Genomic DNA, 144,179 nt, shown 5'->3' with positions numbered 1-144,179 from the left:
CATAGACTTATAGACACAGATGTACACAAATACATGCACACAAAGAGGCAGACATATGAACATACCCACTTGCACGCACAGAAATACAAAGATTTATAGAGACATGCACAGAGACACTTGTAGACACACATGTACATAGACTACCACATGTATACAGAGATAGGAATACACAGAGACACACAGAAAAATTCACAGCAACATAAATGTACACACAGACATATACAGACACAGATATTCTCACAGACTTATAAACAGGCACACAAATGCACACACAGACACACAGACTTATCCACGGATACACACATATACACAGACACACAAAACATGCACAAACACACGTGCACAGACACAAAAATGTAAACACAGAAACATACATTTACAGATATAGACATACATGTACAACAGACAAATACACAGACTTAGACACACATGCACACATATAGAGGCACACAGATATATATGCAGACATACATAGTGTAAATACAAGACAGATTTATACAGACACACAAACATACACAGACACACATTTACACACAGACATATACACAGCACACCTTCATGCACACACATGTGCAAACATCAGACATACACACATACTCTGACAGAAATATACAGAGACACACACAGACATTCACTGACACACAGCTAACCATGGAAACACAGACACACTCACGAAGACGTACAGATATACACGAATGAACACAAAGACACAAATATTTACCTGGACACACAGACACATGCACATACACACAGATATTTATACACAGATATACATTCATAAAGACATGGAAACTGCCCACTTAGACAACACATACATATGCACAGACATATAGACACATACAAAGTAATAGACATATTCACAGACAACATATGCACAGAGACATACACATACGGAAACACACAGACATGCAGATATATACATAGACACATAGACATGATCATACAGACACACACATATACATAGACAGAGACAAAGACACTGTATGAGCACACACAAACATGCACAGACACACACATGTACATACAGACATACACAAACACATACTCAGATGAACACACAAAGACAAAGTACAGATATATACAGAGACTCACTGTGTCCCATACAGGGAGGAAGGGGTGCAGCCCCTCAGGCCTTGCCATCTGCATGCAGGTGCTGGTGTTTCCTGAGCCGCAGTGACGAAGGTTGTGCTGTCATCGTCCAAAGGACCAGCACAGCAGCCCTGGAACACACATGTGTGGTGGAACCCAGCCCTGGCACCGTGTCTCTGCTGCTGGTAAGCTGGGGGACAGTGTCCGCGCCCTCTGTCCATTTGCATCTCTGACTGGAGCACACTCATCACACCCACCTCTCTGCCCCGCTCTGGGGACTCTTCTGCTGAGATTGTACAGAGTTGCCACCCTCTTCCCACACACATAGCCACAGACATACATCAAGACATAGACAGAACACAGAAACCACACCCACAGACACAGACATATACACAGAAACAAACACATGCATGCACAGATACACAGACAGAAAACACAAACATAGCATACACACAGACGCACAGATATATACAGAGGCACATACACCTCATACACGAGACAGACACACAGATACACACACATGCACACACAGACACAAACACATAAACACATACACAGCCACACACATGCACACACATATACAGTGACACATGCACACAGAGAGACACGCACTATGAAACATGCATATACAGACAGATATATATAGAAGCACATATATACACGCAGAGACACACATAAACGGAAACATGAACACACACAGATATACACATATACACAGACAATTGCACAGAAAAACACATGCACACACAGACACATAAATGCACACACAGAAACACAAACACACACAGACATACATAGTAACCATACATGCACACAGACATATAGACATGATACAAAGACATAAACACACAAATAGATGTACACAAAGAAAGATCTATACACAGACACAAATGCATTTGCCCTCACAGAGACCCATAACAAATATACATTGAGAGATACACACAAAAACACAGAAAAAAACCCAGATATAAACAAACATGCAGACATAGGCACACAGACATATTGCCACACAGACACAGAGATACACATAGAGACATACACAGACATACATATACATGCACACATACACACTGACAGACATATACACTGAGAAAATAATGTACACACAAACACTGAGATACATACACACAGACATGAATACACAGACACAAATATGCACATAGACACAGAGTTATATGGATAGATACACAGAAATGCACACAGACATGTACATAGACATATACATAGATGGCACCTACAGATCAATACACATACATACACAGACACACCAGACATATATGTAGACAAACATGCTCACCCACACACATATATGTGTATATATACATATATATAGTCACAGTAATGGAGAGAAACACAGATATCCACAAACACACATCCACATGCACACACACTGACACACACATGTGCATACATACACAAACACACATATACACAGACACAGATGCACACAGGCACAATCATATATACAAAGACACACAGACTTATACACAGGCACATGGCACACAGACAGATGTGTATGCACACAGGTGTATTCACAGAAACACATGCACACACAGAGACACAAAGACATACATGCACACACACTGACACAGACACATAGACACAGGAAGACATACACAGAAATATTCACTGACACACATAGACACATCCGCATACACAGAAGTAGAGGTATATACTCTCAACATGTGTATAGACAAATAGACATATGCACAGACACATGTATAGACACATATGCATACACAGTTATATACACAGAAAAACAGAATTGCACATACAGACACATATACAGACACATGAGTACAAACTGACACATGGAGACCGAGACACATAAAGACACACGTGGACATACACACAGACAAAAAGACATACATATCCACATTGACTCCCAGACACAATGACATATACACAGAACCACACATAGACAAGTACATACCTAATGCACACAAAGAAAAACAGGCATATTAAGAGACATAATGACAAACAGATACACACGGAGACTCAGACAGACGTATACACAGATACACTCTTATACCAGACAGTCACAACATGGACTTATGCACAGACTCACAACATGAACACACAGAAACACAAAAACATATACACAGACACACAGAGACATAGCCACATACACATGCGCACCAACACATGTGCACACAGACATATACACAGACACACACATGCACACAGACATGCACAGAAACACACACGCACACACCAACACAGAGACACAAAGACAAGGACATAGATACATACACACACTCCCATGGCACACAGTTACAACACGGACTTGTGCACAGACTCACAACATTCATGTACACAGACACAGATATATACACAGATATATACAAACAGATATATACAGTCACACACAGACATGCACTGCCACATACACATGCACACCAACATGTACACACCAACATGTGCACGCACAGATGCATAGAAACACATGCGCACATTAACACCAATACAAAGACAAAGATGGACACATATACAGAGTCATAGACAGACACATATACATAGATTGAAAGACACAATGACATGGATACGCACAGATATATACACAAAATATATACAGACATACAGACACATATATAGACACACTACTATATACACACAGGCACACCCATTGTATACACAGATATGTAACATAATACAATACAAACATCATCACGCATTGACAGATATACACACATAGTATCACACAGACACATACATAGACACACACCCACATGCAACACAATCACAACATGGTCTTTATACACAGACTCACAACATGAGCACAAACAGACATGAACACAGATGCACATATATGCGCTGACACATGCACACAGAGGTACACACAGACATATGCCAAGAAACACACATAATCACACACAGATAAACAGACTCACACAGATACACGCCACACATTAAAACAGATTTTTGCATGGACTCACAACATGCACACACAGACAAAAATAGACATATACACAGACATAGACATCCATACACACATGCACGCACTCTGACAGACACAAAGGCACACAAAGACACATATACACAGTAGAAACATATATTTACATATGTGTGCAGATATAGCAACACAGACGTATACATATACAGAGACATACAAAGACATGGACACACACATAGACACACAAATATACTCAGACACCCAGTGAATACACAGGTACACACATATGCATATGCAAAGACACATAATTACACACAGAGACTCAGATACATATAAACAGATACACGTGCAGAAACATATGCACACACAGGCATATACATAGACACACACATGCGTACACAGAGACAGACACACAGACATACACACACAAAGACACATACATATATACACACAGACATAAGACAGACATTCACAGAGATGACACATGTGTGCACACATGGCACACATGACATATACACATATATACACAAACACAAATAGACATACAATATATATACAAAGACACACCCAGTGCACACAGATATACACAGAGTCATATACCAAGACACATACATAATTTCACACAGACACAGATATATTCATACACACAGACCCATGTGCAGACATATTTACACACGGACATCTATAGTTACACACAAACATATACAACACATACATGGTACAAACTCACACAGAAACATACAAACACAAGATATATATAGATACACACATAGAAACAAAGGCACGCACATACATACATAAACACACAGAGACAATGAAAGAGATATACATAGAATCAGACATATAGAATGATGCACAATTATATATATATACACAGACGCACCCTATAAACATACAGATACATAGGCATATACAAAGACACAAACACGTGCGTGCACTCAGACACAGAGACACATGGAGAGGTACACACAGACATTACAAAGATGTACACATGCTCACAGATAAATGCATATACATATACATACACACTATGCAGATATGTATATGCTCACACAACACAACAACACAAATTCACACAGATATATACAAAGATTCAAAATCACACACATATATACATAGATACATTGACACAGACATATACACAGACCCACATAGACATATACACTGAAACACTAATATATAGACAACACATGCCAATATGTATAAACACATATCCAGTGCACACACAGATACACATAGACATATACCAGGACACACATATTCATTCCCAAAGATTCACACATACTCACAGACATATACACAGACACACTCTCCTACAACACAGTCACAATACGGACTTATACACAGAATCACAACATTCTCTGCCACACACAGAGACATATGCATAGACACACAGATATATAAACAGCTGCATGTATGTTCACAGAAATGTTTGCACACACAGATGTGTACACAGACACTTGTGCACACCACTACGCACAGAGACATTGACGGACACAGTGATACATATATGGAGACACAGGCCATACACAGACACATGTGCACACACACAAGAACACAGACATACACAGACACACACAGACCTAGACATACAACGTATCCATAAATACATCTAATGCAAACACAGATCTCTACACAGGACTATACCAAGACATAGACATATTCACACACAGAAATTCAGGCTGACACAGACATATACACACGCATTCAAATTCAACACCATCACAAAACGAACTTCTACCACAATCACAACATGCACCCACACGGCATATATAGTCACATACATGTTTACAGACACATGTGCAGACACATACATATACAATGACTAAATATACACAGACACATATGTATACAGACACATACACATACACCGACAGTCTCATAGACTCCCAAAACACAGACATACTTACAGACACTACACATATACATAGACTCACAACCACAATGACAGTAACATATACAGGCATATACATAGACAAACATATGCAAACATACAAGCACACACAGATGTATACTCAGATAGACACAGACATAGACATAGAAACACACAGACATGCAAATATATACACGGAAACTCCCAATGCACACACAAATACACACAGTCCTATGTGAAGACACAGACACACAGACATACACCCACTACAACAGAGTAACAACACGGACTTATACACAGACTCACAGCATGCATAGACAGACTCATATAGGCATACAAAGAAATATACAAGCCACACATTTGTAAACACACAGACATGTAAACAGACACACATGCACAAATACTGAAACAGACACAGACACAAATTCACACACATATATACATAGAGACTCCATGATATATGCAGAGGCACAGTATATACGCAGACCATGCACAGACACAAGTACACACATATACACAGACACAGACATTGACACAAATATATATACACAGGTATACACAGTGCACACACAGATATACAGACAGGCATATGCGAAGCCATACACATAATCACACACAGACTCACATATACACGGACACACATGCAATACACAACTTGGTTTTATACACAGATAACATGCGCACACACAGACACAGACATATACAGACACACCCACATAGATACTGTTACACACATGCGCACACAGACATACACAGAAATTCATAGACAAATGTGCACATTCTGACACAGAGACACATAGACACAAACATACACAGACACACACATGCGACCGCAAGCCCACACATTCATATATAGACACACAGACATATAGACACATGTAGGATAACATTGGTTTGTCCTTCCTCCCTCTTTTGTGAATACAAGACACACAGTAAATTAATAGAGACAAACCCAGTGCACACATAGAATCACACAAGCATATGCAAAGACACACGTGCACAAACAGAGACACACACAGACTCAGATATATACATGGAGTCATACCCACATGCAATAAGTCACAACAGGGTCTTATACACAGACTCACAACGTGTGCACATTCAAACAGAAACAGACATGGAAATATACATAGACACACACATACACACAAACACATATGCAAATATACAGAGACACGTGCATATGCAGGCACACAAACATATACAGAGACACAAACGTCCACACATTGACACACAGAAACAAACCCAAAGACACAAAGCTATGTACAAAGACACATAAGCGTATATACAGACACACACACAAGCACACACACATATACACAGATATATAGAGAGATAAACAGAGATACACAGATATATACACACTGAAACACCCAATGCACACACAGATACACAGGTATATGCAAAGAAACGCACAGACTCACACAGACATATACACAGACAACATGCATAAGCAGCAGTCATAAAACGAACTTATACACAGACTCACGACGTGCGCACGCTCAGACATAGACATATACAGAGACACACAGACATGCGCACACACACAAGCACACAGAGACATAGGCATATACACAGACACAACCAGAGCATATACAGATACAACAGACATATATAAAGGCAAACACATAAGTAGACATAGATACAGACTCACAGGCACCCTCATGTAGCAGTGTCATAACTTGTACTTACACACACTTACAACATTCACACATAAAAATTGATATATTCAGAGATACACATAGACCTGTAGACAGCCATACACACATGCATGCAAACACATATACAGAGACATATACAGATGCACACTTACACTGCACATACAGATACACACAGACACACACAACATATACAGACACAAATACACAGAATTATACACAAATGGCTACACTTACACAGAAAAAGACATACAGATACACAAATATATAAACAGACATAAACATGCACAAAGATACCACAGACATACACAAAGGCACACACATGCAGTCACACAGAACAGACAGATACAGAGAGAATCAGACACACAGACATATCTAGACACACATGAATGCACACAGACAAACAGACATACAGAGACACACAGACACACACTACACTGGTTTGTGTGTGTCTGTGTGTAAATACATACAGAGACACATAATTATGTGTACAGACAGTAAAGACATATACACAGGTAAACACTCAGGCACAGATAGACACACCTGTGGGCACACAAACATACATAGACACACATATATACACAGATACAGAAACAAACATGCACATATACAGCAGACATATACATGCAGAATTAGACATACACAAACATAACACAACACATACACATGTGCACCCACTGACACAGGGAGGCACACACAAAGACAAAAGCACGCAAACATATACATAGACATAGAGACACACAAGATATATACATAGACACACAACAGACATGCACAGAGACACATGAACACTACACAAAACACTCACACGCAGATATATACACAGATACATAAATACTACACAGATTTACAGACATAGAACCAGAGACTCACATACACAGTCATGCCCTTGCGTATACACAGACACATACAGAGACACATACATGCTCACAGACACATGCAGATAGAGGCACACAGAAATATACACACACCACACATATACACACAGAGACACAGACACATGTGCACAAAAACACAGAGACCACGGACAGACTTACATTCACACATACAGATACACACACAACATATTTACAGAAAATGTACAAGAGCAAACACAGACATACACTGACTGACACTGATGCATATATGACATAGACATAGAGAGACACAGACATATAAAGACACATGCACACATATATACACACAGACATATTCCCCGACACACATAGACACATAGACATATACACAGATACACATGCATGCACACACAGACATATACACAAATACAGAGACACAAACACACAGACTCAGACATATACATAGCCACACACAGACATTCACACATACACAAACATACTGATACAGACATTTACACAAAAGCACACATACACAGGCATACAAACACAGGGACATAAACAGATGAAAACACACATGCACACTTATGCACATATTTATGCACACAGAGACCTGTATACAAGACACACACCCAAGTGCATATAGTGAGACATACACAGGCATATCCATAGACACAAATACAGTCATATACAGAGACACACAGATATTTGCATAGACATACAGACGATGAACAGACATACAGATACATATACAGACATACAGGCAGATACAAACACAGATATATACAAAAGGAGACAGACACAGAGACATATACAAAGGCACACAGACATCTATACACAGAGACCCACACGGACATACAGAGACACAGTTCACACACAAGCACACACCTAGACATACACAGACAAACATAGAAACATAGACACACACTAGACATATACCCAGACACACCCAATGCATGCACAGATAGACACACAAAGACTTACATAAAGACACACACATGCACAGAGATAGACAGACTCACGCAGACATACACAGATACACTCCCACATTCAGCACAGTTACAACATGAAACTATACACAGGCTTAAAACATGCACACAGAGATAGAAAATTGATATGCACAGAGACATATAGACAGCCACACACAGATGTGCCAGACACATATAGACACATGTGGACACACTTAGACACAGATACACACATATAGACATATACACAAACACACAGAATTATACACAGATGCATACATTCATGCACAAAAAGACATACTGATAAACACAGATATACAAAGACACACACAACCATGCACACAGACACAATAGACGTATGCAGAGACACACATAGCCACACACAGATATATATACACGGACATATACAGAGACATATGCAGATACACAGAACAGAAACATACACACAGAATCAGATACAGAGACATATATCCAGATACTCATGTGCACACAATGACAGAGGCACCGAGACACATACAGAGAGACATACAGAAACAGAGACACAGACAGACATATACACATATACACAGAAACCCAGAGACAGATACTCTATACTTAGCCACATGGACACATAGAAATGCACACATGCACACAGACAGACAATAAGGACATGTTCACAGGCATACACAGACATATTTGTATGTCTTTTTGTGCAAGTCTGTATGTCTGTCTTTTTGTGCATAAGTCTATGCATCCATGTATAATTCTATCACACACAGACACACATGACATATGCACAGAGTAAACCACATAAACTTCCACAGAGACATCAAGAGCACAGTTTACATATAGACATATACTTAGAAACACAGACACAGAGACATATACACACAGATATATAAACACACAGATGCATAAAACTGCACACGTAACAGACATACATACAGAATAAATACACAGACATATACGCAACATACTTTTGTGCAAACCACGGTCAGAGACACACAGATATATACTAAGACATACGGCACACACGTGCACAGACACATGAACACACACAGAAACACAGACATATACTCACATGCAGATATATATACAAATACACACATGCATTAAACAGATGTGCAGACATATACACAGAGACATACACATATACAGACATACCTTTGTGCACACACAGACATACAGACGTATACAAAGACAAACACATGCACACAAATGGATATATACATACAGATACAGACATATATACACAACACACATGCACACAGACATACACAGGCACACATATGTACGCAGACATACACAGAATGCACAGACTTACACACAGACACACATGCACACAGGTGTATTTAGACACAGTATACGTGCAAACAGAAGATATATACACTGACATAGATGCACACCGACGCAGACACCCACATGCATACGGAGACCTATATAAGGACACATACACACAGTTAAAAGTATGCACACATTTATAGACATTTACACTGACACAAGTGTGCACACAGGTACACACAGACATATACTTAGACACACATACCAATTACATAGACAAGTGCACACACAAACATACTGGCTCACAGACATATATGAAAACACACAGATACACACAGATATACAAACCCAGAGACATAAGCACAGATGAACAGATGTTCACACACAGACACAGAGAGACAGTCATACACAGACCCACAGAAACACATACACACATAGACATACAGACAGATGAACACACACAAAGATACATACATAAACATCTCGACACAAACACAGACATAAACACAGGTATACACAGACATACACAGAGACACAGACACAGTGCACACACAAACACAAATAAACCAAATATACGTAAATAGATACATAGACACAGACATATGCACATGAAGAGACATACACAAACATACACAGACCCATACAGGTACACACACACGCACATACACAGGCACTCAGAGACATATACAAAGAAACATAGAGACATGCACAGGCATCTACACAGACACAGATATGTACAGTCTACACTGACACAGACAATGCACACAAGCAGACATACAGACACAGACATCCACAGACATATAAACATCCACACAGATATATACCCAGGCACACTCATATACACAGAGACCACACATATGCACACACGGATATAAAGAGACAAGCAGACATTCACAGACAAACTCATTTATGCACACTCAGACATATACATGGACACATACCTACATGCACACACTGAGACACACATACATACTTGTGTACAGAAACACACATGTACACATAAGACATATAGATTAACATAGACACAGATATAGATACACAAATATACACAGACAACGATTACACACACTTGTAAATAGGGACATACATGCACACACAGATATACACGTAGACACATGTGCAGATATGTGCAAACAGACATATACACATACACAAAAATATACGCACAGACACATACAGATATATACACAAAGACAGATACAGACTTATACGGAGACACAAACATTATACGCACACATATATAGAGATATATAAACACATGCACATAAAATTTACACAGACACAACATACACACAAAACACTTGTATGTACACACAGACATAAGCAGAGACACCAATATGCACACAGACATGCACATACACCAACACATATGCTCACACAAACATACACAGATTTATAGACACACAGTTATACACAAATGCACATGGAGACATCGATTTATATACACAAAGATACCCAGGTAAATGCATGAACACACACAAACATACAAACATATAGACATATACACAAACTCATGCATCTACATACACATAAGTCATATACACAGAAACACAACAGACATATACACAAGCACACATAGATGAACAGACATACACACAGAGAAACACATAGACATACACAGACACAGTGTCCACACAGGAACACAGAGACACACACAAATACACAGAAATACACACACATAGTGATATGCATAGACACAAAGACACGTGCACTCACAAGACAAGCAAAGAAATATCACGAAAAACCTACAGAGACACAGATACACATGCACATGGACAGATACTCAGAGACATGTATGTAGATAGACACAGGTATATACAGACATAACTACCCACACACCCACATACAAAGACACAGAAACAGACTTATACACAAACACATATATGCACGTGGAGATAGGCATATATAGAGTCATACAGATATTACACTGACATACTCAGATACACACAGACACACATGCATACACGACACACAGATATACACAAAAACCTCTGCACAGACATTTTGAGCAGGCACCGGTAACATCTCTCATTGTGGGACTTATTGTTACTGTTTTTGGCATATCCAGTACACAAAATACACCAGGGGTAGCTTGCCAGGGTCTGCCATGTGGCGTGATACTCTCGGTAGCTTGCTGGGCTCTCTGAGAGGGGCGAAGGAATTGAACACGGGTCTGCCGCATGAAAAGCGAATGCCCTACCGTTGTGCTATCGTTCCAGCCCCGGCACAGACATGAACATATACACATACACATTTGCACACACGGACACACAAGGCACATGCATAAACACCCACATGCACACACAGATGTATACACAGACACATATGTACACATACATAGACACAGACAGTCACACACTTGGCGCCACACTCAGTCACACACAAACACACAGACATGCACAAAAACACAGACATATATAGAGGCACACCCCAAATAGAACAAATAGATATGTACACAAACATACAGAGATATAAACACAGGCACATATGGTCATATACATAGACACACAGTCACACACATGCGGTATAACAGTCACAGATGTATACACAGACACACAGAGATATGCACACATCAATGCAGACATACTTACAGAAAAAAATTGCAAGCAGACACATGGACACACAGAGAAACACATATAGAAACACACATGTACACATATACATACAGACACATATATATACAGGTAATAGATATATATATATATATACACGGGCTCTTGATGCACACAGACACAAACACACATGCACACACAAACAGAGACTCACACAGGCAGACATGTACACAGAAATATACAAAAAACATATCGAGGTGTATACACACTCACACACAGACATATAAACAAGAGAGACTAGTCTGAATTTAGGTTTCATTTTGCAATGTTGCACATTGATTTTAAAGAATAATTTGCACATTTAATATTATTAATATTCCAGTATTTTTGCTCACATGTGGTGGTGGTCAGGGCTTACTGTTGGCTCTGCTCAGGAGTCACTCTGGGAGATGCAGGGGGCCTGGGGGGTATCGGGGATCGAACCTGGGTCCGTTGCATATAGGGCAGACAGATACCTTCCCTACTGTCCTGCGGCTCGGCCCTGGTCCGATCTATACACTTGACTGTGTCTTCTGAGCTGTTCTGTAAGCTGCGTGCTGTGTCCCTTCCTCGCAGTGGGGTCTGTGTGCCAGAGTCTCCGTGCATTCTCCCCCGACTGCCGGCTCACTCGTGCCGGAGTGTTGAGAAAAGAGGCAGCTGTTTTCCTGTCACAGGAGCCACCGTCCTTTAGGTCTCCTGAAGGAATCTTTCTCCTCCTGCCTTGACTCAAGAGGTAGGTAGAAACGTCTCTTTTTTCCTTAAGAGATGGATACATGGAAATACATAGACACAGACACATGCACAGTAATAAAAACACAGACATCACTGTCATCACTGTCATCTATTACTCATCAATTTGCTCGAGCGGGCAGCAGTAACTTTTCCATGGTGAGACTTGTTGCTACTATTTTTAGCATATTGAATATGCCACGGGTAGTTTGCCAGGCTCTGCCGTGCAAGCAGGATTCTCTCGGTAGTTTGCCGGGCTCTCAGAGAGGGGCAGAGGAATCGAACCTGGGTCAGCTGCGTGCAAGGCAAATACCCTGTCCGCAGTGCTATCGCTCCAACCCAAACACAGACATATCTGCAGAAACACAGGTACAAACACATGCACACACAGACATATATTGAACACATAGAAATATATGCACACATATGCATAGACACACACATGCATACACACAAACACAAAGTCACACACAAGTACACAATTAAATGTACACACATACATATAGATACACATCTACTCACACATACAGAGAAATATACAAACACATGTGTGCACACAAAGAGACATATACAGACACAAGCACATGCTCACAAAGACATACACATATACTCAGATACAAATGGGACACACATGCACACAGATATATACAGTCACATACAGACATGAAGTCACACACAGTTACATATGTACACAATGAAAAAACTATATACTGACATACATGGGTAGACACATATATAGACAGACACACAGACATGTATGCACATACAATGACAGTCATATACAGCATGCACAGGTAGACACACATGAGCATACACAGACATATACACAGATACACAGACACAGACATACATATATGCTTACACATAGACATACATATACACAGCAATATACACACAGAGACATACACAGATACATATATATTCAAACATAGATAAATGTATACACAGAAGCAGAGACATGCAAACGTGGTCACATAGACACAAAAGAAATATACATACATATAGATTCTCACATATGCAGAAACACATGTGAACACAGACACACTCAGACATAATACACGGACAATCAGAGGCACACAGGTATATATAAGACACAAATGCACACAAATAAACAGACATATGCACACTCAACACAGACATACACAGATACAAAATACAAATACATGTACAACAGACATCTGGAGACAGTACACACATGTAAACACAAATGCACATTTACAAATAGATAACCGACATATACCACACACAGACACATACACACAGAGAAACACAGATACATATGTTCGAAGATACATAAATGCACACACAGACATATTCAGAGACACACATGTGTACACTGACACAAACGAACACACACAAACATGCACACAGACATATATGTACACAGTCACATTTATACATACATACACAAAAAGGAATACAGAGACACATATACACACAGCCATATACACAGAGCACCATATGGCACACATATACAGATGTGTACACAAGGCAGCAAATATTTACACAGTGAGAAACAGAGACAAAAATATACAAACATACACACAGTGAAATACACATAAACACATTGTCACTGTCACTGTCATCCTGTTCCTCATCGCTTTGTTCGAGCGGGCACCAGTAACATCTCTCATTGTGGGACTTATTGTTACTGTTTTGGCATATCGAATACGCCATGGGTAGCTTGCGAGGATCTGCCCTGCAGACGCAATACTCTTGGTAGCTTTCTGGGCTCTCTGAGAGGGACGGATGAATCGAACATGCGTCGGCCGCATGAAAGGCGAATGCCCTACTGCTGGTCTATTACTCTAGCCCACACATACACCAAGATACATAATCATATACCAACACATGCACAAATCTGACCACAAAGAGAGACAGACATGTACACAGAGACACACCCAAATATACAGATACACACCCACATGCAAACACAAACAGACATACATGTTGATACACAGAGACACAAAGAGACATACACAGAGACACACAGAGCTATGTACCCAGAGACACAGACATGCACACACAGAGACACATATAAACACAGAGTAAGGCACACAGATATAAATACAGACACATGCATACACAAACATATACACATGGAGACACATAGAGATATATAAACACACATACAGTTGTACACACAGACCCACATACCCACACAAAGCTGACATACACAAACATATACACAAACATGCACACACAGATACAGACATGCACAAAGAGTCACACAGACATATACACAGAGACATACCAACATGTAAACCCACATATAAAACAGATATACAGACTCACACGTGGGCACACTTAGACACACATATAAATATACACAGAGAAACACACAGAAACATACATATATACTAAAATATGCACACACAGACACAGATATAGACAGACACAATCACAGTGCACACAGACATATATATATATATACTGACACACATAAACAGAGATACAGATATATATATAGATACAATCAAAAGACACACTGACACACACTCAGTCACACACATCTGCCCCATATATGCATACAGTGTTATTTATAGACACACAGGCATGTGCACATACACATAGTCATGTATACAGACACACATCCACACACAGGCAAGACATATACACAAACACAAACAGAAAAATGCATAGACACACAGAAATGTATACATTGACACATATTTTCACACACACATGAACACACAAACATACACAGAAATATAGACAGACATATAGATATATTAACAGACACAGCCAAATGCATAGAGCGACACAGACATAGACACATGCATATTTGCATACTGACATTACACACATATACAGAGTCATATAGATACCACAAAAACAGCACATCATATATGCAGAAACATGCAGTATGTACACAGATACATACATGGATACATGGCAACACAACATATACATATAGACATATGCATAGACACATAGACATATGCACAGAGAGATATATACATAGACACATGCACACAGACATTTACACAGACACAATGCACAGAGATATGGACACACTTATACACTCAGATGCACTCACAGACACACACATGAACACATAGACATACAGAAACACAGATTGAGACAGAAATAGACGCAGACACAGACACATACATAGTACATGTGCACACAGGAATAGAGACACACATAGAAACACACTTGCACACACATGGAAACAGACACGTATACACACAACACAGACTTATATAGAGACACAAAGGTATATGCATAGTCATACAGACACAATAGCACATAGACACACACATACACAGGCATAAACAGAGATTTAGGCAGACATATACACAGAAACAAACTGAAATACAGACACAACAAAGACATACAACATAGACATATAAACATGTACACATATAAGCACAGACTCAGATGCACACACAGAAATATAAACAGACTCACATACCCACATGTACACACAGACACACAGCGACATATACAGAGATACACATGCACACACATACAAAAATAGAACACACATAGATATAAAGACTCATGCACATTGACATATACACAGACACACAGATACACACAGAAAAACACATATACATAAAACACATGCATTCACATACATGTACACAGACATTTACAAAGAAAAAAACATACACACTTGCAACACACCAGACAACAGACATATACACAGACACATGCAGACACACATGTTCACGCAGACATAAACTTACACAGACATAAACCCAGACATCTTCAATAGAGACACACAGATACATGCACACCGAGGGTCTAACATACAAATACACACTGGCATATACACTGACATAAACCCACATATACACACACAAATACACAGAGACACACAAACAATAGACATACACATACAGACTGAAAGACTCATAGACATACACACGTGCTGACCCACAGAAACACAAGAGACACACATACATAGAAGTACAGAAAAATGTACAAATGCAGACATATGCAAAGACACACAGGCACACATGAGTATACAGAACATACAAATGCAAAAACACAATGTGTACACTTGTACGCACATTCACACAGATACAACATGCGCAAAGATAAATGAATACAGGTATACACACAAAGACATATAGACAAATACAGGCATATATGCATACACCCATATTTACACAGATTCACACTGATATATACAGATACATGCATGTACCAACAGACACACACAGATGTAGACACACAGAGAAACGAATAGTGACAAGGACAGACACACATATATACATACAATCACAGGTGCACACACAGACATGCAAAGACTTATACACAGACACATGCATATGTACAGACCGAGAAGAAATATGTACAGATACACAGAGACTCAGATAGGCAGAGACATGTAGACAGAGACATACACATACACAAATGTACACCTATATGTAGACATAATTCAGACACATGCATATACATATAAACAAACTCCCTGACATACAGAGACACACGCACACACGTACACTTGCAGCAACATATACACAGTGTGCATACACATGAAAATAATGACACAGACATATATAAAGACACAAAAATGCACAATGATAGAGACAGACCTACACAGTCACACACATGCACACACAGACATATACAAAGACACACAGTGATACCCAGATATACACACAAAGTCACACACCCAGTTCATACACAGATACACATACATATACACAGAAAGACATATACACAGAAAGACACAGACATACACTTACCACAGAGACTCACCTACCAGACCCACATGCACACACATAAATTCATCACACACATACACAGATGCACATACCTGTGCAGTGACAGACACATACAGAGACGTACACCCACATGCAGACATAGATTCATACATGTACACACACATTCACACATAGACATATATATACAGACATGCACATAGATATTCATATACACACCAAGACACACGCATACACAGAGAATGTAAAGACATACACAGACACTCATTGAGATAGACACACAAAACAGGTGCACAGACATATAGACATATACGCAGATAGAGGCACACACCAGCATAAGATGCACACACAGATACACGTGTACACACAGACATATACACCAGAGACATATATACATAGACATAGATATAACACATGCACAGGAAGAGTTACAGTCATATCTACAGGATGCATACACATGCACACACAGATATATACATAGACATATATCAGACATATAGACAGATACAGAATTATACGCTGGCACACAAATATACACAAAAACAAACATACAGACACAGACATACAGAGATCCAGACATAAACTCATACCCACATGCACACAGCCAAAACACATGTATACAGACTCACACACATGTGCACAGACAAATATACAGACACGTGGACACACAAAATGAACACAGACACATGCAAGACATTAAAGTACACAGGTGCACACACATATATAGAGGCAATCACAGATACACAGATGAATATACCAACACACACATACAAGGACACACATATCCAAATCATAAACATGCACACAAAATGGACACACAGGCATATACACAGACATACATCCACATGCACACACAGACATATGTGATGTATAGAGACTCACATGTACATAATCACACACATGTGTGTTCACAGTTATCCACATGGACACAGAGACACACATGCACACACATACGCATGTATACACGTACAGAAAGCTCAGGCTACATGCACAAAGACACACATATACACAGTTTTACACTGACATGCATACAGAGACACACATGCACTATTACAGACACAGAAACATAAACACACTTGCATACACAAATGACAGACAACACACACAGACACAAACCCACAATGACACACATAAGCAGCTATAGGCAGACATATGCACATATCCAGACATATATAAAGACGCACGGAGACTAACAGGTATATAGACACAGAAACACAATGATAAACACCCAGATATACACATAGATGCACTGCTAATCATACAGACACATACACATGCACACACACTGAGACACACAGACATATACATAGAAACACAGCTATGTGGACACACAAACACAGATATAGATGCAGAGATAGACATAGCAGATATACATAGAAATGCAAAGATGCATAGATATAAACACAGACACTCATGCACACAGACCCACACAGACATATACACATACCTACAATCATCACCCACATATACACACACATGTGCAGAAAATTGAGTTGTGCACACATAGACTCAGACATACATAGACACATGAAAGTACATAGAGTCTCATAAATATAGACACAATTAATATGTACATACATATACACATATAAACACAGGTATACATAGACACACTTACATGCATTCCCACTCAAGCACATATAGACACAGGCATATATCCAGACAAAAACACAGATATATTCATAGACACATACACTCTAGCATACACACCGACAGATATATACACAAACATACAAAGAGACTCACACAGACATATACATACACACATTCACACAGCTACAACTGTACATATATACAGACATGTGCACAGAATGAACATAGACACACAGATGCATACAGATAGACACAAACACAAGTACATTGACATGTAGACATACACAGATATACATGCTAACTCACATTTATACACACTAACTCGTACACAAACATAGATACACACATACACACAAACAACTAGTATACACATAGACACATGCACACAAACTCACGTACACTAACACATACAGACATATACGCACAGAAGTACGGAAGCAAACATATGTCCACAGACAGGCATATTCAGACACATGCATGCACAGACATGCACACTAGAACAGACACAGCATATACACAAACACAGATATATGTATGGACACATGCATACAGAGAGCAACACACATATGTATAAACACACCTTATGCTAACACAGACATATACATGTACACACAGACATACACAATATACATACACACAATATATGTATACACATATAGAAACGTATGCAAGTGACATACTTATATATACAAAGATACACAGGTACACAGGCATATACATATATGCAGACACATTCACACTCAAAAACACACAATTATACAGACACATTAGATGTACATAGACACACGTGCACACAGAGACACAAAGAATGACACAAATACACAGGCATATACACAGACACTTTTTTCCAAACAGACATACACAAAAAATACATAGATACATAACATGCACACACAGACACACAGATGTATACATAGGCACAAAACACAGCTACATATGTATAGATATACATGAAAAAAGAGACATATTCAAGCACAGATTTACACATAATCTCACACAAACAACACAGACATATAAACCCATTTGTATAAACACATAAACGCATTAACATATACACATGTACACATGTGCACAAGCAAAAAACACACAGAAATATACATAGAGACACAGAAACATACACTTACAGATAGACACATAAGTGCTCACACAGACATACAGACACACATAGGTATTTACAGACAATGTACTACAAGAGGAAATACATACACTGACACTGATGCATACATGACACAGACATACATAGAGACACAGATATAAAGACACACATGAACAAAGATACACACAAAGATATATACACAGACAAAGCATACACAGTCACATAGACATATACACACACACACATGAGTGCATACACAGACATATACACATATACAGAGACACAAACATATATATAAACTCAGAGACAGATGCATTCACTTAGACACATATACATACCCACAGACATTAACACATGCACACACAGACATACTGATACATATAGACATTTAAACAAAAGCACACATACACAGACATACAAACATAGGGCATAAATTGATGAAAACTTACATATACACACTTATGCACAGAGACACACACCCAAATTCACATAGTGAGATATACTCAGATATATACATAGACACAAGAACAGAGTCATATACAGACACAGACACACAGATATTTGCATAGACACACAGATGCATGAATAGACGCACAAATACATATGAAGATATGAAGACATATAGACAGACACAAACACAGACATATATAGGAGACAGACACACAGAAACACACAGACATATACAAAGGCACACAAAGACAAAACAGACATATACACATAGAGGCCTCCACAGAAATACAGAGACACAGTTCACACACAAGCACAGAGAAACACACAGAAATATACACAGACACAGGTATATGGATAGACACAGAGACATGCACGCACACACAAGCACACACCTAAACATACAAAAACAGACATATAGACAGACACAGAGACATATACACAGACACACCCAATGCATGCACACAAACACACACAGACTGTATAAAGACACACACATTCACACACAGAAATACAGACAGAGTCACACAGACATACTCAAACATGCAGCACAGTCACAACATGAAATTATACATGGGCTCAAAACATGCACACACAGCTATAAAATCGACATATAGGCAGCCACACACAGATGCACAAGACACATATACACAGATATACAGGCAGACACACTTATACACAGACACATAGATATATTTACAGACATATATACCCACGGAATTATACACAGATTCATACATTTATGCACAATAAGACATACAGATAAACAAAGATACGTACATAGATACACACACAACCATGCACACAGACACAACATACTTATGCAGAGACATACATAGCCACACACTAATATATACACAGACATATATAGACACATGTAGATACATAGGGCACACATATACACAGACACAGAATCAGACACACACAAACATATATCCAGAAACACAGAAACACCCAGACATAACCAGACACACAGATAGAGACACAGACAGACATATACAGAAATACACAGAGACAAACACTATATACTTAGATACATGCAGACATAGAGATACATACATTCACACTGACAACAAGGACATGTACACAGGCATGTCTATTATAGTATTATGCATAAGTTTGTCTTTTTGTGTCTTTTGTGCATAAGTGTATGCATCTGTGTATAATTCTGTGTAGCACACAGAGACACACATGACGTATACACAGTCAAACACATGCACTCCCACAGAGACATATGAAGAACACATTACATACAGATATATACGTAGAAACAGACACAGAGACATATACAGACACATACATACAAATACACAGACACATAAACATGCCCATACAACAGACATACATAGAGAATAGACACACATATACATAACACATGTGTGCAACCACTGACAGACACATAGATAGATACTTTGGTGCACAACACACATGCGCAGCCACATGAACACACATACAGAAACAGACACTCACATACAGATATATATATATACACAAATACATACCTTGCACACACAGACATACACACAGACATATACACACAAACACGCACACAAACAGACATACACAGACACACACATATGCTCACAGAGACATGCAGATACAGAGACATATAAATATATACACACAGCACACATGTGCACACAGACATACACAATATACACACAGGCCTACACACAGACACAGATGCACACAGATGTATTTAGACATGGTACACGTGCAAACACAGACATATACATATGTACACAAAAATACATATATCCACACAGACAAACATGCCCATGGACATATATATTCAGAGACACAAGCATGCACACAGACATACACAAACTGAGATTCACACGGACATACAGAGAAACATACTAACATGGTGAGCCAAAGACAACACAGAGATATACACAGACTCACTTGTTGGCATACACAGACATATATAGATATATACACACAGTGACACACAGAAACACACCGACACATACACTGACACATGCACAACAAACTCAGATAAAGACAGACATATAACGAAGATACACATAAACAGATATACAGATATGTGAATACACACAATCACAAGACACACTGATAGAAGCACACCCAGTCACACACATGTGCCACACATATACATAATCATTTGCAAACACCCAGATGTTCCTGTGGATATGTATACAGATAACATACATGAAACACAGGCACAGAGAAACATAAGTCATACACAAACACAAAGGCAAGGAAATATACAGACAGACCCGAACATATGCACTGACACACATATTAGCACAGACACATGAACACACAAACATACACAGAAATATAGACACACACATAAATATATAAACAGATACACAGCCAAATTCAAAGAGTGACACTTGCGATAAAGAGACACAAATGTATACACACAGATACAAAACAACATATATATGCAGAAACACACATTTACATGGACACACACATGCACACATGGAAACACAACATATATAGACACATGCATAGATACACAGATATATATACATAGACATGTAGACACACATAGACATAAACATAGACACATTGGTGCACACACGTGCATGCGAACAGATATTTTCACAGACACATACAAGCACACAGACTTACAAATGCACACACAGGCATATGGAAACACAGTCATATAGATCGACAGAGATAAACACAGCATCAACACATACACATACGTGTGCACATGCAGAGACATACACAGACATACGCTTGCATACATACATGAAGACAGACAGAAAAACATATATACAAGACACAGGAATTCACACAGACACAAAGGTGTATGCATAGTCACACAGACACAATAACACATAGACACATGCACAGAAATGAACACACAGAGACTTTTGCAGACGTATACACAGACACAAACCAAAGTGCAGATACAACAAAGAGATATAACAGACATATACTCATGTGCACACACATGCATAGACACACAATTGCAAACACAGAAATATAAGCACAGACTCATACAGACCCCCATGTGCACACAGACACACATCAATATATAGACACACACATTTACACACATATATAAACCTAGACACACAGAGACATACACAGACGGACACTAATTTGTATAATAGACACATAATACAGATACATACATAGATAAACACATGCACACACAGACATGCACACAGAATAAAACAGATAAACACGTGCAATACATCAGAAAACACAGACATATATACAGATACACACAGACATATACACAGACACACATGCACACACAGACATAAACTGACACAGACATAGACCCAGACATGTGTAATAGAGATGCATAGATATATGCACACTGAGGGACAAATGTACAAATACACACAGGCAAATATACAGATATAATCCAACATGTATATACAGATGTACACACAGACATACACAGCAGACACACAACAGTCATACATACACACAGAGTCAGACACAGACATATAGAGACACATGCCCAATCAGAGAAACAGACACTCAGATAACATATAGACACACAGAAAAATGCACACAGACATATACAAAGACACAGATACACGCAGGCACACATAGATATACACATACAAACACATATAAATGCAAAACCCACAGGCGCATGTGTACCTGCGTGCACACACATTCACACAGGCACAACATGCTCAAAGATAAATGAACACAGATATATAGCTATACACACAAAGACATATAGCCACATAAAACTTAGACATATACACACAGATACACACCCACATAAACACAAAGTGATACACACTGACTTATACACAGATACGCGCATGTACCAGCAGACACACAGATATAGACACACACAGAGAAATAGAGACATGTACAGAGACAGACATACACACAGAAACACACCTACACACAAGACACACAGACATATACTCAGAAACGCACATGCACAGATAGAAAAGAAATATGCACAGAGGCACACTCATTTATAGAAACATGGACACATATACAGAGACATAAACGTGGTGCATACAAGTATATACAGATACAATTCACGCATGTACACACTAGTCTCAGACGTAGAGAGATACCCAGACATACATAGACACACACACCCACAGACATATACAAAGACACACATAGAGGAATAATCAGACATACACACAGTCACACACCTGATGCATACAGAGATACACATACATATACACAGAAAACATGCACACACAGACATACATGTACACACAGAACTCACAGACATAGACACAGCCGCAGACCCACGTGCACACACATAGATACAACACAGACATATGCCGAGACAAACACATATATAAACACAGTCATAAGCAGAGACACAGATATATACACAGACTCACAAATGTGCAGACACAGTCATATACACATACCCACACCCACATGCAGACACACACAGACATAGACATGCACACACACATTCATGGACACAGACACACATAGACATATGCACACCTATTTGCACACAGATACAGACATATAGATGCACACAAATATACACGTGCCCACACAGACATATACACAGACACACAGAGAACATATATACTTACACAGACATAGATGCAACACACACGGAGCTGCAGTTAGTCATATCTACAGAAACAAACAGTATGTGCATACACACTCACAGATATATTCATAGACATCTAGAGACCCACACAGACATAGAGATACAGAATTATACAAAAACACAGGTATACATATACACAAACACATATATGCACTCATAGACACAGACATATAGAGTCTCAGACATATACACATGCCCACATGCCCACAGACAAAACACAATGTATACACAGACTCACACACAAGTGCACACATATAAGTACACAGACATATGGACACACAAAACATTTAACACATCGGTAGACACATATATACAAAAGCATGCACAGGTGATTGTGATTTTACTGACACACCTACACAAGGACACACACATATACCCAAACCATACACGGGCACATAAAATACACACGCATACAGACATACATCCACATGAACACATACACATATATTGACACAGTTATTCACACGTAAGCACACAGATACACAGAAACCCACATGTAGAGACATAGACTCACATACACACACATAAACTGAGATACGCAAGTGTATATACAGCACAGACTATATAGACAAAGATACACATATACACATATTCACACCGACATGCACACACAGACACGCATGCACTCATACAGACACACATTTGCACGCACAAAGACAAAGTCACACACTTTCACACACCTGCATGCACAGAAATGACAGACAACATATATAGACACAAACAAACGAGCCACATACACAGACATATATACAGACACACATGCACACACACAGACATATAAAAGATACAGGGACTCACAGATATATAGACACATAAACACAATGACAGACACACAGACATGCAGAAATAGATACAGTAGAGATATACACAGCTATATACACAGACACAAAAGCACACAGACACAAACACAGACATATACACAAAGACTCACGCAGACATGTCCACAGAAATGTACACATCCACACTCACATGTACAAACACAATTACAATACAGATTTTTAAACAGACATGTCCACAACAGACATATAGACAGACACAGATATGTATATATATGTATACATGTATATATAGACACAAACACACAAACATACACAGACACTCACATACGCACACACAGAGATATGGACACACAGAACACAAAGTAATATTGATAGACACAGAGATACACAGACATACATAAACAGAACACATGCTCACATATAACAAAAAACAGATTACAGACACATAATGAACACATGCACATGGAGTCATATAAGCAGACACACAAACCTATAGACACAGACATAAACATAAGCCACACAGACATGTATATACAGAAATACACGCACACAGAGGTACACGCAGACATATACAGACACAAATATATGCATACACAGACTCACAGATTCTCACAGACACATACATACAGCTATATTCCCACATGCACACACAGACACAACACACATATACAGAGACTTACACAAATGTGCACAGACACAGAAATATGCAGACGCACAGACACTCAGACATAGACACACATCTATCATATAGATACAGAGAAACATAAAAATACATAGACACAGATGCACACAGGCGCATACACACAAACCACAGATATGTGCACAGACACACACCGACACACAACAGAGACATAAATACAGAAACACAAAATTATGCGCAGACTCTCACATGCACACACAGACCTATATACAGACTGAGACACAAAGATACACACACACAGACGCAAAGACACGAATGGAAATATACTTAGACACTTAAGGACAGAGACACACGAACACACTGATATATACAAAGACATAAATAGACACATAGACGGATACAAAGACAAATACACAGACACACCTATATGCACACACAAATATATGCAAACATATAGAGAGACATACACATGGACACACAGAGGCATATAAAAAGACACGGAGAGACATACACAGCACACATGCAAAAGACATACAGGTATATATAGTTACACACAGACATATACACAAACACCATACATAGCCACATAAAAAGACACAAGGCATATACATAGACACACATGATCATATCCCTAATCACAAATAGATGTACAGAGACACACACAAACATATATAGACACAAATGTACAGATACACACCTATACACTGAGGCACCCAAACACAGACCCATATTCATATGTACACACAGATTCACACACAGACATACACAACACACACATAGACACACAGTCACACATATACACAGACACATGCACACAAGATACACACATATACACAGACGTATACACAAACACCACACACATGCACACTCAAAGACACGTAGACATGTGCCAAGACATACACCCAGTGCACACAAAAACACAAGACATATTCAGACACAGACAAGTCACATGTACACATAGACATTAGACATGCACACAGACTCAGACACACAATAGACATTTATTCAGAAACACAGGTATACACTCACAGAGGGAAACACAACAACAGTGCACACAGAGATATATACAGACACACAGACGCATGCCCACACACATATAGAAATAATCACGCACACAGAAATATATATATATATATATACACAAACATACTCAGATACACAGAAGAATACACAGATACAGATACACAGACACAGTCATATACACATGTGCACACACAGACCTATAGTCACATAGATCAAACATATAGATGAACACATATGCTTACGCAGTCACACATAGACATACACAGATATACACCCACATTTACAGACTTCTACAGAATCAGAAACACGTTCACAAAAACACACGTACATGCCCACAGATATATAAAAACACACAAATGCACACAGAACAGATTATACACACAGAATCAGACACTCAGAAATGTACAAATACACCTGCATACATAGACATGTGCACAGACATACACCGGCACACAGAGATAAATACACATGTAAACACACAGGCATATGTACAGACACTGGCTCAGATATACACAGATATACACACGCACGCACGCACACATAGTCACTCACAGATATATATACAGAGACACACAGACATATAGACAGATACACATACATGCACGCACACACATATAAACATACACAGAAACACGTACAAATATAAACCTATTTTCACACACAGAGCCGCAGACACAAATAGATACGCAGAGACAATCATACATACATATACACAGACACATTTGCATAGACAGTGATATAGCCATACAGACATGCAAAGATATATACAGACACAGCGATATACATATTCCCATAGACATATACATGCACAGACATTGGGACACAGACGTATACACAGCCATACAGAGAGACCCAAACTCACCTAAAGACATGTACAGATACACATGTATACAGACAGCCAGATAGACACATACCCACACACGTATATACACAGATATGCAGATGCATACATGCTGACACAGACACGTAGACACATACAGACAGACATAGACACACAGGGCACACAAGTACATATACACAGACACACCCAGTGCAAATGCAGATACACACAGACATATACAAAGACACACATCTCCACACAGACACGAATAAAGATGCACAGACTGACAGACATATACAGAGACACAAATATTCAGACATGTGTGCACAGATAAATGAACACACAGACATGTACAAACTCACAGATGCACATATGGATACACATGAGCACATGCACACACAGATATATACATAGAAACACACAGACATATACACACACATGATCCCAAACACATGACACACAGACAGAAGTAGTGCAGTCAGACACTAACAGATGGATATACAGACATCCACATACACTCATATGCAAATACACACATAGACACAGACACTTATGACAGCATAAGATACAGAGGTATATACATAGAAACATAGACACAATCAAATATACACATATATACACACAGAAACACAGACATAGACACACAAAGAAACAGACATACAACTGTCCTACACAGGCACCCCCCAATGTATGCAGTCACACACATATATATGTACACCAAACATACGCACACATAGGTACAGACATATACACACAGACACCTGCACGCACGCACACAAACACAATACTGATGTACACACTCTTACACCTGCTCACCTGCATACACAGATAATATACAGACAAATAGTTACACACCCACATGCACACACAGGTTTGAAAACAGATGAATTGACACGTTTATACAGAAATGCACATATGTACACAGATACACGCAGACATATACAGAGATACACATGCACAAACAGTGTCTCACAGAGACATACGGAGAAATACACACACCCACAAAGACATGGAGAGATACAAAGACCCACACACAGCATGTACACATAGAAAGACATATACACATAGAGAATTAGACACAGACATATACAGACACACAGATAACAAGGACATTGATACAGATATATACATGCTCGCACAGACACACACTTGTGAGCACACATATACAGGCATATAGACATAGAATTATAGACACAGATGTATACAAACACATGCACACAAAGAGGCAGACGTATACACATACACACATACCCACTTGCGCACACACAAATACAATGATGTATAGAGACATGCACACACAGACACATGTAGATACACTGACATGTACACATAGCCTAACACATGTACATACAGAGATAGGAATACATGGGAAAAATGCACAGAAACACATGTGCACACACAGACATATACAGACACAGATATGCACACGGACTTATACACAGACATGCAAATGCACAGAGAGTTATCCACAGATACACGCATATTCACAGACACACAAAACAAATGCTCAAACACTCATATGGACAGACACACAAATGTAAACATAGAAACATATATTTACAAATATAGACACACATAGACAACAGACAAATACACAGACTCAGACACACATGCACACATACAGAGGTATACAGATATATATATAGATACACAAAATGTAAGCAGAAGACAGATATATTACATACAGACATATACACAGACACATTTACAGAGAAACAGATACATACACAGCACACTTACATGCACACACACGTGGAAACATCAGACATATATACATACAGACTCTGAGACACAAATTACACAGACACACAGAGACATATACACTGACATACAGACACACAGCTAAACATAGAAACACAGACACACACGCCGAAACTTACACAGACGTACACATGAAGACATACAGACATACATAAATGAACATAAAGACACAGATATTTACCTGGACACACAGACACATGCCCATATACACAGACATAAACACAGACATTCATACACAGATAAATACTCATATAGAGACAGAAACTGCCCACATAGACAATACACACATATGCACAGACATATAGATGGACACATACAAAGCAGACATATTCACAGATAACACATGCACAGAGACACATACATATACAGAGACACAGACATATACAGAGACACAGACATGTATAAACATAGACATGATCACATAGGCACACACATATATACAGACAGACATACAAAGACACTGCATGAACACACACAAACATGCACAGACACACACATGTACACAGAGACACACAGAGAGACATACACAAACACATACCAACATGCATACACAAAGACAAAGTACAGACATATACAGAGACTCACTGTGGCCCATACAAGGTGGAAGGGGTGCAGCCTCTCAGGCCTTGCCCTTTGCATGCAGGTGCCATTGTTTGCTGAGCAGAATTGAAGAAGGCTGTACCGTCATCATCCAGAGGAGCTCACAGCAGCCCTTGAACACATGTGTGTGGTGGGACCCAGCCCTGGCACCGTGTCTGTGCTGCTGGTAAGCTGGGGGACAGTGTCTGCGCCCTTTGTCCATTTGCAGCTCTGACTGGAGCACACTGACCACACCCACCCCTGCCCCGCTCTGGGCACTCTGCAGAGATTGTACAGACTTGCCACCCTCTTCTTACAAACAGACGTACACACAGACACACACACACACACATATATATATATATATATATATCCACACAAGACACAGACATACGCACCCATAGAGACACACAGACATACACACCCACCCACAGAGACACACAGACACGCACAACAGAGCTACACAGAGACATGCACACACAATATGCATTCACACAAAGACATATGTGCACACATAGATACACATGCACACACAGACATACATACGAATACACAAGCACAGACATATACCCATACACACAAGAGACACATAGTCATGTAGACACAAAGAGACACAGATAAATACACAGGCACAAACACAATGCACACACAGAGACACATCCACATACATATGTACAGACACACAGATGGACATGCAAACATGAAATAGATTCACATACAGATACATAATCACATGTAAACACAGATACACCCACATACATAGGCACAGACACACAAATATGGAACACAGGCATACAGAGACTCTGACACATAAACACAAACATATACCTGCATGTACACACAGAACACAGAAGCATATAAAGGCTGACATGCATACATACACATAGACATATACCTGGACACAAGCACCTCACATACAGACACACAGATATATACATATACAGAGAGATACACACAGATACATGCACAGATACACTGAGACAAACCAACTTGCACTCACAGACATAAACATAAAGACAGATACCCATATATACAGACACGTACATAGGGACACATGTAGATATACAATTATGTACAGACATATACCAACACACCCATGAACACACAGAGACACACAAACATACACAGTTGCACACACATGCACACAGACATATCCACAGACACAAACACATGCACACACACAGATGTATAAACACACAGAAACGAGGGCCGGAGTGATACCACAGCGGGTAGTGTGTTTGCCTTGCACGCGGCAGACCTGGATTCAATTCCTGGCATCCCATATGTTCCCCCAAGCAACTCCAGGGGTATTTCCTGAGTGCAGAGCCAGGAATAACTCCTGAGCTATGCTGGGTGTGACCCAAAAAGAAAAAAATAAATAACCACAGAGACAAAATAAACATAGCCACAGAAACAAACATATGCACACACACATATAGAGACAGACAGATATATACACAGATACTCATTTATGCACACAGACATACTACACACATAAAGACATATATACAGATGCACAGACATTTAGAGACACACAGACAGATAGACACACAGAGAAGCACACAACACAGCGAAATACACAAGACACACATATAGATGTATACACAGCAACACATGCACAGTCACATACAGACACACCTGGGCACAGAAAAATGTCATACACAGACGCACACAGATGCACACATGTATAGACATAGACACCCAGAGATGCATGCATAGACATATACTGACATATATCAATGCACATGTAAACTAAGACAATAGGCATACATAAGCACATAAATAGATATATACACAGGGTCACACACATGCACAGACACACTGAAATACAGACACATGCACAGGCTCACACATAGACACACACAGTTTTATACAGACTCAAAGAGACATACAGTGACATACTCATGCACACAGACACAGACACACACACAGACATAAACATAGGAACGCTTACAGACACATATTCACTGACGTGTATACAATATATAGAAACACAGTTATGCATAAATACAGAGACACACAAATGCACAAAAACACAGATAAGTGCACAGAACCTGATACATGTTCAGAGACACACATGTTCAGAGACACATATAAGTGCACACAACCTGATACATGTTCAGAGACACATATATACCATGACATATGCATGCACACACAGCGACACATCTGCACCCACACACATGTGCAGACATGAACACACTGAGATGCACAGAGACATACATACAGCTATATACACAACAAAGAAATATACACATGCACATACAAGACATACACATATTCACACAGGAACACACAAACACATACTCACTAAAATATATAAACACTGACATGCAAACACATATGCATATACACAGATACAGATGCACCCAAACATACACATATATACCTATATATTTATAAATATAAATATATTCATATTTATATTAAATTTATATTTATAAAACATTTACATTTATATTTAATATAAATATTTTATATTTATATTTAATATAAATATGTTTATATATTTATAAATATAAATATATAGGTATATATTTGTACATATATTCAAACACACAGATAGACACATTCACACACAGACACAGTGACAGATATATATATATACCTAGAAAAGCACACATGCACATACAGACATGCACACACAAAGATATACACAATGACAGATACTCAGACACTCAGAGACACATACACACAGTCCACAAAGAGACACAGAGATGCAGACACATAGAGACTGGCACCCAATGCAAACACAACACACTAATACAAACATCTACATACGTGCGTATATAGAATCACAGAGCAGAGAGAAAGACACGTATATATAGACATGGAAGAAACATGCACACACATATACATAGACACACATTGACATACATATATACAAAGACAGAAACATGCAGACACAGACACAAAGATACACCCACACACGCACACACATACAGACATATGCAAATGCACACAGACACATACACACTTATATACACAGACACAGTTCAGCACACACATGAACACATATTGACACAGACACACCTGAACACAAAGACACATATAGTCATATACAAAGATACACACATCATGACAGACAGACACACACTAATACACACCTGCAGACACAGAGAAACATAGACATATGCACAAACACACAACCAGTTCCACGCATCCAGACATATAGAGACAGAAACATCCACATGCACAGACACCCCCCCACACATATGGACACACAGACCCACACATGTATACAGACACAGAGAAATGTAGACACAGAATACACAATGTACACCCAAACATATACAAAGAAACACAGACACACGGATACACACAATCACACACAAGATCATGCAGAGATGCACAGACATATACACAGACATTACGACAAACATAACATAAAGACAGACACACAAGCACATACAGACCTATATCCCAATACACAATCACAAACACATATAGCATATTCACAGACACACATTGATACACACAGAGGCATATATACATAGACATACACCTGTGCAAACACACAGACATCGACAAAGACGCTCACACTGACACAGAAAAAATATACACACAGGTACATGACACATATATACATATATAAAAAAGACACATACAGAAACAATGCACATGTTTCCACAAAGACATACATATTCTAAGACATACACACTCATTGCACAGACACAGACACATCAAAATATACATAAACACAGGCACAGACACAAACACAAACATGCGCACTCACTCAGACATAGAGAGAGACTCATGCATACAGCGAGACATGCATTATAAAATATATGCATACACAGAGACATAGATATACAGTGACATGTATACACAACAGATATGCACAGAAAACCATTCATATACACAAAGATATGCATGCACATTCACATACAAACATACACATACGGATGCATAAACACCACACTTTCATGTACAGAGACATACACATACACATAAACACACAAATAGACACACACATACACGGATACATAAATATACCCAGACACAAATACATACGCATTCACAGAGACCCATAGACATATACACATACATAGACAAATACACACAAACACATGCAGAAACAGATGCTGGAATATACACAGAAACCCAGACATATACACAGACACACAGGCACACACATGAACATGTAGACATACATATATAGAGATACATAGACATACAAAGATAAAAACACATAAAGATAGAGATACACACATGCACACATGGACATATACAAAGATACATTGTGGGATAAGCAAAGAAACATGCAGTTACACACCCAATGTATACAGAAATACATACACACATAAATACACAGAAAGATATGCACGCACGGAGATATACATATACCTAAAACTCACACAACCATAAATACAGATACAGACTCACATAAATACACATAGATATAAAACAGACATGTACAGAAACAGAGACACACGTGCAGACAGACATATACAAAGACCCACACCGACATTCAGACACAGGCACACACAGTCATAGAAAGACACCTGTAAACATATACATACAGATGTGCACACACAGATACACATGAATATACATACACAGACAGACATAACATACAGATATACACACATATAGACATATGCAGACTGAACCACAGAGACATAAACACGGGCACACATAGAGACACATAGACATAGGATATATACAGACACATAAGTACACACGTGTACATACAGAGACACACACAATATACATACACAGACAAGTGTATACACACTGAGACATGTACAGAAACACATACACATATGCAGAGAAACACTCATGCATACACACCGACACACTCAATGCTTACACAGACATGGGCACACAGAGATTCAGAGAGGATTAAGCAAACACGCAGACATGTGCACAACAGAAATACATACACACAGATATATACACAGAAACACATGTAGGCACATATATACACAGACACATATACAGATTGCAGACACAGCCAAACAGATATATGCTCACAAACACACACACCTAGAGACACAAACATTCACACACATATACATGCACAAATACATATATACATATATATGCAATACACACTCACATACACATATACACAGACACATATAGAAACCCAAATACATGTGCACACATATGTACATACATGCAGGCATATACACAGACAACCACAGACAGATGATAGATGCACACAGAGACACTCAGACATACACACAAAAACACAGCTACGCACAGAACAAAACAAGCACGTCTACATGCGCACAGACACACACAGATACAAAGAGTTAGACAAGTGTACACACAGAGACACAATCCTATACAAAGATACACACAGTCGTACACAGACACGCATGCACAAAAACACAAGCAGAGACACAGACATATATACACACACGGATATACACATACAGACACACATAGGCATATACCCAGACATATACAAAGGCACACACAGAGACAAACAGGTATAGACACACATAGAGACACACAGAGGTATACACCAACATAAACAGATACTCATATATAGAGAGAGACACAGACATATGCAGACATCGATATGCACTTAGACATATATACAAACATACATACACAAAAAGGACATATACACAGAGACACAAAGAAATAAACACATAGATACAGATATGTACACAAACACATAAACATGTACACTGATGCATGCACACACAGACAGACGTATACAGAGACACAAACATGCAGACACAGATATACATAAACTGAGAACACACAGACATATATACAGAAACATACCAACATGTAGACCCACAGACAATGTAGAGACATACGCAGACTCACATGTGGGCAGAAACACATGCAGACATACACACTGACATGCACACACAGACACAGATGTAGACAGACAAAATCACGATGCACACAAACATATACAAAGACATATACGCATAGAGCCAGATTCATAAATAGACACAGTCACAAGACACACTGACAAAAACACACGGTAACACACTCATGCACCACACATATGCACACACAGTCATTTGCAGACACACAAACATATGCACATACACAAAAGTACATAGACACGCACAGCACTCACAGGCACACAAAGAAACAAACACAAAGAAATATAGACACACACAAACATACATTGACACTCAGACTCTCACAGACACATGAACACACACAGAAATATAGACAGACGGACATAAACAGACACACAGCCAAATGCACAATGACACTGACATACACAGACCACACGTGTATGCACACAGACATTACACAGACACAGATAATTTTGTATATGTGTACAACACATCATATATGCAGAAGCACACATTTACATGGAGATACGTGTACACGTGGTAGCACAATGTACACAGAGACACAGAAATGTAAATAGACACATGCACACATATACACTGACCCAGGTGTACACACATGCATGCATACACACAGACATTTACACAGGCACACAAGCGCACAAACACAAATGTACACAGACACACAGATACTCACATGCGCACACAGACATAGAGAATACACATAGACACACACAGAGATGTAGACACAGAAAGACACTGATAATATACACAGCAGAGACAGAGTCTACCCGCAGAGACACAAAGTTATGTGCATAGTCTTACAGAAACATATATGCACTGAGATAAACAGAGAGTTACACAGAAACAAACTGAAATGCAGACCCAACAAAGACATGTAACACAGACATATGCATATATACACACATGCACAGAGACACAAATGCACAGAGAAATATAAAGACAGAGACTCGCAAACACCCCCACGTGCGCACAAGACAAGGACATATACATAGACATACAAGTGCACAGACAGACGTATACACAGACACAGATGCACAAATATATATATATAGACATGCACACAGACATTTACACAGACAAAAATGAATATGTGCAACATACCAGGAAACACAGCAGTGTATACAGACAGACATATACACAGACACACAAACATAAAATGACACACACAGACATAAACCCAGACATGCAAAATAGAAATAGACATGATATGCCCACCGAGGAGCATACATACAAATAAATATAGGCATATACACAGACATAATCCCACAGTACACACAAACACACAGACATATACAGAGACACACAGACAAAAGACATACATATACAGACTCAGAGATACACAGATATACAGACACACACAGATGCTCACTCTCAGAGGCACACAGATATGTACATAGACACCGAAAATTGCACACACAGACATATACACACACAGATACATGCAGACACACATAGACACACATGCATATACAGACATACAAATGTAAAGCCACAGACATGTGTACAGACGTGCACACATTCACACAGACACAATATGTGCAAAGCAAAATGAAGACAGATATATACACACAAAGACATATAGACAAGCACACACAAACATAGCCATATATGCAGACACCCCCACATGTACACAAAGGGATACACACTGACGTATATACCGATACATGCATGTACCAACAGATACACACATGGACAAACACAGAGAAACAAAAGAGTGACATACAGAGACACACCCAGATATATACATAGAATCACACAGGTGTCCACAGACACATAGACACCCTCAGATATATAGACACATAGACACATATACACAGAGACATATATCCAAATGCACACATGTAGATGCAGACACAATTCACACACGTGCACACAGACATATATACAAATACCTAGACATATACACATTGCACAGATGCACACAGAGTTGCATAGACATATACACAAACACGATGCACACACACATGAACACATAGGCATAGACATATACAAAGACACATAGATATACAAAGATAAACACAAATGCATAAAGATGGAGACATACACCTAAATACAGACATACAGATGCACACACAGACATACGCAAAGACACATAGTGTGATATCCACAGATACATGCAGTTACACAACCAGTGGATACAGAGATACATATGCATATTCATGTACACAGAAAGACGTACGTACACATATAGACACATGCAGCCAAAAGTCACACAACCATAAACACAGACACAGACCCACATGAACTCGCATAGATAGAAAAAAGACATATACAGAGGCAGAGACACACACTTATATAGACACAATCATATGCACAGATACAGATATATACATAGCCACACACACATGTGCAGACAGACATTTACACAGACCAGCACCTACATGCAGACACAGACACACACATCCACACAAAGTCACACAGAGACATACATAGACATATATGTAGAGATGTACAGACGCAGATAAACATAGACATATAGACACAGACACAAACATATACACAGACACACACAGAATGTACAGATATACACAGGCACACAGACATATAGACAGACAACACAGGCACACAGAAAGAGACATATACACAGGCACACACCAGCATGCAGATGCACACACAGATACATACACATGCACAGAGACATATACACAGACACACAGGGACATATATACATACATACACAGACATAGATACAATATGTGCATAGACACAGTTACAGTCATTTCTACAGAAACATACAGAATGCATACACACAGATATTTACATACACATTTAGAGACCCACAGTGACATATAGACAGAGATAGAGAATTATACAGACACACAAATATACACATATGCAGACACAAACATGTACACTCAGACAGATATACAGAGACTCAGACATATACACAGACCCACGTACACACAGACAAAACACACATATACACAGACTCACAAAAGTGCACACAAAGGCATATACACATAGAAACAGACACAGGAAATGAATACAATGTGTACATAGACACATGCAGACATTCAAACACATAGATGCACACACATCCACAGGCACGCATAGATATACAGATGAATATATTGACCCACATATACAAGGCCACACATACATACCCAAATTGTACACATGCATACAAAATAGACACACACAGACATATACACAGACATACACTGATGTGCACACACAGACCTATGCAGATATGCGGAAACATATGTACACAGACACATACATGCAAGCACACAGACATATACACAGATACCCACATGCACATATATACAGATACACAGATACCCCCATGTACACACAACAGGGACTAAATACACAAAGACACACATATACACAGATTCACACTGATGTGCATACACAGACACGCATGCACCCATACAGACACAGACACACATGCACACACAGACAAAACACAGACATATATACAGACACACTGAGGCACACTAATATGCACATAGACACAGAGTCAGAAAAAGGCAATATACAGACATACATACTGTCATATACACAGACACATAGGGATATACACACCCACATGTACACAGAGTCTTATAGAGACTTACATATGCTAACACAGACACACAACTGATCCATACAGAGTCACACACATGTACACACATGCACATATGCACACAAACATAGGCACGTGCACACACAGCATATACACACATATATGTGTATGTATACACATGCATGCACAATATATATATATATACACAGAAACAGATATATACATACACATGTGCACACACTGACACAGATACCTAGACACACAAAGACACAGAGATATATACATAGACACACACGCGTATGGACAGCCATACAGATACACACCCGGAGATACACAGACACACATGCACGATAGACGTATGCACAGATACATAAAAATAGACATACACCTACACACTGTCACACATATATACACAGACCCACACAGAGGGACACGGATGTACACACACATGCACAGAAGCACATACCTACATAATACACAAACATGCAGATATATACGTAGACAGATAGACATCATACAGACACAAATAGACACAAATGCATACACATGTGCACACGGTGAGACACACAGATGTATAAAAAGATATAGTCACACATACACGGCACATACAAATATACAGGCATGTACATATACACACACGTATGTACACAGACATACAAAGACACAACACATGTGTGCATAAATATACACAGACACACAAAGACAGACACACACACACATGTACAAAGAGACATACATGAACGCATACCAACATGCACACACAAAGACAAACCTACAGACATATACAGAGACTCACTGTGGCCCACACAGGGTGGAAGGGGTACAGCCCCTCACGCCTTGCCCTTTGCATGCAGGTGCCATTGTTTGCTGAGCAGAAGGCCGTGCCGTCATCATCCAGAGGAGCTCACAGCAGCCCTGGAACACACGTGTGTGGTGGGACCCAGCCCTGGCACCGTATCTGTGCTGCTGGTAAGCTGGGGGTCAGTGATTGCGCCCTCTGTCCATTTGCAGCTCTGACTGGAGCACACTGACCACACCCACCCCTGCCCCGTTCTGGGCACTCTCTGCAGAGATTGTACAGACTTGCCTACTCCCCTGCCTCCCCTATCATAAACGCACAGCCACACACAGACATATGCTCAAGACACAGACAGAACACAAAAACACCACACAGACACACATGTACACAGACATAACACACATATACACAGACTCACAAAAGTGCACACACAGGCATATACACATATAGACACAGAAAATGAATACAATGAATACACAGACTCATGCAGACATTCAAACACATAGATGCACACACATCCACAGGCACGCATACACTCAGAGACACACAGATATACAGGGAAACACATGCACACAGACAGGTATGCACACACAGACTTATACTCAGAAATGAATTCATATACCTAGACATATACACAGACACCGACATGCAGAAGCAGATACTCACACATATACATACATGCACACAGATATAAAAACACACATAGACACACAAAAATATACCCAGCCACAAACACACATGCAAACAGAGATACAGACATATACACATCCAGAGATATAAACACAGATATGTACACAGACACACATCCACATGCACACACACTGACATACACAGAAAAACATGCACTTGTACACTAACTGATATACACAGAAACATACTGAAACAGACATATACACAGACACACGTGCGCAGAAATAGAAGTAGAGACCCACACAGACACATACCAGACACACAAAGACACCACAGATAATATGCTCAGACACAAAAGAAATGCACACATACACACAAAGAGACATATACCTAGACATATACACACAGATACCCATGAATACAGACATATAGACAGGACACGCACACAGAAATATACCCAGAACACACACACAGATACACACACAGACATATACAGACACACTTCCGCATGCACAGGCACTAACATATATAGACACACGTGCACATATGTGCAGACACACACAAGACAAATACACAGACACACGCCATTACACAGTTACACACAGAAACCTATACACAGACACACACCCAATGCAACATAGAGACAGGTATATACATGTGCATTCACAGACCCACAGTGACTCACATATAGACACACAGAGATAATATAGATACATGCATAGACACAGAAAAATGCACACAAAAACACAAATATACACAAGGTATAATAGACACAGAAGAACACATGTAGACAGATTCATATACACAGGCACACTTTTACACAGACACATACATGTACCTACACAGAGGCACAGACATTCAGACATGAAACACATAGACACATATATAAACACACACACTGCTACAACCACACGTATACATAGATGCAGACACAATATATATGTAAGACTTGTGGACAGAATCACACATAAACAAATACAAAGGCATACACAGACACAAATGTGGAAATACAGATGAATAGACTTAGAAACACACTCAGAATATGCACATAAAAACACAGACACAGACATATAGACACACGTGCACACTCAGAGACAGACACACATCCCCACATGCACAGACATATACACAGAAACACACATGTTCAATAAAGACACACAGACATACACAGACACAGATGTATACACATTAATATACACAGAAACACACAGAGACACACAGACATGTCCACACAAAAGCACAAACATGCAAGCACAGCCACAAACTTACACAGAAAAATACATATATACAGAGCAGACACACACATATCTATATATAATATATACAGACACATGTAATGCACACACATAAAAAACAGATATGCACAGACACAGATATACACACAAGCACATACAAAACAGACATATACATAGACACAAATACACAGACACATGCAAACAAGTATGCACAGATGGAACTTATACAAAGACACACAAACACATACAGAGACGCACTGATATGCACACACAGACTCATACAAATGCACACAGAGAATCATACACAGCCAAAGAGAGACACACATATATATTCATAGACATACAAACACAATCAAACACACATGTACATGTATACAGACATATTCACACACACATGCACAGATACACACATATACTCAGAGACACACTGACATACATAGAGACAAACAGAAATGTACACACCTACACATACCAATGTGCACAGACACAAGCCAATGAATACACAGAGACACCATATACACAGACACAGACATGAACACACATACACATCATGTACAGCGATACATGTGTAGAGACACAGAGACATATAAACACAAATACAGGTGTGCACGATAGCATAACAGTAGGGCGTTCGCCTTACACGTGACTGACCCAGGTTTGATTCTTCCACCCCCTCAGAGAACCTGGCAAGCTACCGAGAATATCTCACCTCTCAACTGCATGGCAGAGCCTGGCAAGCTCCCCGTGGTGTATTCGATATGCCAAACACAGTAACAACAAGTCTCACAATGGAGACGTTACTGATGCCTCCTTGAGTAAATCGATGAGCAATGGGATGACTAGAACACAAAAATATGCACATAGACACATAGATATATACACAGATATATATGCAGACACATAGATATCGACATATACACACATACATATACAGATAAACAGACATAAGTAGACCAACATAATCACACGTGCACACAGACACATGTGCAACATGGACGCATAAAGACATATACTCTGAAATAGAAACACACACATTCATATTCACAGTCCACACCGATAGACACATGCAGACACAAAAACAGAGACATAAACACGGGCACACATAGAGATACACAGACATGACTATATACAGACACACAGAATTACACACATATACATACATACAGAGACACACAGAATATACATACACAGACAGACATAAGATACATAGACAAGTATATATACCCTGAGACACATATGGAGACACATGCATATATGTAGAGCAGCACTCATGCACACATACTGACATACATAATGCACACACAGACCTATGGACATACAGAAATTCTGAGAGGATTAAGCAAACAGACATGTGCACAATAGAAATGCATATGCACACAGATATATACACAGAAACACATGCAGGCACACATATATACATAGACATACACACGTGTATGCACACAGCCACAGAGACATAGACTCACAAACATGCATGCATATAGAGACACAAACATATTCATGCACATATACATGCACAGATATATATACATATATACATAGACACAACATATGTGCAAACATGCACATACAGAGACACTCAAGGACATATTGACTCACAGACATATACATAGAGACACAGGCATATATAGACAAAGACACACACAGACATATAGAGATATATACACAGACATGCACCTAATGCATACTCAGAGACACAGACATATACACAGGCACACACATGTACACACAAAATCACAGACACATTCAGACAAAGCCAGAACAAGACAGGCATATACACATATACATAGGCACACAGAGACACACAGAGATGTGTCCATAGAAGCATGAGCCCACACAGACACATACACAAGACAAAGACATTTACACACAGACACATACATGAATGCACACACAGGGACACACATAGACATATAGACAATCACATATAGAAGACACACACAATGCACACACAGAGATACATGCGTATACACAGATAAATCTGCACACAAACATACAGACATAGGATCACACACAGACACACTTAAACACAGACATAAACACAGATACAGACACATAAATAGACACGGCCATGCACAGACATACACAATGATATGCACACACTGATATACAGATACATATATACAAATATGTAGATATATATGCAACACGGTCACAGATACACAGACACAACCACACAAATACACGTACAAATATGTACATATATGCAGACATATACACACAGACAACCACAGACAATAGATGCACACAAAGACACTCAGACATACATATAAATACAGTAGTTACCCACCGAACGAAATACACAATCATATCTACATGCACACACACATACACACAAAGACACGTGCACACACATAGAGACACAGTCATATACAAAGACACACAGAACCATATGTATATAGACACATAGTCATACACAGACAAGCACACACATCACACAGACACACATGCGCACTAACAGATGCAGAAAGAAAAACAATTATATGCACAGATATACACATACAGGCAGAAATAGAAAAAGACCCAGATATATAAGAAGGTACACACAGAGACAAACAGGCATATACACAGAGAGATATACACCCAAACATACACAGAGACTCATAGATATACAGACATATGCAGACATAGATATACACTTAAACATATACACAAACATACATACACAAAAGGAACAGAGAGACACACAGACATAGGCACATAGCCATATATGCAGACCACCATATGGCACACACGTATACAGATAAGTGTACACAAGACAATGAACATTTATACACAGAGAAACACAGACACACACAAATATACAAATATATACACAGTGACATACATATGCACACACAGATATACAAACATATACCAAGGCACACACAAACCTGCACACACAGAGAGGCAGACATATACACAGACACCCCCAAATATACACAGACACACAAATACATATGTAGAGACACATTAGACACATGGAGACACAAAGAGACATATACCCAGAAACAAATATGCACACGCAGAGACACATTAAAACACACAGATGTAAGTATAGACAGACACATGCATGCACACACGGATACACACAGATATACACAGACTCACAGAGACATATACACAGATACCCATACGCAACATTCATAATGACTTATAACTAGTCACAAAAATGAGCACATACAGACACACAGACATATATACAGAGATATATAGAGAGCCATATATACAAGCATAGACATGTACACACACAGACATACAGAGAAAAGCAAATAAAAACACATGAGCACACACAAATGTAAACACATAGACACACCCTAACACAGATCGATACAAACACAGAAATAGACCCAGACACGAATCCACATGCAGAGAGACACATACATGTACACAGACACACATCCAAATGCGCACACACAAACATACACACAGACAAAATCATGCACATAATGACACACAGATGTATAGACACATAGAGACATACATTAATACAACAGATATATAAATGAACACACATGCACATTGACATAAACAGACATATATGCAGACACAGACACACAGACACAGGTAATATGTATAGACACAAAAAGGCACACACAGACCAGTCACATGGAGACATATATACACAGACACACACAGATACAGAAACATGCACAGACTCATAGACACATATTCACACAGAGACATAGGCAAATACACACACAGAGAAAAATAGAAATATATATGGACACACATACACATACATATAAAGGCATACCACATATAGGCAGACATACAATGCACACTCATATGTATAGAGATATATACACATGTGCACACACAGACTTAACAACACAGATATATACATAGACACACCAAAAATGCAAACACAGATACACACATGCGCACACAGACACACATAGAGACACACACAGGGACAGACGTATACAAAATCACACACATGCACACACATAACAAACATATACACACAGAATCAGGAAAACACAGACATATACCCTGACACGTGTGTACAGACACAATAATATACACAAACTCAGAGAAACATATACACAGACACGTATATACAAACACATTCAGAGACTCACACAGATATACACAGACACACTTATAGATACACAAAGTCACAACACAGACATATGAAAAGACTCACATATGCACACAAAGATATGGACATGGACACACAGAAACACAGATCTATATAGCCACAGTGACACAGACACAGACATATACACAGACACACAGAGACAGAAGTAAAGCACACAGACTGACCCACAGAGACACACACAGATATATACATATACACTTGAATACACAGACATATGCATAGCTACACAGATATGCACAGACAGACATATACACAGATACACTCACACACACCCAGAAATGTATACAATATACACAGACAAATATTCATAGAGACATAAATAGACACACCTACGGGGACCCACAGACATACAGACACATACTAACATATACAAGAACTTTCCCCATGCACACACACAGGCACAGCACAGCTACGGCTTATACACAGACACACAGGTTTGCACACAAAGACGCATACAGATATACACACACATGCTACACGAACACAGAGACACACAGAGAGACAGAAAGACACACAGACTTAAACACAGAGACACAGATATATACCTAGACAGATATGCACAGATGAACCTATAACCACCTATAAACCCATAAACTCACACAAGTATATAAACAGACATACACCCACATGCACACAATCACAGAGTGGACTTAATATACAGACTCTCACACATGCACACACACTTAACACACATGAGACACACAGGGACAGACAAAAACACAATGGACATAATACAGAGACAGTGAGGTATATATAGACAAACGCAATACTCAGAGATGCAGGAACACACAGACACATGCACATGCAGACATGTACACAAATATACACAATGAACACAGACATAATGTATACACCCAGAGACACACAAGCATAAATACACACATATAAACTGATAGACATACACAGACATACACCCATGTGCAACGCAGACAGGCAGACACAGAGACATACATGTGTAAAAACACAAAAAAGAAGAGAGAGGGCCCAAGCGGGGCTCTATCTCTCCCGCTGCCCGAGTTCGGTAGTCTCACGCTGCTTCCCCACCCCGGGGAGGTTGATGGCAATGATGAGGCAGGCAAAGGCAGAAACGGAGCCAAGCTGGTTGGTCTCAATCGCAGTTTATTCCAATCTCCTCTCTATACACTCCCGTCTCTCTCGTTGCTTCCTCCCCGTTCTCGATCTCTCTCTGGATCTTCTAATATTCCCCTTTCTGTCCTGCTCGCTCTCACTTCTTTCACCTTGTGCTCTGCTTATGTGTGTGCCACTGTACTCTCTTCGTCTGTCTCCTGCGCCTGTCTCTCTGCATCTGTCTCTCTGCCTCTGCTTCTGTGTCTTCTTCCTCTGTCTTCTTCCTCTGTCTTCTGTCTCTTTCCCCCTTGTCTTCTTTCTCCCCCCGTCTCTTCTATCTCCTCTCTGTGCCCCACAGTCTTAGTTTATATAGGAAATTACATAGGGTGGTGACACAAAGGTGGGTTTAACATCAACAAATCAACAAAGAAGGGTAAGACCATTTCTTGAGGAAATTAACAAAATCTCATCTAAGGAAATCTCATCTAAGGAGATCCACTCAAGGGTGTGATTTCAAACAAGGGTGTATCAGGGTGTGAGCTAGTAATCTACTTAAATAGTTATAGTAAATCTACTTCTAATATTTCGAACAATGTTATTCTGTGTGAGCATAGTAAGAGATATAAAGTTTGGTTTTTCCTGAGGACGTTCACTATATAATCCAGACCACAGTCCTCAGGCCAGGTTAGTCTTCCTAACCCCAGCAGGATCCAAATCTCATTGTTACTTTTGGATCATGACAGCATTATCCATGATCATGCCCTCAACTTGTAGTTGAGTATTGCGGCACTTTGGCCTGGCCCATTTCGATGCCAGGGTAGCACATAACTCACTGCTTGCCCTGCATCCATCCTGTCCCTCATTGGGATCCTCCTTTTGGGGTGCTAGGAACTGAGGGCAACTTGAGTTAAGAAAGCAGATGCCCAGGAGTAAATATTGGAGTCAATCAACTCCCAATTTACAAGCACAATATTGTCTTCCTGTGTCCATACAGAAAAGACATTGCTTTAAGATAATCTATGTTCCCTAAGGCAAGGCTAAAAGGACAAATCCCATGTTATCCTACACATACATATGGACACACTCCAGATATATACATATACTCAGAGACCATGTGTACACACAGAGAAGAGCATACACACACACTCTGACACAGACATACACACAGAAACACATGCACACACTCAGAAAATTCATATAGACAGACATACACAGACATATACCAAACACATGTGCACCAGAGGCACAGACCTGAACAATTAAAGGCATGCACAGAGACAGCAGACATGTACAGAGAAACACAGTCACACAGCCATATACACAGATATAAACACAGACACATAGACATATACAAAGACATATGCACAATACATGCACATATGTATCCACGAACTAAAACTGTACATGCACAGATACAGACATATGCACACACAGACACACAAATAAACAGACGTGTGTGTATATATGGACAACGTACACAGACACAAGATAACATACACTGGCACACACCCATATGTACACACAGACACATACAGACACACAAGAGCACACACAAACATAGAGACACACATACCTGCATACAGAAAACAACATACACACCCACTTCCACAGACTGACATCAGACATATATAGAGACACATGTACACACAGGGACACAGACATACACATTGTCACACAGACATTTACATACACGATTACATAAACATGCACACGTAACACACATATACACAGGAACACGTATGTACAGACACTCAACCATAGAGACACATACAGACATAAACACAGAGACACATAGATATATACACAGACCCACATCTACAACCTCACAGACACGAAAACATATACAAAGACATAGAAATACTGACATATAGACGCAGACATATACATTGACACACATGAACACACAGACATATACACACAGAGACAGAGAGAGACACACACAGGCATATACACAGATATACCCAATGCAACACAGAGAGGCACAAATAGTCACATACATAGATGCACACATGCACACACAGACACAAAGATATATACACAGAGACATAGTGACATATTTATTCATAGAAACACAGATGCACATAGAGACGTACACAGCATAGACACACAAAAACACATGCACTCATATTCATATACCCAGGCACAGAGACATTTACACAGAGACATGTGCATGCAGACATATATACAGACACACTAACACACATAAATGCACTAACAGATATATAAACAGACTCACTCAGACACACACATACACAAACTTGCAGAGACAAACACATGCATAAACAGATATTTGCTCAGACAAAAACAGATACATATGTGCAACACATAGACACACAGATATACAGACACACGTTTATACACAGGCAACAGACATATATACACATAGACATACGTACAAACACACACACATGCCCACCCACAGAAACACACAGACATATGCAGAGACACACAAATATAGACAAACAAAAACATGCACACACATATACATAGATACAGATAAGGCACAGTCATACACTTGCACAAAGGCAAATGCATACATGCACATACGTTCACACAGACATAATGACATGTGCAAAGATATATGAACACAAAGAAAGGTACTCAGACACGCAGACAGCAGACATAGACAGGCACACCCACAGAGACATAGACTGAGGCAACCACATGCAAACATAAGTAGATACAGACATAGACACACAGAGACACAAAATCTGACATGTAAACACGTGCAGACACAGACATATACACAGAAAACAACACATGCACACACTGACATAGTCGCAGACATAGAGAGATACACAGACATACAAAGAGACATACACAGAACACATGCGCATACACAGACATGCACATACATACATATACACAGACATAGACAGACACACACACCTATACAAGATGCACACAAATGCACTCACCAACATATACACCAAGACACTTCCACAGAGATACAGACATACACAGTCACATCTCAATGCACACTGAGTTGTGTACATATGAGTATACAGAGAAAGACATATGTACAGACACAGACATATGCACACACAGATTCACACAGACACAGACCCACATGCAGACACATAGACGACAAAGACAAGCACATGTACAGACACATATACAGACACAGCTGTGCACACAAAGACATGAATACACATGTACACATAGACATATACAGATGTGCACACAAAGATGCAGACAAATACAGAGACAAATGCATACAAACATAAAACATACATATAGACATGCACACAGACATATGTGTGTATCTTATGCAAGCACTTATGCAAACACAAATGCACTATACAAATAAATGTACGCAGAGACATATATATACACAGACATCCAGAAAGACACGTGTACACACACAGACATATGCACAGACAGATACACACGCACAGATATATATACACACATATATATATATACAATATACACAAAACCCACATACACACAGTCATGTATAGATGTACACATCTCTGTACACACACAAACCTATATACACACAAACACACATAGAAACACACATATGCACATACAAAGACAAGGACACACAGATAAATTCATAGACCCAAATACATCAACACACAGACACACATAGAGACACAGGTATGCAGACATATACACAGACACATACTTGTGTACACACCATTATACAGACACACAGACATATTCATAGACATCCACAGGCACACGGATGCACACACAGATATATACATAGATAAACATAAACATACATATAGACAAAGACACAGATATATACACAGACAAACATAGACAAACACATAGAAAAAATAACAGATTTAAACAGACACACATAACAGAGAGAGATGTATACATAGAGGCACAATCACACAAGCATACAGATATTTATATAGACAGAAACAGACACACAGGCTTACACAAACACATGCAGATACACACATGCATACAGATATACACAGACACATGTATACATAGAGATAGACACAACAAAGAAACACACATGCATATATACAACCATACAAACGACACTGTTTATGCAGATACACATGTGAGCTCACACACAGATACACACAGAAAAAAACAGATTTAGACAGACAAAAGAAAAGAGACACACAGATATATACAGAGATGCAATTACAAAGACACATGCAGACACATATATAGACACACAAAGAGACATGCACATACACACATGCAACCACAGACACATAAAAATACATACACAAGAGAGACAAAGATAAGTCTCACACCCACATGTACACACAGACACACAGAGACATTTATAGAGAGACACATATATACATGAAGACACTATACACATGTGCACAAAGACACATAAGCACCTGAACACAAAGACACAGGAGTGTACACAGAGGTACAACATTCATATGCAGACATATACAGATACTCATACATGTACCTACAGAAACACATTCACTGTCACACACAGACAGACATATACACACACACTTGTGCACACACTGACATACTGATGCACAGACATACACAGATTCACTCAGAAATATTTGAACACACAGACACACAGATATGTTTAAAGACAATAGACACATGCATACAAATCACACACACATATACAGAGACTCAGATGCATACAGATACAAACACACATGTAGACAGACATGCAGACATAGATATCTACACACAATGACTCATAGATACACAGACATACACACAGATGTCACACAGAGACACATATATAGTGCATACAGAGATACACACATATACACAGGCACAAGCACATGCACACACAACATACACAGGCAGAAACACTCACAGACAGATATACACAGACACACCCAAGAAATACATCCTCAGACACATATAAATACAACAGGTATACACACATGAACTCACACAGAGACACACAGGCATATACATACACAGACACCCACAAACCTAGACATATGCATTCATATACACAAACACGCACACACAGATAACATTGACATATACAGTCAAAACTGACACACACAGAGGAACCAACAGCTATATACACAGACAGAGACACATGAACACACATACACAGATATATATATATATGTGTGTATATATATATACATATAGCCACACAGACACCATGCACACACAATCACAGTAAAGACATTTAAATAGACTGACTAGCAAACAACAGACACAGACATACAGATATATACATAGACACATGGACACAATCACACAGACAAACAGAAACATATACATACACATGCACACAGACACACAGACATATTAAACACAGACACACAGAGACAGAAACTGACACAGAACCATATACAGACATACAGACACACACTGAGATCTATAGACAGAAACACACAGAGACAGACAGACATATACACAGACACAACACATGCGAACACATCGTGAAACAGACATATAACAGAACCACAATGAGCACACAGACACACCCACATGAGGACACACAAATGCATACAGAGACACACACCTGTAAACACAGATCTATACACACACCCAGAGACATATACACAGGTGTACATATGCACTCACACAACACACAGTATCAGACAGAGATATATACACAGACACACACACATGCACGCACACTGACACAAAGAGACAAACATGCACATATACACAGACTAAGAGATACACACACATGCATGCACACAGACAACATAGACATATATACAGGCACACAAATGCATTTACACAGGAACACATGTTCACGGATAGAGACACAGACATGCACACAGACACACTGATGCAGTTATATACATAGTCATACAGACACATGTATACATTTACCCACACAGTTATACGTACAGAAACACAGATACAACCTAACACACACTTGTACACACATATAATCAAAGATACACACACATACATATAGCACACAAGTACACAGATGTACATACACAGACTCATACACATGTACACAGACACATCAACATGTCACACAGACATAGACACAAAAACGGGCATATTCACATACAACACATGTGCAGAGACAATAAAGACATACATAGAAACAGACACAGTGCACAGACACATGCTCATCCAGACATACACACACAGACACACAGAGACATACTGACATATACACAACACAAACACACACATCCACACAGATACACACAGACATACACAGGCACAAAAATATACACAAACACAGATACATACAGATTAATACCCACATGTGCAGAGACAGAACATGAATGTTTACACAAACTCATATACATGCACATATACACAGAGATGTATACAGAGACACAGAGAAACAGATATATATAGAGAGACCCAGACATAGTCACACTGACACACTTAGACATATAGACACAGACATATACAAAGATACGCTAACATGCATAGAAAGACACATACACCCATGTGCACACACCCAAGCACAGAGAAACAGACACATACAGACATATATATGTGCGCACACAGACATATATCGAGATACACACCCACCATCACCCTCAGACATGCACAGACATACGTATCAACAAGTGTACACATAGCTACACAGGCATATACACACATATATGCACACACAGGATTCAGCATACAGAGAGAATCAGACACACAGACATATACAGACACAAACATGTGCTCAGACTGACACAGACACAAAGACACATGAACACATACACAGACACACAGAAGAGCACAGACACATAAACATACTGACATATACGTAGACACAGACACACACATGATGTACATATAGACTTGCACACATATACACACATAGCCATACAGTCCCACACCCATTGAGACACGTATACACAGACATAGAGACACCCACACAGACATATACCCAGTCACATATGCATACAGAGACACAGACAGATATATGCATAGACTCACAGATACGTGCATGCACACAATGATGCTGATATACACACAACAAATGCGCATGCACACAAAAGAGACACACTCACACATACAGAGATATAGACACACAAATAGATGTAGAAACAGACATATACACAGACAAATGCACACAGAAACACACAGACATAGATGCATGTGCAAACCAAAGTGACACACAGAGGGTCTGGAATGATAGCACAGCGGGTAGGGTATTTGCCTTCCACATGGCGGACCCACGTTCGATTCACAGCATCCCACATGGTCCCCTGAGCACCACCAGGAGTAATTCCTGATTGCAGAGCCAGGATTAACCCCTGTGCATTGCCAGGTGTGACCCAAAAAGAAAAAAAAAACAAACAATCAAACAAAAAGAAAACAAAAGAGACACACAGAGACACATAAACACAGACACACACACAGACATACACAGATACACCCATACACAGACACATATACAGAAATATACACAGACATACATGTGAAGAGACACACAGAAATATACAGACACACAGATGCACACATGAACATACAAACAAGAGACAGTTTCAGACACAGAGTGATATACACAGATACACTCATGTGTACACACACTGTCACTAGCGACACACAGAGAGATATGCAGAGACAAATATATACACAGACACACAGATACGTGCATGCAAATACACAGGCATATACACAGACATGTATACAGAGACAGATTCACAAAACACAGAGACAGATACACAGAAACATATGTGTACAGACATGCACATACACATGATCAGACATAAACAGACACACAGAGATATATATACACACACATACAGATATAGACTCCTCCTTCATGGATGGAGGAGAGGCAGGCCCGCTCTCCGGAGCCTTGCATCCAGATGTGTGTGTAGTGGGGATAAGCTGAGCTTCACCCTTCAGAATCTTCCCCTCAATGTGCAGTTTGGCCGGTCAGATGCACGCCTCGGGTGCTGGGGGAGAGAACGGAGCACTGTGGCAAGGTGAGTCAAAAATAATTGATCTGGATAAGAACTGAGTGCAGAAGGAGAGAAGGGACAAATAGGGTGACCTCTCAGTACCTGGATTGCAAACTATAGTGCCCAAAGTAGGAGGGAGAGGGAGGGAGGGAAAGATAGAGACAGATAGAGAGACATAGAGGGAGAGATGGAGGGAGAGGGATGGAGGAAAGAGAAAGTTCCTGCTTTAGAGACAGGAGGGGGCGGGAGAGGGGGTGGTGGGAGGGAAAGTGGGGACATTGGTGGTGGGAATGTGAACTGGGAAGGCGGGTGTTGGATCAGTGTATGACTGAAACCCGATCGTGAGTAGCTTTGTAACTATCTCACTGGGATTCACTTTTTTAAAAAAGAAAAGATTCCGTGATGGGCCAGCTTTCAAAAACGTCTCCCCTGAATCAGTGCTGTGTCATATTCAGAGTCTTCACTGTCATGTCGGGACAATGAGTGACGGCAGCACGGAGACCACCTCTGAGATTCTGAGAAGTATTCTGTGGATACTCGGCGTGAGATGGTTATACTGAGATGTGGGCACTCGGAGAAGTCAGTACTCAGAGCAAGATGTGGATCCTCTGGCATGTGGCTGCCGGGAGTTAGACGGTGGGAGATGGACACTCGGAGCCATGGAAACTCCCAGCGATTCCGTGCGTGAGACCTGAGGGATCGGAATCAGATGTGGCTAGTGTGGCTGAGGGTCTCGTTGGCAGCCCGAGGGCTCCAGCAACCCAACAGGTGTGTATGTGAGCCCACCTGCTCTGCATCCTGCAGCTGTCCACGTGTGTGCCACTGTGTGTGTGAATTAATTTTGCCGCTGTCTGTGATCCCGCTACATGACCACGGAGATCCTGCCTGTCTCTCTCACCAAACTGACATTTTTCCAAACCTATCGCTCTCCACAGGGGACACTGCCTGTTTGTGCTAGCCCCCCTGCCCCCCAGCCGGCCCTGCGGGAGCCACACTCACTCCTCTGCAGAAACCCAGGTTGCCCCATAGGCCCCTGGAGCCAGTGTGCAGACAGACATGGGGTCACAGAGGCCAGAGCAAGGCCCACTCTCCAGGGAGGGCGCTGACCACCTGTTTTCTTGTGGGCTGTAAACCCAGGACCACCAATGGGGCAGAGGGTGGCAGGGGCACAGCTGAGAGGTGGTGGTCGACGCACACAGTGACTGGAGTGTGCCCACAGGGGGCAGGGTGTGTGTGCTGTGGGCCCCGGGTGCTGCTGTGCCAGGGTGCGGGGTGAGCACAGGCCACGGCCATGGCTCTGGTCCCTGCTTCCCTGCTATTAGCTATTTGCACATGGGCAGTGGGGGTTTGTGGCTGAGCCACTTCCTGTCAGAGACACACCTTGGCTCACCCCTGTCCCTCTGCCTAGAGACATCAGTGCCAGTGGCCTCAGTGTCTTTTTTAAAAAATTGAATCCCAGTGAGATGCAGTAACAAAGCTACTCACGATCGGGTTTCAGTCATACACTGATCCAACACCCGCCAGGGTATATCTGTCTGGGTGGAATCTGCTCATTTCTAGAGCAGGAAACAAGTGTCAGATCTGGTCTGGGGTAGGGGGGCTCGGGGGGGGACTTCTGCTGCACCCCCAACAGCCCAACGTGAGCAGACCTGCTTTCTTGTGGCTGTAAACCCAGGACCACCAATGGGGCAACTTGGACCCAGAAGAACATGAAGGAGAAGGACCAAGAGGAAGAAAACCAGTAGTGGAGGAGGTGGTGGAGGACTGAAGGGAGAAGTGATTGAGGCCTTTGAGAATGAGCGGTAATTAGAAAAATTGTGTATTCTAATGAGGTGGAGTGTTGTTAAAGAGAACTAGATGACATCCGAAGAGGAGGAGGATTAGAGATACATATCTGAAAGTAGGAGTTGGATAAAGAGTGAAAAAAACAAGCACAAGGAGATGGTGGTGTGAAGAAAAGAAGAGTTGGACGGCAAAAGGGCAAATAGAGGAAGATGAGGGGGACATCAGAAGAAGACATGGATGGTGATTGGGAGTTTGAATTTGTAAATGGAATTTGTGAGGGCAAGGGACAGGGAAGTGTGGGGAGAGGGAGACACTGGAGGAGAAAAAGACGATCAGGAATATGAAGAGGAGACAGAAATGGAGGAAACAAAAAAGTTTTTGAATCAGAGAAGGTGGATGAGCACAGTAGCAGAAGCAAACAGGTGAAGGACCGGGAGATGGAGGGAAGAAGACATGAAAAGAATGATTTCATGGAGAGATAAGTAGAAGAAATGAAGACGACACTGAAGGGGGGAAGCAATGTAAACCCGTAAAATAAGAATAGGACGAGGAGGTACGGAGACACAGAAGATGGAGGAGGAGAAACCGGAGAAAGAAAACCAGAGGTGAAGGAGGTGGTGAAGGAAAGGAGAAAAGTGGATAATGCGTTTGAGAACAAGAGGTATGTAGAAGACTAGAGATCAGGAGACAATGGGACTGAAGTGGTGTAAACAAGAACAAGACAACATTAGCAGAGCAGGATTATGTGGTACGGAATCTAAAGGCAGAGTTTGAGAAGACGAGGAAGAAAACAGGTGGAGGAGGAGATGGTGGCGGGAAGAAGAGTAGAATGATGAAAACAGAGATCAGAAGAAGATGATGGGGACATCAGAAGAAGAGGTGGATGGGTGAATGGGAATTTGTATTTGTGAATGATTTTGTGAGGGGTGGGACAGGGAATTGTAGGGGCAGGAAGACCTCGTGTTGAAAAAGACGATGCACAGTTGAAGAGATAGAATTGGAGGAAACACAAAAGTGTTTGAATTGGAGAAGGTCAAGGAGCACAGTTGACGAAGCAAACTGGCGACGGACAGAGTGATTTAGGGAAAAAGAGAACCAGATGATAATTTTTTGAAAAGGTAGGTAGGAGGAAAAAGACGACAGAGAGGAGGGGCAACAGTGAAAAGGAACCGGAGGTGGATGAGATGGTGGTTGAAAGAAGAGAGAAGAGTAGGAGATATTTGAAAATGAGAGGTAAATAGAAGAACTGAAGAGTACTTCTTGGTGGAGTGGAGTAAAAGATCTACTATGAAGGCATAGTGGTGTAAAAGACAGCAAGACAATGTTGGAAGAGGAGGAGTACTTTGAGGTTTGGAACCGAAAGGAGTTTGAGGAGGAGGAGTGAGAAAACAGGCGGTGGAGGAGGTGGTGGAGGGAGAAGAAAAGAAGAGGAGGATGAGTTCCTGTACGAGAGGTAATGAGAAGAACTGAAGGGAAGTAAACCCTGGAGGGTGTAATTGAAAATGGAACAGGAAGACATCAGAACAGGAGGAATTGCAGGTAAGGAGAACAAAGGCAGAGATGGATTAGGACAGGCTGTAAGGAGATGGTGGAGGGACAAATAAAAGGGGGAGGATGATTTCAGTGATAAGAGGTAAGTAGAAGACTGAAGAGCATCAGTCATGGAGGCAGAGTGGTGAAAACGGAGGAGGAAACAAGAGAACAGAAGCTGAAATTGGAGGTAGAATGCCAAACGGAGGAGTTGGAGGAGGAGGAGGGAGAAAACAGGCGGAGGAGGAAGTGGTGGTGGGAAGAAGAAAAGAAGAGGGCGATGAGTTCCAAGATGAGAGGTAAGGAGAAGAAATGAAGGGAAGGAAACTGGAGGCTGGAGTCGAAAATGGAACAAGGATGACATCAGAACAGGAGAAATTGCAGGTAAGGAGAACGAAGGCGGAGATGGAGGAAGAGGAGGAAGGAAGAATACAGACAGTAAGGAGGTGGTCCAGGGACAAAGAAAAGAAGGGGAGGATGAGTGCATGGACAAGAGGAAATTAGAAGAATGAAGAGCAACAGACAGTGGAGAGAGAGTGGTGAAAAGAAAAAGACGATGTAGAAGTAGAAGATCAGATAGAAATGGAGGACACAGAAAAGTGTTTGCATCAGGGAAGGTGGAGGAGCACAATAGCAGAAGGAAACTGGTGAAGGACCGGGTGATGGAGGGAAGAAGACATGAATAGGATGATTTCATGGAGAGGTAAGTAGAAGGCAAATGACGACACAGGCGGAGAAGTAGTGACAAAGAACACATCAGTAAAAGGAGGACCAGGAGGAATGCAGACCCAAGAAGATGGTGGGGGAGGACCTTGAGAAAGAAAACCGGTAGTAGAGGAGGTTGTGGAGGAAAGAAGAGAGAATTGCAGGATCACTTTGAGAATGAGAGGTAAGGAGAACTGAAGAGCAGGAGACAATGGAGGCAGAGAGGTGTAAACAAGAACAAGACTACGTTAGAAAGAAAGGAAGACTTTGAGGAGCTCATGGGAGAAAACAGGCAGAGGAGGAGTGTGTGGCAGGAAGAAGAATAAGACGACGAGAAACAAGACAGGTGGTGGAGGAAGTGGTGGATGGAGAAGAAAAGAATAGAGTGTGTTCATGGACAAGAGGTAGTAGAAGAATGAAGAGTAGCAGACAGTGGAGGCAGAGTGGTGAAAACAAAGGAAGCAAAAGAGAACTGGAGCTGGAATTGGAGGTACGATGCCAAACGGAGGAGTATTAGTAGGAGGAGGGAGAAAACAGGCTAGGAGGAGGTGGTGGCAGGAAGAAGGGTATGATGCTGGGAGTAGAAATAAAGAAGACAAAGACATCAGAAGAATAGGTGGATGGGTGAATGGGAATTTGAATTTGTGAAAGGAATTTGGGAGGGGGAGGGAGAGGGAGACCTGGTATTGAAAAAGACGATTCAGATGTTGAAGAGGAGACGGAAATGGAAGAAACACAAAAGTGTTTTAACCGAGTAGGTGGAGGATCACACTTGATGAAGCAAACTGGCTATGGACTTGGTTAATGGACGTAAGACGAAAAGTAGATGATGATTTTCTGGAGAGGTAAGTAGAAGCAAAAAAGAGGACACAGAGGAGGCGAGGCTGTGAGAAGAGTCCTTCATGTAAGGAAAGAACAGGGAGGTATGGAGACCAGAGGCAGACTTGAGGACCAAGAGGAAGAAAACCAGAAGTGGACGGGGTGGTGGAGGAAAGAAAAGAGAAATGGAGGATGCGTTTGAAAATGAGAGCAGTATAAAAAATGAAGAGCAGTTTTTGGTGGACTGGAGTAAAACAGAACTACTATGGAGGCATACTAGTTTAAAAGTCAGCAAGACAATGTTGGAGGAGGAGGAGTATTTTGAGGAATGGAACCGAAAGGAGTTTAAGGAGGAGGAGTGAGAAAACAGGCAGTGGAGGAGGTGGTGGAGGAAGAAGAAAACAAGAGGAGGATGAATTCATGGATGATAGGTAAGTACAAGAATTAAGAGAAGCAGACAGTGCAGGCACAGTGGTGAAGTCAAAGGATGCAACAAGAGAAAAGGAGCTGGAATTGGAGGTACGATGCCAAATGGAGAGGTTGGAGTAGGAGGAGGGATAAAACAGGCAGATGAGGGGGTTGTGCTGGCAAGAAGAAATGAAGAGGGCGATGAGTTTGAAGATGACAGATAATGAGAAGAACTGAATGGAAGGAAACTGGAGGCTGGAGTTGAAAATGGAACAGAACGACATCAGAACAGGAGAAGTTGCAGGTAAGGAGAACAAAGGCTGAGTTGTGGAAGAGGAGGGAAGATGAATACAGGCTGTAAGGAGTTGTTGGACAAAGAAAAGGGGAGGATGAATGCATGAAGAAAGGTAAGTAGAAGGATGAAGACAGATAGACAGTGGAGGAAGAGTGGTGAAAACAAAAGAGGCAAGAAGAGAACAGAGTGTGGAATTGGAGTTATGATGCCAAAGGGATGAGTTGAAGGAGTCGGAAAGAGAAAGGAGGAGGAGGATGTGGTGGCGGGAAGAAGAAAAGAGAGGAGGAGGATTTTGAAGACTAGAGGAAATGATACAAACTGAATGAAAGACACTGTGGATTGTGAGTTGAAAATGGAAGATGGATGACGTCGGAACAAGAGGAATTGGAGTTATGGAGAAAAAAGGCGGAAATAGTGGAAGAAGAAGGAAGAAGAAAACAGGCGTTGGAGGAGAGAGGGATGGGCCAAAGAAAAGAAGGAAGTACCACAAGTGGAGAAAAACATCAGAAGAAGATGAAGGGGACGTCGAGAAGAGGAGGATGGGGGAATGGGTATTTGAATTTGTGAATGGAATTTGTGAGGGGAAGGGTCAGGGAAGTGTGGGGAGAGGGAGACCCTGGAGGAGAAAAAGAATGCAGAAGTAGAAGAGCAGACGAAAATAGAGGAAACACAAAAGTGAATCAGAAAATTTGGAGGAGCAGAGTATCAGGAGCAAACAGTAGAAGGATCGGTGATAGAGGGAAGAAGACATGAAGAGGATGATTTTTTGAGAGTTAAGTATAAGAAACGAAGACGACACAGAGGTTGAGTGTTGGATTACAGAATAAAACGACATCTGAAGAGGAGGAGGATTGGAGGTACAGAACCAAATGGAACAGTTGGGGAAGAAGGAGGAATAAGCAGGCAGAGGAGGAGGTGGTGGAGGGAAGAAGAAAAGAGTAGAGGGGCTGGAACATTAGCACAGCGGGGAGGGTGTTTGCCTTGCACGCAGCTATCCCCGGTTCAATACCCAGCATCCCATATGGTCCCCCGAGCACCGCCAGAAGTATTTCCTGAGCAGAGAGAACCAGGATTAACCCCTGAGTATTGCCGGGTGTGACCCTAAAGGCAAAAAGAAAAAAGGAGTAGAAAAATGAGAGCAGAAATATATCAGAGGTATTTGAATGGGACATTTGAAGAAGATGTTGATGGGATGGGAATTTGAATTTGTGAATGGAATTTGAGAGGGGGACGGTCAGGGAAGAGTGGGTAGAATAAGATCCTGGAGGAGAAAGAGACGATGCAGAAGTAGAAGAGCAGATGGAAATGGAGGAAACACAAAAATTTTTGAATCAGAGAAGGTGGAGGCGCACAGTAGCAGGAGCAAACAGCTGAAGGACCAGGTGATGGAGGGAAGAAGAGAAAAGGAGGATGATTTCGTGGAGAGGTAAGTAAAAACAGAAAAGAAGTGACAGAGGAGGTGAGTCAGTGAAATAGAACCCATCAAGTAAGAGGAGGTCGAGGCAGAATGGACCCAGTATAACATGGAGGTGGAGGACCGAGAGGTGAAAACCAGCAATGGAGGAAGTGGTGGTGGAGTGAAGGTCGAGGACGATGAGGCCTTTGAGAACAAGAGCTGATTAGAAAAACTAGAGCAGGAGACAATGAAGGGGAGTGGCTGAGAAGAGAATAAGAGGACTTCCAAAGTGGAGGAGCATTGGAGGTACAGAACGGAATGGAGGAGGTGGAGAAGGAGGGACAAAGTAGGCAGAGAAGGAGGAGGTGGAGGAAGAAGAAAAGAGTAGGACAATGAGAGCAGAAATATGCCAGAGGTACTTGAAGGGGACATTTGAAGAAGAGCTGAATGAGGGGGATGGAAATTTGAATTTTGAATGAACTTTGTGGGAAGGAGGTTCAGGGAAGTGTGGGGAGAGGGAGACTCTAGAGGAGAAAAAGACAATGCAGAAGTAGAAAAGCAGATGGAAATGGAGGAAACACCAAGTGTTTGAGAGAAAGTGGAGTTGCACAGTAGATGAAGCAAACAGGCAAAGGATGGGGTTATGGTGGGAAGAAGACAAGAAGAGGATGATATCATAGAGTGATAAGTAGAAGGAAAGAGAAGGAAAAAGCACACACAAGAAGATGGAGGAGGAGGAACCAGAGGAAGAAAACTGGTAGTAGAGTAGGTTGTGGAGGAAAAAGAAGAGAAGTGGAGGATGCGTTTGAGAACAAATGGTAAATAGAACTGAAGAGCAGGAGACAATGGAGGCAGGAGACAATGGCGGCAGGAGACAATGGAGGCAGCCAGAATGACTATCTGCTGGGCCGAAATCGCTGTCTGCTGGGCTGGAATCACTATCTGCTAGTCCGTGGGACTGGAGTCACTATCTGGGCTCCTTGCTCTCAGCAACTACTTCTGTGAGCAGGTCCCTGTCTTTAGGTCACGTATGTGAATCCCAGCCCAACCAACAGGCAGATGTCAGGATGTATGTGACAGGACCCAGGCACAGTACATTGTTAGATACAGTTCAGGGGCATAAGCATGGTTACAGAAGCAGAACAAAGCGAGGTTACAAAAGTCAGGAGTGGGCTTCCAACCATTTAATCCAATATAATTTCTTTCAAATTAACAGTATGGTACCGAAAGAAGGGGTTGGAGCAAGAGTAGGGAAAAACGGGGAGAGGTGATGTGGTGAAGGAAAGAACCTTAAAGGGGAAGGATGAGATCTTGAATGAGAGCTAAGTAGAAGAATGAAGAGCAGAAGACAGTGAAGGCAGAGTGGTGAAAATGAAGGAGGCAACAAGAGAACAGTGTGTAAAACACAAAAATAAATAGAAAGGGCGCGGGCGGCGAGGCAGGCGAAGGAAGTAAGAAAGCCAAACTGGTTGCTCGATCGGTTTATTTCATGTCCATCTCCATTCTCCTCTCATTCTCCTCCTGCTTCTTTCTCCCCCATCCTACTTCATTCTCTCTCTCTCGATCTGTGGATCTGGCCCCCGTGGATCTTGCCCCCAACCCACTCTTACAGCCTAGTTAAATCTCCACAGCATGAGGGGGTTGGGACATACACATAGGTGTGGTCAGCAATAGGTTAAGGTTCTTTTTCCTCAGTGGATGCTTCTCCTAGGACTTAATTCTCTTTCAGCAGGAGGATCCACCCAAGGGCAGAGTCCCATGAATGTGTTTCTCTTCTCCTCAGCCAGCAAACATATAAGAATTCATAATATTAATTATTTTGTATGGACACAATAAGAGATGCATTAAAGCTTATAGAATTGCTCTTCTGGGGCTATCTCAATCTCAGACTACAGTGCTCAGGCCAGATCAGTCTTTCCTATCCCTGGCAGGGTCCCAGTCTCATAATTACTATTGGATCATGACAGCATCTGTCTATGATCAAGCTCTTAACTTATAGTTAAGAATTAGGGAATTTGTCCAGGCCCATCTCGATGCCAGGGTAGCACATAACTCACCGCTTGCCCTGGATCCTTCCCATCCCACATCGGGGACCCTACTTTGGGGTGCTAGGAACTGAGGGCAACTGAGGCTTAAGTGGAGAAAGCAGATGCCCGGGAGGGAATAATATTCGAGGCCAATTAAGTCACAAGTTACAAAAACATAATAATGTCTTCTTGTTTATACAAAAAAAGACATAGCTTTAAAGTAAATTATTCAAAAGGCATAAAGAGGAGAGAAAGGCAATGTTATAATATTCAGTGTCCTAGGAAGTTCTGACCTTACCAATTAACAGAGTTTGATTAAGGGAAGAGCAGATAAACGGTAGAAATTGTTACAGATAAACAAAGGAATGGGAGTGACTCAGGAGCACTTTGATGGGTGTGACTGATAAATCTAAGCTCCTAGTGGCAAGGAGGAAAGGACAAACCAATGATATCCAACAAACAGGAGGTGGAATTGGAGGTCCAGAGCCGCAAGGAGGAGTTGGAGGAGGAAGAGGGAGAGAACAGGCGGAGGAGGAGGTTTTGGAGGAAAAAAAAAGAAGTGGAGGTTGTGCTCGAGGTCGAGGGAAATAAGAAAACTGACAGGCAGGATACTGTGAAGGCTGGAGTCCAAAATGGAGCAAATATGATATCAGAACAAAAGGAATGGTTGTCACAGAGAAAGAATGCGGAGTTGGAGGAGAAGGGAAGAAAACAGGCAGAGGATGAGGTGGTGGCAGGAAGAAGAAAAGAAATGTAGGACAATGAGAGGAGATATATGTCAGAAGAAGATGAAGGGGATATCATAAGAAGAGGTGGATGGGGAAATCGGAATATAAATTTGTGAATGGAATTTGTGAGCGGGAGTGATTGGGAGGTGTGGGAGAGGGATACTGGAGGGAAAAAGATGATATGTAAGTAGAAGAGACGGAAATGATGGAAATATAAAAGTGTTTGAGCCGGAGAAGGCAGAGGAGCATAATATACGACTAAACAGGTGAAGGAATGGGTGCTGGAGGGAAGACAAGAAGAGGATGATTTTGTGGAGGCATAAGTAGTAAAAAAGAAGACGACACAGGGGAAGGGAGGTAATGAAAAAGATCTCGTCAAGTAAGAGGAGGTCGAGGCCGAACAGAGCCAAACGAAGATCGAGGGGATGGTTGGAGAGGAAGAAAACCGGTGGTGCAGGAGTTGGTGGAGAAACGAAGTGAGAAACGGAGGATGCCTTTGAGAATGAGAGGTAAATAGAAGAACTGAAGAGCAGGAGACAATGCTGGCGGACTGACATAAAATAAAAATGAACGACCTTAGAATAGGAGGAGGATTTGGACTTATGTAGCCGAAAGGAGGAGTTCAGGGTGGAGAAGTGAGAAAACAGGAGGACTAGGAGGTTGTGGAGGAAAGAATAATGCCTGGGAGTATGCGTACGTGGATGAGAGGTAAGTAGAAGAATGAGGAGCAGCAGACAGTGGAGGCATGTTGGTGAAAAATAAAGGAGGCAACGTCAGAACAGGAGGTGAATAGGATTCACAAAGCCAAACGAGGGAGAAAACAGGCAGCGGAGGAGGAGGTGGTGATGGGAAGAAGAAAAGAGGAGTTTGAGGATGAAAAGAAATGAGAACTAAAGGGCAGGAGACCTGGAGGCTGGAATCAAAAATGGAACAAGGACAACGTCAGAGCTAGAGGAATTGGAGTTATGGAAAATGAACGTGGAGATGGAGGATGGAAGAATAAACAAGTGGAGGGGGAGGTGGTGGTGGAAAGAAGGGTAGGATGACGAGAGGAGAAATATGTCAGAAGATGAAGGAGACATTAGAAGAAGAGGTGGAATGGGAGAATGGGAATTCAAGTTTGTGAATGGTATTTGCGAGGGGAAGGGACAGGGAGGTTTGGGGAGAGGGAGAACCTGGAGGAGATAAAGATAATGCGAAAATCGAACAGGAGATGGAAATGGAGGACACACAAAAGTGAATCAGAAATGTGGAGGAGCACAGTAGGCAAAGAAAACAGTCGAAGGACGGGGTGATGGAGGGAAGAAGATAAGAAGAATGATTTCTTAAAGAGGTAAGTAGAAGCAAAGAAGATGACACAGAGGAGTCGTGGCAGTGTAAAAGAACCTATTGAGGAGAGTGAGGAGGTACGGAGATACAAGGACATGGAGGAGGAGGACCAAGAGGAAGAAAACCAACAGTGAAGGAGGTGGCGGAGGAATGAAGAGAGAAGAGGATGAGGCGTTTGAGAACGAAAGGTAAGTAGAAGAACTGAAGAGCAAGAGACAATGGAGGCAAAGTCGTGTAAAAGAGAAAAAGGCAATGTCAGAAGAGGAGGATTTTGAGGTACGGAGCCAAAAGGAGGAGTTAGAATAGTAGAAGGGAGAAAACAGTCGTAGGAGATGGTCATGGGGGAAAGAAGAAAAAAAAGGAGAGGATGAGTTCGTGGATGAGAGGTAAGTAAGTAGAAGAATGAAGGGCAGCAGTCAGTGGAGGCAGAATAGTGAAATAGAAAGGAGGCAGAAAGAACAGGAGGTGGAATTGGAGTCAGGGAGCCAAAAGGAAGAGGGGGGAAACATGGAAGAGTTGGTGGTGAGAAAAAGAAAATAGGAGGAGGATGTGTTTGAGGATGTGAAGAAATTTAAGAACTGAAGGGCAGGAGACTGGAGGCTAAAGTCGAAAATGGAACATGGACAACATCTGAAGAAGAGGAATTGGAGGTATGGAGAACGAAGACAGAGATGGAGGAGGGAAGAAGAAAAGAAGAGTAGGACAATGAGAGGAGAAATATGTCAGACGAAGATGAAGGGGACATCAGAAGAAGAGGTGGATGGGGAAATGGGAATTGGAATCTGTGAATGGAATTTGTGAGGCACAGGGAGGTGTGGGGAGAGGGAGACCTTGGAGGAGAAAAAGATGATGCAGAAGTAGAAGAGGAGACAGAATGGAGAGGAAAGACTAAAGTGTTTGAATCCGAGATGGTGGAGGAGCACAGTAGATGAAGATGTCAGAACAAGAGGAGGATTTGGAAGTACAGAGCAAAAGAATTGGAGTAGAAGGAAGGTGAAAACAGGCTGAGGAGAAGGCGGTGGAGGGAAGAAGAAAAGAAGGGGAGGATGGAAGAGAGGTACCACCCCACTCCCAGGTGATTGCATAACAAATTAGATTCCTCTTTGATGAGTTGAGTTTCTGTGGTTGACCCATAATGGTGTATCGGTGCACATCATCCTGACACACACCTGCCACTGGGTACCCACGTCCCTCCCCCAAGAACTGAGCTTATTTATCCCGGGTGTTGCCTTTGGCCTTTCTTTCACCATGTCTTTAAGTTCTGCCTTTGAGAGATCACTGTGTAAGTCCCTGTTCCTCAGACTGGCTGGAATGTATGTGATGTTCATCGTTCCATTCATCGGTCTGCAGATAGCATGATTTTATTCTTAGAGCAGCCCAGGTCTTATTATTTGTCTATGTCTCTCAGCTTCATAATCCCTTGTTTCATAGTTGGGTTTTTGCGTGTTTTCCACGTCTGGACTAAGCACTGCAGTGGACACAGGCACGCATGGGGCCTTTCAAATGGAAGACTCTGTGTGTGACAAATCAAAACCTTCCTATGTAGCTTCAAAACTGAAGAGATGGAAGTTCCTTTAGACCCTGGATATCACTCACAAGGTTCCGGCACTTGCTTTGCATGTTGAAAGTTCAGAGTTTGAGACCCTGGGGCCCCTCAGGAGGAATACTGAGCTGGGAGTACTTCTAGGCATTGTCGGTCTGGCCCCCTAGAGCAGAAACAAATAACTTCCTGTAGCTTGGTAACACGAACAGTTGTTCTGTCTAACCCAGACCACAGAAATGACATATTCAGGCATGAACATAGATGACGCTTATCTGAAAGATATTTAAGTCAGGCATTTAATGAGATAAGTAGAAGAATTTTTTTTTCCTGCAACTCCCTTTTTAAGTGAATTTATTTGTCCAGAGGTCAAAGTTCCTCAGTTTTGTCTCTGGATAGTTTTTTTTTTTTTGGGTTTTTGGGTGGTGAAAACCCGGCGGTGCTCAGGGGCTACTTACTCCTGGCTCTGCACTCAGGAATTACTGCTGGCAGTGCAGGGGTGACAAGATGCTATGCTGCGATCAGACCTGAGTCTGCCACTGAAAGGGAAACATCCTACCAGCTGTTCTATCACTCTGACGCCCCTGGTTATTTTTTTAATTGTTTAAGCACCCTGAAATACAGTTACAAAGTTGGGTTTCAGTCATACAGTGTTGCAACGCCAGTCCCTCCACCAGTGCACATTTCTCACCACCAATGTCCCCAGTTTCTGTCCTGCCACTCTCCCCCCAGCCTGTCTCTATGGCTGGCACTTTCCTTCTCTTTCTCTGTCTCAGTCTCTCTTCCCCTTTGGCATTATGGTTTGCAAACAGGTACTGAGAGTTATCCTGTTTGCCCCTTTATCTCCTTTCAGCATGCAGCTCTTGTCCAGAGTGATCATTTCCAGCGATCTTTGTCCTGGTGGTCCCTTCTCTGTCCCCTGACCCTCCCCCAGCCACTGAGGCCATGTTCTGTGTTGGCGTCGGCTGGCAGCATCTCTACCCTCTTCCACAAGGTGGCAGTGGTGCGCTCTCCCACCTGGCCCTGGGCCTGGTGGCTCAGCACCTCCCTTCCCTTCTGTGCAAACAGACTCTGGGTGCAAGCACCAATGCCCAGTCGGTGACATGGGCCCCTCCTATTTAGTTATCGGCCTTGGAGTCTCATAATCACACCCAAAATCAGATCAAACAGGACTGAGCACGGCTCCTCATGATATGTAAAGGTTAGTATGACCCCGCATGAGCCCCTGAGCCCCTGTGGGGGTAAGACCTGAGTGCAGAGCCAGGAATCAGCTGGGCATGGCTGGGCGTGTTCCCAACGACCCCCCCAAAAAACAATCACTGTCATTGTCATCCCGTTGCTTATCGATTTGTTCAAGCGGGCACCAGTAACATCTCTCATCGTTAGACTTATTATTACTGTTTTTGGAATATCCAATACAGCAAGGGTCGCTTGCCAGGCTCTGCCATGCAGGCGCGATACTCTCAGTAGCTTGCCAGGCTCTCCGTGAGGGGCAGAGGAATCGAACACGGGTCGGCTGCGTGAAAGGCGAACAGCCTACTACTGTGCTATCGCGCTAACACTTCCCAAAACAATGAAAATGATAATTATTTACATAGATTTTTCGACTGGTTCAGCACCTCCATGTCTGTGCGAAGAATGCCGAGAGTGAGAAAGCCACAAACAGACGCCTGTCTTCAGAAACACTCGGCTCATTCGTCAATTGGTTTGGCATGAGCCTCAGGTAAACACAATCTAAAGTCTGAGCTCACAAAGCTGTGCTATGATTTGATGAAGGAAGACGTCAAACAGAGAAGAGCAGCAGTGTTGGCCAGTGCAGCAGAAGCTGGGAAAAGTATTCACAATGCTCGCCTGCCTTTGCCAATTACTAAACCAAGATGACTGCCTCCTACTTCCCGATGGACCTATCACATCCTCTAGAAAGGCAATAGACAAAATTATTTACGACTTCTACTCAGATCTCTTTAACAGCCATGTCCACCTGCCCACATACCAAATTCCACAGGATGGATATGTCATTCCCAACGTTCTCTCTTCTGAAATCCGACAGGCCATTTCGCTGGTAAAGACACGTACAACACCTGCTCCTGACAATGTCAGACCGGAACACCTGAAGAATCTGCCGCCAGTACTCATCAATCCACTGGCCCAACTCTTCACTCGCTACCTGTCTGAATGCAAGGTTCTGTCCCAGTGGAAAACCAGTAGGACCATTCTGTTGTACAAGGAAGGAGACATCCACGATATCAGCAACTATCGCCCAATCTGCCTGCTGTCTGTCGTCTCTAAGTTGTTCACTCGTGTCATCCTGAATAGAATAGGCAGAACACTAGACGAAGGACAACCATGTGAGCAAGCCGGGTTCTGAAGAGGATTCAGCACGATAGACAATATCCACACAGTGACCAAACTCATTGAAGTTTCGTGAAATTTCAAGATGCTGCTCTGTCTAAGGATCATCGACTTAAAGAAGGCCTTCAATTCTGTTGAGACTGAGGCGGTCATTGAAGCCCTGGCTAAACAGGGCGTTCATACTCAGTATATCAAAATCTTCCTCGACCTGTATTGTGGATTCACCACAAGGATCTCACCTTTCTATAAGGAAGTGATCATTGATGTAAAGAGAGGGGTGTGGCAGAGTGATACCATTTCACCAAAACTCTTCAGTGCCACCCTTGAGAACATCATGCAACGCCTGGAATGAGAAGTAATGGGAGTGAAAATAGACGGTCGGCAATTACACCAACTCTGCTTCACTGATGAAATTGTTCTCATAAGGCCAAACATTAGCCAAGCGGCACAAATGCTGGCCGACTTCGACTACGAGTGTGGAAAGGTCGGATTGCAGCTGAATTTTAACAAGACGATGTTCTTGAAAAATGAACTGGTCCCTGAAGCTCCATTTGCTCTCAAGGGAATGAACATCTCCAAATGCAGCAGCTTAGTGTACCTGGGTCTAGAAATCAACATGAGGAATGACTTGGTGCCAGAACTGCGCAGGAGGAAGAGAGCAGTGTGGAATGCATTCAAGAGCATTGAAGAGGTAGTTAAGAGAATGAAGAACCTCCAACTCCAGGCACATCTTTTCGATTCCACCGTTCTTTCTGCACTAACAGATGCCTCAGATTCCTGGGCCCTTCGCAAACAGGATGAGAATTCTATTAGAGTATCCCAAAGAGGAATCGAAAGAGCTCTGCTGGGAATATCATGTCTCACTCAAGTGAGAGAAGGAATCCAGAGTTCTGACCTCCATCGATGGTCAAAAATCAGGGATGCTGTCTCATTTGCCAAGGCATCAAAATTCAGATGGGCCGGTCATGTAATGCGATTCAGGGACAACCGCTGGACTAGAGCTGTTACCGATTGGATTCCTGAGGAGTGGAGGGCTGCAAGTGTGTTGTAGGGGATGCCCGGGAGAAGCCTATGCCCCCAGAGTAGGTATTTATGGGGACATCACAATTTTTTAGTAAGAACAGGAAGAAGTAGGAATTCGGACTTCATGACATGCCCTCTCAGAGAAAGGATTAGCCCTAGTCAAAAAAAAATCATAGCAAAATGTGAATAGAATATCATTTTTTCCCTGCTGACATAATCCGCCATTGTTGTTCTGGAAATGTCCTTTAGATGAACTCATTCTTCTCCATGAGAACATGGAGAACATGGTGAGAAGGTGCCAACCCTGTTATGCATATGGATGAACTTCAGCAGGCAGTTCAGTTTCTGTTCAGCAGACAGGACAAGGTGTGGACTTTGTCCTGTAGGATCTCTAAGTTTGGGTTTTGCTTTGGAACCACATGTGGTGCTCAGAACTTACTCCTGGCTCAGTGCTCTGGAGGCATTTTTGGCTGGGCTCGGGGACCTTATGAGGTTCTGGTAAATTGAACTCAGGTCTCATGCAGTAAGCTGAGTTCCCTGACCACTGCACTACCTCTTTGGCCCCCAGGAAACTTAAGAGTGTATGATGATAGGAAAGAGCACTTCTAGGTAATACTGAGGTCACCTGAACTCCCAGATTCCCAAGTACTCAGAAAATAGGATGCGAATGAATCGCCACATCTTTGGGCATATAGCATATCATGGGGTGTATGTGGAAAGGTACTACAGCAAGCAGGGGACTTGCTCCCCTGAGCACAGAGACAGGAATCAGTCCTGAGCACAGCCCAAACAAACAACCCATAAAGACATGTCAAGGAAGACACATGCTCTCTTGAGTGTCAGATTCAGCTTGTTCTGTCTTTGTTCCAGGAATGACGAGAATGTTTAGGGTTCAGGTGGGTTTTGAGGGAGGTTCTGTGTGCTTGGTGTTGCGTCTCCACAGCTGCACATGGAGGGGCTGGCTAGAAGGCACCAAGGGCTGTTTTGCTCTGTCTGGGCTGCTTTGGGGTCTGGGTGCTATTCCAGATGCTCCATGACCCCCAGTGTCTTTGGGAGATGCAGAGCAAACACAGAACTGACTCCTCTTTGTGTGGTCATCCCTCAGTACATCTGGGTATGTGCACACTCACACACACACGGTGTGTTTCCAATCTCTTACTTTACAAATTGCTGTAGTATCTACGAAACCAGTCTCAATCATGTTTACCCTTCCCAGTGGCTTGCCTAAGCATGAATGATGTGTTTTCTTTACTTGAGGCTTGATGAATGAATGAAGTGTTTACTTTCTTTACAGGATGTAATCTTTCCTAATTACCAGAGTACTGGTGCTTGGTGCTGCCTGCGGGTTATGTCCCTGATCTGAGAGGCAAGGGTGTCTCTGCTCTGATGACTCGAGGCTTTATCTCAGCTGGTGGGGTGCCAGCAGCAGGCTCCATGGCAAACACCCAACTTCACTTGTGTTGCAAGGCTTAAGGTGAAGGCTATTGTTGAGTGCTGAGACCTCCCCCGGCAGGACGCTGAGACAAACGGGCTGGTTTCCCGGAGACTTTCCAGCGCTCGGGGATCACAGAGCCCGGCAGCATCTGGCAGGCCAGCAGCGCACATCTGGCCAAGTCCCAGGGCTTGGGGATCAGCTGAGGATGCCCCTGCCGTTCTCCCCACCCCAGACTCCTTCCTGGCACCATCCACGGTTCTTAGAAGCCGTTTATAGCGATAAATCAGACGTCAGACACCGGAGGACGTCAGCCAAACGGCGGAGGGGTGGCTGGGAAGCTTTGATGGGGGAGATTTTCTCTACAGCAAACAGGAAAGGCCAAGCCCAGGTGGAAATAGAGACACTTTTGGGGGGCGGACAGGGGGAGCATTTCTGCTTCTGGGCCTGTCCATGCTCGTGTCTGGGACATATCAGAAGCTTTCTGTGAACGTGACCATGGGTGACTCCCAAGGACAACTGTAATGCCCCGGAATGTCTCCAGAACCTGCGAAGTGGAGTCTGGTGGCAGCCAGAGTAGGAAGGGCAGGGATTAGCACCGCTCCGGGCACCGGGAACACAGAGTTGGCCAAGAAGGGCAGCTTGGGCCTCCGGGCCGACCCTTCCCCACAGAGCAGAGGGTCCTGCACAGGAGGATGGGTCCTGGCAGGGAGCTGCGAGGGTAGCTGGGGGCAGCTGGGGGCATCATTTCTGGGGGAGCTGGGGCAGCTGGGGGCACCATTCTGAGGGGAGCTTGGGGGCATCATTGCTTCCTGAGTGGGTGAAGATGTTTTAAACCATATCAGTGGGGCTGGAGAGATAACCCAGGGTAAGGCTCTCGCTTTGCACAGCCAATCCGGCTTCCATCCCCGGCACCCTGTAGGGTGCCCTGAACCCCACCAGGCATCATCCTGGGTCAGAGGCCCACGAGGAAGCACTGCCACATGTGGCCCCAAAGCCAGAAACCACAGAAGTTGGTGCAGCTAAAAAAATAAATCTCCAGACACTTGCGACGAATGAGTTTTCTGTTTGTGAATTATATCTGAAGTCTCGTATAAAAATTTTTAAAAGGCTTCCGTGGCATTGGGGAGAAACTGAAGTGCTGGAGCACATGCTTTCTTTCAGGACCCCCTGGGTGTGAGGCCCCAGACCTGAGGGTTCTCTGAGCTCTGCTGGGCGTGGCCCCAAGTCAGAGAAAGAAGGAGCCTGTGCTGCTGTTTGCCAGTGTAGACATTCTAGCCACGGGAGCCGTGACTCGGTCACTCCTACTTGACCTTTAGATACGCACTGTTCTGGCACTGCCACCAGGGTCCACTCCCCCAGTGCCCACTGCCAGCGTGTCCACTTCCCTCCCTGGTGTCCATGCCCTCCCTGGTGTCCACTTCCCGAGCGCCCACTTCCCTTTTCTGGTGTCCACTTCTGATCCATAGTGTCTGCTTCTCTCCTACAGTATCACGTCCCTCCCTGGTGTCCAAATCCCTGCCTGGTGTCCACTTCCCTACTCAGCTTCCACTTCCCTCCCACAGTGCCCACTTCCATCTCTAAGTGTCCACATCCCTCCCCTATGGCCACTTCCCTTTCCAGGTGTCCACTTCCCCTCCCTGGTATCCACTTCCGTCTCCCAGTGTCCTTTTCCATTCTTGGTGTTTACTTCCATCCCTTAGTGTACACGATCTTCTCCCATTGCCCACTTCCCTCCCCAATGGCCACTCCTCTCCCCGAGCTTCACTACCCTCCCCTAGTGTCTACCTCCCTCCCCGAGTGTCCACTTCCCTCTCTGCTGTCAACTTCCATCCCTTAGTGTCTACTACTCTTTCTCAGTGCCCACTTCCCTCCATTAGTGTCTCTTCCATCCCCAAGTGTCCACTTCCCTCCCAGAGTGTCTACTTTCTCCCGACAGTGCCCACTTTCCTCCTAGAGTGTGTCCAGGCTGCCTGTGTCTCCCAGTCCACCTCTAGGGCAGCGTTTCAGTTCATGGCTGAGGCTTGAGCCATTGTCAGCTGCCCGTGAGCCCTACGGTCTCCCCACCTGCTCACCTGCTGCTGCAAGGGGCCGGCCTGACTCCCAGAGACAGGAGCCCCAGACTGCTAATGTGCGGAAAAGATTAAGTCCCGCAACTATATGTGGGGTCACCACCGAGGCCGACGGTGTGCTGGACCTCTGTCTGCACCAGGGCGGGGGGTGTCCTGACCCTGTGTTCCCGGGGCGGGGGTGGCCTGACCTCGTGTTCCCCAGGGTGGATGGTGTGCTGAGTCGCTGTTTGTTTTTTCTTGCAGATCAACAGCTCCCTGGTGTGGTGCCAGAATCACAAGCAGTGTTCTAAGGTACGTGGCATCACACTGCATGCAGTTCCCACAAGTGTGGGATAATGGGTTGTGGGGGAGAGAGAGAAGAGTGAGAGGAAAGAGAGAGAATGGAGAGATGGGATCAGAGAGAAGAGAGGGGGAAGAGAAAGGAGAGCGAGGAGAGACAGAGAGGAAGAGAGGGAGAGGAAGTTGGAGGGAAGGAGGGAGGGAGAAAGGGAGGAAGGGAGGGAGTAAGGGATGGCGGGAGGGAGGGAAGGAGTGAGGGAGGGAAGGAGGAGGGGGAGGACACAGTCCTGGCTGCTGCTCTGGCCCGCCTGGGAGCATGTGCATTGTGAGCCCCTGGGGTCAGCTGTGGAGATGGTGCTGTGCTGTCACATACATGTGGGGTCACATCCACAGTGATCATGCAGAGTCTCTCGCTCTAGCCAGGGTTGCACCTCCCTTTGGCACCTGTTTCTGTTCCGGGGTTTCTTGTCCCATTGGTTGCCTCCCAGCTGCCACCCTGGTGCCATGCCCTGGCCTCCTCCTCGATGCAGCTGGGTTGGTCTCTTTTGTGGGCACACTCAGCAGTGCTAGGGGCCGACGCCTGGCCTTGTGCTTGGGAATCGCTCCTGGTGTGACTCTGGGGAGTCTGTGGGGTGCCGGGGGCCAGTGTGTGGAAGGCAGATGCCCCGTGTGCTGTACTAGACTCTACCCTGGAACTGACGGTTTTAGAGCAGGGGCTATATCTGCAGAGGAATTCTGATTGCCTTTGATTTTGAGGCCACCCCTGGTGATGCTCAGTGGTCATTCCTGACTCTGCACTAAGAAATTATTCCTGGCAGTGCCTAGGAGACTCTGTGGATGCTGGGGATAGAACCCGGGTCGGCCACATGCAAGGCAAGTGTTCCACCCGCTGTACTATCTCTCCAGCCCAATAATTTGATTTTTAAACAAGTCATGCCTTTTCTAATGCACATATTCCAGATACCACACCCATATTCTACGCATCCTGTGTAGATTGAACTATGTTATGTGTTTACCCAAGTCACCAACAAAATACACACACACACACACACACGTTATTCAATATTCTACCATCAGATTGGCATCAGAATTTACATTCAGTTTATGCCACCAAATGCAGTTTACAGAGCTTGCAGCCAGCGCTGGGTTCTTTTAATGAATGATAGTTGCCCACAGAGAGCCCTTTTCTGAGTGGGGCTCCTTTTCCCTTTGACTTTCCATTAGCACGGCCCTCTAAATGAGGGGCCAGCTGGCAATTTCTCTCAAAGGCCTGAGATGGATATTTTCTGTAACCCATCGGATCCCCAGCTCTCCCTGAGTAAGTGATAGACAACATATAAGCCTTTCCATCATTGTAAGGAACCTTTTAATGGGCACTGACATGGGACCATTACATCATGTTCCTATCATAAAATCTACTTACCCCCCAACTCTTAAAAAGTTGAATAGACTAGTATCCTTTTTAAAGGCCGAACATGATGGCCACTTATTACCTCTATTGCAAACTACAACACCCAAAAAGAGAGAGAACAAAAGGGAATGCCCTGCCGCAGAGGAAGGGTGAGGTGGTGGGGGATGTGGTGGGGGTTATGGGAGGGATACTGGGAGCATAGGTGGAGGAGAATGGGTACTGTGGAGGGATGGGCAAATGATCATTGTATGACTGAAATGCAAAAAAGAAAGTTCATAAGTTTGTAACCGTACCTCAAGGTGATTCACTAATATTTTTTTTAAGTCAGAATCATTCTTAGCTTCCCAGCTCTAGCAAGATAGATTCCAGGCGGGATTCTCTGTGGTCCTCTGTGAATCTCTTAGCTATGCCGTGACACTCATATACTGAAAACCAAACTCAATCCCAAATGTTCCAGTGCATTCTTCTGTCCAGAAACGGCTCTTTCCTTGTGCTCAAAAGCAGATGGTTTCCCTCCTTTACTGCGTTCTCTGCACTGTCTTGGGAAGATGTTCTGTGTGAATGAATGGGTGACATTGGTGAGAAAAATCTCACCTCAGTCACCGTTCATTTCTGAAAGTGAAAAATCTGATTATTCGAGCTGGTCAAAATGAAACAAGGTCTGGCAGAGGAAGGAGGACTCTGCATGACCGTTGTCTGCTCTGTCCTCTCCTTTCAGCCTCTGCCTGTGGCTGTTGTCTTTGAGCTTCTTCCTTCTCTGTGAAGGCAGGACGGGAATAACGCCAGTGACTTGTACACGGGACTGGCAGTGAGTTGTGTCCCGTGGATGACCATACACCAGCCAGCCATGGACAGAGCACTTTGCTTCTGGGAGTTGCAAATCCTCCCGTGCTCCCTTTCTTACATATGTGTACATGTTTCTCAGATGCCCTCCTGTAGTTCTGTGGGTGAAATCAGGTCCCTGGTTCATGACTAAGCACGTTCACATGTGAGCTGTGCGCTGCCCCTTGGAGAGACTGGGGTCCCCGTTCCCTTTCCCAGCAAGTATCTGTGAAGCAGCCGCCCTCAGGACACTTGCCCTCCCGCCCTGGCTGTGAGTACTCGTTCCCTGGACGCTTGTTTCCAATTTGGTCTCAAGGCTGCGTGTGGCAACAGGGTGATTGGGGCCTATCTTGGGGCCTTGCATGCTGCTTTGATCTCAGTGGGGGTCTGGGCAATAGGAGGGCTACAACTACGAATCCTTCCTCCATTTCTGGGTGTATTTAGAGCCAAATTTAGAGGTGAGGAAAATGGGTTTTGTTTGTGTGAACATCTGGCCAGTTTCATTTCACATCTGTTAAATTTGTTGGATGAGGGTCAAACCTCTAAAATACAACCGAATAAGAGTGTGGAAGGTTTCTGGTTTGTGTTATACACGTGGGTTCATGTGATCCTGGCTGTAAAGGGAAAGAGAGCTCACTGCCTGAGGGTGTGAAATGCCAGTACCCCTCTAGCAGCCTTTGCGACTCACCTTAGGGACACCCATACCTGCCAGTGTGATTCACCTCAGGGTGCCCTGTACGTGCTTGTGCGACTCACCTCATGGAACCCTAGACCAACCTGTGTGACTCTCCTTAGGGACCCCTATACTGCCTGTGTGACCTCACCTCAGGGACACCTGTACCTGCCTGTGTGACCTCACCTCAGGGACCCCTGTACCTGCCTGTGTGACCTCACCTCAGGGACCCCTATACCTGCCTGTGTGACCTCACCTCAGGTGCTCTGTACCTGCCTGAGCGACCTCAACCCAGGGGCCCCTATACTGCCTGTGTGACCTCACCTCAGGGACCCTTATACTTGCCTGTGTGACCTCACCTCAGAGACCCCTGTACCTGCCTGTGTGACCTCACCGCAGGTGCTCTGTACCTGCCTCCGTGACCTCACCTCAGGGGCCCCTATACTGCCTGTGTGACATCACCTCAGGGTCCCCTGTACCTGCCTGTGTGACCTCACCGCAGGCACCCCTAATATTGCTTGTCTGACCTCACCTCAGGGACCCCAGTACCTGCCGTGTCATCTCACCTCAGGTGCTCTGTATCTTTTTGTGTGACTCACCCCGACAACCCTATCCCTACCTGTGGGACTCACCTCAAGGAGCCCAGCTTCTGGCTATCATGACATCACATCAGGGACCTTGTATCTGTTTATGACCTCAAGTCAGGGGCCCTCTCCCTTGCTGTTTGATTCACCACAGAGCCCCGTGTCTCTGCCCATGTGACCTCACCTCACAGCCCCATCCCTGCCTCTGTGACCTCAGCACACAGCCCCTGTGGTCCCTGTGTGACCTCAGCTGACAGCCTCTGCCCTCCCTGTGTGACCTCTGCTCACAGATTCCTGTCCCAGCCTCTTCAGAGCTTCTTCACAGCTGCTTTGTGACGCCACCACAGAGCCCCTTCTCTGCCTGTGGGACTCCACAGAGAACTCCATCTCTGTCCATGAGACCCACCTCAGAGAGCTGTCCCTGCTTGTGTGACCCACCTCATTGCCCTTGTTTCTACTTTTGAGACACTGAGAAGACCTTCCCAATTCCTTGCAACATATCGTGAACCGTTCTGCCCTATCCAAAGGACCCCACCTCACAATCCCATGTCCCAGCTTAAGTGACCTCACCTCTTCTGTGACCTAACCTCAAAGTCCTGTGTCCCTGCCTGTGTGACCCCACGTCAGAATTCTGCGATCCTGTTTGTGTGACCCCACCTCCGAGCCCCGTGCCTGCCTCTGTGACTCCACCTGAGTCCCATGTCTCTACATGTGTGATCCCACTTCAGAGCTGTGTCCCTGCACCTGAGAGTCCTGTGTCCCTGCCTGTGTGACCCCACCTCAGAGACCTGTGTTACTGCCTGTGTGACCCCACCTCAGAGTCCATGTCTCTACCTGTGTGATTCCACCTCAGAGCTCCAAGTCCCTAATTGTGTGACCCCATGACACAGCCCATGTTTCTGCCTGTATGACCCCACCTCAGAGTTTGTGTTCCTGCCTGTATGACCCCACCTCAAAGTCCTGTGTCCCTGCCAGTGTGACCCCACAACAGTACTGTGTTCCTGCATGTGTCACCCCATCTAACAGTCCTGTGTTTCTGCCTGTATGACCCCACCTCAGAGTTTGTGTTCCTGCCTGTATGACCCCACCTCAAAGTCCTGTGTCCCTGCCAGTGTGACCCCACATCAGCACTGTGTTCCTGCATGTGTCACCCCATCTAACAGTCCTCTGTTACTTCCTATGTGATCCCACATCAGAGTACTGTGTTACTGCCTGTGTGACCCCACCTAAGAGCCCATGTTTCTGCCTGTGTGACCCCACGTCAGATTCCGTGTCCTTGCCTGTGTGACCCCACCTCAGAGTCCTGTGACCCTACCAATGTGACCCCACCTCAGAGCCCTGTGTCCCTGCCAGTGCGACCCTATATAAGTACTGTGTTCCTGCATGTGTCACCCCATCTAAGAGTGCTGTGTCCCTGTTTGTGTGACCCCACCTCAGAGTCCATGTCTCTGCCTATGTGATTCCACTTCAGAGCTCCAAGTCCCTAATTTTGTGACCCCGTGACAGAGACCATGTTTCTGCCTGTGTGACCCCACCTCAAAGTCCTGTGTTCCTACCTGTGTGACCGTACCTCAAAGTCTTGTGTTCCTGCCTGTTGACCTATCTCAGAGCCCCCATGACCCTACTCGTGTGACCCAATGTCTGACCCAGGTCCCTTCCCGTGTGAGCCCACCTAAGAGCCGTGTCCCTGCCGGGTCCCGGAGAGCAGGACTGAGGCCCACTGGCCGCTTGTCCCGGAGGAGCCGGCTGCTTCAGAAGGTGGCGAGTGTCCAGTCTGCAGGTGACACTCAGGTTCCGTCGGGGTCAGGTTGAGCCGTGGCTGTGCCTTGCTCACAGTCACCCCCTTGAGTCCCTCCCAGCCCCTGGGTCTGATGTCTCCACACCGACTCCATCCCCCGACCCCCGGCTCCCAGTCAGCCCGGTGCCCACAGCGTGGGTGGGAATGGTCGCGCTTCTCGGGCTGCTGATGTCAGGCAATAATCTGTGCCATCCTTGGGGAGAGGCGGGCGGCCCTGGGGTTCGCTGTCTGTGGCCTAGAGGCTTTAAAACAGCTACTGATCCTTCCCACCACGCCCCCCGTATGAGCTGATTGATGAACTTTCAAGCTTTGCACCAGCCCCGGTGCCGCTCAGGGTCACCTCTGTCTCTGCTCTCGGGAGTTACTCCTGGGGGCTGGGGGCAGATGCCGCGGATGGGGCCCGGAGGGCCTTGTGCCAGGCCAATGCCCACCCACTGTCCTCTGATTCAGGCCAGCCCCTATGTCTCCATCCCAGTGTTGGAGGTGTTTGGAGTTTGGCCTCCCGAGGAGCGAGCCCAGGGGTGTCTCTGCCATGCAGGTGCCTCCGCTGAGCCCCCAGCCCCATCTCTGACCCTGGTCAGCAGCCGTTCTGCTGCTTGGCTACAGGGCCCGGCAGCGCTTTAGATTTGGGAGGGGCCTGGCCTGGCACAGGGCTGAGTGGAACTGAGGGTCTCACCGATTGGCAAGGGCCCTCAGCATGGAAGACAGGGGAGCCGTGCCGAGATCTCAGCGCGTCAGCATGGGGAGCACTGCAGAGCACCCGGCCCCTCCCTGCCCTCCCTTCACCCCGACAGGGTGATGCCCGCTCACCTGCTCGGAGAGAAAATCACAGTGCAGGGCCAGGCAGTTTGCAACAACTTTATTATATCACAAACAATCTGCTATCATATTTTCTAAGTTAAACTATAGGCAAACATATTTCATCGTGTGAATCACACACACTCAGGAATTGTTCAAAGGTGACTGAGTGTCGTCAGCTATTGTTCTTAATGGTGATGACATAGTCCCGGTACCCTTCTGAGGACGGTGTCGTACCAAGGTTAAATCCATGTGACTCGGGGAGAAAACTATGGGACAGCAGGGAGAAGGGTCGGGAGGGCTGGGTGGGGGCCCGGATGATGTCGGGCAAAGCACATGTCCATGGTGGGCAGAAGGGTCGGGTACCAGATGGTCATGGGGAGACCACTCTGGAACATTCTGTATGGTAATGGGAGTGCTGAGAGCCCTGTTAGATTGAGGGTCCCCAGGGTGTCTGAGGGGGGTGTCTGACCTTGAGGCCTCAGGTCAGAGGGCCCCATGGGGCAGCAGCCCCTGTGCCCAGCGCCCCCTAGCGCTTCAATTTCTGGGCTGGGGCGCCCTAACCCTGCTGCCCGTAGGGGGCAACAACTGACCGTCGGCACCATGCCCGCCGGGTGGCACCACTGCTCGAGCCCTGCTGGGGTGCGGGCAAATGTGCGGGCACACGCTGCCATGCAGGTGGGACCTGGTTGGCACGATTGACCAGTGAATGCTGGTGCCCTGCCCGCAGGGTGGCCCTGATGCTTTTGCCCTGCTGGGGTGCGGTCACATATGAGGGCATACGGTGCCACGCACGTGGGACCTGGTTGGCACGACTGACAGGTGCATTCTGGTGCCACGCTCGCCCCGTGGCACTGGCCAGGCCCTGCTGGGGTGCGGGCACATAGGGGAACCTACGGTGCCACACAGGTGGGACCTGGTGGGGAGGAGCCACAAGTGGCTGCTTGTACCACCCTTTCTGGGGGGCACCACTGGTTGAGCCCTGTTGGGGTGCTGGCACAGGCAGCCTCAGAGTTGCAGGAGCCACAAGTGGCCGCTGGTGCCACCCCCGCTGGGTGGCACCACTTTTCAAGCCCTGCTGGGGTGCGGGCACAAAGGGCGGCACAGGGTGCGGCACCTGTGGGATCTGGGTGGCAGGTGCAGGCACAGGTGCACCCTGGGTACCACGTGGCCCCGGCACTTTGGGAGGCACGAGCTGCCTTGGAGGTGCAAACTGGAAGGCTGGCACGGACAGAGCCCCACCCTGGGTGCCACTTAGCCCCCGCATGTTGGGAGGCCCGAGCTGCCGCGGCAGCGCAAACTGAAACGCTGGCACTGGCACATGGGTGCCCTGGGTGCCACTTGGCCCCGGTCCAGCGCCCGGATGTTGCCTCTTGCGTTGCGGGCCTTGCAGCTTTGTAAGGCCGTTCCATTTCCTCTTTTTGGACTGATTCGATGTCCCGGGGGCCTGGACGTGGGTGGTCTGGCCCTGGGGTGCAGCCAGCGTGGCACGTGGCTGGGTCACGGGGACACTGGGTGGATCTACTTCCATATCGCTCAATGGTTCCCCTTGGGATTCGGTGTCCATAGACTGAACACTACTCCCACAGGACTCTGTTTCCATGGACTCTACGTCACTATCAGGGGCCTGCGTGTCCTTGGTGGACACAGCGTGACCATGGTCAGGGGCTGTCGGGCCCCCTGCGGCTGCAGGTGCAGCTGGGGCGGGCACTGCTGCCGGGGGCGGAGGCGGAGTGGCCTCCTTCTTGGGTGCTGGGGCCTCCTTCTGAGGTGCTGGGGCCTCCTTCTGGGGCTCTGGGGCCTCCTTCTCGGGTGCTGGGGCCTCCTTCTTGGGTGCTGGGGCCTCCTTCTGAGGTGCTTGGGCCTCCTTCTGAGGCGCTGGGGCCTCCTTCTGGGTCTCTGCGGCCCCGTGTTGGGCTGGGGCGGTGGCCACCGCCTGGCCAAGAGGTGTTTTCTGGCCTATCAAGGCCTGGCAGTGAGGCGTGCCCCCCTGGAAGCAAGGGGCTTTCCGTGGACAGTAGACCACGGCCTCGCACCAGTCATTAGGGTGGCGAATGGGCCATCCCTGAACGTCAGAGGGGACTAACAGTGGGCCTTGGGGGCGAGCCCGCTGGCCATAGTAGCCCTGGGCAGAGTGCGGGCCTGGCTGGCTATAGGAGCCAGCCCCCTGCCCATAGGACCCCGTGGGCTGGACACTGGGCCCCGGCTGTTGGTAGTAAGTTGGCAGGCAGTGGAGATACGGCCCTGGTTTGTAGGGATAATGGGCGTGGGCCTGTGGCTGCCCCGGGTAGCTGGGCCCACAGTAGCACCATGTGCATGACACCTGGGATGGTCGCAGCGTCCCCAGGTCCTGGTGGAATCGCACATCGGAGGGTCTCCGTGTCATCCCAGGTCAGGGCTCTGTAGATCACAGGCCACACTCAGACCCTGGCAGCCCAGAGACGCACAGCCCCTCCATGCAGTGGGGTCCCTTCCTCCACCTTTGGGGTCCCCGTGGTCACACAAAAATATTTTCTTGTTTGGTCGGGTTCGGGGCCACACCATGGTGCCCAGGGCTGACTCCAGGTCGATCTCAGGGGTCCCTCCTGGTGGGTCTGGGGGCCCATCTCCGGAGCCCGGGGGTGAGTCTGGATCATACAAGGCAAGTGCTTTCAGCCCAGAAGACACCTCCTATCTGGGTATTCCCACCCTGCTCCCTAGAGGCTCCCTGCACTCCTCCCTCTGGACTCCCACCCTCATCGGTAGCTGTTTCCCAACCTCCTGCCTAGAGTGTCTCCACTCTCCCTAGCTGTTCCCCTTCTCCTCCCTGGGGAGTCCCATCATTTTCCTTGGGGCTCCCCACCCTCCTCCCTTGTGGCTCCCCACCCTCCTCCCTGAGGGTCTCCCGCCTTTTGTCCTGGGCTGCCACGCCCCCTCCCCTGAGACCTTCCTAGCTCTGGCTGGCCCCGTTTCCCTGACCCTTGGTCCCCCATCTCTGCCCCAGGTCTCTGCCCCCGTGCCCCCGCCACGTGCACTCACTGTGGGCTGGAGGGGTCGGAAAGGGATGACCAAGCTGTGGGCTGGTGCAGGTCCTTGGCGAAACAGCAGCGGGCAGCGCAAGGCGCTGGGCAGCGACCTAGCCCTCGTCTGTCACCGGAATTGAGGTCCCCTGTTGGCGACTAGCGTCCGATCGGGAGTGTGCCGGTCCGGCGCCTCCCTAGGACCCAGCGTTCCTTCTGGGATACCCTCAGCGACATGACACGTGACGTCAAAACTTGGGCCTCGGGGGTCCTACACGCTGGAACCTCCCCGCGCACCCCCCCATGTGCGCACATGGGACCGTCAGGTGCACGGAGCCAAAGGCACAAAGGCTTGGGCGCCTCCATGGAGCGTCTGGCGCGGGTTCCTGCAGAATCAGAGCCTCCCCGGGAGCCTCACTAGCCTGGTACCGGGTCAGGCTTCGACCCGTTGGTCCTGCACGTGCCGGGCCTTCGCCTCCCCGCCCCCGCCCCACTCGTAACTTTGTACCCTCGCGCTCTGCGGCCTCCTCTGCGCACGGTTGGCATCCTCCGAGCAATGTGGTGTGCGCCCATGGGATGCGCGTTTGTAAGACACGCGTCCTTGAAGCAGGGTCCCTTGGAATCCCTCTTAGGATTTGGGGCGGGGTTTGGGCGGTACCCGCCACTGCCCCCGGAGATACTCAGGGAACCAAAGCATAGAAGGAAATGTACGGACACTCTCTGGGATCTCTTTGGGTTCTGATATGCTTTGGGTCCACCTCGTTCTGTCCTGGGGTTACCATGTCCCCTCCCCTGGGGCTGCCACGCCCCCTTAGGCCTCCCTCCCTCCAGCTCACCCTGTTTCCCTGACCCCTGTTCCCCCCTCTCTGTATCCGGAGGTCCACATCCCCGCGCAACGGGTGTCTGTCCCTCCCGCGGACACTCACGGTGGGCTGGAGCGGTCGGAAAGGGGTGATCACGGTGTGGGCGGGTGCGGGTCTGCGGCGGAACTGCCAGCGGGCAGCGCCAGGCGCTGGCCAGCAAGCCGGGCCTCCTCTGTCGCAGGAATTCACTCCTGAACTGTCGACTAGCGGCGAGCGGGAGTGTGCCGCTGCGGCGCGTCCCTAGCAACAAGCGTTCCTTCCGGGATACCCTTAGTGACGTTGCCCGTGACCTCAGAACTCGGGGATCGGGATCCCGAATGCTCGAATCCCCCGAGCCCCCCCCACCACATGCACACATGGGACCGTCGGTCGCATGGAGCGGAGGGTGCCAAGGCTTGGGCGCGTCCACGGAGCGCCCGGGCATGGGGTCCCGCAGAATCGGAGCCTCCCCAGGGCGGTCGAGGTGTGGGTGAGGCCCGACGGGATCGTGGGGCAATGGAGCCTCGGGGCGCATCTGGGGAGCTGGGGGCCAGGCAGGGACTCCAGGCCTGAGTTGCTGCTGAAGGGCGCACCGCACGTGGCTGGGAGTTTTGTTTACACCTGTTTTGGGGTCCCTCCTGTTGAATAATACGAGTTGACCCTATTTGTATTTATTGACAACTAGATTCAGCCCACCCAGTTATTGTCCCGAGTATGAAAGGAGGATAGTGTGGATATCATTTGGACAAACCTGGATGTCTTACATAACGGTTAGTCATGACCCAACTGTTTGCATGGTTGGCTTGTCCCGGTCCCGTTTACACACACCAGACATTCAAATGGTAGGCTGGTTCCTGGTGGAGCATTGTGAGAACAGTAAGGCATTGTGAACAACATGTCACCTACTTTTATGACAGGAGTTGAGGGCCACAGCCGGCTGTAACAAGGGCTTCTGCTTGGCACTGCTCAGGCATCTCTCCTGGCATTGTTGGGGGTACAAAATTCAGAATTGAAGAGGGCACATCCAGATAAGCTTTTACCCCTTGGAATTTCATTCCATCCCTTAACAAAATAATTTAAAAAAAATTTTTCTTTATTGAATCACTGTGAGATTGACCCTCACAAAGCTGTTCATGATTGGGTTTCAGTCATACGGTGTTCTAACCCCCGTCCCTCCACCAGGAAATATTTTAGTGTTCCCAGTTTCCCTCCTGCCACCTCCTAACCTGCCTCTATGGCAGGCACTTCCTCTCTCTCTCTTTCTCTCTCTTTCTCTCTCTCCCTCTCTCTCTCCCTTCCCCCCCTCACCGGATCTGGGTGCACAGTTGTACTGTACACAGTGTTTTGCCTTTTTTTTCTGATTCATTTCTATGTTTTGTTACAGTTGTTATTTTCTTACGTGTTGGATAGCTTCTTTTTTTAACTAAATCACTGTGACATATATGTACAGACTTTCAAACTTTCATGATTGTACTTCAGTTATACAATGATGGAGTACCCACCCGTCCACCAGTGCCCATTCTCCACCACCAATGTTCCCAGTATCCCTCCCGGCACCCCTACCTCTTCCCACCCTCTGCCTCTGTGGCAGATACATCCCCTCCTACTCTCTCTCTCCCTTTGGGTGTTATGGTTTGCAATACAGGTACTAAGAGGTTATGTTTTGTCCTTAGTCTACTTTCAGCAAGCATCTCCCATCCCAAGTGATCTGTCCAACCATCATTTACTTAGTGGTCCTTTCTCTGTCCCAGCTGCATTTCCCCCAGCATGTGAGGCCAGATTCCAAGCTGTGATGTGATCCTCCTGGCCCTTGTCTCTACTGTCTTTGGGTGTTATATATGTTGGAGAGCTTCTATGGACTCCATGGGTATTGGAAACGAAGGTCTCCTGGACTTAGAAGTGGCCATAAAGACTGCAAGAATATATGCTCCCCGTGTGTGGGTGGGGGGGTATCTGCAACCATAAGCAGCATTATATTGCCAGGGCAAATCACCGCATAACCAGGGAATATGGCTGATAAGGGACCCTCGGGTCCCCAGTACTGGAACATCACAAGGAATAAAAGAGAGAACAGCATGTCAGGTCACCTGGCTGTCTTTAGCAAGGGTTCTGATTCATTTTTTTGTCAGACATCTGAGAACAAGCTTGTTTTCTGTCTCCATGTTCTTGTAAGTGCCAAAGCCCCCAGAGAGAGACATGTATGTTGAAAAAAAGAAAAAAGTGGGTGGGAGGAGATAAGTACAATCAGTAAGGAAGAAGCTGTGGCTGCCAGTGGCCATGTCTGTTTTGTTCACTGTTTCCTGCCACTCTGAGAGGAAGCAGCGGTGCATGGTGCAGGAGCCCGGGCCAGTGAGGCCACTGCCCCCGCATGGTTGGAAGGAGCCACACTGACCCCTGCTCCAGGAAGCTGTGGCCACAGAGTGGGCAAAAGGATGTGGGGTGTTTCCAATGCAGCCGACCCTGGTCCCGATGGAAAACGAGGGAAGGAGTAGAGGGGGGCGGGCAGAGGTGGACACAGAACCCACGCAGCCAAAGGGGTGTGGCCCCTGCATCACAGATTTTCAGTCACAAAGAGCAGAGGTCAAAGAATAGCCTGGAAGCAACACAATGAAGAGAGGCCACTCTTCAGTGCGCCCTTTCACAGCGGAGTGAGGATGAGTTCATTTCCGATTTGTTGTGGTGGAGAATGAGTGTGCCAGTCCGGGGTGCAGAGGCCAGTCTCCCTCCCCAACCCTGATCCCATGTGCCGTGTTTTTGTGGATGTGTACCAAGGGGACTCTCAGGCTGCCTTCAGTGATGCAGATCTGCACTGACAAGAAACACTGGGGAGAGGATCGTGGGTCACTTGTGCAAGGGTTGTTGGTGGTGCTGATGTGTATGCACGTGTGTGTGTGCATGTGTGTGTGGCTGTGTTGTTCCTGTGTGTCTCTGTGTGTGCCCATGTGTGTGCGTGTGTTTGACTGTGTGCCTATGTGTTCCTATGTATGTGCCTGTGTGTTCCTGTGTATGTGCCTGTGTGTGCATGTGCCTGTATGTTGTTGTGTGTGTATGTGTGTGCCCGTGCCTATATGTGCCTGTGTTTGTATGTGTGTATCCTTGTGTGTGCATGTGTGTATGGCTGTGTGAATGTGTGTGTATGTGTGTATGCCTCTTTGTGCATGTCTCTATTCCTGTGTGTGCACGTGTATACATAGGTATTTGCCTGTGTTTGCATATGTGTGCATGCATGTGTGCCTGTGTGTTCATCTGTGCACACATGTGGAGCCACGTTTAGTGCCAGGGATTCATCTGTGGCCAGCCACATGGAAATGCCTTTACCCATCTCCCACTTGGCTTATTAGGAGACATTGCGGGCAACCCTAAACCAACCAGCACGCATCTTCTTGGCCACAGAGGTGGTTTTAGTGCCTTTTGAAAGTGGGGACCAGCCAGTTCCCCCTGGGAGCCACTGCAGGTCAATGCAGCTGTGTGCCTGAGGGCAGGTTGGGGGGCAAGGCAGGGTGGGAGTGGGGACCTGGCCCCGTGTGGCATGGCTGATGTGCTGATGTTCCTCTGTGAGCAGGGCCAGAGCGTTTCCCAGCAGGGCCGTGGTGTGGAGGTCTGTGCCGGCCTCTCCTACCGCTGAGCAGCTGGACTGGGCTGAGCACCAAGTCTGCACCTTCAGTGGGCCCTGCTCTTGGGCCCTGGTGAGAGCAAGGGTATGGCTGATAGGAAAAGGGTGCGGCAGCTCAGCCCTGTGTCTTCCCCAACCAGCTCTGCGCCACCCGAAGGAGGCCTTGGGGATGGCGGGGTACCGCCAAATATGAATTGGCTCTTATATAGTCCCCAAGCTGGAGAACTGCCTGGCTTTTTTAGGAGGGGCCTTTGAACGCACTGCAGTCCATGCTGATGCTATTAAGTGGAAATCTGATATCTGCGTGGGTTGATCTTGGCCCCTCTCACAAGAAAAAATTATTGCTGCCCAACACCTAGTGCAGGAACAGCTGGAGTTGGGACATATTGAACCTTCTGATTCACCATGGAATTCCCCTATATTTGTTATTAAGAAAAAATCAGGGAAGTGGAGGCTGTTACAAGATTTTGAAGAAGTTAATGAAACTAAGGGAACACCTTTAAGCTTTCCAGCCTGGCTTACCTATGCACTCTGCCATGCCAGCCAATACTTGTACAATTATTTTTGATCTAAAAGATTGTTTCTACTACAACACCCAAAAGGAGAGAGAACGAAGGGGAATGCCCTGCCACAGAGGCTTGGTCAGGTGGTGGGGGTTGGGGTGGGGTTGATGAGAGGGATACTGCGATCATTGGTGGAGGTGAATGGGCACTAGTGGAGGGATGGGTAAATTATCACTCTATGAGTCAAATGCAAACACAAAACTTCATATGTTAGTAACTGTATATCACAGTGATTCTCCAATGAAAAATTTTTAAAAATAAATAAAGAAAAGATTGTTTCACTATGATCCCTTCCTTTCCCGCAGATTGTCCTTGTTGATTTTACTGTTCCTGAAACAAATTTTAAAGAACCTATGAAGAGATATCAATGGAGAGTTTTGCCTCAGGGAACATCCAATAGCCCCACCTTATGTCAAAAGTTTGTAGCACAGGCTATACAATCAAAAAGCAATATCCAGCTATTTTAAGTATTCACTATCTGGATGATATATTAATTGCCCATACCGATGAAGATCAATTATTAACTACTTTTAAAAACTTGACAATTGCTTTAACTCAAGCTGGGCTTTTTATTGCGTCTGAGAAATTACAATGCGAGGAGCCTTATTCTTGTTTACATTATCAGTTATTTACAGATAAGGTTAAAATGCAAAACTTAAGCCTTAGAAAAAACAGTTTATGGACTCTGACTTCCAAAAACTTCTCGGGGACATTAACTGGATTAGGCCTTCCTTGTGTTTAGCATGCTTAAGCCACTGTTTGATATATTTAAAGGAGATTCGGATCCCAGTTCTTCTCGGACATTAAGACCTCAAGGCCGAGAGCACTGAAATTGGTTGAACAAGCCATTATGACTCCATCCATTGGATATTGTAATTATACTCATCCGTGGCCTTTATATATTTTATTCACTTCCCATATTCCTGCAGCAGTACTATATCAGGATAAGCCCTTTTTATGAATTCATTTACAAGCATCTCCACAGGACGTTTGAACTCCTTACTATGAGATGGTTATTGCTTTAATTGCCCAGTGTCAAAAACAGTCTAATTTATATTTTGGTAAAGACCCAGGAGCAATTGGAATCCCTTCTGATAAAGACAAGCAAAACTGGTGAAATCAATTTTCGGCTACTATTTCCAATCATTTACCACAGGAGAAGATTTTATATTTTATGGTGACTCATCCCTTTATTTTTCCACATAATACCTTTCAACAGTCTATTATTAATGCTGGTTTAATTACTAATGCTGGTTTAATTTTTACTGATGAATCTTCTAATGGCTGAGCCGTGGTACGAACAGACGCAGGCACTAAGGTTTTGCAGACAGGATATACTTCTGCTCAGGAAACTGAACTTTATGCTGTGCTTCCTTCTCTTAAATTGTGTACTGAGGTGCCCTTTAATCTCTATTCTGACAGTCAGTATTTTGGACGAGCCTTACTTGCTATTGAAACTGTTCTGTATATTGGAACTTTTAATCATCTTGTACAGGATTTTTTAAAACCAGATTCAATCTGTTATTCATCAGCGATCTCATCCATGTTAGTTTGGATATATCTGTGCACATTCTGGCCTTCCTGGACCTCTGTAGGAGGGAAATGCTCTGGCTGACAACGCAACTGAAATATTCTTTTTCCGAGCTCAAGCCTCTCTCCGCTCCCATAAAGTTCACCATCAGAACAGCAGGAGCCTCTACGAGCAGCTTCATATTCCTAGAGAAGTTGCCAGACAAATTGTTAAACAATGTTCAGTATGTCCTTTGCTGCATTCAGTGCCTCATTATGGAATTAATCCTAGAGGCCTTTTACCAATTGGACTGTGGCAAATGGATGTCACACTTATTCATGCTTTTGGCAATCTTCTCTATGCTCATGTCACCATAGACTCTTATTCAGGATTTCTACATGCTACTTTACAAACAGGGGAAGCTGGTAAACATTGTTTGGCTTGTTTAGCATTTATGAGTACCCTGAAACATAAAAACAGATAATGGCCCTGGTTATACTGGAAAAAAATTTCAATCTTTTGTACACAGATAAATATTATAAATTAGACGGGCATTTCATATAATCCTCAAGGACAAGGTATTGTTGAACGAGCACACCAAACTTTTAAATATCAGTTGCAAAAAATAAAAACGGGGGAAATGTATTCTCAACAACCTAGAAATCTATTGAAGCATGACCTCTTTGTTTTAAATTATTTGATTTTTAATGAAGATGGCAATACCCCAGCAAAGAAGCTGTGGGAAAAAAATATAGAAATTAAAAGAAATCCCATCCTCTTGTAAAATGGAAAGATCCATTGGATGAAAATTGTAGGAGCCAGATCCAGTATTGATGTGGAGACAAGGGCATGTTTGTGTCTTTCCACAGGATGCCGAAACGCCACGCTGGTTGCTGCAGAGGTTGGTGCGCCAGACAGAGAAAGAACTTGATCAATCAATTTGCACAGATGATGTTGGTGGACCCAACCAGCCTTGCCGAGACCGCATTGACAACGGATCAGGTCCAACAGGCATACTTTCAAGTTAAGAGAAGTCAATTGCATGTGACCCTGACGGCCTTCTTTGTACAGCTGATGCTCCTTAGTTCAGCAAGGGCAGACACGTTTTGGACTTCCATTCCAGATCCCCCGGTGTTGCAGTTAGCCACTTGGGCAGGAGAGCAGATTCAGTTTTATAATAATGCTACTCAGTAGGCTGGGGAATGAGGGCTGCACATATTATATGGCACCAGTCAGATATTTCTTTCTCCAGAATATCTCGAGGAACCCCTATTTGTTTTGAGAGGGACTCTTCCACTAATGGGACTTTGGGATGTTTGGGCTTATAGGATCATGTAATATATTGGAAGAAATTAACTACTATTGTTACCATTAATGGAACACGGTTTTCTAAACAGTCTCACTTCCATAGAGAATCTCACCCACCTTTAGATTTGGGAATATGTTCTGCAACAATTGTACCATCTTTGCCTGTTGTATAGTCCCCTTGCAAAAGCTTACAGGGCCGTTCTTGGACAATGCACAATCTTGCCTGGTTTTGTTGGCATCCTCGCACACCAGATAACAACATTTATGGAGAATGGAAGGTCGCAGACGCGCCGTGTGGTTTGATGAATGAAGGATATCAAATGGAATATGGAAAATGGACTTGGCCGTAGGGTAGAACAATGATTCTTTTCCAGATAATGTGGAAAAATTGCGGCCTGTCACTGGCAGTCAGGACAAACAAAATGTAGACTTCTCTCTAGGTTATGGTGCCGCTTAAACTGATGGATCTATTGAAGTATGTGTGCCAATTCCTTGGGCATTTATGTTTGGGTATGCTAATATCACCTTACAACAGGGAATTTGGAATGAGACTTGTGTTAAGTGTATGATTACTAATTGCATTATGGGTATTGGTGTTGGGAAACGGGTATTTATTGTTAAATAACCTTCATTTTTGTTGATTCAATCCAAGTTACGATGTCATTATAACTTCATTTGGAGTTGTGTTACTGATATGAAATATAAAAGACCAAATATCCGTAGGAATGAACCAAGAAACATGTTACAGGGCTTTGGCATGACGCCAATGCAAGTTTGGATCTTTTGAACCTACATCAGGAAATTGTAACTATATAACAGGCATTGACGAATTAAGGGACCCGAGCGCGCTGTCCTTGCCGGGGCTCCGCTGACCCCAGGGAGGGACAGGACCGGCATCGGTGGCAGGGACACTGCAGAGTGTGCAGGGAAGCCGGGGGATGCAGCTCAGCGCGCTCCTGGCGATCCCCGCCCCAGGTGTTCTCCAGGAACGCGGGGCCGCGCGCCCCGGGCATCAGGCAGGCACGTCCACCGGCCCGGGGTCCCTAGGGGTGGAGGGGGCTTGTGGCCCGTGGGAGGGAGGCAGGAGAAGGAGGCGCGAGCCCCACGCTGTCCGGGGCCGCGGGAAGGGGCTGAGTCTGACGCCCGCCCTCCCGCCTGCCCTCAGCCCCCAGCCCGGCTCCATAGTTCCGTCCGCGCTGAGGGGTCTGCGCTGCAGAGCCGCTGCGCTCTCTGCTCTCCTTCTGGGTGACTGACGCCTCTGCCTCTGGGTGACCTAAACACCGAGAAGGCCCAAAACATTTGCCCCTCCCTCCCCACTGTTCTTAGTTTATTATTTTCCCTAGATTTTTATGGAACTTTGGGAGGTGGAGAGAGGGTAGAGAAAAGTAACATCTGCAGAGATCCGAATTCCCGAGGGTCCCACTGGAACGCATCCCAGTTTGCCAAGAGCACCGGGGTCGATGGGGGCCGCAGTCCCAAAGCTCCGATAGAAACGTTGATGCTTTAGCAGGTTTGAAACTGCGGACCCTGACCCCCAGGCCTGGCTGGAGCGAGGCTGCATCTATATAATCGATAGAACCACCTTCCCGGGGCGCTGCACCATGCAATCCTGCAAACTGCCATCCTGAAGCAATCCTAAACTCTTTCCATTGTGCATACGTGCACACACACACACACCTGTACCTGGGGTGCTGCACCATGCAACCCTGCAAACTGCCATCCTGTAACAATCCTAAACTCTTTCCATTGTGCATATGTGCACACATACACACACACACACACCCCAATCCTAAACTCTTTCCATCGTGCATACACACGCGCACACACACACACACACACACCAATCCTAAACTTTTTCTATCGTGCATACACACACACACACCTCTCCCTGGGGTGCTGCACCATGCAACCCTGCAAACTGCCATCCTGTAACAACCCTGAACTGTTTTGATTGTGCATACGTATACACACACACACACACACCCATCCCGCAGCAATCCTGAACTCTTTCCATTGTGTCATTGTGTACACACACACACACACACAGAAACACACACGCCCCGGGTGCCAGTGTGTCGCTGCAGCCTCGCGCCCAGAGCAGGCGCCTGGAGCTCCCCGGGGTGCAGGGGCCGCCGGCCCGTCTGCAGAGCCCTGGGGTCCGGGGCGTGCGCCCTAAGCGCCAGGCCGGACGCGGCACCGAGGCCGGGTGACGGGCCCGCCTCCCCGCTAACGCCCGGAGCCCACCCGGCCCACCCGAGCCCGCTCTCTCGGGCCGCGCTTTAAGCCCTACAACTGGGGGCCCGACTCCTTTTCCGTGCTGAACACCCCTTGCTTCCGGCGCGGGGCCGCCGGGCCGCCACTCAAGCGCGCGCCGCCTATCGGAGCGCCCGGGCCCCGCACGGCCCGCCTCTCGCTCCGCTCGACCAATAGGAGCGCAGCTCGCTTCCATACCCCCCCCCCCGCCCCCTTGCGGCCGGCCTCCTTGCCCGGAACCGGAAAACGAGGCCCGGCCTCTCCGCGCCGTGCGCCTCCTCGGGAAGGTCCAGAGAGAACAGGTGTGGAGGCGGGGGGCGTGGCCATGAGAGGCCACACCAGGAGACTTTGTGAGGAAATCTTGCTGCGCGGCCCCGCCCAGGAAGGTACGAGTTGGGCCGGCTCTCGTTTGTGACGTCATCGCCACTGGCTCGGTCGCCTGGCGGAGCGCGCCCACGGCCCCTGGCGCGCGTGACTGACAAGGGACCAGCCAAGCTTTGTACTGGACTCGCCCCGGCCCTTCAGTGTATCCGGAAACAGAAGCGCCGCGTTCCAGTCGCCCCCCGCCCCCCGGGGAGCCTCCTCAGTACGAACACCAGTCCTTTGCCGCGCCCCGGAAGTGGTTGCCTCCGCTGGCCGGCGACCCCGGAAGTGGTTCCCTGCGCCGGTTTCCCTGTTGCCCCTGGCAGCCGGAGCGCACACTGAGCGGCTGCGCCCCCTGCCGGAGGGTGAGCGCGCCCCGCCCGCAGGCTGCTGGCTGGCCCTGGGCCCAGGTACTTCCCCGCGCTGGTGACGTCGGAGCCCGGGAGGCGGGCGGGGGCGGGGCGGGATGCACTAGGGAGGCCGCCCAGCAGCATCCCTGCATCCCTGCACCCCAGCATCCCAGCCCCGGGCGCTAGCTAGCCCACGCGGGTATCAAGCAGAGCGGAAAACGCAGCGCACTGCGGGGTCCCGAGGTGAAAAGGCATAGATGGAAACTAGAAGGGGCGTCCGATTCTGTTTTATTCGAGATGGAAACGAGGAGGGACGTGTGAATCTACTTTATTCCATCCAGTAGGGTTGATTTTCTGGTGGATGCAGGGCAAAACGGGATACGGTCCTCATTCTACTGGCTCTGAGCATGTTCTGATCCTTACCATTTGCCAGTCCTTAAAGGTTTGGTGGGAATAACCTGGAGGGAACCCCATTTCTCACGTGCCTGGGGGTTAGTGAGGCAGAGGAGGCAGGATGGAGGGTCTCTGTTGGTTGGCATGTCCCAGCTCTCCAGTATTTTCAGGAATGGAAGTTGGGACTCTGAGGACGCTCAGACTCAGAGTTGGAAAGTAGAGAGCCTCAGTTTATTAGCCTATTAACTAATGGGCTCCTTTATTAGAAAGGAGGAAGAGAAAACAAAGGGAGAGGGAGGACTACTCTGGTGTTGAGTTGTGTGGTGTTGGAATTATGTGCCTGTGTAAACAGGACTCCTAGTGTGGTAAACCACAGAATTTCAATTAAAAAATTTCAAAGTAAAAGCTTAAGTACCAAAGGAAAAAAAAGTAGAAGAGAAATACAAGAGAAACTCCCCAGGTGGGAAGGAATGTAGTTTATGTTGTGGGGTTTTCATAGGGAAACTGGTGCAGACTTTAGATATAAGGGGGGTTTCCTGCAGACCCTTTGAGATGGAAATTGGGTTCCTGGCAGATCCCTGTCAGGCTGTTTGCCCTAGGTCTCTCCCATTATCTCAGCCTCCCTGGAGCCCTAACTCTGGGGCAGAATGTTTGGATGGACCTTGTCTAACTCCCATTTGATCAGAAAAGGCCTGGGATTTGCGGGAAGTCAGAAATGTGGGATGCGCCTGCCCTGCCCGGGCCTGCTCCCTGTGGCTGGAGCAGACACCAACGCGCTCTCAGCAGCGCTGTGCGGGGAGGGAAGCGGGTCTCAGTACAGGGAAGGTCATTCTTGTGGTGCTGCACAGACACACACATGCCCACCGACACACACATGCCCACATAGACACAGGTACAGACAGACTCACACAGACACAGGTACAGACTCACACAGACATACAGATATTCCCACATGCAGCACAATCACAACATGAAATTATATACAGTTTCACAACATGCACACATAGAGACAAAAATTGACAAAAATTGACAAAAACACATATATACAGATATGTAGATAACCACACACAGATATGCAAGATACGTACACACAGACATATACACAGAGAGATACACACAGACATATAGAGACATATATATATAGAATTATACATAGAGGCTTAGTTATGCACACCCAGACATATTTATAGACAGATGCACACACACCATATAAATAGACACACGTGGACACCCAAACATACTGACAGACATATACAAAAACACAGACACTCAGACAAACACAGAAGAACACATGTGCATACACACATGCACACAGAGACAAAGAGACACACAGTCAGATACAGACCCAAAGAGATATACACAGATTTATGCATAAACAGACACGTGAACACACAGACACACAGAAATGCATATGCGAACACATAGACATAAACACAGACATACACAGGCACACACAAACAAGCATATCACACAGAGAGACATAGACATGTACATACTGCACACATAAGCACAAATAAACATAGAAATATACACAAACAGACACACAGGTATATGTATTGATACAGACACATGCATACACAATTAGGCATACACAAACCAGAGACGCAGATACACATACACATACATAGGCAACACACAGATACATGCACAAGCACACAGACAACACACATAGGCACACATGGAGACAGACACAGACATATCTCACATATGCACAGACATGAAGAAACATGCAGACATTCACACACACTTGCGCAAACAGATATAGACATAGACACACAACTACGTGCACCTACTGTGACACATAGACATATATAGTGACAGATACATGCATACATAAGACATACAGAATCACAGAGACACACAAACACACAGACAACAGTTATACACTTAAATATGTAAACAGAGACACATGCACACACAGACATATACACAGACACATGCACACACAGATGTGCACACAGATGTACACATAGAGACAGTTATATAGACAGGCATACAGACAAACACACATGCACACAACACAGACATATACACATGCACAGTCACTGAGACGCAGATATATACACAGAGGTGCATGAACACTCTCCCACTCAGACACACAGACATACAGACAGAGACACACAGTCATACACAGATACATACAGAGACAAAGAGAGATGCACACATATAGACAGACGCAGACATGCACACAGACATATACAGATACACATGTATACAAAGACATACATAAGCACAATAAATAAACATACACACAGGGTCACACATATGCATACACAGATACAAATACAAATACACGGAATCACACATAGACACGTTTATATAGAGATAAAATTATATACACAGAGACACAGATATATGCAAAGACAGACACATGAACACACAGGCACACAGATATATACACAAACACAGATCTATAGACAGATATATACACAGACACACATAGACATACATAGACACAGTGCTCAAACAGAGTCACACACCAAAAGAGAAACATACACAGATATATGCATAGACACACAGACACATGCACTCACAGAGACATACACAGGCACTCAGAGGCATATCCAAACACACTGAGACATGCACAGGCATGTACACAGACACACAGTTATATATTGTCATAAACCGACACACAATGCACACAAGCAGAAAGACACATAGACAACCAAGACTTATAAACAGAGACATACACACACTTAGACACAGATACGCATTTGTGCACATACAGAGATACTCAGACATAACACACACAGACACACAGAGACATGTCACAGATACATACACAGAAATATATGCAGACATGACCCCCCATACCCACATATAACACACAGACCGATACAAAGATGTACACACAGAAGCACAGACACGTGTGCATGCACACACAGACACACAGATATACTAAACACCCCCATGCACTAAAGGCAAACACACACAAACATATACACAGACACATAAGGCACATGCACAAACACCCGCATGAACACACAGATACACAAATGTAAGAACAGAAACACACATTTACAAATAAACACAGAGACATATACACAGACACATGGACATAGACATGGAAACAGTTACACACATGCGCTGCACATAGTCACACACACAGGCACACAGACATGCACAAACATACAGACATACACAGGCACACTGCAAACAGACACAAATAGATATGTACAAAGACATACAGACATAAACAGAAACGTGGACATATACATAGATAATTTTACGCACGCGGCACAGTAGTCATAAATGCATACACAAACACAGATATACACAGACGTGCACATATATGCAGACATACACAGACAAGTACTGCAAACACACAAACACATATAGACACATGCACAAAGAAACACACATATAGAAACATACACATGTACACATATACATACAGACACACAAAAATATAGACACCAGATATATACAGTCTGACACAAACAGACACACATACGTGAACACACAGACAGAAACACAGAGACTCACACAGGCACACACGTACACACAGACATACAAACACAAACATACGCAAACACATACAAAGGTATATACACAAACATAGAACACACACGCACACACAGACAAATATAGTCCCATACAGATACAAATATAGACATACAAACAAGAGAGACTAGTCTAAGTTTAGGCTCCGTTTTGCAGTCTTGCACATTGATTTTAAAGAATAATTTGCACATTTTAATATTACTAATATTTCAGGTTTTTTGCACACACGTGGTTGTGGTCAGGGCTCACTGTTGGCTGTGCTCAGGAGTCACTCCGGGAGAGGCGGGGGGCCTGGGGGATGTCGGGGATTGAACCTGGGTCCGTTGCATGTAGGGCAGACAGACACCTTCCCACTGTCCTGCGGCTCAGCCCTGGTCCGATCTGTACACTTGACTATGTCTTCTGAGCTGCTCTGTAAGCTTTGTGCTGTGTCCCTTCCTTGCAGTGGGGTCTGTGCACCAGAGTTTCTGTACATTCTCCCGTGACTGCAGGCTCACTCGTGCCGGAGTGTTTAGAGAAGAGGCAGCTGTTTCCCTGTCACGGGAGCCCCGGTCCGTTGGGTCCCTTGAAGGAATCTTTCTCCTTCTGCCTTGACTCAAGAGGTAGGTAGAAACGTCTCTTTTTTCCTCAAGAGATGGACACATGGAAATGCATAGACACAGATACATGCACACTACTACAAACAGACATATCCACAGAAACACAGGTACAAACACATGCACACATAGACATATACAGAACACTTAGAAATATATACACACATTTGCATAGACACACATGCATACACATGACAAACACAAAGTCACACAAGTACACAATTAAGTACACACACAGACATAAGACACATCTACTCGCACAAATGGAGATATATACAGACAGAAACACAGGTGTGCGCACACAGACACAAGAACATGCTCTCACAGACAGACACATACTCAGACATATAAAAATAGAACACACACATGCGCACACACATACATATACAGTCACATACAGACATATGTAGTCACTCACAGACACACACATGTGCACACAGACTGACACAAAAGATGTATTCACAGACATACAGATGTATTTACCAACATACAGAGACACAAAACAGATATACACATACACATCATAGACATATACGTATACACAGACCAACACACATGCAAACACAGTCATATATATAGATGCACAGATATTTGCATATATATAGATACCCATGTACACATAGATATATACATAAACTCAGTTACACACATATGCACATGAAATACATATATACTAGCATACATTGGTAGACACACATGCACAGACACATATACAAATAGTCACAGAGTTATACTATGACACAGACATGCAGGATGCACAGGTAGACACATATGAACACTCACAGACATACATGTACAGACACAGACATACACATAGACATACACATACACATATTAATTTACAGGGACACACAAACATATACACAGAGCTACATATATACTCCAGCATAGACAAACACATACACACAGAAGCACAGACATGCAAACATGCTCACACAGACACAAAAGAAATATACATACAGATCTCACAGACATACACAGAAACCCATGTCAACACAGACACACTCAGACATATACAGAGACACTCAGAGACACAGATATATGGAATACACACACAAGCATGCAAATACACAGACATGCACAGTCAACACAGACATATACACAGATAAAAATATAATCACATGTATAACAGACATCTGTAGACAATACACACATGTAAGCATATACATTTACAAATAGAGACAGACATATTCCACACACATACACACATACATAGACACATGTATGTATACAGAGATATACAAATACACACAGACATATTCAGAAACACACATAGATACCCACAGATGTGTACACAGACACAGACCTATAAGCTTACACAAATGCACATGTGCACACATAGACATGCATATACACAGACACAGAAATATACCAACATGTTGACCCACAGATATCAGAGATATACAGACTCACACGGGGGCACACACATATAGAAATATACACACAGAAAGAGACATATATACTGACATATACACACAGACACAGATATAGACAGACACACAATGCACACAGATATATATACAAATACACACATAAACAGTTAAAGTTATGTAAATAGACTCAATCACAAAACACAAGGAGAAACACAGTCACACCTGTGCCACATATATACATATACAAAGTTATTTGCAGACACAGGCATGTGCACTTACACAGACATATTTACAGGCACACATACGTACATACTGAGATAAGACGTATACATAAACACATAAATGCACATACACACAGAAATGTATGCATTGACACATTCTCACAGACACATGAACACACAAATATGCACAGAATGTAGATAGCCATAGATATATAAATAGATACACAGTCAAATGCACAGAGTGGCACTGACATACACAGACACATGCATGTATACACACAGACGTTATACACATATAAAGTCACATAGATTCCACAACAACACATCATATATGCAGAAGCACACAGGCCTTTACAAACACACATACATACATGGAAACACAACATAGACACACAGACACATGCACAGACTAACAGATATATACATAGACACGTGCACATAGATGCATGCATGCAGACATTTATACAGACACTGGCATATAGACGTACAGACACATATAAACCTACAAATGCACACACATACACACTCATGCACACATAGCCATACAGAAGCACAGAGTCATATAGATTGAGACAGAAATAGACACAGATATACACATACACAGTACATGTGCAGACAGAGATACATATAGACACACACTTGCACACACACGAAAAACAGACAGATATATATATATATGTATATATACACAAGACAAAGACTCACCCAGGTACACAGAGACACAAAGGTATATGCATAGTCATACAGACACAGTAACACATAGACACATATGTACAAACACACAGACTTATGCAGACATATACACAGACAAACTGAAATGTAGACATAACAAAGACATATATACATGTGCACACATATATAAAGACACAAGTGCACACACAGACATATAGAGACTCACGCCCGTGTGCACACGTGAACTAACATATAGAAACATACACCTGTACACACATAGAAAAATAGACTGATATATACATAGACACACATCCGCACAGACAGACGTATACATAGACACAGACACACAGATATATACATAGACATACAAACACGTGCATGTACAGACATGCACACAGATAAAAATGGATACACATATGCAACACACCAGAAAACAGATACACACACGTACATGCAGTAACAAATGCACACATAAACATAAACTGACATACACAAATATAAATCCAGAAACGTACAATAGAGACACATAGATATATGCACACTGAGGGTCTAACATACAAATACACACAGGCATATACATAGATATAAATCCACATAGGCACACACAGACATACACACAGACACACAAACAGACATACATGCAGACTCAGAGATGCATAGACGTATAGACATACAATGTGCCCACTCACAGAAACACAGAGACATGCAGATATATACACAGACACACTCTCCTACAACACAGTCACAAAACGGACTTATACACAGAATCACAACATGGACACACACACAGACATATACATAGACACACAGACATATAAACAGCTGCACGTATGTGCACAGAAATGTTTGCACACAGATGTGTACACAGACACATGTGTACAACACTGACACCCAGAGACATTGACACAGTGATATATATATATATATATATATATTTGGAAACACAGGCTATACGCAGACACACACATGTGTACACACACAAGGACACAGACATACACAGACACACACAGACCTAGATATAAAACATATCCATAAATACACCTAATGCAAACACAGACCTCTACACAGGCCTATACCAAGACATACACATAATCACACATAGAAATATAGGCTGACACAGACAATATACACACATTCATATGCAACACTGTCACAACACGAACTTTTACCACAATCACAACATGCACACGAGACATATGCAGTCACATACATGTTTACAGACACATGTGCAGACACAGACATATAGTGACTAAATACACACAGACACACATGTATACAGACACATACACATACACTGACAGTCTCATAGATTCCCAAGACGCAGAAATACTTACAGTACACATATACATAGACTCACAACCACAATGACACTAACATATACATGCATATACATAGACACACATACGCAAACACAAACAAGCACACACAGATATATACACAGATAGACACAGACATAGACATAGAATCACACAGACATGCAAATATTTACACAGAAAGCCCCAATGCACACACAAATACACACAGTCATATGTGAAGACATACACAGACATACACCCATTACAACAGTACAACACGGACTTATACACAGACTCATAGCATGCATAGACAGACTTATATATAGGTGTACAAAGAAATATACAAGCCACACATTTGTACACACAGACGTAAACAGACACACATGCACAAATACTGAGAGACACAAATTCACACACATATATACATAGAGACACCATGATATGTGCAGAGGCACAGGCATATTCGCAGACCATACACAGACACACAAGTACACGCATATACACAGACACAGACATTGACACAAATATATATACACAGATATACACAGTACACACAGATATACAGACAGGCTTATGCGAAGCCACACACATAATCACACACAGACTCACATATACATATTCATATACACGGGCACACATGCAACACACAACTCGGTCTGATGCACAGATAACATGCGCACACACAGACACAGACATATACACACACACCCACATAGATACTGTTACACACATGCGCACACAGAGATACACAGAAATTCATAGACAGATGTGCACATTCTGACACAGAGACATAGACACAGATACACACACATATATGTATATAGACACAGATACAAGACACAAACATGCACAGACACACACATGCGGCCGCAAGCCCACACATTCATATACAGACACACAGACATATAGACACATGTAGGATAACATTGGTTTGTCCTTTCTCCCTCTTTTGTGAACCCACAGACACACAGTAAATTAATACAGACACACCCAGTGCACACACAGAATCTCACAAGCATATGCAAAGACAAACATATGCATAAACAGAGATACACACGGACTCAGATATATACATGGAGTCATACCCACATGCAACAAGTCACAACAGGGTCTTATACACAGACTCACAACGTGTGCACATTCAAACAGAAACAGACATATGAAAATATACATAGCGATACAAACACAAACACATGTGCAAACATACAGAGACATATATATAGACACGTGCATACGCTGGCACACAAACATATACAGAGACACACAAACGTCCCCACATTGACAGGTACAAACCCAGAGACACAAATCTGTGTACAAAGACACATAAGCGTATATACAAACACAGACACACAAGCACACACCCATATACATAGATATATAGAGAGACAGATACACAGATATATACACACTGAAACACCCAATGCACACACAGATACACATGCATATGCAAAGAAACACACAGACTCACACAGGCATATACACAGACAAGCAGCAGTCATAAAACCAATTTATACACAGACTCACGACATGCGCACATTCAGATATAGACATATACACAGACATACGCACACACAAGCACACACAGATAGACATATACACAAACACAACCAGAGCATGTGCAGATACAACAGACATATATAATGACACACACATGTAGACATAGATACAGACTCACAGGCACCCTCAGGTAGCACTGTCACGCCTTGTACTTACACACACTCACAACATTCACACATAAAAATTGACATATTCAGAGATACACATAGACCTGTAGACAGCCATACACATATTCATGCAAACACATATACACAGACATATACAGAGGCACACTTATACTGCACATACGGATATACACAAAGACACATGACATATACAGACACAAATGCACAGAATTATACACAAATGGTTACGCTTACATATAAAAAGACATACAGACACACAGATATATAAACAGACACAAACATGCACACAGACACCACAGACATACACAGAGACACACACATGCAGTCACACAGAACAGACAGATACAGACAGAATCAGACACACAGACATATCTAGACACACATTCATGCACACATACACTGATGCAGACAAACAGACATACACAGACACACACTACACTGGTTTGTGTGTGTCTGTGTGTAAATACATACAGAGACACATAAGTACGTGTACAGACAGTAAAGACATACACAGGTGTAGGATAACATAGCCTCACGTAGTTTAGGTTTATTTGGTTACTCCCGTTACAGTGAGTAACAGATATACAGACTCACACATGGGCACACTTAGACACACATATAAATATACACAGAGAAACACACAGAAACAGACATATACTAAAATATGCACACACAGACACAGATATAGACAGACACAATCACAGTGCACACAGACATATATACAGACACACATAAACAGAGATACAGATATGTATATAGATACAATCAAAAGACACACTGACACACACTCAGTCACACACATCTGCCCCATATATGCATACACAGTGTTATTTATAGACACACAGGCATGTGCACATACACATAGTTATGTATACAGACACACATACACACAGAGGCAAGACATATACACAAACACAAACACAAAAATGCATAGACACACAGAAATTTATACATTGACACATATTTTCACACACACATGAACACACAAACATACACAGAAATATAGACAGACATATAGATATATTAACAGACACAGCCAAATGCATAGAGCGACACAGACATACAGATACACGCATATTTGCACACTGACATTAACACATATACAGAGTCACATAGATACCACACAAACAGCACATCATATATGCAGTAACATGCAGTATGTACACAGATACATACAGGGATACATGGCAACACAACATATACATATAGACATATGCATAGACACATAGACGAATGCACAGAGAGATATATACATAGACACATGCACAGAGACATTTACACAGACACAATGCACAGAGATATGGACACACTATACACTCAGATGCACTCACAGACACACACATGAACACAAAGACATACAGAAACACACATTGAGACAGAAATAGACACAGACACATACACATACACAGTACATGTGCACACAGGAATAGAGACAGACACATAGACACACACTGGCACACACATGGAAACTTAGACACGTATACACACAACACAGACTTATATAGAGACACAAAGGTATATGCATAGTCATACAGACACAATAACACATAGACACACACATACACAGGCATAAACAGAGACTTAGGCAGACATATACACAGAAACAAACTGAAATACAGACACAACAAAGACATACAACATAGACATATACACATGTACACATATATGCACAGACTCAGATGCACACACAGGAATATAAACAGACTCACATACCCACATGTACACACAGACACACAGCGACATATACAGAGATACATGTACACACATACAAAAATAGACACATACATAGACATAAAGACACATGATAATTGACATATACACAGATACACACAGAAAAACACTTATACATAAAAACACATGCATTCACATACATGTACACCGACATTTACAAAGAAAAAACACACGTGCAACACACCAGACAACAGACATATACACAGACACACATGCAGACACACATGTTCACGCAGACATAAACTTACACAGACATAAACCCAGACATCTTCAATAGAGACACACAGATACATGCACACCGAGGGTCTAACATACAAATGCACACTGGCATATACACTGACATAAACCCACATATACACACACAGATACACAGAGACACACAAACAATAGACATACACATACAGACTGAAAGACGCGTAGACATACACACGTGCTGACCCACAGAAACACAAGAGACACACATACATAGAAGTACAGAAAAATGCACAAATGCAGACATATGCAAAGACACACAGGCACACATGAGTATACAGAACATACAAATGCAAAAACACACATGTGTACACTTGTACACACATTCACACAGATACAACATGCGCAAAGATAAATGAATACAGGTATACACACAAAGACATATAGACAAATACAGGCATATATGCACACACCCATATTTACACAGATTCACACTGATATATACAGATACATGCATGTACCAACAGACACACACAGATGTAGACACACAGAGAAACGAACAGTGACAGAGACAGACACACATATATACATACAAACACAGGTGCACACACAGACATGCAAAGACATATACACAGACACATGCATATGTACAGACCGAGAAGAAATATGTACAGACACACAGAGACTCAGATAGGCAGAGACATGTAGACAGAGCCATACACATACACAAATGCACACATATATGTAGACATAATTCAGACACATGCATATACATATAAACAAACTCCCTGAAATACGGAGACACACGCACACACGTACACTTGCAGAAACATATACACACAGTGTGCACACACATGAACATAAAGACACAGACATAGATAAAGACACAAAAATGCACAATGATAGAGACAGACCTATACAGTCACACACATGCACACACAGACATATACAAAGACACACAGTGATACCCAGATATACACACAAAGTCACACACCCAGTTCATACACAGATACGCATACATATACACAGAAAGACACAGACGTACACTTACCACAGAGACTCACAGACCAGACCCACATGCACACACATAAATTCAACACAGACATACACAGATGCACATACCTGTGCAGTGACAGACACATACACAGACGTACACCCACATGCAGACATAGATTCATACATGTACACACACATTCACACATAGACATATATATATATACAGACATGCACATAGATATTCATATACACACAAAGACGCACGCATACACAGAGAATGTAATGACATACACAGACACTCAGACATAGAGATAGACACACAAAACAGGTGCACAGACATATAGGCATATACACAGATAGAGGCAAACACCAGCATAAGATGCACACACAGATACACGTGTACACACAGACATATACACCAGAGACATATATACATAGACATAGATATAACACATGCACAGGAAGAGTTACAGTCATATCTACAGGGTGCATACACATGCACACACAGATATATACATAGACATATATCAGACATATAGACAGATGCAGAATTATACGCTGCCACAAATATACACAAACACAAACATGCAGACACAGACATACAGAGATTCAGACATAAACTCATACCCACATGCACACAGCCAAAACACATGTATAAAGACTCACGCACATGTGCACAGACAAATATACAGACACGTGGACACACAAAATGAACACAGACACATGCAAGACATTAAAGTACACAGGTGCACACACATATAAAGAGGCAATCACAAATACACAGATGAATATACCAACACACACATACAAGGACACACATATCCAAATCATAAACATGCACACAAAATGGACACACACAGACATATACACAGACATACATCCACATGCACACACAGACATATGTGATGTATAGAGACTCACATGTACATAATCACACACATGTGTGTTCACAGATACCCACCTGGACACAGAGACACACTCACATGCACACACATACGCATGTATACACGTACACAAAGCTCAGGCTACATGCACAGAGACACACATATACACAGATTTACATTGATATGCATACAGAGACACACATGCACTATTACAGACACAGAAACATAAACACACTTGCACACACAAATGACAGACAACACACACAGACACAAACACACAATGACACACACAAGCAGCTATAGACAGACATATGCACATATCCAGACATATATAAAGACGCACAGAGACTAACAGGTATATAGACACAGAAACACAATGATAAACACCCAGATATACACATAGATGCACTGCTAATCATACAGACACATACACATGCACACACACTGAGACACACAAACATATACATAGAAACACAGCTATGTGGACACACAAACACAGATATAGATGCAGAGATAGACACAGCAGATATACATAGAAATGCAAAGATGCATAGATATAAACACAGACACTCATGCACACAGACCCACGCAGACATATACACATACCTACAATCATCACCCACATATACACACACATGCACAGAAAACTGAATTGTGCACACATAGACTCAGACATGCAGACAGACATACATAGACACATGAAAGTACATACAGACTCATATATATAGACACACTTAATATGTACATACATATACACATATAAACACAGACATACACAGACACACTTACATGCATGCACACTCAAGCACATACAGACACAGGCATATATCCAGACAAAAACACAGATATCTTCATAGACACATACACACTAGCATACACACAGACAAATATATACACAAACATACAAAGAGACTCACACAGACATATACATACACACACATTCACACAGCTACAACTGTACATATATACAGACATGTGCACAGAATGAACATAGACACACAGATGCATACACATAGACACAGACAAACACAAATACATTGACATGTAGACATACACAGATATACATGTTAACTCACATTTATACACACTAACTCGTACACAAACAGATACACACATACACACACAAACAACTAGTATACACATAGACACATGCACACAAACTCACGTACACTAACACATACAGACATATACGCACAGAAGTACGGAACCAAACAGATATGTCCACAGACAGGCATATTCAGACACATGCATACACAGACATGCACACTAGAACAGACACAACATATACATAGACACAGATATATGTATGGACATATGCATACAGAGAGCAACACATATGCATGAACACACTTATGCTCACACAGACATATACATGTACACACAGACATACACAATATACATACACACAATATACATATACACATATACATAGAAACGTATGCAAGTGACATACATATATATACAAAGATACACAGGTACACAGGCACATACATATATGCAGATACATTCACACTCAAAAACACACAATTATACAGACACATTAGATGTACATAGACACACGTGCACACAGAGACACACAGAATGACACAAATACACAGACATATACACAGACACATTTTTCCAAACATACACAAAAAATACATAGATACATAACATGCACACATAGACACACAGATGTATACATAGTCATAAAACACGAATGACACAAATACACAGATATATACACAGACACTTTTTTCCAAACATACACAAAAAATACATAGATACATAACATGCACACATAGACACACAGATGTATACATAGTCATAAAACACAGCTACATATGTATAGAAATACATGCAAAAAGAGACATATTCAAGCACAGATGTACACATAATCTCACACAAACAACACAGACATATAAACCCATTTATATAAACACATAAATGCATTAACACATACACATGTACACATGTGTGCAAGTAAAAAACACACAGAAATGTATATAGAGACACAGAAACATACAGACTTACAGATAGTCACACAAATGCTCACACAGACATAAAGACACACATAGGTATTTACAGACAATGTACTACAAGAGGAAACACATACACTGACACTGATGCATACATGACACAGACATACATAGAGATACAGATATAAAGACACACATGAACAAAGATACACACACAAAGATATATACACAGACAAAAGCATACACAGTCACATAGACATACACACAGACACACATGCGTGCATACACAGACATATACACAGATACAGAGACACAAACATATATATAAACTCAGAGACAGATGCATTCACTTAGACACATATACATACCCACAGACATTAACACATGCACACACAAACATACTGATACATATAGACATTTAAACAAAAGCACACATATACAGACATACAAACATAGGGCCATAAATTGATGAAAACTTACATATACACACTTATGCACAGAGACACACACCCAAATTCACATAGTGAGATATACTCAGATATATACACAGACACAAGCACAGAGTCATATACAGACACAGAGACACACAGATATTTGCATAGACACACAGATGCATGAATAGACACACAAATACATATGCAGATATGAAGACATATAGACAGACACAAACACAGACATATATAGGAGACAGACACACAGAAACACAGACATATACAAAGGCACACAAAAACAAAACAGACATATACACATAGAGGCCTCCACAGAAATACAGAGACACAGTTCACACACAAGCACAGAGAAACATACAGAAATATGCACAGACACAGGTATATGGATAGACACAGAGACATGCACGCACACACAAGCACACACCTAAACATACAAAAACAGACAAATAGACAGACACAGAGACATATACACAGACACACCCAATGCATGCGCACAAACACACACAGACTGTATAAAGACACACACATGCACACACAGAAATACAGACAGAGTCCACAGACATACTCAAACATGCAGCACAGTCACAACATGAAATTATACATGGGCTCAAAACATGCACACACAGGGGCCGGAGCGATAGCACAGCGGGTAGGGCGTTTGCCTTGCACGCGGTCGACCCGGGTTCGATCCCCGGCATCCCATATGGTCCCCCAAGCACCGCCAGGCGTAGTTCCTGAGTGCAAAGCCAGGAGTATCCCCTGAGCATCGCTGGGTGTGACCCAAAAAGCAAAAAAAAACATGCACACACAGCTACAAAATCGACATACACAGAGACATATAGGCAGCCACACACAGATGCACAAGACACATATACACAGACATACAGGCAGACACACTTATACACAGACACATAGATATATTTACAGACATATATACCCACGGAATTATACACAGATTCATACATTTATGCACAAAAAGACATACAGATAAACACAGATATATACATAGAGACACACACAACCATGCACACAGACACAACATATGTATGCAGAGACATACATAGCCACACACTAATATATACACAGACATATAGAGAGACACATGTAGATACATAGGGCAGACATATACACAGACACAGAATCAGACACACACAAACATATATCTAGACACAGAGAAACACCCAGACACACCCAGACACACAGATAGAGACACAGACAGACATATACACAAATACACAGAGACAGACATTATATACTCAGATACATGCACACATAGAGATACACACGTGCATTCACACAGACAACAAGGACATGTACACAGGCATGTCTGTTATCTTTTTATGCAAAAGTCTGTCTTTTTGTGCATAAGTGTATGCATCTGTGTATAATTCTATGTAGCACACAGAGACACACACGATGTATACACAGTCAAACACATGCACTCCCACAGAGACATATTAAGAACACAGATTACATACAGATATATATGTAGAAACACAAAGACATATACAGACACATACATATAAATACATAGACACATGACATGCACATACAACAGACATACATAGAGAATAGACACACATATACATAACACATGTGTGCGACCACTGACAGACACACAGATAGATACTTTGGCGCACAACACACATGCACAGCCACATGAACACATATACAGAAACAGACACTCACATACAGATATATATACACAAATACATACCTTGCACACACAGACATACAGACACACAGATATATACACACACAAACACGCACACAAACAGACATACACAGACACACACATATGCTCGCAGAGACATGCAGATACAGAGACATATAAATATATACACACAGCACACACGTGCACACAGACATACACAGTATACACACAGGCCTACACACAGACACAGATGCACACAGATGTATTTAGACATGGTACACGTGCAAACACAGACATATACAAATGTGTACACAAAAATACATATGTCCACACAGACAAACATGCCCACGGACATATATATTCAGAGACACAAGCATGCACACAGACATACACAAACTCAGATTCACACAGACATACACAGAAACATACTAACATGGTGAGCCAAAGACAACACAGAGATATACACAGACTCACTTGTTGGCATACACAGACATATATAGATATATACACACAGAGACACACAGAAACATACCGACACATACACTGACACATGCACAACAAACTCAGATAAAGACAGACATATACACGAAGATACACATAAACAGATATACAAATATGTGAATAGACACAATCACAAGACACACTGATAGAAGCACACCCAGTCACACACATGTGCCACACATATACATAGTCATTTGTAGACACACAGATGTTCCTGTGGACATGTATACAGAGAACATACATGAAACACAGGCACAGAGAAACATAAGTCATACACAAACACAAGGACAAGGAAATATACAGATAAACACGAACACATGCACTGACACACACGTTGGTACAGACACATGAACACACAAACATACACAGAAATATAGACATACACATAAATATATAAACAGATACACAGCCAAATGCAAAGAGTGACACTTGAGATAAAGAGACACAAACGTATACACACAGATACCAAACAACACATGTATGCAGAAACACACATTTACATGGACACACACATGCACACATGGAAACACAACATATATAGACACATGCATAGATACACAGATATATATACATAGACATGTAGACAAACAGACATAAACATAGACACATTGGTGCACACACGTGCATGCGAACAGATATTTTCTTTTTTCTTTTTTTAATTTAATAGTTTATTTTTAATTAGTGAGTCAACGTGAGGGTACAGTTACAGATTTATACATTTTTGTGCTCATGTTTCTCCCTTACAAAGTTTGATAACCTATCCCTTCACCAGTGCCCATTCTCCACCACCAGTAAACCCAACAACCCTCCCCCCCTCCCCAGTCCTGTCTCGCCCCACCCCACACTGCCAGTATGGCAGGGTGGCGAACAGATATTTTCACAGACACATATAAGCACACAGACTTACAAATGCACACACAGACATATGGAAACACAGTCATATAGATCGACAGAGATAAACACAGCATATACACATACACATACATGTGCACATGCAGAGACATACACAGACATACGCTCGCATACATACATGAAGACAGACAGAAAGACATATATACAAGACACAGGAATTCACACAGACACAAAGGTGTATGCATAGTCACACAGACACAATAACACATAGACACATGCACAGACATGAACACACAGAGACTTTTGCAGACATATACGCAGACACAAACCAAAATGCAGATACAATAAAGAGATATAACAGACATACACTCATGTGCACACACATGCATAGACACACAATTGCAAATACAGAAATATAAGCACAGACTCATACAGACCCCCACGTGCACACAGACAAACATCAATATAGATACACACACATTTACACACACATATAAACCTAGACACACAGAGACATACACAGACGGACACTAATTTGTATAATAGACACATAATACAGATACATACATAGATAAACACATGCACACACAGATAGGCACACAGAAAAAAACAGATAAACACGTGCAACACACCAAAAAACACAGACATATATACAGATACACACAGACATATACACAGACACACATGCACACAGACATAAACTGACACAGACATAAACCCAGACATGCACAATAGAGATGCATAGATATATGCACACTGAGGGACAAATGTACAAATATACACAGGCAAATATACAGATATAATCCAACATGTATATACAGATGTACACACAGACATACACAACAGACACACAACAGTCATACATACACACAGAGTCAGACACAGACATATAGATACACATGCCCAATCAGAGAAACAGACACACAGATAACATATAGACACACAGAAAAATGCACACAGACATATACAAAGACACAGATACACACAGGCACACATAGATATACACATACAAACACATATAAATGCAAAAACCACAGGCGCATGTGTACCTGCGTGCACACATATTCACACAGGCACAACATGCTCAAAGATAAATGAACACAGATATATAGCTATACACACAAAGACATATAGCCACATAAAACTTAGACATATACACACAGATACACACCCACATAAACACAAAGTGATCCACACTTACTTATACACAGATACGTGCATGTACCAGCAGACACAGATAAAGACACACACAGAGAAATAGTGACATGTACAGAGACAGACATACACACAGAAACACCTACACACAAGACACACAGACATATACACAGAAACGCACATGCACATATAGAAAAGAAATATGCACAGAGGCACACTCATTTATAGAAACATGGACACATATACAGAGACATAAACGTGGATGCATACAAGTATATACAGATACAATTCACGCATGTACACACTAGTCTCAGACGTAGAGAGATACCCAGACATACATAGACACACACACCCACAGACATATACAATGACACACATAGAGGAATAATCAGACATACACACAGTCACACAACTGATGCATACAGAGATACACATATATATATACACAGAAAACATGCACACACAGACATACATGTACACACAGAACTCACAGACATAGACACAGCCACAGACCCACGTGCACACACATAGATACAACACAGACATATGCCGAGACAAACACATATATAAACACAGTCATAAGCAGAGACAGAGATATATACACAAACTCACAAATGTGCAGACACAGTCATATACACATACCCACACCCACTTGCAGACACACACAGACATAGACATGCACACACACATTCATGCACACAGACACACATAGACATATGCACACCTATTTGCACACAGATACAGACATATAGATGCACACAAATATACACGTGCCCACACAGACATATACACAGACACACAGAGAACATATATACGTACACAGACATAGATGCAACACACACGGAGCCGCAGTTAGTCATATCTACAGAAACAAACAGAATGTGCATACACACTCACAGATATATACATAGACATCTAGAGACCCACACAGACATAGAGCTACAGAATTATACAAAACACAAGTATACATATACACAAACACAAATATATGCACTCACAGACACAGACATATAGAGTCTCAGACATATACACATGCCCACATGCACACAGACAAAACACATATGTATACACAGACTCACACACAAGTGCACACATATAAGTACACAGACATATGGACACACAAAACATTTAAACACATCGGTAGACACATATATACAAAAGCATGCACAGGTGATTATGATTTTACTGACACACCTATATAAGGACACACACATATACCCAAAACATACACGAGCACATAAAATACACACACATACAGACATACATCCACATGAACACATACACATATATTGACACAGTAATACACACGTAAGCACACAGATACACAGAAACCCACATGTAGAGACATAGACTCGCATACACACACATAAACTGAGATATGCATGCGTATATACAGCACAGACTATATAGACAAAGATACACATATACACATATTCACACCGACATGCACACACAGACACACATGCACTCATACAGACAGACATTTGCACGCACAAAGACAAAGTCACACACTTTCACACGCCTGCATGCACAGAAATGACATATAGACACAAACACACGACAACACATATAGACACAAACACACGAGCCACATACACTGACATATATACAGACACACATGCACACACACAGACATATAAAAGATACAGAGACTCACAGAAATATAGACACACAAACACAATAACAGACACACAGACATGCAGAAATAGATACAGTAGAGATATACACAGCTATATACACAGACAAAAAAGCACACAGACATATACACAAAGACTCACGCAGACACGTCCACAGAAATGTACACAGACACACTCACATGTACAAACACAATTACAATATAGATTTTAAACAGACATGTCCACAACAGACATATACACGGACACAGATATATATGTATATATACATATATATGCATATATAGACACAAACACATAAACATACACAGACACACATACGCACACACAGAGATATGGACACACAGAACACATAGAAACATTGATAGACACAGAGATACACAGACATGCATAAAGAGAACACATGCTCACATATAACAAAAAACAGATTACAGACACATAATAAACACATACACATGGAGGCATATAAGCAGACACACAAACCTATAGACACAGACATAAACATAAGCCACACAGACATGTATATACAGAAATACACGCACACAGAGGTATACGCAGACATATACAGACACAAATATATGCATACACAGACTCACAGATTCTCACAGACACATACATACAGCTATATTCCCACATGCACACACAGAAACAACACACATATACATAGACTTACACAAATGTTCACAGACAGAAATATGCAGACGCACAGACACACAGACATAGACACACATCTATCACATAGATACAGAGAAACATAAAAATACATACATAGACACAGATGCACACAGGCGCATACACACAAACCACAGATATGTGCACAGACACACACCGACACACAACAGAGACATACAGAAACACAAATTATGCGCAAAGACTCTCACATGCACACACAGACCTATATATAGACTGAGACACAAAGATATACACACAGAGACGCACAGACACGAATGGAAATATATTTAGACACTTAAGGACAGAGACACATGAACACACTGATATATAAAAAGACATAAATAGACACATAGACGGATACAAAGACAAATACACAGACACACCTATATGCACACACAAAGATATGCAAGCATATAGAGAGACATACACATGGGCACACACAGGCATATAAAAAGACACGGAGAGACATACACAATGCACATGCAAAAGATATACAGGTATATATAGTTACACACAGACATATACACAAACACCATACATAGCCACATAAAAAGACACAAGGCATATACATAGACACACATGATCATATACCTAATCACAAATAGATGTACAGAGACACACACAAACATATATAGACACAAATGTACAGATACACACCTATACACTGAGGCACCCAAACACAGACCCATATTCATATGTACACACAGATTCACACACAGACATACACAACACACATAGACAGTCACACATATACACAGACACATGCACACAAGATACACATATACACAGACGTATACACAAACACCACACACATGCACACTCAAAGACACGTAGACATGTGCCAAGACATACACCCAGTGCACACAAAAACAAAAGACATATACAGACACAGACAAGTTACTTGTACACATAGACATTAGACATGCACACAGACTCAGACACACAATAGACATTTATTCAGAAACACAGGTATACACTCACAGAGGGAAACAAAACAATAGTGCACACAGAGATATATACAGACACGCAGAAGCATGCCCACACAGATATAGAAATAATCACGCACACAGAAATATATATATACACAAACATACTCAGATACACAGAAGAATACACAGATACAGATACACAGACACAGTCATATACACATTTGCACACACAGGCCTATAGTCACATAGATCAAACATATAGATGAACACATATGCTTACGCAGTCACACATAGACATATACACAGATATACACCCACATTTACACAGACTTATACAGAATCAGAAACACGTTCACAAAAACACACGTACATGCCCACAGATATATACAAACACACACATGCACACAGAACAGATTATACACACAGAATCAGACACTCAGAAATGTACAAATACACCTGCATACATGGACATGTGCATAGACATACACCAGCACACAGAGATAAATACACATGTAAACACACAGGCATATGTAGACACTGACTGAGATATACACAGATATACACACACGCACGCACACATAGTCACTCACAGACATATATACAGAGACACACAGTCATATAGACAGATACACATACATGCACGCACACACATATAAACATACACAGAAACACGAACAAATATAAACCTATTTTCACACACAGAGCCGCAGACACAAATAGACACACAGAGACAATCATACATACATATACACAGACACATTTGCATAGACAGTAATATAGCCATACAGACATGCAAAGATATATACAGACACACAGCGATATACATATACCCATAGACACATACATGCCCAGGCATTGGGACACAGACGTATACATAGCCATACAGAGAGACCCAAACTCACCTAAAGACATGTACAGATACACATGTATACAGACAGCCAGATAGACACATACCCACACACGTATATACACAGATATGCAGATGCATACATGCTGACACACAGACATGTAGACACATACAGACAGACATAGACACACAAGGCACACAAGTACATATACAAAGACACACCCAGTGCAAATGCAGATACACACAGACATATACAAAGACACACATCTCCACACAGACACGAATAAAGATGCACAGACTGACAGACATATACAGAGACACAAATATTCAGACATGTGTGCATATATAAATGAACACACAGACATGTACAAACTCACAGATGCACATATGGATACACATGTGCACATGCACACACAGATATATACATAGAAACACAGACATATGTAGGGAGCCAGAGCACGTGGAGCAAAGATGGCGCCGACTCCGGCTGCCCTAGGTAATAAATAACCTCCAGAGCGCGGGCCCCGGCATCGCCCCCCATGGGGTGATTGGAGGGCAGCCAACTGGCGAGCAACACGTCAGAAGTGAGGGGTCTTCTCTATAAAAAGGGTATCGCTCTGAGGGTCGGGGCCTTCCTCCCCCACTGGTGTACGTGTGGAGATCTCCAATAAACTTGCTGCAGAAGGACCCTCAACCGGTGTCGTCTCTCTTTGCTGGCGAAGGGAAACCGCGACAACGCGATTTACAACTGGTGCCGAAACCCGGGACGCCGGGTAAGTTTCATTCGCACCTTGGGGAAGGCCCCTTCGTTCCGAAGGGAGGGTTCAGAACTGCAGGACGGGATGGCTCGGAGAGGCAGACTATAAGTCTGTCAGAAACCGAGGGGTGACTCGGAGAGGCAGACTATAGTCTGTCAGAAACCGAGCGGTCGGAAAGATTAAGCGCGCATGAAAGGGTACCCGGGATTAAGAAAAAAAAAAATTGCCCGATGATGGAGGCAAGGGCGAGGGAAGGGGGAGGGGAGAGTTCTCACCCCGTGCACTCGCAACCAAGGAAAAAGGACCGCCCGGAGGGGGCGAGAATGAGACGGGAGAGGAGGAGGCCACACCTCCCCCCACAGTTTGCGTACTTGCAACCAAGGAAAAAGGACCGCCCGGAGGGGGCGAGAATGAGGCGGGAGAGGAGAAGGCCACACCTCCCCCCACAGTTTACACAACTTGCTCTAGGCCGGGTGGGCCGAGGAAAATCTATCCCTGGGGGGATATGGCTGCAGCCAGCCTGAAACCCAAGGAGAGCTCTTCAGAAGACTCCCTTTCGAGCTCTGAAGAAGAGCAAATTCTAGACCAGAGAGCGGCACGCTACAAAGCGGCACACCGCTACGAAGCGGCACGCTATCGCCCCCCTGACCTCTGTAATCGAAACCGAAGCAGCAGAGCGCACTTACCGCGCCCTATGCCCTCGGCTCCCCCGCCCCCGCCGTACGCACGGGGAACGGAAGGAGCCCATGCATCCCAAACATCGTTACTTTCTGCTGAACTACATAAGCAGATGAGACCAGCCTTTCCTGTCTTTGAGGGAGATGGGAATGGAAGAGTTCATGCTCAGGTAGAATTCAATCAGATTAAAGAGTTGGCAGAAGCGGTCAGAAAATATGGGGCAAATGCCAATTATACCACTTCCCTACTTGAAAGACTGGCCCGGGATAGGATGACCCCCCCCTTTTGCCTCTAGATTGCTAGCTTCTTATTAGAAAGAGCCGGATGTACATTGTAGCAACCCCATTGTCAGGGGGACAAGACCAAAGGTAATGTGGACTCCCGTAGGGCAGGTTTAAGAATTTCTGTGTGAATGTGCTGTGTTGGGTGCGCACCGGAATGAAAGAGGACCGGTCCGAATGAGTGCAGGAGTGTGATTTGTGCCAGTGCCTTTAGTGTGTGTGTATATTTGTCTTACTATATTTCTCTTAGTTATGCTTATTATTATCAGCAGAGAAGTCAGGAAAATGCAAGATCATGTGGTTGAGTGTTTAATAATATCAGGAATGAAAAAGAGTGTCGCTAAGGTGGTCTATCCACCTCAGAAGTAGTCTTGATCTTAAAATAGTAACATCTGGCAACCTTAAGTTTCAACAACTTGGTCATAGTTTTGCCGGCTTGTATCAACAAAAGCGCTTTCTTGACCCGTTTTTAACAAGCAGGAAACTGGCTGGTCAGACAGAGAAACGGGGAGCAATGTTCCCAATCGGCCGACAGGGCTCAATTTGCCCTGGGGACTGCTCTTTCCTTTCTCTGTCTATCAGTTTTTCTCCCTGCCGTTTTTGAAGGGTCAGATCGATCGATCAAATGTATACATGTGCACATGTAGTGGTGTTTTTGTTAGTAAGTTCATTGTCTGTCTGTCTGTCTGTCTGTCTCTATGTGGAACACTTGAACTTGAGTGTTGGAGTCAGAGTGAAAATCAGCAGTAAAAATTAGACCAGGGAAAGCAGGATCACTACCAGAGATCAAAGTGGTATGTAGTCAAGCAATTTAAAGGGTTGAGGTGTTTTTTGGAACTTGTTAGACCAGGTTTAAACAAAGATTTCTTATCAGAATGTTGAGCCTACAGAGAATGCAAAATTCTCAATCTAGATTTCTTATTGGAAGAACATTAATGTTTATTAACAGTTGTAACTCTTCTGAAATTCGTAGTCTGTACTATCTAGGAAGAGCTGAGGAAGTAGCTCCTAAAACTAGCCTAAAACTAAAGTGAAATAACAATTCAGAGGATGCAAGGCTTTATCTTACAAGCCTCAGCTAATTTTAATGAAGAATTTAGCTGTTTTTAAAGCAACAGAGGTATAGAAACCACCAAAATAGACAAAGTTTTCTTATGTTTCCATAAACATTGATGGTCTGAGTGTTTTTTTTTTCTTTCTGTGCTAAAATCAAAGGTTGGTTTAAAAAAATAAATAAATAAATAAATAAATAAATAAATAAATAAAGGGGGGGGTGGAGGCTCTCTCTCTGTATTTGAAAGGATGTCTGTATGGTGGACTTGTTTAAAGTTAGAAAGCTCATGGTTTGAACTAACTAAGGTACGAGAACTATTGAACTTAAGTCAAAGAAGGTTTTACTGTGTTTCACAAAAATTGATGGTCCAGAGGTCTTATGCTAGAATACCAATGTATATGTTTGTATCTGCACTGGATTAGAATTATTTGACCTAGAGAATCTTGTGAGTTGAAATAACTGATATATGAAAACAGGCTCAAAGAGTAATGCTTAGGTTTAAAATATTATTTTCTAGAGTTGCAATATTGGTTGAAAAACTTATCGTACCTGTGTTTTATTAGATCTCTGAGATTTCCAGTAACAAAACTTTTTAGAGCTACTTAGCTCAGGGTAATGAAGGGTTAATCTTAGATGTCAGTTTGAGAGATTTTTTTTTTTAAGATTTTCCCTGGGTCTACCCATCCCCCTGCTTTTCCAGCTCAGCAGGCTCTGCCTCAGTCGGACTGGATATGCAGACCCTCCCTCAACAATGAATTCTAATTACAGGTTTGCCCAGCAAATAAGACTTGCTAATCGGGTTTCTTAACTCTTCCAGGTATCTGGTTCTTGCAACTTTGTGAATGAGAAAGGGTCTGGGAAAACAATTGATTCTTATGTTCGCATTAAAATCTGACAAACACACAAAAAAAGAAATAGTGTGAAACCCCTTGTAGGAGGAAAAGTCTATGCTTATATTTTAACAGATAACACCTACTATGTACCCTGGGTCCTGCTACGGCTTGGCTTCATCTGGAGTAAACTTCATTTTCCTGATAAAGACCCCAAACCACCTCAAACAGACCTCAGCTGGAAGTCACAAGGAAATCTGAGGAAGAAAGAACAGGCCGAATTGGCCTGAGGACTTAGTCTGGGTTTTACGGTACCAACCTTATCCTGAACCTAGAGAACTTTGTATGCAAGTGTGAGATCCTTAATGTTTTACGGTAATCTATGAGTGTTTTAATCTTTATATTTGTGTTTTCCTAGAAATCAGAATTCTAAGATGTCTCCTGGTTAATTTCTAATGTGGAGTGAACCTTTGCCCAATGAATATGTTGTAAGAACTTTAGTTGTGAGCATCTTTAAAGTTGTTGAATATCTATAGAACTGACCTAATGCTTTTGAAATAACACTGAAAGTAGTTTTGTCATGTTAAATGAAATGATTGGTAACTATTGTCTAAATTGGGAGATTATGTTGTACTAAGTTCAGTAAAATAAAAGTTTAAACTTATGGGATGACTATAAGGAATATAGATGTATGTCTTAAGTCAGAAAGATAATGGATGCAGATATCATCAGTTGAAAAAAGGCAAGGAATCCTGTTAAAGTGAAGTTGATTTTGAAATGAGTTGAAGGAAAGTTACAGGACAGAATAAATATAGAGGAATGTGTAGAAGGTTTGAAGTTGTGTTTGAAGGAAAGAAATTGATCACTGTTTTAAGAAACTCTTTAAATCTCATGCGGAATTGTTCTAGTACTCCCAGTACAGTGCTTTTATTAATGGGAAGTCAAGGTTCTCAACATAGGATTGAATGGGTTAAATACGATGTTAAATTGTACACTTTTCCTCTACAGATTTTAGCTCCTTTGACTAGGACCTACAACAAATGGGTGTGTTGCATCTTACTGTGAGTAAAGTGAAATGTTTGCTTTTCTCTTCTTTTGTACCTTCAGTATGTTTTTGATGTTTCATGGCACTATGTTGGTTTGCATAAATCCAGATAAAAGTCTTTCCTCTCTGTAATAGGGTCCACCCCTCATGCAGACAGGAAAATCAGTTATGGGACCCCAAAACCCTCTTCCAGGGAAACAGCAAGGGATTGGTCTAAATGACAGGAGCATGTATTTAACAGGTACTGTCTCAAGTACCCTACAAACCTCAGGGAGACCCTAGAGGCAGGCCGGCTCAAGGAAAGAATGGAAATCATCACTGCTATGGAGAATGAGGAATCCGGAAATCTATGTGACTGACATGGCCTGGCCTACTCTCAGCATCAAGAAAAACCCTGGAAACTAGGATCTCTCCCAGCCCTGAAGAAGGGAGGGGAGGGACTCCTTTCTGCCAGGATGCCTCTATGGCAAATGAGGCTCAAGGTCACCTCCAGTTCAACCTGAAGACCTGAAGCCATCCAGTTCATCGTGGGACATTTATGGCCAGGCCTGGGTAACTCTGACGTGCCACATAAGATTAATGCCGTTATTGGTATGCCTCCTGTCTTTAGCCAACCCCCAGGACTTCTCAGTAAATAATGGGGTACCCCAAATGGAGAGTTCTCCAATCTTGCTGTGTTTATGCAAAATAACAAGTCAGATTTGTTAAGCCATCAGGCAAATTTTAAAATGAAGGTGAAGAGAAAACCATGTTTCTGTAACTTGCTTTTTAAAGAATCAGATTCAAATTCTACAGAATAATCTAGTAAATGTATTCTAATCTTGATCTAAAAGGTATCCCTTTTGGGTAATTCAGGTATAATGTGTTTTGCTGACTGTAAAGTAAGCAGCCTAGTCTTTGGGACTCAATGTTGAAGATGCTGTCACTAGTCTGACCAGGGTATTGGAAGCCAGAGCTTTAGTGGGGGGAAGGAACCTCAGCTCAAAGTGCAGAATTAATGCTTTCCCCCAACCTGTCAATTGGCTACAGTGCCAAGTGTGGACATTTAAACTGGTTCTAAGTATTCACTTTTAGTTCTATGAACACAGTCATTTGGAGAGAACTAGAATTTTAACAGCTCTTAATTCTCGTTCCATCATGGGATTAATACCCCATCCAGAGAATACTCATCTAAGATACTCTGCAAAAGAGGAACAATAGGCATTGGAACAAGGTTTTCAAAAGGAAATTGATAAAGGGTTACACTAAGCTTCCAACACTAGTGAAAGCCATCTTTCATGGGAAGGAACTCAGAACTGTGCTTTCTGTTTCATTAATGAATTGTGGGCCTCCTTTCCAAACACTTGTAACTTCAAGGAACTTGCTGAGGAAAGGATTGGCAGATTGACATGCAAATGATCAAACGCTCATATTCAAGATACAAATATCTACTGGTTCCAATTGATAGCTTTAGTGGATGGATAGCTTTTCCAGTCTGAGAAGTAGCTTGGTGTTTCTATGCCACTAGAAAAATCTGGACATGAGAAGTCATTTTCTATCAACCATGGGTGAAGCAGTTATTCCTTTTTCATTGTATTTATAATAGAAATGGGTATGGCATTACGTTGCTTTGATTTCTGTTGCTTTAACTCTTATGTTTTCTAAGACAGCAAACTATTTTGTCCTTACTAGGTCAGAAAGGACCTTCCACATCTCCAGGGTCTAATCATTTCAAAGTGCCATCCCTCAGTCTAATTGATCTGATCTTTTCTTTCAGATAACTTCAGGATCCCAACCAGTTCATTGCCTGGGGCCCACTAAAACTAAGGTAGCATGAGGTTTCACCCCTTACATAGGCAGAGTCTGCGCCCATCTGTCAGCATGAAGCAGCTTCAGAAGATGGATCACCGACCATTTTCCCCTTAAAGATTTAAGGTGGTGAAATCTCTAGGGGGGAATATGATGTAGACAGGTAGATAGGAAAAGGCCCTTGGCAATGAAAATTGAGATTTAACAGAGTCTCTGGGAAGGAGGCTCTTAAGATGTGCAGATTCAAGAAAACAAAAGACCCGGAATCTCTTTTGGTCCTTGGGCATTCCAACGCCTAACTCAGTTTATTAAAGATCAGGTGAATGCCGTGACCTCACGCAAGGTGGAAGTGTACTATCACCGACTGGTACAAGCCTATCCAGAAGAAGAGTTTGCATGAATTTTGTACAATAGCCTATCCTGCATAATACTGTGCCTTGTTTTTGATTGCGTATAATACCGTGCCTTGTTTTTTGATTGCGTATAAGACCGTGCCTTGTTTTTGACTGAATCTTTGCAGAGTGTAAGCTGGCGTAGGTGATGATGCCTAGTCTTTTTAGATCGTTTAGTCCCAATGGTTGCTCAGCCTAGGTGGTCTGTTCCCCCGCCGGAGGCATCGCCGCTTTAAATCAAGCTGCTCCGTGCTTTTTTTTTATGCTGAGTGTAGCCCCTGCACACTCGGGATCTGTGGATCCATTGCACGAGTTTGGGTGCACCGGCAATGGTCTCAGGGAAGGGTGTCAGACTAGATGGTACTGCACTGGGTCTCTCTCCTCCCTGACCCAGGGCGACGAGCCGCTTGCATAGGGCCGCCGTCGAAATTTTGCCCTGCCTGGAAAAGCGGACGGCGGGACAGGAGGAGCCTCATCGGATCCTGAACAGGGACCCGTTGAGGCCACCTCAGTCCCTGGTATTTTTACAGGCAGTGGTGTCCGTCGCCCCCTTTTCTCGCAGAGACCGGCTCCTTAGTAAAGAGATAAGGGGGAGTTGTAGGGAGCCAGAGCATGTGGAGCAAAGATGGCGCCGACTCCGGCTGCCCTAGGTAATAAATAACCTCCAGAGCGCGGGCCCCGGCATCGCCCCCCATGGGGTGATTGGAGGGCAGCCAACTGGCGAGCAACACGTCAGAAGTGAGGGGTCTTCTCTATAAAAAGGGTATCGCTCTGAGGGTCGGGGCCTTCCTCCCCCACTGGTGTACGTGTGGAGATCTCCAATAAACTTGCTGCAGAAGGACCCTCAACCGGTGTCGTCTCTCTTTGCTGGCGAAGGGAAACCGCGACAACGCGATTTACAGACATATACACACACATGATCCCAAACACATGACACAGAGACAGAAGTAGTGCAGTCAGACACTTACAAATGGATATACAGACAAGAGACACATAGTCATGTACACTCAAAGAGGCACAGATAAATACACAGGCACAAACACAATGCACACACAGAGACACATCCACATACATATGTACAGACACACAGACGGACATGCAAACATGAAATAGATTCACATACAGATACATAACCACATGTAAACACAGATACAGCCACATACATATGCACAGACACACAAATATGGAACACAGGCATACAGAGACTCTGACACATAAACACAAACATATACCTGCATGCACACACAGAACACAGAAGCATATACAGGCTGACATGCATACATACACATAGACATATACCTGGACACAAGCACCTCACATACAGACACACAGATATATACATATGCAGAGAGATACACACAGATACATGCACAGATACACTGAGACAAACCAACTTGCACTCACAGACATAAACATAAAGACAGATACCCATATATACAGACACGTACATAGGGACACATATAGATGTACGATTATGTACAGACATATACCAACACACCCATGAACACACAGAGACACACAAACATACACAGTTGCACACACATGCACACACACATATCCACAGACACAAACACATGCACACACACAGATGTATAAACACACAGAAACGAGGGCCGGAGTGATACCACAGCGGGTAGTGTGTTTGCCTTGCACGCGGCAGACCTGGATTCAATTCCTGGCATCCCATATGTTCCCCCAAGCACCTCCAGGAGTATTTCCTGAGTGCAGAGCCAGGAATAACTCCTGAGCTACGCTGGGTGTGACCCAAAAAGAAAAAAAAATAACCACAGAGACAAAATAAACTTATCCACAGAAAGAAACATATGCACACACATATAGAGACACAGACAGATATATACACAGATACTTGTTTATGCACACAGAAATACTACACACATAAAGACATATATACAGATGCACAGACATTTAGAGATACACAGACAGACACACAGAGAAGCATACAATACAGACAAATACACAAGACACACATATAGATGTATACAGAGCAACACACGCAGTCACATACAGACACACCTGGGCACAGAAAAATGTCATACACAGACGCACATAGATTCACACATGTACAGACATAGACACCCAGAGATGCATGCATAGACATATACAGACATATATCAATGCACATGTAAACTAAGACAATAGACATACATAAGCGCATAAATATATATACACAGGGTCACACACATGCACAGACACACTGAAATACAGACACATGCACAGGCTTACACATAGACACACACAGTTTTATACAGACTCAAAGAGACATACAGTGATATACTCATGCACACAGACACAGACACACACAGAAATAAACATAGGAACGCTTACAGACACATATTCACTGACGTGTACACAATATATAGAAACACAGTTATGCATAAATACATATATATACACAGAGACACACAAATGCACAAAAACACAGATAAGTGCACAGAACCTGATACATGTTCAGAGACACACATGTTCAGAAACACATATAAGTGCACACAAGCTGATACATGTTCAGAAACACATGTTCAGAGATACATATATACCATGACATATGCATGCATGCACAGCGACACATCTGCACCCACACACATGTGCAGACATGAACACACTGAGATGCACAGAGACATACATACAGCTATATACACAACAAAGAAATATACACACGCACATATAAGACATACACATATTCACACAGGAACACACAAACACATACTAAAATATATGAACACTGACATGCAAACACTTATGCATATACACAGATACAGATGTAACCAAGCATACAAATATATACCTATATATTTATATTTATAAATATATAGGTATTTATTTAGACATATATTCAAACACACAGATAGACACATTCACACACAGACACGGTGACAGATATATATATATATATATATATATATATAAAAGCACACCTGCACATACAGACATGCACACACAAAGATATACACAATGACAGATACTCAGACACTCAGAGACACATACACACAGTCCACAAAGAGACACAGAGAAACAGACACATAGAGACTGGCACCCAATGTAAACACAACACACTAACACAAACATCTACATACATGCATATATAGAATCACAGAGCAGAGAGAAAGACACGCGTATATAGACATGGAAGAAACATGCACACACATATACATAGACACACATTGACATACATATATACAAAGACACATAAACATGCAGACACAGACACAAAGATACACCCACACACGCACACACATACAGACATATGCAAATGCACACAGACACACACTTGTATACACAGACACAGTTCAGCACACACATGAACACATATTGACACAGACACACCTAAACACAAAGACACATATAGTCATATACAAAGATACGCACATCATGACAGACAGACACACACTAATACACACCTGCAGACACAGGGAAACATAGACATATGCACAAACACACAACCAGTTCCACGCATCCAGACATATAGAGTCAGAAACATCCACATGCACAGACACCCCCACACACATATGGACACACAGACCCACACATGTATACAGACACAGAGAAATGTAGACACAGAATACACAATGTACGCCCAAACATATACAAAGAAACACAGACACACGGATACACACAATCACACACAAGATCATGCAGAGATGCACAGACATATACACAGACATTAAGACAAACATAACATAAAGACAGAAACACAGGCACATACAGACCTATGTCCCAATACACAATCACAAACACATGTAGCATATTCAGAGACACACATTGATACACACAGAGGCGTATATACACAGACATACACATGTGCAAACACACAGACATCCACAAAGACACTCACACTGACACAGAAAAAATATACACACAGGTACATGACACAGATATACATATATAAAAAAACAGACACATACAGAAGCAATGCACATGTTTCCACAAAGACATACATATTCCAAGACATACGCACTCGTTGCACAGACACAGACACATCGAAATATACATAAACACAGGCACAGACACAAACACAAACATGCGCACACACTCAGACATACAGAGAGACTCATGCATACAGCGAGACATGCATTATAAAATATATGCATACACAGAGACATAGATATACAGTGACATGTATACACAACAGATATGCACAGAAAACCATTCATATACACAAAGATATGCATGCACATTCACATACAAACATACACATACGGATGCATAAACACCACACTTTCACGTACAGAGACATACACACACATAAACACACAAATAGACACACACATACACGGAGACATAAATATACCCAGACACAAATACATACGCATTCACAGAGACCCATAGACATATACACATACATAGACAAATACACACAAACACATGCAGATACAGATGCTGGCATATACACAGAAACCCAGACATATACACAGACACACAGATAAACACACATGAACATGTAGACATACATATATAGAGACACATAGACATACAAAGATAAACAAAACACATAAAGATAGAGACACACACATGCCCACATGGACATATACAAAGATACATTGTGGGATAACCAAAGAAACATGCATGTACACACCCAATGTATACAGAAATACATACAAACACACACACACATATATATATATATACACACAGAAAGACATGCACACACAGAGATACACATATACCTAAAACTCACACAACCATAAATACAGATACAGACTCACATAAATTCACATAGATATAAAACAGACATGTACAGAAATAGAGACACACACATGTGCAGACAGACATATACAAAGACCCACACCGACATTCAGACACAGGCACACACAGTCATAGAAAGACACCTGTAAACATATACATACAGATGTGCACACACAGATACACATGAATATACATACACAGACAGACATAACATACAGATATACACACATATAGACATATGCAGACTGAACCACAGAGACATAAACACGGGCGCACATAGAGACACACAGACATAGGATATATACAGACACATAAGTACACACGTGTACATACAGAGACACACACAGTATACATACACAGACAAGTGTATACACACTGAGACATGTACAGAAACACACATATGCAGAGAATCACTCATGCATACACACCGACACACTCAATGCTTACACAGACATGGGCACACAGAGATTCAGAGAGGATTAAGCAAACACGCAGACATGTGCACAACAGAAATACATACACACAGATATATACACAGAAACACATGTAGACACATATATACACAGACACATATACAGATTGCAGACACAGCCAAACAGATATATGCTCACAAACACACACACCTAGAGACAGAAACATTCTTACACATACACACACACAAATACATATACATAAATGTATATATGCAATACACACTCACATACACATATACACAGACACATATAGAAACCCAAATACATGTGCACACACATATGTACATACGTGCAGGCATATACACAGACAACCACAGACAGATGATAGATGCACACAGAGACACTCAGACATACACACAAAACACAGCTACCCACAGAACAAAACAAGCACCTCTACATGCGCACAGACACACCAGATACAAAGAGATAGACAAGTGTACACAGAGACACAATCCTATACAAAGATACACACAGTCGTACACTGACACGCATGCACAATAACACAAGCAGAGACACAGACATATATACACACAGATGTACACATACAGACACGCATAGGCATATACCCAGACATATAAAAAGGCACACACAGAGACAAACAGGTATAGACACACATAGAGACACACAGAGGTATACACCCAACATAAACAGATACTCATATATACAGAGACACACAGACATATGCAGACATAGATATGCACTTAGACATATATACAAACATACATACACAAAAAGGACATATACACAGAGACACAAAGAAATAAACACATAGATACAGATATGTACACAAACACATAAACATGTACACTGACACATGAACACACAGGCAGACGTATACAGAGACACAAACATGCAGACACAGATATACATAAACTGAGATCACACAGACATATATACAGAAACATACCAACATGTAGACCCACAGACAAAGTAGAGACATGTGCAGACTCACATGTGGGCAGAAACACATGCAGACATACACACTGACATGCACACACAGACACAGATGTAGACAGACAAAATCACGATGCACACAAACATATACAAATACATATACGCATAGAGCCAGATACATAAATAGACACAGTCACAAGACACACTGACAAAAACACACGGTAACACACTCATGCACCACACATATGCACACACAGTCATTTGCAGACACACAAACATATGCACATACACAAATGTACATAGACACGCACAGCACTCACAGGCACACAAAGAAACAAACACAAAGAAATATAGACACACACAAACATACATTGACACTCAGACTCTCACAGACACATGAACACACACAGAAATATAGACAGACGGACATAAACAGACACACAGCCAAATGCACAATGACACTGACATATACAGACCACACACATGTATGCACACAGACATTACACAGACACAGATAATATTTGTATATGTGTACAACACACCATATATGCGGAAGCACACATTTACACGGAGATACGTGTACACGTGGTAACACAATGTACACAGAGACACAGAAATGTAAATAGACACATGCACACATATACACTGACCCAGGTGTACACACATGCATGCATACACACAGACATTTACACACACAAGCACACAGACACAAATGCACACAGACACACAGATACTCACATGCGCACACAGACATAGAGAATACACATAGACACACACAGAGATGTAGACACAGAAAGACACTGATAATATACACAGCAGAGACAGAGACCCACAGAGACACAAAGTTATGTGCATAGTCTTACAGAAACATATATGCACTGAGATAAACAGAGACTTACACAGACACAAACTGAAATGCAGACCCAACAAAGACATGTAACACAGACATATGCATATATACACACATGCACAGAGACACAAATGCACACAGAAATATAAATACAAACTCGCAAACACCCCCACGTGCGCACAAGACAAGGACATATATATAGACATACAAGTGCACAGACAGACGTATACACGGACACAGTTACACAAAGATATATATATATATATATAGACATGCACACAGACATTTACATAGACAAAAACGGATACGTGCAACATACCAGGAAACACAGCAGTGTATACAGACAGACATATACACAGACACACACACAAATATAAAATGACACACACAGACATAAACCCAGACATGCAAAATAGAAATAGACATGATATGCCCACCGAGGAGCATACATACAAATACACATAGGCATATACACAGACATAATCCCACAGTACACACAAACACACAGAGACATATACAGAGACACACAGACAAAAGACACACATATACAGACTCAGAGATACACAGATATACAGACACACACACATGCTCACTCTCAGAGGCACACCAATATGTACATAGACACCGAAAATTGCACACACAGACATATACACACAGATACATCCAGACACACATAGACACACATGCATATACAGACATACACATGTAAAGCCACAGACATGTGTACACACGTGCAGACATTCACACAGACACAATATGTGCAAAGAAAAATGAAGACAGATATATACACACAAAGACATATAGACAAGCACACACAAACATAGTCATATATGCAGACACCCCCACATGTACACAAAGGGATACACACTGACGTATATACCGATACATGCATGTACCAACAGATACACACATAGACAAACACAGAGAAACAAAGAGTGACATACAGAGACACACCCAGATATATACATAGAATCACACAGGTGTGCACAGACACATAGACACCCTCAGATATATAGACATATAGACATATATACACACAGACATATATCCAAATGCACACATGTAGATGCAGACACAATTCACACACGTGCACACAGACATATATACAAATACCTAGACATATACACATCACACAGATGCACACAGAGTTGCATAGACATATACACAAACACGATGCGCACACACATGAACACATAGGCATAGACATATATACAAAGACACATAGATATACAAAGATAAACACAAATGCATAAAGATGGAGACATACACCTAAATACAGACATACAGATGCACACATAGACATACGCAAAGACACATAGTGTGATATCCACAGATACATGCAGTTACACATCAGTGGATACAGAGATACATATGCATATACATATACACAGAAAGACGTACGTACACATATAGACACATGCAGCCGAAAGTCACACAACCATAAACACAGACACAGACCCACATGAACTCGCATAGATACAAAACAGACATATACAGAAGCAGAGACACACACTTATATAGACACAGTCATATGCACAGATACAGATATATACATAGACGCACACACATGTGCAGACAGACATTTACACGGACCTGCACCTACATGCAGACACAGACACATACATCCACACAAAGTCACACAGAGACATACATAGACATATATGTACAGATGTACAGACGCAGATAAACATAGACATATAGACACAGACACAAACATATACACAGACACACACAGAATGTACAGATATACACAGGCACACAGACATATAGACAGACAACAGAGGCACACAGAAAGAGACATATACACAGGCACACACCGGCATGCAGATGCACACACAGATACATACACATGTACAGAGACATATACACAGACACACAGGAACATATATACATACATACACAGACATAGATACAATATGTGCATAGACACAGTTACAGTCATTTCTACAGAAACTATACAGAATGCATACACACAGATATTTACATACACATTTAGAGACCTACAGTGACATATAGACAGAGATAGAGAATTATACAGACACACAAATATACACATATGCAGACACAAACATGTACACTCAGACAGATATACAGAGACTCAGACATATACACAGACCCACGTACACACAGACAAAACACACATATACACAGACTCACAAAAGTGCACACACAGGCATATACACATAGAAACAGACACAGGAAATGAATACAATGAGTACAGAGACACATGCAGACATTAAAACACATAGATGCACACACATCCACAGGCACACATAGATATACAGATGAATATACCGACCCACATATACAAGGCCACACATACATACCCAAATTGTACACATGCATACAAAATAGACACACACAGACATATACACAGACATACACAGATGTGCACACACAGACCTATGCAGATATGTGGAAACATATGTACACAGACACATATATGCAAGTACACAGACATATACACAGATACCCACATGCACATATATACAGATACACAGATACCCCCATGTACACACAGCAGAGACTAAATACACAAAGACACACATATACACAGATTCACACTGCTGTGCATACACAGACACGCATGCACCCATACAGACACAGACACACATGCACACACAGACAAAACACAGACATATATACAGACACACTGAGGCACACTAATAGGCACATAGACACAGAGTCAGAAAAAGGCAATATACAGACATACATACTGTCATATAGACAGACACATAGGGATATACACACCCACATGTACACAGAGCCACAAAGACATATAGAGACTTACATATGCTAACACAGACACACAACTGATCCATACAGAGTCACACACATGTACACACATGCACATATACACACAAACATAGACACATGCACACACAACATACACGCATAGATGTGTATGTATACACATGCATGCATAACAGACATATACACACAAAAACAGATATATACAGACACATGTGCACACACTGACACAGACTGCTAGACACACAAAAACACACAGGTATATACATAGACACACACGCTTATGGACAGCCATACAGATACACACCAGGAGATACACAGACACACATGCACGATAGACGTATGCACAGATACATAAAAATAGACATACGCCTACATACTGTCACACATATATACACAGACCCACACAGAGGGACACGGATGTACACATACATGCCGAGAATGAGACACAGACATATTCTGACATGCAGACAACAAAGACATTCACACAGGCACAAATACATGCTCATGCAGACACACAAGTGTGAACACATGTGCATACAACAGACATATAGACACACACATACACAAAGAGACATATACCCACATGCACACACAAATAGATGTACACTGAGACATATGCACATACACAGACACATGTAGACAGACATGTACACAAACTAATGCACCTGTAAACACAGATAGTCAGACACACAGACATACTTAGACAAATGCACAGAAACAGAAATGTGCACATAGACTTATACACAGACACACACATGTACATACAGCCTTATACAGAAATATATACACACAGAAACACACTAGACAAATGCACAAGCTCACAGGCACACAAATGTAAACAAAGAAGCATACATTTACAAATTTAAACACAAACATACCACAGACAAATACACAGACTCAGACACACAAACATGTGGATATTCAGAGGTACACAGACATATACACAGCCACACAACCACACAGCACATGCATATACCCAAACACACAACTTACAGATACACACTGACACAGATATACACAGAAACACATTGAGTATACACAGACATGCAGACATGTAGAAGACACACATGCACACAGGACAAAAAAAGACATAGCAGACATTCATATATATTACAGAAACAAACATACAAGCAGACACCTTTATACACAATCTGAGATTCACAGAGATATACAGATAATCATACCCACCTGTACAGACACAGAACACAGAGATATACACAGACTCAGAAACATGCGTACACACAGATATATACATAGACAGAAACAGAACCACACACAGGGACACAAGCACACAGACATAAAGACACAGCAAATACTTATGCAGATATAGACATGCACACACATAAAAGAGACAAAGGAATATAGACATAATCACAAGACAGACATATACATATGCATACACACAAACACACAGAGACACAAATAGATACAGATACACATGAACATATACATAGCCACACAGAGACATGTTCACATATAAACATATACATAAACACAAATGGATATATACAGGGATACACAGACATACACATTTACACATAGAAAACCATACATGTACACAGCATACCCACATGGACACTCAGACACACACATTCACACGGACATCAGATATATAGACACATAGACTCTTGACACACACAGAAGTATACACAGATATATAAACTGACACACAGACACACACGAACATTTTCACAGATACATATAACACAACGACACGGATTCAGACACATGCAATACACATTGACATTTACAGACATTTATGCACAGGTACACATTCATACCAAGACACAAACTGCACACATAGATAACACATATAAACTGATAGACACACAAAATAAAAGACCTGTACACAAATAACACATGCACAGAAACACATGCCTACATAATACACAAACACGCAGATATATACGTAGACAGACATCCTATGGACACAAATAGACACAAATGCATACACATGTGCACACGGTGAGACACACAGATGTATAAAAAGATATAGTCACACATACACGGCACATACAAATATACAGACACGTACATATACACACACGCATGTACACAGACATACAAAGACACAACACATGTGTGCATAAATATACACAGGCACACAAAGACAGACACAAACACACATGTACAAAGAGACATACATGAATGCATACCAACATGCACACACAAAGACAAACCTACAGACATATACAGAGACTCACTGTGGCCCACACAGGGTGGAAGGGGTACAGCCCCTCACGCCTTGCCCTTTGCATGCAGGTGCCATTGTTTGCTGAGCAGAAGGCCGTGCCGTCATCATCCAGAGGAGCTCACAGCAGCCCTGGAACACACGTGTGTGGTGGGACCCAGCCCTGGCACCGTATCTGTGCTGCTGGTAAGCTGGGGGACAGTGTTTGCGCCCTCTGTCCATTTGCAGCTCTGACTGGAGCACACTGACCACACCCACCCCTGCCCCATTCTGGGCACTCTCTGCAGAGATTGTACAGACTTGCACACTCCCCTGCCCCCCCTATCATAAACACACAGCCACACACAGACATATGCTCAAGACTCAGACAGAACACAAAAACACGACACAGACACACACGTACACAGACATAACACACATATACACAGACTCACAAAAGTGCACACACAGGCATATACACATACAGACACAGAAAATGAATACTATGAATACACAGACTCATGCATACATTCAAACACATAGATGCACACACATCAACAGGCACGCATACACTCAGAGACACACAGATATACAGGGAAACACATGCACACAAACAGGTATGCACACACAGACATATACTCAGAAATGAATTCATATACCTAGACGTATACACAGACACAGACGCAGATAATCACACATATACACACATGCACACAGATATAAAAACACACATAGACACACAAAAATATACTCAGCCACAAACACACATGCAAACAGAGATACAGACATATACACATACAGAGATACAGAGATATAAACACAGATATGTACACAGACACACATCCACATGCACACACACACTGACATACACAGAAAAAACATGTACTTGTTCACTGATATACACAGAAACATACTGAAACAGACATGTACACAGACACACATGCGCAAAAATAGAAATAGAGACCCACACAGACATATACCAGACACACAAAGACACCACAGATAATATGCTCAGACACAAAAGAAATGCACACATACACACAAAGAGACATATACCTAGACATATACACACAGATACCCATGAATACAGACATATAGACAGGACATGCACACAGAAATATACCCAGAACACACAGATACACACAGACATATACAGACACACTTCCGCATGCACAGACAGTAGCATATATAGACACACGTGCACATATGTGCAGAAACACACAAGACAAATACACAGACACACGCAATTACACAGTTACACACAGAAACCTATACACAGACACACACCCAATGCAACATAGAGACAGGTATATACATGTGCATTCACAGACACAGTGACACACATATAGACACACAGAGACAACATAGATACATGCATAGACACAGAAAATGCGCACAAAAATACAAATATACACAAGATATAATAGACACAGAAGAACACATATAGACAGATTCATATACACAGACACACTTTTACACAGACACATACATGTACCTACACAGAGACACAGACATTCAGACATGAAACACATAGACACACACGTATATAAACACACACACTGCTACAACCACACGTATACATAGATGCAGACACAATATAAATGTAAGACTTGTGAACAGAATCACACATAAACAAATACAAAGGTATACACAGACACAAATGTGGAAATACAGATGAATAGACTTAGAAACACACTCAGAATATGCACATAAAACACAGACACGACATATAGACACACGTGCACACTCAGAGACAGACACACATCCCCACATGCACAGAAATATACACAGAAACACACATGTTCAATAAAGACACACAGACATACACAGACACAGATGTGCACACATTCATATACACAGAAACACACAGAGACACACATACATGTCCACACAAAAGCACAAACATGCAAGCACAGCCACAAACGTACACAGAGAAATACATATATACAGACCAGACACACACGTATCTATATACAATATATACAGACACATGTAATGCACACACATAAAAAAGCAGATACGCACAGACACAGATATACACACAAGCACATACAAAACAGAGACATATAAATAGACACAAATACACAAACACATGCAAACAAGTATGCACAGATGGAACTTATACAAAGACACACAAACACATACAGAGACACACTGATATGCACACACAGACTCATACAAATGCACAGAGAGAATCATATACAGCCAAAGAGAGACACACATATATATTCATAGACATACAAACACAATCAAACACACATGTATGTATATACAAACAGACATATTCACACACATCCACAGATACATATACTCAGAGACACACTGACATATATAGAGACAAACAGAAAATACACGTACCAATGTGCACAGACACAAGCCAATGAATACACAGAGACACCATATACACAGACACAGACATGAACACACATACACATCATGTACAGCGATACATGTGTAGAGACACAGAGACATATAAACACAAATACAGGTTTGCACGATAGCATAACAGTAGGGCATTCGCCTTACACGTGACTGACCCAGGTTTGATTCTTCCACCCCCTCAGAGAACCTGGCAAGCTACCATGAATATCTCACCTCTCACCTGCATGGCAGAGCCTGCCAGGCTTCCTGTGGTGTATTCGATATGCCAAACACAGTAACAACAAGTCTCACAATGGAGACGTTACTGATGCCCTCTTGAGTAAATCGATGAGCAATGGGATGCCTAGAACACAAAAATATGGCCATAGACACACAGATATATACACAGATATATATGCAGACACATAGATATCGACATATACACACATACATACACAGATAAAAAGACATAAGTAGACCGACATAATCATACATGCACACAGACACATGTGCAACATAGACGCATTAAGACATATACTCTGAAATAGAAACACACACACATTCATATTCACAGAACACACCGATAGACACATGCAGACACAAAAACAGAGACATAAACACGGGCACACAGACATGACTATATACAGACACACAGAATTACACACATATACATACATACAGAGACACACAGAATATACATACACAGACAGACATAAGATACATAGACAAGTATATATACCCTGAGACACATATGGAGACACATGCATATATGTAGAGAAGCACTCATGCACACATACTGACATATATAATGCACACATAGACCTATGGACATACAGAAATACCGAGAGGATTAAGCAAACAGACATGTGCACAATAGAAATGCATATGCACACAGATATATACACAGAAACACATGCAGGCACACATATATACATAGACATACACACGTGTATGCACACATCCACACATAGACTCACAAACACATGCATGCATATAGAGACACAAACATATTCATGCACATATACGTGCACAGGTATATATATATATACATAGACACAACATATGTGCAAACATGCACATACAGAGACACTCAAGGACATATTGACTCACAGACATATACATAGAGACACAGGCATATATAGACAAAGACGCACACAGACATATAGAGACATATACACAGGCATGCACCTAATGCAAACTCAGAGACACAGACATATACACAGGCACACAAATGTACACACAAAATCACAGACACATTCAGACAAAGCCAGAACAAGACAGGCATATACACATATACATACGCACACAAAGACACACAGAGATGTGTCCGTAGAAGCACGAGCCCACACAGACACATACACAAGACAAAGACATTTACATACAGACACATACATGAATGCACACACAGGGGCACACATAGACATATAGAGAATCACATATAGAAGACACACAGAATGCACACACAGAGATACATGCATATACACAGATAAATCTGCACACAAACATACACACATAGGATCACAAACAGACACACTTACACACAGACATAAACAGATACAGACACATAAACAGACACGGCCATGCACAGACATACACAATGATATGCACACACTGATATACAGATACATATATACAAATATGTAGATATATATGCAACACGGTCACAGATACACAGACACAGCCACCCAAATACACATACAAATATGTACATATATGCAGACATATACACACAGACAACCACAGACAGACAATAGATGCACACAAAGATACTCAGACATACACATAAAAACAGTAGTTACCCACAGAACGAAATACACAATCATATCTACATGCACACACACATGCACATAAAGACACATGCACACACATAGAGACACAGTCATATACAAAGACACACAGAACCATATGTATATAGACACATAGTCATATACAGACAAGCACACACATCACACAGACACACATGCGCACTAACAGATGCAGAGAGAAAAACAGACAATTATATGCACAGATATACACATACAGGCAGAAATAGAAAAAGACCCAGACACATAAGAAGGTACACACAGAAAAAAACAGGCATATACACACAGAGAGACACACAGATATATACACCCAAACATACACAGAGACTCATAGATATACAGACACATACAGACATATGCAGACATAGATATACACTTAAACATATACACAAACATACATACACAAAAGGAACAGAGAGACACACAGACATAGGCACATAGCCATATATGCAGACCACCATATGGCACACACGTATACAGATAAGTGTACACAAGACAATGAACATTTATACACAGAGAAACACAGACACACACAAATACACAAATATATACGTAGTGACATACATATGTACACACACAGATATACAAACATATACCAAGACACACACAAACCTGCACACAGAGAGAGGCAGACATATACACAGACACCCCCAAATATACACAGACACACAAAGACATATATAGAGACACATTAGACACATGGAGACACAAAGAGTCATATACCCAGAAACAAATATGCACACACAGAGACACATTAAAACACA

Source organism: Sorex araneus, chromosome X (assembly GCF_027595985.1).
Source record: "Sorex araneus isolate mSorAra2 chromosome X, mSorAra2.pri, whole genome shotgun sequence".
NCBI lineage: Eukaryota > Metazoa > Chordata > Mammalia > Eulipotyphla > Soricidae > Sorex > Sorex araneus.
Note: the sequence above shows the minus strand (reverse complement) of the source record.